This window comes from Condylostylus longicornis, unplaced genomic scaffold (assembly GCF_029603195.1).
Source record: "Condylostylus longicornis isolate FDR11 unplaced genomic scaffold, ASM2960319v2 ptg000011l, whole genome shotgun sequence".
NCBI lineage: Eukaryota > Metazoa > Arthropoda > Insecta > Diptera > Dolichopodidae > Condylostylus > Condylostylus longicornis.
This window is the reverse complement of record NW_026577980.1, coordinates 3,949,860-4,072,580: the sequence shown is the minus strand read 5'-3', so window position 1 is coordinate 4,072,580 and position 122,721 is coordinate 3,949,860. Positions and strand designations below refer to the sequence as shown.

At 28.7% G+C, this 122,721-nt stretch overlaps 4 protein-coding genes across 6 annotated transcripts; 2 read left to right on the top strand and 2 right to left on the bottom strand.

The window, feature by feature from the left end:
* Window positions 1-1,314: 1,314 nt before the first annotated feature.
* On the top strand, window positions 1,315-3,575 carry LOC129619269 (nuclear transcription factor Y subunit gamma-like). The gene is made up of 4 exons (XM_055534440.1): window positions 1,315-1,716; window positions 1,786-2,361; window positions 2,425-3,031; window positions 3,143-3,575. The coding sequence occupies exons 1-4, from the start codon at window positions 1,703-1,705 to the stop codon at window positions 3,386-3,388; spliced, it is 1,443 nt and encodes a 480-aa protein (XP_055390415.1). The 5' UTR covers window positions 1,315-1,702; the 3' UTR covers window positions 3,389-3,575.
* Window positions 3,576-3,767: 192 nt separating this feature from the next.
* LOC129619295 (uncharacterized) lies at window positions 3,768-4,925 on the bottom strand. Its single transcript, XM_055534478.1, has 3 exons — window positions 4,624-4,925; window positions 4,117-4,565; window positions 3,768-4,041 (listed from the first exon to the last, which is right to left on the bottom strand). Exons 1-3 carry the CDS (start codon window positions 4,820-4,822, stop codon window positions 3,832-3,834), a joined length of 858 nt encoding a protein of 285 aa, XP_055390453.1. The 5' UTR covers window positions 4,823-4,925; the 3' UTR covers window positions 3,768-3,831.
* Window positions 4,926-6,859: 1,934 nt separating this feature from the next.
* On the bottom strand, window positions 6,860-70,655 carry LOC129619284 (uncharacterized). Of its 2 annotated transcripts, none has more exons than XM_055534463.1 (8): window positions 70,060-70,655; window positions 9,657-11,468; window positions 9,241-9,585; window positions 8,884-9,090; window positions 8,502-8,821; window positions 8,185-8,430; window positions 7,793-8,108; window positions 6,860-7,736 (listed from the first exon to the last, which is right to left on the bottom strand). In XM_055534463.1, exons 2-8 carry the CDS (start codon window positions 11,330-11,332, stop codon window positions 7,676-7,678), a joined length of 3,171 nt encoding a protein of 1,056 aa, XP_055390438.1. In that variant the 5' UTR covers window positions 11,333-11,468; window positions 70,060-70,655; the 3' UTR covers window positions 6,860-7,675. The 2 variants fall into 2 exon arrangements, with proteins under 2 accessions (XP_055390438.1, XP_055390439.1); XM_055534464.1 differs by having other exon boundaries at window positions 9,241-9,582.
* LOC129619285 (uncharacterized) lies at window positions 12,582-13,333 on the top strand. Of its 2 annotated transcripts, none has more exons than XM_055534466.1 (2): window positions 12,582-12,844; window positions 13,051-13,333. In XM_055534466.1, exons 1-2 carry the CDS (start codon window positions 12,632-12,634, stop codon window positions 13,324-13,326), a joined length of 489 nt encoding a protein of 162 aa, XP_055390441.1. In that variant the 5' UTR covers window positions 12,582-12,631; the 3' UTR covers window positions 13,327-13,333. The 2 variants fall into 2 exon arrangements, with proteins under 2 accessions (XP_055390441.1, XP_055390440.1); XM_055534465.1 differs by having other exon boundaries at window positions 12,582-12,871.
* Window positions 70,656-122,721: the final 52,066 nt, after the last annotated feature.

Here is a 122,721-nt window from a genome sequence, read left to right as displayed (position 1 = left end):
ATTTTAATGATCATTTTCTGGTGCTGGTTAGATAAAATTTATAAGAAATTTAAAAATTAAACATATTAAAATGATTGACATGTTAAATAATGAAATCTCTATTTTAAATCCAATTATGTATTTATAAAAAGTAATCAAATATATATATACAAATTATTTTTTGATAAAATATTTTATAGCTTATTTATTTTAGCAGTACCTTAAATAATACACCCATTATTAAATAATTTAAGCCTGTCTAAATCCGAAGATTTTTTGCCGCACAAGTCCACATTGCTGTTATATTTTTAGATTTTTTTGTTCAAAAAATTTTGAAATTGAAAAAAATGAAAAAAGAAACCGAAGTGATTGTCAACAAAAATAATAATATTTTTATAATATGCCCAATATCATAGACTTATTAAGTTGATAGATAGAGCAGTGACAGAATTAGATTCTACCTTTTGCGTTCTCTTTAATTAAATTTCCTATCTATCGAAACTTAAACTCTTTGAAACTCAAGCGAATTTGGCAACTCATTGTTTAGTAAATTAGTTGTAATTTTGAAGTGAAACCACTAGAATAAATTCTTTAAAAAAATACATTGCGTAAGTACCTCTCTCTCTTATTATAAAAATCCAAAATTTTTGAGCATAAAAAAATTCTTTTTGCCGATAAAGTATTCTAGGAGAATCTAAAGTAGACGCTTACTTGTTTTTCAATTTCGGGCGAAAAATATTTTTTTTATAATGCCAGTCTATGTTAGATATGTCAACTGTTGATATGTTGAATAATTGATAACAGTCGCCATTTTAAATCAATCTGACGTCATGAGGAAGATATTTTTATAAGGAGTAATAAGTTCTTTTTTTCCATTATAAATTTATCTAATATGTATGTATGTTGAGTTTTCCGTTCAAATTTTTTCAAAATATTATTTTTGTTATACAAATCAGTATAATGTTAAATCAGTAATACTTAATATTTTATAATGTTTCTAGAAAAAAGTTTAAAAAGATCGGTTGTGAAACGACTTTAAAAATTTTTCATAACACTATATACCCGTGCATATTAACCTTTGTAAATTTGTTTAGGTAGCTATTGAACGTTACGTTCCTTTTTTGTGCTAGAATTTGCTTTTCTTTTGTTTTAATAATTTTATCCGTTAAAAGTCTAATTTAAAGTTTCTTATTTTAATTTAGAAGAAATAGTAAATAACGGTTTAATTATATGACAATTCAATTTCGAAAATGTTTCGAAGTTAAATGTCAAACTTCAAAAATTGACGCCATCCAATAGTGTTCTCCTTTGATTTTTATTGGCTTGTTTTGAACTATTGCTATTGGCTATCAAAATTTATAACAAATTTAAAAAAAAGCGATATACAATATAAACAAAAAGTTACCGTTAATAATAAAGAATTCTAACTTTAATACAAGATACTAAAATTAATTGTGAGTTCAGTTTCCAAGATTTGTAAAAAGCATCCCTTGCTATGCAATCTGAAAACTACATGAGTTTTTGCTGTGTATTATTTCTTTAGCACGGTCATATTTTTAATACAAAAATAATGGGCCAGAAGATCATCAGAAGAATGAAATAATCATTGTTAAATAGTTGTTGGATAGTTTCTAACAAATTTATTTATAATTTTATTAAGAGTAGTAATTAAGTAGGTATAAAAAAATCAAGAACGACGGCGACAACAACAACAATACATATTATGATGAACAATAGGTAAGCTGTCAAATATTTTAAGTACACAACGAACGTGTGAAAAAAACATGTATGTATTAATATTTCAAGGGAACCAGAAACTATTACTATATCTTTGGATGAACATGATGTTAAGTCTTTAATTAATTCTGTTGTCCATCAACAACATCTTTTAACTCAACAAGCTCAAACTCAAGCGCAACAACAAAATACACAACAAAGACAAATGCAACAACCAACTCAACATCAGCACCATCTTACAGTACAACAACCACAGCTTATTAGGCAACAGCCACAGCAACAGCAACCTACAATATCAATCATACCACATCAGGTCCCAATATCTGTTAGTTCTACAGTAGTTCCATCAACATCTGCTTTAACAACTGGTGCAACAACGATTCCAGTTGTTCAGTCGGGAGGTAGTGGAGGTAGGAAACGAAAACCAAAGTTAAACCAAAAACTTGGACAATTGTCACTAGATGAATATTGGCCGACCGTTCTGGAAGAAGTGAAGGAATTAAAGCAAGTTGACGCAAAAAATCAAAATTTACCATTAGCCCGAATAAAGAAAATAATGAAATTAGATGAAAATGCAAAGATGATTGCCGCGGAAGCTCCTTTGTTGTTTGCCAAAGCATGTGAATATTTCATTCAAGAATTAACGTAGGTTCTTACAAAGAATATGCATATATAGATCAAAATGATTTAATACACTTTTTATTTTAGTTTAAGAGCATGGCATCATACTGAAGAAAATAAAAGACGAACGCTACAACGAAGTGATATTGTAACTGCTATTTCACGTTGTGATCAGTTTGATTTTTTGATTGATATAGTGCCACGTGAAGAAATTAAATCAGCAACGTGTGAAACAACACCTGAATACACAAGTTCAGTAATTAAAGCTGAAGCAAATTTAGCTGATATGAAAAAGGCATCTACGGTAGTGGCTACAGCAGGAGCGACAACCTCAATATCTGATCCAATTCAGTATTTGCTGCAATTAGGTAGTACGACAAATAGCTCTGTCCAACCTGTTGCTCAAATAATACATTCAAGTGGGACAGCGAATTCAAATATTCAAGCGGTTCCACTAAATCAGCAACTGATTACTAGTGGACCACCTGCTTTAACGCCAATTAGTGTTATGCCACAAAATATTATAATTAATCCTCAAGCTCAAGCGAATTTGGTTAATACGATACAACAGCAAGCTGCAGCTGTGAATGCTGTTCAAGCAGGATCTCAGCAAACTCAACAAACGACGCAACCACATCCGGTACAACTGTATCAACAGATAATTGGGCCTAATGGAGAAATTCAAACGGTTCCGGTAAGTTTAATTCTTCATAAAATATGACAGGAAAATATTTTAGAAATTATATTTGCTAATACGAGTATAAAGAATTAGAGAATTTTTAATAATTTTGAACATTTTTTCAAGATTTCACTACCTCAAAACCAGCTTAGTTTTATAAGAATTCAGGGCGCTAATACCGGGAATTCCAACCAACAAACTCAACCTCAATTTATCATACAACAACCAACCGGAACAATACAAGTTGCTGCTTCAAGTGCATCGACAGCTGCTCAACCCTCTACAAGTCAAGGTATTTTTGTTAACCAGAGCACGTTACAACCGGTATTAAATAAAGGAAATGTTAACGTTACAAATTTTAGGACGAATTAAGGGGTAGATAATTAAGATATTTGTTTTAAAACAACACAAAATATACATATAATTGTAATGGTTTTGTTTAAACTTAAGTTGTAAGTTATTAATTTGAAATAGAATAGAAAAAGATAAAGTCATATCTTAATTTTTTAGTGATATTTTTTAAAATTTTTTTAGAAAAGATAATTTCTATTTTTATATAGAATTATTATTATTGAGAAAGAAATTGTCCTTTAATTTTTGAAAGCTTTGATTTATAAAAAGCTACAAAGAAAAAGTAATTTAAATACAGCATAGAAAGAATTGTAAATAATTAAGATAATAAACAATTCTATATACATATATGTCTATGTATATATTAAAATTTTTATGCTAATATTAATATTAATGTTTTAATCCGTTTTTAGTTGTATCTTCTATAATATTGTATTTAATTCAACACAAATTTTTATGGTTTTTTATTTATTTTTCTTTAATTTTTTCATCTTTTTCATTGCTTTTTTATGGTTATATCTTTGATTTTTTTCAATTATTTCATGATATTTCCTTTTGGTGTACTTATTGACATCAGAATCGGCTAAAATTTCATCAACTATTGTTCTCTTTTTATTTTTCCTAATATTTCTTTCATTGTAGAATTCTAAATGCGAATGTTGAACAGTACCAATCTAATTTTGAAATAAATTATAAATCAATTGCATTTTATTTTAAAATATAGTAGGAATGCGAAATTTAAAACTTACTTGAAAGTATTTTGGTAGAACCTTTAAATCATTTTTTTTATAAAAATGTTTTGGATTTAATATTGAACGCATTTGAAGAATTTTCAAATCATTTTCAATTTCATCTGTAATTTCAGTTGCTGGCATATTAAACCAATCAGATCCCTTGGTTTTTTCTCTTTCAGCTTTTTTCAGTTTCTTTAATCTTCGTTTGCCGGGTAGTTCAAAACTTTCCCTTGAAACTTCTGGATTTTTTGAAAGTGCATCTGTGATTTGTTTCTGACGATCCGCGGATGTTATTTCATCGAGATTTGGTTGATTTTCAACGTTTTCAGATTTATTTTTTGTTGAAAAGTAATTAGAAAACCTTTCGAAATTTCTCTTTGAATCCTTTTTTTTGAATGGGTTGGACTCAGAATTTAAATGTTTATTAATTATATGACTTATATCTTCACTTGGTGGAGGTAGTCCTGAAATAATTCTCTAGTTTGGTTTGTTGCTTAACTTACTATAAATAATTTAACTTACCACCATACCCTTTTTCACTGGCCTCATCAGATTCACTATTGTCAGATTCTTCATCATCGTTATCATTGTCGTTCTTTATAGCTTTATCAATCTCATAATTAGATTTGCTCACGAAATCTAAAACGTGGTTGTTTTCGATCTCATCTTCTTTTTGTAGGAGTTCATTGTCACCAAAAGTATCTACTACAAACAAACTCATGCTTTTAGTGATTCTTAATAATTAATGAACAATTGAAATGTAATCTAATTTAAAAATTCTAAGTTATTCGTTTTCAATATTGACATTGAGTTGACAAGAAGAGGTTATATTATTTTGGTTTAGAAATAAAAATATACAACATAACAACATGGGATAAGTGTTGCCGTTTTCTTTTGAATGAAAATATATCTATATATTCAACTGTAAGAACACAAAATTTACTGCTAAAGGAGAGATATAATGAAACAAGGATATTATTTGTAACACCTTAATATGTATATATGTATATGTGACTTATGTATTTTACGTATACTTCGTAAAACTGTAATGGAAGTTCAAGATATTCATATAAATGTAAATAGCAAAAATTTTTGGAGTTGTGATACAAAAAAAAGAAATTTTTTTCAATTTCGGAAAACATTAGCTCTAAAAATTTTCTGAAAACGGTAGCTCCTTTTGGATTATCTTTGCCAACATACAAAATTTGACACTAAATATATTCGAAATTATTTGACAGATTCATTATAGAATTTTGACGTCACAATTTCGAATAAGGTAGTTTGATTATATTGTTGTAATGCAGCTGTCATCTTAAATTTAAACAGTCGTTTAATTCAAAATCAATGAGATTACATTTTTTTTTATTAAATTTTTGAAATAAGTTAAGAAAGAAATGATGAAACAGTTTACTAAGATAAAATGTATCTTTTTATTATTTAAAGCGCATATTTATTTAAACATATATTCATTTATTTTAAAATTACATTCTTTGCAAGTGTATTTGCTATTTATGGCTCCTTTATCTTAAATAAAAAGAAGCATAAGATTTTGTAGATTAACGTCAAAATTAGTATTTTGCACATAATGTTACACACATATAGAAATGGATAATGTCAAAAAAAAAAACACAGCGGTAAAATATGAATTTAGGATAATTTATCGCCAGCGGTTATCTGGCCAGCCCCATTTAAATATGGATATATGTATATGTATTCTAAATGGATTTTGACATTTCGCAATGGAATCATTGTTCTGTTTTCAATTTAAGACTGCTTGGTACTGTTATTTAGATTCCAATGAGCGATACTAATATCCAATGTCAATATTTTACTGGAAAATTTATGTTCCACATATAACTACAATGTGAAATAAAATTTAAAAAGTTATTTAAATCATTCAAGTTGGCGGAAAATGAAAGAAGTCGTAAAATAAAGTGCGTGGAATCGAAATCAATTTCTCGAAACGTGAAACTCTACGAACGGTACGAATGGAATCTAACACTTAGTAAGTTTAAATCTCAAAAATTTAATTTACAAAATTAAATAATCAATTTTTTTTTTTTTAATTTTTATCAATATATTTTTTTATTCATTTATTATATCAGTTTTACAACTTAATATCTAGGTCTTCTTCTTTTTGTTTTTAATATAGCATTTATTATAATATTACCTACGTAATTTGCGAGTTTTTCATATTTTAGTCTCAATCTTTATAGATTAATATATAAGTAGCTCAGAACATAAAAAATTTTAGTTTTGCTTTTAATTTTAGTTAAAAGCTTACATACATACATGAATATTTGTATGTACATATGTATAAAAATCATAATTCATACATATATTACAATTAATCGCTTATATATACATAATATTTAAATGAACTTTATTTCAGATACTTAAGATGTTGATATATGTATCTATATTATACCTTAAAAAATTAAACAGTTTTATATATGTTAACGAGTCCAAAACGGAATAAAAATATTGTTGTTAAGAAAATCTGCCTCTTGTTAAAAGTAAATTTAGATTATAAAACAAAAGCCGAAATAGAACGAGAGAGAGAGAGAGCACGATAAAAAATTAAAAGAGTATTAAAGGCAGTCAAAACTTTTAAGAAACATACATATTTTTTTTAAAAAAATTCCATTGTGCTTATGCATTCATTTTTAAGTAATTTAATTTTTTAATCATTTGATTTGAGCAAATGTTTGTTTTAAATTTTAGGTTTGTTTTTACTATTTAATTTATTTTATACACACATATGCCTATTATGTAGATACTATTAGAGCAATGAAATACATATATATTCAATTACCATTTTTTATCTATGTGAAAACCTATTTCCATTACACTATATTGTCTGTTACACGGACACCATAAAAATCTGTTTGATTCAATTTTTTCTTTAGTAAATCTATTGCGTTAAATTAATTGCAGATAGATATTTGAATCAAAAGCATGAACTCGAAAAAATTTGTCTCATTTTATTTATTTGTACAAACAAGAAATAAAAATTAATGGAAAAAATCACAGAAATTATGGTTATTGAAATATTTTTTCAATGACAAATTATTTATAATTAATTAAATGTAAAAAATGTAGTTTACACAAATTACAATATAAGCAAAATGTTATTAACTATAATATACAAAAATTATAATAAATATTATAGTAAATGATGTTATTTTAAAGGTCTATAAAACCAATTATTATTCATGCAATATGGAATTTAGATACTTATATGAATTACTCAAAAAAAGATGTTCTACACTATAGGATCTTTTTCATATTTCTTTTGTTCTTTTTGTCATCTCTTTGAAATTACATTGAATAAATTCGTACAACAATATAGAATCTATATAATCTTATTTTTATAACATTTATAATAATCAACACAAACTATCCACATTAATTACTATTTTCTTAATTATTTATTTCAATTTCAATTGTTTTCTTTTATAAATATAAATTTCTCCTTTTTGAAATTCATAAAACTTTTCTTAATAAAATTATTTCATTTTAATCTAATACAAGTAACATTAAATTTTTTTAAATTATACATATAGTATAGAGCTTAGGATGTCCATGCCATTATAACTTTTTTGAAAGGTACAAAGAGACCTTGAAGTGGCTCACTAAAAAAAAGAAAAGTAATTAGGAATAGTTAAATAATTTTTAATTTTATAATAACCATTCAAATATTTTTCGCCCCTCAAAAGTCCCATCACAGTCTCCGCATTTACTTTGTAATTGTATTCCAACAAAAAGATCATCAGTTGATATTGATGAAGACATGATATTCTTATCGCTGGATGGAATTGTATTTTTATTGGAAGCATTATTCTCATCAATTGGTTCAGTTTTTGTACTAACTAATGGACCAACGTAACGTACTCGACCGACAACAACCCGGCCATTTTTTGTAATTACTTTTGCTAAATGCCCAGGTTTTAAACATTTTGCTGTTTTTGGCAAAAACGGCAGTGACTGTTTTGACGGAGTATAATCTTAATGATATAGCAAAATAAATATTGGAAAATTAAGATTAAAAAGAAAATTAATTTAATTTACATATTACTTTACCTTTTTGTATATCATTTTCTGACATCCTCCTCAAATTTGGTCGTTTCGGATTAATTATGGTATCATCTTTCATATTATTATTTTCAAGTGATTTTCTAACAAATGCATCAGCTTCTTCTAATAAACTTTCAGTGGAACCACTTGATTCACCATGAATTGTTATAATAGTTCGGCCAGTATAACGACGATTACATAAGCAGTCGTGTCGTAAATCTGGTAATGAGCCTCTAACTTTATTTGCTGGTTCTAAATAAATTTTAATTTTTAATAATTTCTCATTTGTCTTTATGTATTTTTTGTTTATGTGATTTATTTACCCTGAAATGCTACACGCGGTGTATAATGCATACTTTCAGATGTACGTATACCACCAGGAGCAGTACCGCTACCACTGCCGCTACCAATCCTTGTCTGCCGACACACTGCACATCGTACAGATGGCACGCTACGAGAACGATGGTGTTTATCCAAACCACTTGTCCTTGATCCAATTGAATAGCTACGACATGAGTCTAATGAATCTCCACGTTTTCCGCCCCATGATTCACCTGTTTGTATGGTTTGTGTTCCGAAGCTGTTTTCATTAACAGTCCACTGTGATAAACCTGGTGATGTCATGCTTGCACTAGGAGTTATTCTAAAATATAAAAATATATTAAGATTTTATTATAAAAATTAAAACTAGGAACGAAAACTAACCCTTTTAATGCGTAATCTGGTGTCTTCAAAAGATTACCCTTATAATAACCTGACTGCTGATGTTGATGTTGCTTATTTAGTTCATCTTGCCGATTTTCATCTTGGCATAAATGATCAGCTGAACGCGACAATTCTGGTACCATACTTGTAAAATTTATATCACTTAAAAGTATACGTCGAGCTTCTGTTGAACTTCTTTCAGATATTCTAAAAAGCAAATACGTTAAATATTTACAATATAAATTTTATTGTATTATGAATCACATTTTGTATAATTGTATGGATCACATATTATACAAATAAATTTTTGAGTTAAAGAAATTATTTTAAAATGCACAAAATTAATTAATTGCATACCCAGAATGATGTTTTTGACATGGTTTTCTCATAATTGGCACAAATTTTGATGGTAATGTACAAGGTCCACCAATATGATAACGGTTTCCAGCTAAATGACATTCAGATTTCCATAATTCTGGTAATGCGGAAATTTCTGTTTGTGCTGAGCTACTACGCTTAGGTCCACAACTAATTTTATTATCTTGTGATGATAAAATACGATTTGCTATATGACAATTATCTGTATTTCCCGTCCCTATATTACTATTTCCACACTGTTGTAAGCGTCTACTATATCTTGAAGCTAAACGTGATGGTATATGGCGTGTCACAAACGGAGGTTCACGTAATATCATCGGTCTACTGGAAAATATAATAATTTTCAATAAAAAATATTTTATCACAAGAATAATTAATTATTATAAAATGTTCACCTGTAAGCTGGCGGATTTGGACACGTATTTCTTCTTTGATATAATTCAAAATTAGTTTCTTCAGCTATTCCGCATTTTGAAATATCTGTTTCTACTAAAATATTATAATTGGTCCATTTACGATGATTACGTTGCATACCATCGCTGTCATTACTACCATCTTTATTATCAAAGAAATCTAAACTTTCATCACGTCCTATTGTACGTTGTGAATCACGTCTTTGGTCGTCACTGTTATCACGTTCTAAACTAATGGATTTTGTTGTTGGATTAGCAAAATCGAAACTTTCAATACTATCGATACTCTTTTCTTGTGTTAAATTTGCATTAACTTTTGTTGAAAATTCATCAAATGTAGATGAAGTTTGCATTTGGCCTGCATTTGTGTCATCATCTAAAGAAGGTAAGGACGGTGAATCCTGATCTGACGGAAGTGAGGAAAATTTTACTAAAACTGGAGTACCAGAACTTCCGGTAGCTTTCCATGGATCATATTCTGAAAGTGAGATCATTTCTTCCTGAATAGGATCACGATTTTCATCTGATGAAAATATTAATTCAATATCATCACATTCCTCTTTTGGTTCTTGTGGCTCTGTTGATTTATCTTGTTTTTCAGATTTTTCAAAAACTGAATTGTCACCTTCGGAAACGTCTTCTTCTTCCTCCTCTAAATTAAGGTTTTCCTTTGAAGATTGACTTATTATATAGCTACCATCCTTATCTTGTCGAACTGTAAGATTTTCTTCAGTTGAAAAATTGAATTCTTTTCCTGATCTAGAAGTTGAAGGTTCTGCCTGATCTGTATCGTTTTGATCTTGTTCTTGTTGATTATTTTGCTCTTCACATATATCGCTTGCCACTTTGATATTGGACATAACTTTAATTTTAACATCAATTTTTGAAGCCATTTTATCGCAATCTGGTTGATTAGTATCGCTAGAGCGATATTTAGGTGTTGTTATAATTGTTATATCTGCAGGGGATTTGGAACGCCGACCAGTGGATTTGCCTGAACTATCACTTCTTGCTGACGTTGTATATTTCTGTATAGTGTAATTTCGTTTTTGTGGGCTTCTGCAAACAGTTGATGGAGTATCGACGAAATCGCTTGTGTTATCGTATGTTTCAGTGGTAGCCAAATCTGAAACTTTTGTGTTTGAATTTGCTGGTTGTATAGTGTGTTCCGTAGTCTCTTTAAGATTTAAATGAAATTTTGGCTTTTCGAATTTCTCAAAAACTCTTTGCCTTAAATTAAAATTTTTATCTTTACAGATGAATGAAGGTTTTGTATCATAATCTCTTTTTATATTGTTATTTTTTAAATCAAATCGAAGATGTTTAGTTGGTTGTGCTATTTTAGGTATATAAGATTTTCGATTCGGTAACTGTGGAACCTCCTTTTGAGGTTGAGTTTTTTGCTCAATTTGATTATGATTTTGATATTTAATACCTTCTTTTATATCACTTTGCGTAGATATTTGTGATCTTAATCGTTGTATTTCAAATTTAGCTTCTTCGAGTGCTGAACGTAATGATACAACGGTATGATGTAGAGCTCTGACTGTATCTAATGATTGAATTGTTGTTGAAATATTTTCCATGCGACATGCTGTGTGCAAATTTTGTTGAAGTGCGTTATTGTTGGATTCGTGTTGAGTATCACCGTTATCCATCTGTTTTTACTACTACAATCTAACCATTTATTTCCAAAATCTTTCAAAAATTTTACCAAACCAATAGATTGAATAAGTGAATCGTTTGCAAATTTTTCTTTAGCCATGCGGAATTAAATATTTGTTTGCTGAAAATCTAAAACGAAAAAAATAAAATTAAATATTTTTTTTTATTTTGAAAACTATTAAAATTTGTAAATCATGTCATTCATGATATTATCATACATTTTACTTGTACGACAATTAACTTTGTATAAAATTTCGGTTCTAGTTGAATTTAGCTATTACGTATTCCAGATGCAATGATCAGCTGGTATTAGTTTATTTTGAATAGAAATAATAAAAAATTTAATTAATAGATCTATTATGACAGATAAATCAAATATGGGAAGTAAATTCCAGCACTATAAATTTGGTTTGATAAAACAGGTAGCAATTAAAAAGTGTTTGATATAGATTTAATTTTTCTTTCCGCCTCTAGATTTCCGAAATTGTACTATTAAAACTCTGAAATAATTTATGAGATTATTTTGTGATGGATTTGGGTTTAAGAGCTTAAGCAGACATGCAATTTTAGTTTTTACAACTGTTTGATTGCTTTCTTGTATTTTGTTTGGTTTATATTTAACCGCGCATATACGTAACTGTATGATCGAATGCAATTAAGCAATCAAACAGTTTGTAATATTTTATAAACTGATCGTGATTTTTAGTTTACGTAATCGATTTAAATAGACTTAATGTCTGTCTGAGCACTTAATTATCTTGCGTTATACATATATGTGTATATTTATTTCATTATATTTTACAAGATGTAGGAGATTATTTGGTACATTTTTTTGTCTTAAAAACAAACCAACTTTTTTTTGGACCCTATTGATTACACCATTATTTGCCATGCCATTTGTTGATAATATTAATTTCAATATATATTTCGAATATATATTTGTAACGTATGTACATACAAATATGTCGTGTTTGCTACTCTGTAACATTGCTATTTGATATAATAGAAATAAATAATTTAAAATTTTAATTTACTAAAAAATATTAAATTGAAAAGCTTTGGATGATTTTTTAATCTATTGAAATGAGTTTTTCAAATGACTTATGACGTTATCCTATAAAAAAGAAAAACAAAATAACAGTTTTGATAATAATTTTTTTTGTAAATTTGTTTTAAATTTTTGTTAGTCTGAATTTATGAGTTAAAGTGTCAAAGTTAAATGAACGTTGTTGAAAATTACAAAATATTAATAATCGGAGTAAATCTAAGATTATAAGCGAATATATAAAAAAATGTCTTCAACAATTTTGATAAATTATTTGATTTTATTTTGTTTATTATTAAACAATGATTTTATTAATGGTGAAATGAAAATATCGAATGATTTTGCTGATAACAATAAATTTTCTCGTTTAAAAACAAAATTAAGTTCAAATTTAAATATTTTAAAACAAAAACGTCAGGTTTATTTTTATTATGATGATATTTCAGAATCAAGTGAATCGGTAACAAGTGATTACTTTTATGACAATGTAAATAGCTATTCATAACTTTAAAATTACAATAATATTGCAGTATATTAATATATAGTTCAGTAAATACAACTAGTAAGATAAAATGTGCTGCATTAATTTACTGAAATTTTGAAGTTATATAGTATTATTAATATTTAAAATATGATGACATTTTAATATTATTAATTTAATTTTAGTCCGAAGAAACAACAAGTGCAACACCATTATATGCAGAGGCAACAACAATATCAAATTCAATTAAAAAATATAACTTTACAATAGAGCATTATTCAGAAATATTTGAAAGAAATTTTAATTACTCTACTGAATCATTAGATGATTCAAAAGAAAAAAAAATTGATTATGAAAATTTTGAATCTGATTTCAATTCTAGTGTTAGAAATAAATTATCATTAATTATAATATTTTGTAGTGGTCTTGCATATAGTTTAAAATGTTATAATATTTTATAAATTTCAATATTAAGAATTATATATACACATATTTTGAATTAATATTATAATAAAATTTTGGAAATTCGTAATTTTTAAACCAATAATATTACCTTTCAGATTTTAGGGTATGCTTTCAAAAATTTATTTTTGAATCAAAAAACCATTTCAAATCAATCTCATGAACACATACCTTTTTTCTCTGCCTAACTCATTGTGCAGCTTTAAGCAATATCAATTTTAAGAAAACGAAATCCCGATTTCGTAAAGGAAAATTCATTATTAAATTAAAGAGAAAACAATTTGTTTATATTCTGTGAATTTATTTTAAAAAATTAAAGAGAAAGTGATTGACATAAGTTGAGTTTTAAGTTGTTTGACATAACAAAACAAATTTCGAAAGCATTCCCACCTGGAATTCAAAAGTGAAAGTTATAAAATTTCAATTAAAAGGAAAATGTTTTTCTATTTTATGTTGCAGTTAGTGTGTACAATTTCTTTTATTCATTTGGTAAATTTGTACTCGTAGAAGTCAACCTCTTTTCCTTTTTAACCTTCTTAAGTAATTTTTCAATTAGAAATTATCAAATATTTCTTGGATGAATGTGGCTCTTAACTCAGTCGTTTTTTACCTAAAGTAAACACTTTACAAGTAAACAAGAACGAAAAACTATTTTCAAATTTAAAATATAACATTTTTTTATTTCGTTTCCTAAATTATAAGAAATTTATATTATAAATCATAATATTTAATTGAAATTTACATATAAAATACATTTTTCTTTTATTATTTTTTATGAACTAGTTGATGATGATATTTCTGTTGCTGGTTCAGTGTATTTTTACTATAATATTTAAATTTTAATTTATTAAATTGATCAGTTCTTTTATCAACATCATAAATTAATGGTAACAAATCGAATGGATCTTTAATTGATTGCTGTTTTGGTTTCTCTTGATTTTTTTTAATTTTTAATTGATTTTTTAAATCCTTACTAATTGGTAGACAATTTGATGTATCAAATATATTTGATAAAATTAATAAGAAAATTATAAGAAACCTCATTTTTTGCAAATATTTTTGAAGTACAAACAAAAAATTTATGAAGTTTAAAACTTCAAACTGTGTTGAAGACACTAAAATCTTATGATTAAAATAAATTAAAATTTATTTATAAAAAGAGTGCTGTTTTGTAAGCTTTTGTAAGCCTTTGTATAAGTGAATTAAAATTGTAGTTATGTTTGATTATGTGATTATGTTCTAAAGAAAGAATAACAAGTTTCTTTTTATTGATACCTACTTTACTGATGTGGGTATATATGTCAACATACTAAAGTGTTTGTAAATGTGTGTAAACACATTAAATTATTTATTATTGAGTTTTTATTTCTCGTTTTTCATTTGATGATTAAATTTATTTTTGCGAATTCATCATTTTTTTTAATTTGTTCTTTTTTTAATAAGAATATAAAAAACTTATTTAATTTTTTTTAATAAACAATTTAATTTCATTTGATTATTTGTGTATTCGTACATCGCACATATAAAAAAAATGACGCGACAGCACATAATCGACATCACAATGTATAAATTTTCTAAATGATATTTTGATATTCTAATTAGCCTAGAGAAAGGATTGTAGAAGATTATGAAAAATAGTTTTTTTCTAGAACTTTGCACGAAATTTGCAAAGATTATGAAATTCAATAACGTTTGAACCTCATGAGTTCCACTGTTTATTGCTAACGCAAGTGTTCGTCATTTTTTGATTCTTTTTAAAACAAAAAGTAATTATTAAAAATCACTGATTTCCATGATGAAAAGAAAAATAGGTAAGAGAAAAAAGTTACCAATTTTAAAATATCAAAACGGCATGTGAAGTTGTTTTATTTGCACATACCTGTTATTTAAAAAGGGTTCTGTCATTTACAAAGTTTAAATGCTCAGATCCGAGTTAATCAACAACTTGATCAATTCAAAACATAAACTGACTTTAAATACGATTTAAAAATCGAAAAAACCATTTTGAGCTAAAAATCTTGCTAAATGTAGTAAATCGGTATTCGGACACCTTTCAAACACTTAGGAAAACATTTATATTGAAAATATGGCATGTGAAATCTAGTGTGATGACAATACCTCGCATATTATTTGTGCTGCAGTGGGAATATATGGAAGTAATAACGTAGTATTTTAAGATCCGTGTTTATAATAAAGTTAATAAAGTTGTTACATAAATATTAAGAGTCTTATACAAATTTTAAACGTGATTTTATTGAATACAGATATGTTTAGTATGTATGAAATGGTGTAATAGAATCTTATCACTATTAATTACATGTATTTGTTTACAAAAATTATTTTCTTTTATTATTTAGATCAAAATATTTAGATTGAATTAAAGTTCTGAAAATATATAAGCTTTTGAACCAAAAAGCTTGACGTGAGCCGCCGAGGTGTATGTAAATTTTTTAAGAATCTGTTATAAGATCTTTACTATTTTGGTACTTCAGTATTTTAGTTTACTCAACATTTTTGTAAAATATAGAATGTTTTGATATGGTATATAAAACAATAACATGGTTGAGTAATAGAACATTTCAAATAGCATAGTGTTTACAATGTGGGTCGTTGGAATTTTATTCAGAAATTGTAAATTCATTTTAGTGTGAGATAAGCTACCTTTATTGTGATTGCCGCTTTGTGTTTGATCATTTAAATAAAATTCGACTATTTAAAAGTGACAGTAAACGCATCTATTGTAAACGCATCAAGAACGTAATTTTTATGGTGTATTATTTGAGAACACAACTTTGTGTTTTTTTTTTAATTAATGATTTTTTGTTTTTTCTATTTAAAATGGTAAAATGTCATGAATTGTGATAAACTATTGCTAAATTTTCATTAGAAATTTTTATGGTTCTATTTTTTTTTATGAAATGTGATTATATTTTTTTTATTATTTAGTTTTAATTTCTACGGAATTTTATTTGTAAAGAAGTCAAAGTTGAATTTGATAAAGTACTTATATATTTTAAAAAAATAATGAAGCAAATTGTGAAATGAAAAATTAAAAAAAAAATCATTTTAATTAATTTAAAATTATGCAATTGTTTTTTTATGATTTTCGTGAGCTGCACCATTGTCAAGTTTGAAAAAATTGAGCTAATGATTGCCAAATCACACTAAATTCCACTAGCTTCTTGTACCAGATCAGATCCGTTTGGAAAGTCTATTTTTTTTTTTCAAATAATTTTCGGGTAATAGAATATTCTTGAATGTATGTATGTATGTATGAGTATGCAAATACAGATTGTGTACGAAATATATGGTTTGTTTTTTGGTTAAAAGTCAAAGTAAAATTTGATAAGGCATTTTTTTTTTCGCACAAACTACAACTTATGAGCACATACAGGTTGTACTCGATTCAATGCTGAATTTCCGAAATAGGAAATAGCAGAAGGGGTTTTGAGCAATTACAGTAAGGAGCGCAATCAAGTGAGAATTCTCTGGAGTTTCCTCACGTGACAAAGTAGGCTCAAGAAATTAAGTTCTATAATTAAGGGGAGGAGACTCTATGAACCTTTCTAATGAATGTGGAGCGTGGATCCATAAGAGAAGGGACAGCTTGGGTGGACTTTCACTGATGGGCATGTCGTTGTCAGATATTTCCCCGGAAAAGTTATTCTAATTTATTTGAAATATGGGTCTTAGTACGGGTCTAGGTAACACACTGGACACTCATGGGGGAGAGCACAATAGAACCTTTAGATTGCGATGCATCATTGCTCCCATCTGTAATTTAAAAACCAAATATATTATATTATTTTTCGTCGGAAGAGCCGTTGAGTTTCGGGAAACCTTGCATAAAATTATTAAGTAAGACATTATTTAAGATAATGAATCTATTCGAATCTATGCATTTTTTTTGGCTTTCTATAACCTATAAATAATTTTAATTCTTTATTTTAATAGTGAATTCGTTATTCGAAATTAGTTTAAAAATTCGGCTTACACGTAACACATTATAAAAATTATTAGCATAATTTTGTTCTACAACAATTTTTTCCAAATATGTGGTTTACATTTTTTAGTATTTTATTAATTTTCAATTTTTACAATATTAATTGTGATGGAATTGATGCTGATAACGAACCTGAATCAACTACATTAAGTATAATTGATAAAATTAAATTGGTAGCACTTGACGTAGCTGAAATAGTAGATCCTGCGAGGGTAAAAGATGATTCTACTTCGGCGCATAATTCTTATTCGAAAATGAATACTGTTACTGTAGAAAACAAAAAATGATAAGTAGAGTTAGGATTTTTAATCCAAATGGTGTAATGTCTTCTATATAAAAATAAAAATGTAATAAAGAAACAAAACAAAAAAAAAATTGTTTTTTTTTTTTTCATTAAAAAATTTGGACTCAATGCTAATATAATATTATGTGTAACATACATAAAGTATACACATGATGCATTAAAAAAACGCTAATTCTCTTATGTTGATAAAAGGCAACCTGTGAGAACTCTTAGATTTTTTTTCTTTGGAACTTTTTGTTTGATGGTTTTTATGCTATATATTCTTCCTCACTTCCATTTAATTACGTTTAAAAGAAAGTTTTAATGACAAAAATGGTTTTTGTTTCACGCAGTGGTACGTTGGGCAATTAGCTTCAATTTTGCGGTTGAGGTGAAGACGATAAAGTAAATTTTATTCACCTTTTTTATTAAATATTAGTTCCAGAATTCTTTTGCTTATTAACTCTTGCCTTCCAATTCAGTTAAAAATTGCATCGCAAATAAAATCAGTTCAAAACACATTTACAGACGCAACATAACTTCATTTATTATCACTTCTTGTTTTTTACAAGAAGACAATTGTACTGGTGCGAAAAACTAATTTCTACTCACTTTTTCCCAGATTCTGCAGTGCAATTGTTTGATAAGCCATATTTCGTTATTCTAATATAATTTCTGGTGAAAATTTAGGTTATGTTGCCAATAATTTTAAGAAATTTTGTTTATTTCGAAAATAATTTTTGACTTTGTGAAACAATGCAGTAATCCTTCGCTTAAAGTTGTTTTTCGGACCAAAAATTTCCCACTTTAAGCGAAAGGAATAAAAGCGAAGAGTTACCAAATTTTAATATAAGGAAAATTAACTCTTTAATTTTGGATAATTATAAAAAAAATTACTTTTAGTGGAGTTGAAATAATTAAGAAAATAGATTAATTTAAAATTTTATACACAAGCCTCGTTTGTTGGTGCAAAAGACCACTTGTCTTCCAAAACACAAGTATCTAACTAAAAACATTAGTATCCTCGGAATTTGAAAGAAGTATTTAAAGGCCAGTTTAATTCGTGGTCGGCTATGTGCTGGCCACATCAGATTTTTTTCCATGTGTTATTTCATTAAAATTGTGTGTATGAAAGTCAAAGTTGAATTTGATAAAGAATATTTTCAAAAATAATTTTTTTTGGTTTAAATTTTGGTGTATAGTAGAATTATAAAATGAGAAAATTTAAAGGTTTGTTATGTAATAATTTTTTTTTTCGACTATTAATAGCTTATAAAAAATTTTTCATCTTAATAATTTTGACATACTAAAAATTAGTTTGCAAATTCAACTTGTACGTGAAAGATTTGTATATAATTGCGTTTTAAAATATTTCAAATCCAGCAAAAAATGTGGCTTACGTTATTTAATATTTTGTTAATATTAAATTTTTGTAATATTAATTGTTATAAAATTGATAATGAAATTCTAATTAAAAATTATGGCATTAGTACATCTGGTACAAGAGTTGAAAGGGATACATCTGATGAATATAGCATTTCGGGAAATTATTCTTTTACTGATGACTCTGTTGCAGAAAGAGCACCTGATATTTTCGACTATGTAATTGAATTTTTCACAGAGCTATCATTTTTGGAAGTTGTTCTCTTAGGTAGTGTTGGATTTTTAGTTTTAATTGTACTTATACAATGTTGTTGTTTATGTTGTAAAAAATAATTTAAAAAAATTTTTTTTTCATGGAAATAAGAGAATGTTTTAATAAAATTGTAAAAATTAGGAATAAAAACAGACTGGTTTTATTTAAGAACGCATGCACAAGGTTATTAATATTCCATATACATATTTCGAAGGTATTAAAAAATTCTCAGACAAATATAAGCTTAAGACACTAAATGGGCATTGTTCATATGAATTCTGCTAAATAAGGATTTTTCTATGAGCAAACAAAATGTAGGAACGGCTACACTTTAGATTTTTAAGAAAAAAACTTTAAGCATTTTAATTCATCCCTTTCTAATTCTAGCTAAAAATGGTAGTGTCTACAAATACAAATACCAATACTTTTAAATTTTACTACACCAATATAGTAAAGAATTTCAAAGGTTAATTCTGAAAACTTCTCAATGTCTTCTCAAAATAAACTTAATGAAGAGTGTGAAACGTTTTTTAAAAACTAGGTTAAAATATCTTGGTAATCTGAATTTATGAACAAGGCGCATGTTTAATCAGTAATAAATTTTTATTTGGCCGAATAAGATCATTAAGTTTTACTGCTAATTTTATTTTTCTCCCAAAAATATGCGGCTAACATTGGTATTTTTAAATGCTTTGTTCATTTTAACTGTATGTGAAATAAATATTGGTCATTCGAATACTATTAATTATGAAATTACTGCTACTAAAGTGACTAATGATTTGGAATATGAAATACCGGTTGAAGAAAGCAATTTGGATTTTTATAATTGGCCGAAATCATTTAAATCATCATCTCCAACTTCCAAATATGTGGTAACAGATGTAATAGCCGAAATTGTGAGAAAATTAGAAAAATTAACATTATTAGAAGTTATTTTGATAATTTTTGTTGTTCTCTTATTTTTAATGACATGTATGTGGTGTTACTGTACATGATGTGTGTTATTTTAAAATAAAATTGTGGGAATATTTTTAATAAAAAAAAATTATGTTTTACCAAAAAAGCATCTTTTTGGCATTCACCCGTGTCGGCTGCCACATTTCCTCCTACGCCCACAAAACTCGGCACTCAGCACGGTATGCCCCGGCTGCGCTTACCTAATTTATTGAGTATCTCAAGACAACTCCACATTGCCGCAGAGGATATGTACTTACATACATAGATATTACATAATTTAATAATCGATTGTGATAACATTTACATACATATATATTTCCATAACGTCAGAAGTATACAGTGTACACGTGTTAACATATGTATGATTCCATTATATAAGGAAAATGAAAAAAATTTAATAAAATGTTCTTCTTGTAGTCCTAATGTCTAAACATTTTTTTTTGTAAAGGAATTATCATATGAACGCGCTAAGTGATGAATTTTAATGATGTTCATTCAATTTTTCTTTTTCATGTTCCCTTTTACAATATACTTGTGTATATAAGTATAATGTTCAATATTACACCGTATGAATATGAATTCGATGAATATAAAATATTGTATTATAATTGTTATATATTTATTATATATGCCTGTAATATGAATATTATGTTTAATATGCTATTGACTTCAACATATTGAAAATTTTTTGACTCTTACAATTGAATAAAATTTTTTATTTAAATTTCGTTAAAATTGATTTCAATTAATTTTTAATACTTTTGGAATGTGAACGAATTTGTAATTCATTTGAATAATTTACATTTCATAGTAAAATAAAATTAAAATTAAATTTAATTTTAAACATTAATAATCGAACATTAAATTGTCAAAAATTTAGCCGACAATTTGAAAATAAGCATCAGTGTAAACAGCAGCAAAAAATGGCGTTATAAGTTATATTAGGCATCAAAAACGTCTCCAAAATAGCGAAATTGAGTGACATAGTGAGCGCTCTATGAAAAACAAGTTTTGCAATTTTAGGTTGCTGAGAAAAACAGCTAACTTCTGAAATGAAAAATAGTGCAAACAGTACTATAAACGGTAATTGGTAAATGTTTGAGAACAATACCCTACTAACAGGTCTAATAATTGAAGTGCATAGTGAATAAGTATGAGTGAATGATTGATCAGATATCCCCAGCGGCGGCAGCTAAATTAAAAACATGGTAAACCTAATGATCACCGGTAGCTCTTCATTTTTGCAGTCTTACGTAAATAAAAATGAAAATATCCATGACTTTCTTTGTCTAAATAGTGGAATTTTCATATCGTTGTCTATCTGTCGCTGTGGTCATGTCAGGATTCTAGCACTTCTTACATGTGCATGGTCTCTTTATAACCTTCATTTCAAGTGAAATCAGATTCTTTCGCTTTTTATTAGTGCAACATAGTCTGTAGCAGAAGTATGATGGCGTAGTTCGGGGAGAGCAATAGGAATGACAACATTAGAGAAATCGTGTGAATGGCGTTCTCTAGCAAGAGTAAGAGAAAACTAAAATGTCCTTCGTATAAAGCATATTTTTTTGTGAAAAAGTGTACATTGGCAGAGTGAATCAGATTCGATCCGAAAAACATAGAAACATACTATGGGTTTTTTTAATCGCTTTTATGCGGTATTAACACGTTAAATTAAGTATCTGCCCATACACAAATATTTATGAATAACGTATGATAACCATCTATTTATGTATAGAGTCAAAGATACATGTTTATGTACACTATCTATAAAATTAAATTACAAAATAATCCTTTGCGTATACATGTGTCTCAGTATTTAATAACAGAAGAAAAATTAAAAGTTTTAATTAACTTTTAACACGAAAATTTCATGTAGAGAAAAAAAAAAATAAAATAAGGCTGTGAAAATAAAAAGTTGTTATTCAAACATGTTTCGGAATATAAAAATTTCATAGTACGTTTAAGTTTCGAACTATAAAATAGATAAACGGTATTGTAAGTTTTGCATTTTTAAGTTTGTTTTGCAGTATTAATGATATTTATTTGTATATTATCATAATTTCGCTTCCGTTGGTTATTCTAAAGTGTAACAACCTGATGCGATAAAAAAAATTCTTCTTACAGTAAAAGTTTAAAATTTGTTAGTTCTTTTTTTGTGTTAGCGTAATTTTTTAGCGCGAAAAGTTGACGTTTCGTTAATTTTGAGCAAAAAACAGGGAAGTATCATTATTAGTTTTGTTGAAGCCCAAAAAAGAAGTATTTATACAATACAATCCATGAGGTATATGTGTACATACTCTTGCTCTGAACCGAATTCTAAGTCTGGACCGAAGTCCTGTCAAATTCAACCTGTATATAGATTTTGATTGTAGTCTATATTGAATTGGAATTGTAAAGAAGCAAGAGTCTCCTTTGTCGTATCACGCTATCATATCAATAAACCGGTTTGAAAAGGGTGGATGTTGTGGCGTCTGCAGGTTTGTTGAATTAATCTCATTGCACATTCTAAAATTTCGCATTTCACATATTCTAAAATTTAAAAAAATTGTGTAAAAAACATATGAGCCCATTTTGCCTGACTAGGGCAGGGACCTTATACTATCAAAGGTAGTGGTTGAGCATTACATCTTGAATATGTCTATGTTTTATAATTAACGATTCATCGTTTTAAGTGCGTAATTTTACCAACAAGTTCTAGTTTTAAATTTGTAGCAAAATTTTCTTAATTATGTTAAACAATATCAAGATATATTCATTAATACATTCATAAATTTACTGAATTAATAAGTTTATTTTTAATAAAAGTGGAAAAGTTAAATATATTCTTTTTCTTAAATATATTCTTCTTTTAATTTCATATTACAAAGAACTTTTTACAATCTCTTCTATTCTTTATTGATTCTAGAGTCTACACCATCTATGTATTTATATGTTACCTTGCATATACACAAATTTTATAGAAATTGTTAAGGAATGCAGAAAGTTTACCTTATAATACCTTTTGTTTTCATAATAAAAAAACTTCTATAATTTTATTATTATATTTAATATTATTGTAGTTTAATACAATAACCTGCATATATTGAAAATTCAAAATAAAAAAAGTAGAAAAAAAATTATTATATTAGTGTAGAGAAGATGATTAACAGATTCTGATGTTACTGAATTCGATACAGTTGAATGAACTCAAGGTTGTTGATATGCTGCCAGTATACTAAAATAATCTTTAGATCTACTAGTATATATGTATGTAAAATATATCTTGATTTTATCATATTACGACGTCATTGAATTTAATTAAATTTTATTTAAAAAATAACAATATATATGTGTATGTAGGTATTTGTTTTAAAAGTTTTACACTTTTTAACTTTTATAGCTTATACTTAAAAGTATTTTTCAATTAAATTTTTACATGGATATTAAGGATATAATATCCATGTAAAGAAGTAAGGATAAGGATCATAATAATATTTTAAAAGAAATTTTACACAATTAAATTTATATTAAGAAGATATGAGAAATTTGTGCAAAGTGAGAAATTTAAAATTATATAGGAGTAGGGAAATACTGAGGAGCTTTATGGCCACGGCGCCATAAATTATGGCTTTATGGTCAAGTTTCTCAGAACAACGGGTGCTCTATGGCATGCCTCTCGTTCAGAAAAGAGCCACTATAGATTCTTACACGTCTTCACTATTACCACGGTTGTAAGAATCTACAATTTTATAAAATTTATCTACAATAATAATTTTATCTACAATAATAAAATTATAATTCGATTTTCCAAATTTTGGTTTTAGTGTGTGTCGATAAAGAACATATGCCGGTGAATGTAAACAAAATCATGTTTGTATGAGTGATTTTTTTAGCGTGTTTGGTAAATAATTTAAAAGAGTCAAAAAGTAGTCGGCAATTAATTGACATCTTCGAAACATAAAATTTATAGCTCGCTGAACTTTCAATAATTTGGTTAATGAAATAGCTAAACAACTTTAAAGTTATGTTCGGGCGCCAGTTCGAAAATTCTTCTGATTTATCTGTGAAAGGTCAAAAAGCAGAACATGAAAGACCAAACGACAAGAAAACAACTCGTTATGTTTCAGTAATAAATCAAATGGAAACAAATATACATATGTATATTATATGTAGGCTTTTTGACCATTTTTTATTATTTTCATTTAAAAAAACAAACGAACACCAAAAAGTAATTTTTTGAAAAATTGACATTTACTGTATAATAAACTTATTATTTATATTGAATTTCTATTGTAGAATTATGTCAGACAGAGAGAGAGAGAAATAAAGGACAATGATAGCAAAATTGAAAAAAAAATAATAAACAGTTGAAATTTTTATCGTACGATGAAAATACGCCATTGTTACCGTATCTACTTGTATGTACATATCTACATCATAATGACTATACGCATAAGGATATTGAATAATATGGTGTTTTTTAGATTACGAGTTGAGTAATTTGAACGGAAGCGATACAAGGGGTTTGTACCACTTACTTTGCACATACGTAAGTTTATTATTGGTTTTTGTTTATAAATATGACATTTATTGTGTTATTTGTGATTGTCATGTTGGATTTATTTTGATATTGAATTCTCAATATTGGTGAAATTCATACGTTATGATATAGGACATACTTTTTGTTCTGATTTTTTTTGGTTTTGGAATACATACATATATGCATGTGAGAATTTATTTAATCGCCTCTTTCAGAATTTTACGAGATGTATGTTTTATTTTTACAAAAGAAATTAAATTTCAATCAAACGGAGGTATTGAATTAAATTGAGTTTTTATATTTTGTTTAAATTTTATTTTTATTTTAGGTTCTTGCTTTTGACTTCGGTATTTTTCGACAGCTTCAGAAGAAGAACATTTGATTGCAGCTATTATCGGTTTATTAATTTGTTAAGCCATTTATCGTATTTAAATAATATGAAAATATGCCAGCATTTGAAAGCAGCCTGCTCATAAGATTTTTCATCAAAGCAAAATAATCTGGCAACATCTACCCTTGTTGTAGTCCAGTGTGGTGGATTGAGAATTCTATCAGTATGTTGGGTTATTGTATTTGATATCAATAATTATATATATGGATATGTTTACGTGTCCTAAGTTCTCGTCCCAATATGTGACAGAAAATTATTACAAAATCATAACAGACCATAAAAAATGCCTAAATAATTTTTTGTTTTTTTCTTTATAAAAAAAATTGCTTTTCATATCCTTAATAAATTAAAGATAAAAACATATTTATGTAATTTTTATGATTTTTTTTGAATTTATTGTATCTTATATATGTATTTTGTGATATTACCTAAATAATGTAGGGGTATATTGTAATCTGATTTAAATAATATAAAAATTTCAATAAAAAAAAGCTCAAATAAGATATAATAGAAAAATATCGTAACCATTGTATTTGTTAAAAAAATAATTTAAAAAAAAAAGTTCAGGTTCAAGTAAATCTAAATATATTAAATTTCTATTTGCTTAATGTTCTTGAGACACGGAAATTTTAAACATTTTGTATGACATTAAGGTAATAGTTATATCAGAAAATATCTATTTATAATTATATTTATTCTATTTGATATACCATACTCAATTGTCCATTTCGGCTCATATGATAATATTGTTCTTTGAGTTTCGTTTTTCTCCTTAAGGTATGCAATATGAAAAATAATGTTATTATATAACAATTTGTTCAATTCTATCTTATTTTTATATCCATACGAACGTATAGTGCATTCGAAAGGTATTATAAATTTGCCTTACTGTTTGTAGCTCTACAAAATAATAGTCTGAGATGAAGACATATGAATATGGTTTTAATCAGCGCCGAATTCTGAGTCGACTTAACCATATTAGTCCGTATATCCGCCTCTCTGTCTGTCTGTTCGCCTGTCTATTCAAATGTTTTATTTATTCAAAAATAATTCAAGATAAAGAAAAATAAGCTTTAATATTGTTACATTGTTATATTCATAAATTCCTATACTGTTATATTGTAATAAAACTATATCTAAAATATTTTATCCATTTATCTTATACCTATACATACACATATGTATACGTATTAAAAAATTATAGTTTTATTTGCGTCAACAAAACTTGACTAACTATATACATTTTTTTTTAAAAATAGTTAACATTGACATAAATTATATTTCTGTAAGTAGAAAAATTTGTTATATTTGCAAATATAGTAAAATATATGCGTGTATATATATTTACATAACCTTATGTAATTACAATATTACATAAATGTATATAGTGCAGTTGTCTGAAGTGTTATAACAAAAATTTCATTCATTTTATGATGATATTTTAAAGGACTACCACGATTGTAGAATAGATTTCGTATAAGAAATAGAAAAAATAAACATTATCACATTATTTAAAAAGTCAATGAACCTTTTGGGGAAAAAGAAAAATACTTAATACACACATTCTATGCATACACACATACTAATAAGCATTTTATAAGAACATGAACAATAAAAAATATATATATTTAAATTCTTGAATTACTAGGTTCTTTATAAGAATAAAAATAATGTTAATATTTACTTAATGTTTTTTCTCTGTTCTCATTGTTTTGTTTTCTGTTAGTGTAAGTATTTTAAATCACACTTAAGTAGGGTTCTAGTATATACAAGAATTATTTTATAATAGGAGGTTGGTATCGGTTAACAAAATAAATTATTCGAGTTTAAATATCTTTCAATAGCATTATTTTTATTTTTATTTATATAACCTTTAAGATTTTTTAAACGAAACGTTTTAATGGTAGACGAGTTGGAATTGAAAAGAAATATTATAGAAGAGACTTTATTCTATATCGATGTAAGAATTTATCAAGTAATGGAGGGGGTGGGGGCAACATTCATCTCTTTTATTGCTATTTTATAGAGATTTATTTGAAATAATCTATAAATAGTGCGAATTTTAAATGAAATATTTAATTTTATGTTTATGAATTTTAATTTATTTCATCAGAATATAGGTTTTGTAGTAGTAAAAACTTATTAAAATTAAAACAACTAAAAATTGAGTTTTTAAAACAGAAAGCTTTCCGAAAAGTCGAGAGTGCTCGAAGAACGAAGAATAAAGATCCTTATATTCCTCAGGCTCCTTTTAATACACTCCAGAGCACACAATTCAATACCATATTTTTCAGCCTGAAATAGCCTTTCAGGTAGATCCAAAACATAAGTTTTCACTATGTTCTTTACCTTCGCACCAAAGTCCAAGGACAACTCCATGTTCTGAACACCGTTCATCTCTAATAGAATACTAGGGTGGCGCCTAAGATGACTAGACTTTGGATCAATGTATTACTTTATTCGCAATGCCTTTTTTATAGCCTATCCTTTAACGTGAACATGAAGCGAAGTCATAGCTAAGAGAACCTCCATGTGCTACCTTTCAGGTCACTAGTTTTATCCGAATTTATTCACTATATGAATAATGAATTTGACTTCTTTTTCTTTAATTTGATATTTCATTATTCCTTAACTTTGTTTATATTAATATTAATCCATATTAATTAAGTTTTATGTTTAGAAAATTTTAATCTAATTTGAATGTACCACTTTGGTGACTTTAAAAGATTTTGATTTTAGTTCTTATCTTCTCATAAGCATTGTATATAAAGCATTGCGAAGAAGTTGAAATGTTGAAGGATGTACAAAAGTTTTTATTTCTATAATCCATTAAGATTTTAAAAAATTTAAGGATTTCAAAAAGTTTATGAAGATTTATCTTATTTTATAAAATATATTTATTATCTATGTCTATATTTAATTTTAGACTAATATTTCAAGTTCGTCTACATTACACAATTTACTTGTATATATATATTCCAATATACATATTTTACTATTGTCTTTATAATAGATCTATTCTAATTCATTTAAAATTTAGATAGAAATATTTTAAATCTGATTAGATCTAAATGAAATGTAGGCATAAAAGATAGAAAATTCACCTCTTAAATAATATTTATTTAAAATAATGTATAAGGCTTTGTATAACACATAGCATATTTATAGGCGTGTTTCGTTTTTAAAGCTAGTTAAAAAATTTTTTTCAACAAACTCAATTTTTAATTTATTATTAAAGTAGATGACAAAACAATTACAATAAACATAAATAACTGTACTATACTTTATAATTATTATATAACATGACAGTATAAAAGTTAAACAAAAAGAAAACTGAAATACAATTAACTGTTATATTCTGTATGAACTGTTAAAATTTTGTTAAAATATTATAAAGTAAATCAATTTTTTGTTGAACAGATTTTTTTTTTTTGTTTAAAATAATTTATGACATAATAATGGGGTGCTTGCTTAAATAAGTTTTCTCTGCAACATGTAAAAAAAATGATTGATTACTAATGATTTTGACAGGCACTGCGAATATTTATTTACATAAAAAAAAAATGATAAAAGTAACTGTAAAGTAAGTGTATGCGATATAAAAAGGAAGTTAATAAAATATAAGTTAAAAAATTTGTAACCGAGAATTTTCTGTTTCTTTGAAGGATGCTGTTTTCTTAATGCCTCATAAGCATATTATTTGATATAATTTAAAGATCGATATTGTGTGGTATTGGTAGGCTTTTTTTTATAAAGAAATGATTAAAGATTTAAGAAAAATTTAAAAGAGTGGGGGAGGGGAAAAAGAATAATGCTTGTGAAAGTAAATCGTTTGAAAATGAATATTTTGTTTTTTAATGTTCTCCAGAGAAATTTTTTTGCTTGAATCCATTCATCCTAAGGGAAATTTAATTATTTACAAAAAGAAAATATTTTTTTTTGCAAATTCATGATTAAAAATTTATGTATGTTTAGAATGCGGAACCAAAATTTTGTTATATAATTTAGAAAAAAGTTTATATAAATTTACCAAATTTATTCGCTTTATTAGTTACTTAATATTTAAGGAATAAAATATTAGCGGCCTTTGAATTTAATTGGGGCTGCTAAGACTGCTGTTTTCAAGATAGCGTGCGAAGACCCACTATCCGTACCGACATTAATCACTTCTGCAATATTACCTATCAAGAGCACCCGTTCACACGTCGCATTAGTGATTCGTTCATTAACAAGTAAAGAAGTCCTTTAAATGGCATGGTCTGCTAATTTTGGCTTTTAGTATATTTAGTTGATTTGTGGTTGCTGCTTTCATATTACTTGTTTATTGAAGGGGATTTTGGAACGTAAATTTGTATTATCTTTAGTAATATTCGCATTTGAACGTAAATTTTTTGTATTTTGCTTTATTACTTTCTTTGGTTGAATCGCTAATGGTTACCATTTATATTTCAGCTCCCGTCATTTTTATTCCATGATCGCTCATTCGGTTATATTCACACTCTTCGTATTATTAGGTTCAACCGGACTTATGCCTAATTTTGTATGTGATTATGTAATTGAATATGTGTGATTATTTAATTTTTATATTGTTATTCCTTCTTTCATATTGTTTTATTTGATGGTATCATGTTATTTGGTTTAAGTGTTCATTCAATATAATTACCTATTTAATGCAAAAAAAAAAAAATTCTAATGCACATTTAAAATTTTTACACCTCTATCGAAATTTTGTTATTATGAAATTTTTCAGAATTTTGTTAAAAATTGTAATAAAATTCTGTTACTCAAGTGTTATAAAATAATACCAATATTTTTTAACTTTCTGAAACTGAAAAATTTTGTAAATAATATATTTTTATTATTTTTTTATAGATTTACAAAAGCAATCAGACGAGGAAAGGAATTTTTTTTAAGAAAAGAAGAGACAGAAAAAAAAATCAATTAAGTATAAACAAAAATTAAATCAAAACAAGCACGTTTCCACTTATAAAAAGGAGTCATCTAAGTATATATATGTCATGAATGCCGGAAATGAATGCAAGCACTTGTATACCTACAAACACATACATATAGATACGTGAGTAAATCAAAAACAAAATCGAAATCTTATCAAAACTATTAAACAGGAAACAAGTAAACAAAGTAAACAGGTAAAATAGAGAGAGAGGGTGAGAAATAGAAACAGAAAAAACAATTTTTTTTTTTCTATTTTTTTATATTTTTATTATGTATGTGTATTTCAAATCAATAACAACAAGTCGTATATCCTTTTTTTTTGTACATTTTTCAATTTGTTTTAGTTTTCTTTTTCGCCATTATTATTTCTATAGAGTGGAAATGAATGAATAGTGCGGAGAAATGGAAAGGACAGACAGGAATTGGGTTATTTTGATAGCTTTGTTACACAATTTATACAATATCAATAGTAAATTTATATATGTAGAATATTCTTAGCACACGATAACTATATAGTATTATGGCAAAAGGTCATTGACATTGATAAATTTTTGACATATTCACGTTTCAAATTTCTTGTTGGTTTCCTTATTTTGTTATATAGAATTTTAACATTTTAGATTTTGAAATGGGTTACTACTTTGCGCCTATAGTTTATTTTTTTTTTGTTATAGAGAACATGTAAAATAGAATGGAATTCTAAGATTAAAGTTATTCATTGAATATAGATTTGAAAAATCATTTTCGTGTCCTTAAAATCTACATATATATAATTTTTATGCATGACGAAATTTGTTTAAAATCCATTAAATCTTTTTTATAATATTTTTGATTATTTTGAATTTCTTAAGAACTATTTTTATAATGACAATATAAATATGTCATTATATTGATCACATTCTCATATTATAATCGATTCGTATTTGATACATATGTAGATGCATGTTTAGACAGAAGTAATAATATAAGAAGTTGTGAAATATATACTTACTTATATTGTATAAGTAATAAATGCATTTGGAAAATTATAAAAGTTATATTGTTTTTCTAAATAAGAAATAATTTGTTCAACATACATATGTATATATTTTTATTATTAGGATTAATTATTATAAAATTTTCAATTTCGCTATAATTTATTTTATTTATTTAAAAATGCTTATTTTATTTTGGATTTATGCATTAAAATATTAAAAGTTTTTATGCTTTAAAGATTATAATGATTAAAATATACATATATAATAATATATATACCATACCATTATAGAAAAGTGCAGATAGTTATTCCACTTAAAATGTTTTTGAAAAAATACATCGAAATTAAAAAAAAACACAATAATTTAAAAAATAATAATTAAATACAATTTCGTAGAAAAATAATGAGTATAAATTTTCCTTCATTTCGTATTAACAGTTAGTATGAGAGAAAAAACACGACATACCTTTGTTGTGTACGAAATATTTTTCCTTATATTTAATAAGTTTATTTGCTTGTACATTATGCATTGTTGTAAAATTTTGTTAGTTTTAAAAAATTATGATATTTGGAATATTTCTGTTATATTGCACTTATGCTAGATTCTTGTTCCAAATCCTATTGTCTCGATTCAAGGATTGCTATACAAAATCTTAAAAATATTTATTTATCCATGGACATATTTTATGATTTTATAAATAGTTTTGAATAATAAAATTGATTTGAATTTATACATAGCCTCTATTATAATCTCTTAAATTAAGATTTTCGGGTTAAGTGTATAACACTTTTAGATTTTGAACGAAGAAGGCCTTTTGTTTTATTTTCAAAAATATTCTTGTATACACTCTTCAAATTGTGGTTTTATCTGTTTGCTTCACCTGAAATATAAATTCATTCAATTTTATTTTGAACATTATTTTGTATCGGACCTGTTATTCTTTCTTTAGAAATGTGCAACAATAGAAAAATTTCCTCTTTAAAAAAAAATTACTTATATGTAAAGATAAGATGTACTCATGTATGCATAAATACAATTAAAAAATCAATAATTTATATTATAATATATAACTGTACCTGTATAAAACTTATATACGAGTATAAAAGTTTTAAAATTTAATATACAATTTTTCTCTTCCTTGTTTTTTTTTTTGTTAATTTTTATTTCTAGTTTTTTTAATTTCTATAAACAATGAAGAGAGGGAGACTATGTTATGTATACGTTTCATTAAAAATTACATAAAAATGAAAAATTAAATGCCGTATGACAAGAATTAAATTACCTTAAGAAGATGAAGAAAAAAAAATATATAACATTCTTTTTTAATTGAAATTCATGTCAATGCACAGAATATAGAAGTGTATACTAGTAGATAGTATACTTATATTACATAGACATACACATAAACACATAGAATATACTATATTAAATAAAGGCAATTAGAATAAAAAATATACAGATACGATCTAAAATCATGATTGCGGTAACATTCTTAAGCTGAGATACTTATAATCTCTTTTTAAAATTATGTCAATGTTATACACTTATAATAAAGACATTTTTTTATTTATTTTATTGTTGTTCTTATAATCTAAAATTGTAAGGAGAGAATATAGAGAGAATATAGACGAGAGGACAAAGATGAAGTGGTGGTTTGAAATTTTTTCAATAACGGTATTATGTAGGTACAAGGAGAAAAATGCCAAAAAGAAACCTATAGAAAATTTATTGATTTAACCTTGAAATGACGACACTTCGTTATTTTTTTATATTTAAAGATTATTGTATTTAGAATATTAGTTTTTTTTTAAATATCGTAGAATATAAATTGTGTTTTATGTTTGTATTTTTTGTTTTCTCCGTCTGAAATACGTACAAAATGAGAAAAAAACTAATTTTTTTGCATAAATTTAGGAGCTTTCAAATTTTAGTTTATAATTTATTAGCAAACTGTCATGTCCATTTTGCAAACGTAATTGTAAAGTTTGCACAAATAAAGTAAAATTTTGAATTAAATTTTGTTTTAAGAAATTCTTTTGAAGACCTTACATAGTTCCACATACATGCATATTTCTGTAATGAATGGGCGGGATTCGAACTATTGAGACAACTACTGTGTCGGACGAATTTTGATACATACTGCTTTTGATTTAAATAAATGAATGTTCAAAGAGAAATCATATAGTAATTATTAAGGGGCTGTTACATGGCGTAAAAATGAAGGTTTGAAGCAGTAAAAATTGGTTGTTGCAATAGGGTCAAGATTCTAATTTTGCCAGTCAAAGTTGGTTTTTTTAATTAAATCATAAATTTATGGTAATAATTAATAATGTTAAGGAAATGTGCAACTTTACAAATTTTTTATTTTTTAACTTAATTTTTTCTCTTTTATCTGATATGTAAAAAATTTTTTAACAAAAGAGAAACAGAGACAAAGTACAAAAATTACAAAAAAAGATCCTTTGTATACATAAAATGTTAGAAATTTATTCTTTTGTTTTGCCTACAACATACACATATTCATAGACATTATATTTGAGAAGATTTCTCATAAAACTTGATAATGATTAAAAAAAGAAAAAAAAACGTATTAAAAACTTTTCATTTTTATTTGAAAAGGTAAAAATAATTCTAAAAATATCCTTATGCATATACTTTATAATGTATTTTTAAAATGGGATATAAAAATTATCATTAAGATTTATAAGTATCCAATTATATAGGTCTAAAATAAAAGGCCTAAAGAAATGAATAAAGTTATTATGTTGCTATACACGTATATTAATATTGTAGAAACAAAATATTATCTGTGGTTTCAAAGAAAAACTTCCCAAGTTCAAGAATCGAATTTTGAATAACTTAAGTTTAAATTTGCCAGATTTCATAATAGCTTGCAGCGTCAGAAAATGAGGAGCACGACTTTTGAATCATTGGCTGGAAATTGTTCCGCCAAATTGCAAATTTTCCAAAACCGAAGTTGAATTTCTTGGTAATTCATTCTTTGTTAAACGTTGACGCATCAGAGTTTACCGTCAAATGCTAATGCGTTGCATGGTCAAACCGCAAGCTTTATATATTTAGGAACAAATGCTAATTTCAAAAATAAAATTTGGATTTATTAAAAATTGACTTTGACAGTTTTTCTTTGTTACCACAGGTACATATATACCTTAATTTTGTATCTTTATATGTAATAGAAATGTAAATAAGTTCGTAATGCACGTATACACCTATTTAAATTTTTAATCCGAAAGGAATTTAAAAGTAAAAAAAGAAAATTTTATTTTTTGGATTTTTGGGTTTTTGCGGTTTGTGAACATTTTTTAAATTATTAAGGTGAGAAATATACTAAAATTAATACAAAATCGCGTTAATTCTTGTTAAGTTAACCAATTCAAAGCTCCTTTTTAATTAATCAAGCGTTTAGTTTAGGTCAAGAAAAAATGTTTAGGTAAATTTGTTAATTTAATTTCCCTTATAAGATAAGTAGCTATTAAGAGAAATTAAAATTATACGATTAAGTTTTTTAAAATGTTACTAATTACTGAGTAAATATATACTGAAAATTGAAAATTAATAAATAAGAAAATCAAGAATATCACAAAATTACACGTTTAATACGGCCGTTTCCCAGTATGTAGAAGATTTGGCGATTATGTGAATCACATCATTCGTTTGATTTTTTAATTGACAATCATTTGTAACTGGCATCTATGATGTCAACTGGAATGATTGATGTAAACAAGATGTTTCAAGAAAAAAATCTCCGTTTTCATACTGCCTGTTCGTGCACCAGTCGTTCAACAGTTTATTGCAAAAAAAGTTAATACGATATGCCGTTAGCAATTGTAAAAATCTCGCGTTAATCAAAAATTAAAGCTCTATAAACCAAGCAGACAAGAAATTACGTATTATTCAGTATATTTTTAAAAAATTATAAAATAGTTTTTCAAATTATAATTTTAAATTTGTATATGACTATGTTAATTTTTGATATGTCAAAATTATGAATATCAATATTATAATTGTTATATAATAAATATTCGGGCACTATATACATAATTTATAAATTCATATATATGTGTGTACCCAAGAATAAAATTTTTATTGTACACAAAAATTATATTTAATTTAATAATAAGTGCGACGGAGATGTCATACATGCCATTGTACATAAGTATATAAAATTATTACTTACATTATATACGTGTGTAATAAATATTAAAATGTAATTGGAAATAAATTGAAAAGATAAGCAAAAATGAAATATAAAACCAATAAATATGAAAGGTTATACATGCATTGGAAATATTATTATTTTCCTTAAGGATATATTTTTTATATATCCTTAAATTATTGTATGTATACATATAGTATATCCCTAGCATATATGACCAATTTATGTGAAAATATTATTGTAATTGAAGTTTCTCTTGAACACTATTGTATGTATATAGTGTACAAACACCTAATATTTATTATCTTATATATCGATTTTAAAATGTTGAAGTTCGGAGTGTAATAAGATACTTAGTATGTGTTTTGCCACGCAAAAAATTTATAAATTCTTTTCCAGAGAATTAGTATTTACATTTTTTATACCCGTACGAACGTATGTTCGAAGGGTATACAAAATTTGCCTTACCGTTTGTAACGCTAAGAAATAACGGTGTTAGATATAGACTCAAGTGTATGTTTTTGATCAGCGTCAAATTCTGAGTTGATTTAGCTTTGTCCGTCCGTCCGTCCGTCCGTCCGTCCGTCCGTCCGTCCGTCCGTCCGTCCGTCCGTCCGTCCGTCCGTCCGTCCATCCGTCCGAACGATAACTCAAAAACTAATTGAGCTAAGTTCACCAAATTTTCACAAATGATTTATTGTAGTAAGTGCCAGAACCCTATTTAAATTGGACATGATCGGGGTACCGGTTCGGGTAGCTGCCATAAAACTTCAAAATTTATTTGGCTATATTTCAGAAACTATAAAAGGTGTGGTATTGAAATTTCATACAAACGAATATATTAGTAGGGCCAATGTGTCTCATAAAAGTCGTTGAAATTACTTGGCTCCTTCTGGTACCTGCCATACAACTTCAAAAGTTATTTGACTATATCTCAGAAACTATAAAAGCTGTGATATTGAGATTTCACACAAGTGAATATATTAGTAGGGCCGATGTGCTTGATAAAATTCGCTAAAATTTCTTGGCTCTTTCTGGTAGCTGCCATACAACATCAATAGTAGTTTGGCACAACCAGTATTTTGAATAACACATAGTACTGAAATTCTGCATAAATTAATATGGTAATACGGCAACTTAAAGTCATAGTCTGCCCCATAGTTAATTATGGCACATTAGTTATTCGCACATAGGATAACAAATTCGTACGGGTATCACAGAGTTGACAAGGTCAACTCTATTTTTTTTCTCGTTTCATTTTTAAATTTCTTTTTTTACATTGGAAAGGTTTCTTTGCTTTTTGTCTGGTAATACACGGAGAACTTGTACATTCTGTACAAATGAAAATACAAGTTTTATTTACAATTTCAAGTATGCAAATATCTAACATATTATTTTCGCTTAATAAAGTTAATGCTATTATTATTTCTTCATTTAAAATTTATGATAGATTTGACAGGAATGGTGTCGATTTTTTTTTATAAGTATTAAGAGATTAACACTTACATATATTTTATTTTTTTCACTAATTTGTTTTTGTTTTATTACTCAATTATGAAATGTCAAACATTTTCAAAATTTTCAATTTAATTAATTTAAAGAATTTTAAAATTGAATCAAAGTAGAAAAATATTAAGTGTATCGCGGGTAAGAATTAGGGTGCAACATAGGTATCAATTAAGTATTAGTTTAATTATTTTAATAATAAGAAATTAGAGAATTTGTAGAGTTTTCATAGTAAATTTGCATAATACTATTACCATGTTATATAAGCAGTCCATATTTTAGGAATTTTTTCTCGGGTTTAAAGTTTTTACGATTTTTTTTATATATCTCCAAAAATATTTTTGCTACAGCCTTTTATCATATATTGGCAGAATCTGTAAGTTCCCGGTTTTGGACTTAACAATCTATTTTGCGTTTATGGTTATTACGTGTATGGCGGTAATTGGAAGGAAGGGGAACTTGGTTTGGGATAGCGGGCGAAGTTGTGGTCGGAAAGAAACATTGAGCATTTTGTAAAGTGCAACATGCTCTACAAGTGCTCCGCTTTATGTGGTTTCTGATATGAAATTTTTACATACAACTATATTATGTCACGTAATCTCATTAAAATGAAAAATGATGTTTTGTCAATTATTTTATAAATAAAATTGATATACCAGTATATATAAACCGATATTAAAATAATTTATGAAAACTATGTGAGAATAATTTTTTATGCCATTTATATTCGTAATTTATAAAATCATTTAAATATTATAACTATAATTTATTAGTTTTATTTTTCAAATTGTAAATTTTTGAACTCATACTTTTATAGCATTAAACTATAAGTAAATATATTTTTCCCGTACTGATGATGAAAATCACTGCTAGATAATCAAGCTAAGCAATGTGAGATTCTTAACTACTGAAACGACGTGCAAATTTGACACTAATTTATTCGGTAAAAATTTTTTATTGAAAGCAGTGAACACTGTTCTCAGACGTCATTTATGTTGTCTGGATTTTTTTCGTAGACGAGATCCTTTCTTCTCAACTTTTGATATATGAATACTCTTTTCACCGCAAGCTTTTTATTTCGTTGTGTTAGTAAGTTAGATTGTACCAATGGGTACAAGACAAGCTCGGGTTTGGGCTTGGGTGTGTATGGAATGCGGCCAGGTACGCGTCTAACTGCAAGCCTGGACCCATATTATATGGTGTTTCAAGTTGAAATACATGCAATAGAGATCTGCCTGAGAGTGAACTCGAAAAGGCAATCTAAAAATCGCAACATCTATGTGCGCTCAAACTGGCGGGTGGTGTTTTCGGTGCTCCAATCAGATCAGATCACAGTTGTATGCTCTTATTGGTCTCACTGGTATAAACACATAGAGTAACGCTTATCAAGGTCTAAGTAGACTAGGTCTCTAGGTCTAGTAGACAAGGGTCTAAGTAGACAGAGATCTTGTATTTTCGCCAGGAAGGAACTTAAACTTTTTCTTTTAGATAACTTTTGTGACGGCGATACAACTGTGGTAAGGTGGGAGAGGAAGAAGAAGGATTTGCCACTTCTTCTGATCTCATGTTATATGCCCTATGACAGTGGGGCAGAGCCGCCGCCGGGGAAATTCAGAGCGGGCTCGAATGTTAATCAGCGATTTGAGTCCTTAGTAGATTTTCTTAATAGGTACTGAAAGGCACTAACCTTTGTGTATGTAATACGGGCTGCGACTCTACTGTCGTCATTATTAATAGGAGTCAGGTGCTATACCTTACTTTGGCTACTAATTTGGAGACCTGAGTGGTCAGTAACTGGATGGTATCGGAGGAATCTTCCCTTTCGGCAAATTGGGATGGGTACTCGGCGGCCCTGGAATCTGACATGGCTAGGCCGATACATGTACAGATAAGAAGAGTTAAGTCAATTGACAATGCCGGCTATGAGGGGAGCCTTCGAGACCAATTGCGAAGCGGGGTAGCAGCCCATCCATGTGGGAAGAATATAAGAAGGAACTGAGCGCTTTTAAGTACACAATAAGGAAGGCCAAACGGAGGTCTTGGAGGAACTATTGCACGTCATTGAAAAATACCAATGAGGTTGCAAGATTAAGGAAACTACTATCGGGGGAGCCCCTGGTACCTGGTTTTGTTAAAAGAGATGATGGTACTTGGGCTGGCTCTAGTATAGAAACGTTGGGGGAGCTGATGGAGGTTCACTTTCCGGGATCAATTCCCGAGGGAAAAGGAAGAGCAAAAGCCAAGGGGCTTCGAGGAGAGGAACGGAGACTGTACGAGCTTTAGGTAAAGAAATTTTTACGGGGGAAAGGATACAGTGGGCTATTAAGTCTTTTGGCCACTACAAGTTTCCGGGAACGGATGGGGTGTGGCCTATTATGATGCGGAGGGCACCGAGAGTGATCATTGATTGGTTGGTGGTAATTTTTCGTAGCTGCCTGTATATGGGGTATGTCCCTAGAGAATGGAGAGAGGTAAGAACGGTTTTTGTGCTGAAGCCCGGTAGGAGTGGTCATGTCAGCGCGAGGGATTCCCGGCCAATAAGCTTGTCGTCTTTTGTGAAAATATATAAGGAATGAGGAAAGGGAGTCCGGTCTGTCAAAGGACCAGCATGCCTACAGAAGAGGGAGATCTGTGGAGATGACGCTGCACGCGGTGGTCACGCAGGTGGAGGTGTCTCTGCAGTACAAGGAGTATACATTGGCGTCTTTCTTGGATGTTGAGGGTGCTTTCAATAATGTAAAGGTTGAGGCTATAGTAGGGGCTCTCAAAAATTTAGGAGTAGAGGAGGACATAATCAGATGGATAGATCAAATGCTTACTACTAGGGTGGTTGTGGCTGAGTGGGGCTCAAGTAGGATGAGGATGCTGTCGGTGAGATGCACTCCTCAGGGAGGGTCCTATTACATTATTTGTGGGTCCTGGTTATGGAGGGTTATCTTAGGCTCATGAGGGATAGTGGATGTAGAGTTACTGCCTATGCGGATGATGTGGCAATCCTGGTCTCGGGTAAAGACCCGGAAGTACTGAGTGCAATAATGCAGGGGGTCTTGATAGACTGGATGGTTGGGCGCGGGGATGTGGTCTTTCTGTGAACCTCGTAAAAACGGAGCTGGTGTTATTCACGAGGAAAAGGAAAGTGCCCGGGTTTGCCCTGCCTAGGATGGCGGAAGTCGAACTGAGTTTGGCGGGTTGTGCGCGATACCTGGGCGTGATTATGGATAGTAAGCTGCTGTGGAGAGAAAACATAGAGAATAGGGTAAGGAGGGCCACGACTGCGTTGTTTGCCCGCAAGGTAGCGGCTGGTAGACGGTGGGGAGTGAGTCCTCGACTTGTCTACTGGTTGAATGGGTGAGTGGTTAGGCCTATTCTGACGTGTGGGGCATTGGTCTGGTGGCCAGCGGTGCTTCGGGATAGGGAAAGGAGGAAGTTGGAGGGGGTGCAGCGTATGGCGTGTATTGAGGTGACGGGTGCATTGCGTATTACACCCACTTTGGGTTTGGATGTCGACTTGCATCCGGTGGGTGAGCTGGTAAAAGCGGCGGCTGCGAGGAGTGCCTTGAAGTTACAGGCGATGGGCATACTTAAAAACAGGGAATACACACACAGTAGGATTCTGGGAGAATATGGAATGCGGCCTATGGACATTAGGCCTGATTTTGTGGTGCCATACACCGACTGGAGGGTTGATTATGGGGTTGTGGTTCCACAAAGGGAGTATTGGAGTGTGCGGGGGTTATGCACGCATGAGGGGTTGTCCATCTACATGGATGGTTTAAGACCATGGATGGTTCTATGACCATGGATGGTACGCGGGCGGGGGTCTTCTCCGAGGAGTTGGGGATTGAGCTATCGATTAGTTTGCCTGATGGATGTGGGGTCTTCCAGGCAGAGATTTTGGCGGTGCTCAGGGCGGCGGAATTGGCTGCCACAAAACCGACCGGGGGATGCGAGCTGGCAATTTTTTTGAATAGTAGGGCGGCGATTGGGGTCCTCGAATCCTATTCGGTTGGGTCGGCTTTGGTGGGTCGATGCAGGGGGGCACTTAGGACACTTTGTACTATGTGCAGGGTGACTGTGTGCTGGGTTCCCGGTCATAGCGGGATACGAGGTAATGAGATGGCAGATCGTCTTGCGAGGGCTGTGGCTGGCGGGAATGCTGACGTGGTAGACGCGTCGGTTCGTCTGCCGCTGAGGGCTTATCTTGCAGTCATAGATGGTGAGTGTAGGAGAAGGAGCGGGGTCTTGTGGGCGGAGGCTCACACGTGTAGGGTAACCAGGGCAATGTGGCCTATCAGGGACGAAAGGAGGACGAGGATGCTGTTGAGATATAATAGGGCTGGTCTCAGCACACTGGTTGGGGTCCTGACTGGGCATTGCCTTCTGGGGAAAATAGCCAGTAGGCTTGGGGTTGCTATGACGGATGTATGTCATGTGTGTCGGGATGTGGCGGAGGTGGAAGATGTAGAGCATGTCCTCTGTGCCTGTCCGTTTCTGATGTGGAAGAAAAGACGTGTCTTGGGGTCTTATTTTTACGATGACCTGGGGGACCTTTCCGTGATGTCTCTTGCGCGGCTTTTGGGCTTCGCCAGGGAGGTTGGCTGGTTTGGATAGGGTTCTTGTGTGTCAAACTGCAAGAGGATTGTTGTGTGTTTTTCTGGGGGTTGGCGATGGGCCTTTTTCTGTTGGGCTAGTGCATGGGTTTTGAGCGGGTATACGGGTGGAGCCCCCCTCTTTTACTACTACTATTACTACTTCTTTAAGCTCGGCCAGTATTGGGCTCTACTCTGGCTTTTATGAGGCGTAGGCAGGCCCAGTTCTGACTTGTTCGGCGCTCTACGCGCTTTCCATAACGTGTGCCCTCCCATTTTCAAAGATATGAAGAATATGCAAAAATTATAGCATTTTGCTCATTATAATTCCGCCACTGTGTTCCAACGCACATTGCATAATGCTAACTTTGTATAAATGGTAGATCCGACGCTGGGCGTAGGTTGATTAGGCGTGCCTTTTTTCAGTGTTAGGAAGCTTGCGTTCAACTGGCTGAGGGACCTCTAGTGAATTAAATTTTATATTCCATTTTCTAGTTTGTATATGTATATAAATTTGATATAAATATTTTCAAAACTTTTATAAAAGAATTTGCCATACCAACATAATTTTATTTTTTGAAGTAACATATAAAAAAGTATTACGTGCTAAATACTTTAAGTTTTATTATTATAAAATGAAATCAGTTTAAATTATTTTCTTACACACATACATACTTTTATATAAAATTCAATAAATATTTATATTTTATTGTAATGACAATGTTGCATAGTTTCGGTTTAATTTAATAAAGACAATATTTTTAGAGAGGGACATTGTACTTTTTATGGGATAAAGTTTTATCCTTATAAAGAGAATAAATTTCAATAAAATGAAATTACAAAAAAAAAAATAATAAAAATTAAAATAATAGCAAAAAAAAATTATTTATCGATTTTCTTTTCAAAATTAAAAAAGAAAAACTCATTATGATGAAAAAGAACATTACGAATTTTCTTTTAAACTTTTCTTTAGTTGTAAGTGATTGGCATATTAAAACAGTGTCTTTAAATAGTTTTTCAAATGTATGCAAATATAATATATTATTATTTAAAATTTATACTTAGCGGTTATACATGTAAGTGTAACTAATTTTTATTGTGAAATACACAATAAACTCAAAATTATCCTTTGTTCAGGGATAAAATTAAAATTTATATTATTTTCACAATAGTTTACTAAAATAGACGCAATTGTTGTTGAAAACTTTGACGAAATCTATTAATATTGTATACATAAAAATTAAGAAGCAGATTTGAATATTTACGCTTCAACAATTCTGAGTTCAAATACCTCATTGAGACGGTATTTTACTTGTGTAAAATGTGAGCAGAAGAACAGGATTGTGCCAATTTTGGAATAATTTTTTTTTGTAATTAATATACATATAGCTTTTTAATTCCATACTAACTATTTAGTTTACTCTGAGAAAATGGACATCGAGGTCTCCTTCCGTTTGCACGCTCAATGCAGTTTTCTCACAAAGAGGTGGATACGATTGGGGAAACTCTGCGCTGGCTTGGTGATAATGTGATATCTATGGGTAGTGTTAGTATCTTCACAGACAGGCAGGCTTCAATAATAGCGGTGAAGTCTAAGACCACCAAGCCCAGAACGGTCTTATAGATTAGAGCTCGCCTCTTAACGAGATGGCAGGGTAGTTCGAAATAAACTGTGTTTGATTCCCTGGGCACAGTGGAGTTCTGAGAAACTGTAGGCAGCAGAGCTTGCGGAACACGCAACAACTCTCAGAATTCTCCTTCTAATAAGGAGAATTTTAGCATATTTCTAAGTAACTATAGGCTGATACTGCGCCACGCACCTGTTTGTTGAAATTGCCACAAAAAAGTAAATGAAAGGAAAAATGATATTATTAATATGTCCTTGATTTCTAAATATGATTCTAAAACTATATTATTTATATATCATATATAATCTATAATCTATACATAATATAATCTTTGTCATTTTTTGAGTAAGTTAAGTAAGAACGTTATATTGAATAAGAAATAAAATATTCATTCATTAACCTCATTTTTTCTATATAAATTTACTAAAACATCTTTTGAATTTTTAATGCACACAAAACCAGATGGTTAAATTAAGTTACTAAAATTTATATTGACTGTTATGGTAGACAATAAAAATAATAAATACGAAATATACACGAATGTAATAAATGGAAAATTCACTGTTTCATCTTAAATACAAAGGAAAAATGAAATGGAAGAATTCATTTAAAATAAATAAAATTTATCTTTAAATTTCATAAAAGTTAAGGTACACACTTACCGTTTATATGAGATGTGATGATTGTACATATGTATGTGTAGCAAAATGAATAATTTTTTATATTTTATTTAGTTGCTCAATCAATTTTTATTGAGATCAAAGATCATCTTTAAATTTTAAAAGTAAGAGAAAACCAAAAAATGGAGAAAAAATATAGTTGATCATGTGAACTCTGTGATACCCGTGCGAAGTTGTAGGGCAGCTGGTTATATTATAACTTCAAGCAAGTCCAAATTGAACAAGGTTGTGGTATTTACTATCACAAACTCTTTGTAAAAATCTGATAATATAGTGGTAGCGACTGTTAAGTCATCATTTGAATGGACCGACAAATGCTAAATCGTATCAGAATTCGAAATCAGTAAGAATATATATACTTGTATAACATATGTTGGCACGGAAATAGTAGATACCTCATTACCGGATTAATTTTTGAAAAATTTTAATAGTTTCCCAGATATGACCAAATAACTACTGTAGTTGAATGGCAGCCACCACAAGGAGTCAAGAAATTTCAATAATTTTTATTACACATAACAGTCCCAATAACTTGATATTATAGCTTCAATGACTTCTGAGTATAGCTAAATAATTTTTGAAATTGTAAGTACCCGAACCGCCGCTTCGACTACATTTATTTGAACAAAGTTCTGACATTTACTAATGCAAGTCATTTAATATTTAGATTTTGGCAGGACAGACATGGTTAAGTCGAATGAGAATTCGATGCTGATCAAAAATATACACTTATGTTTTCATCTCAGAGCATTAATTCTTGGCGTTACAAACGGTAAACCAAATTTACATAAAGAGCACAGAAAATTCTATAAATATCGACAAAAAGTAGTGAAGATGAAAAATTCAATTTTATTATTATTTTCATCATCCTTACTTACATTATCCTTTTTTTATTTTTAAACCATTTTATTTTAAAATCTTTTTTGTTATCTGCTCTTTAATTCTTCTTATATACTCTTACATTAGGTATTCTAACCCCCTATCTGTGTATATAATATACTTATAATAAATAATCTTCCATTTCTAATGCTCTATTGATTTAACCGACATCTATAAGAAAAATTATTAATAAAAATAAATGTGCATACACATACAATATAAACAGATAAGTAAATGTTAAAAGTATTTGTTATTTTGTGTGAATTTTGTAAAATGTCACTTCAGTGACTATCAAATATGTGTGTACCGATATTTTTGAACTTTGAAGTTTTCTTTTTAATATAAAATTTACAGTTTAAATTCTTATAGTTGACGTGTTCAACTAATTATATTTTTTTTCTACTAAAGATTAAATTACGTTTAACAGTTCTGTTTTGTTTTTTTTGGTGTCGTAGTTTCTAATACGACGTGAGTGAAAATAAGATAAAAGATATTGATAAAAGCTAGAAAGTGGTACACCTGGAATATTTATAAAAAGAATTATATTTATTTTATTTATTTCATTTTAAAAGTTTTTATTTGATCTTTATTTACACTAACAAGCTACAGCTATATATTTGCTTATAGCTTGCTAATAAATGTAGTGTACTCTATAGGTTCAGATAATGTAAGCCCTTCTAGTGTGAGCTAACTATATAAATTAAAATTAACATAGATGCAGTAAGCATTAACCGAATTTTCTGTCCGCATTAAAGTTGATTAGGCCGATCTGGGCGCTAGAATACTACAATATTGCGCTTCAAAACAGTTGTAGTGATACAAACTAATCTAGATACCTGCACACAGTAATAAAAAAAAGATAAAAACAGGAACGTGCATTTCTATATGAAACATTTGCTTTCTTCAAAAGGAAAAGGAGACAGGCGTACCAATAAGTAAAATGAAAATATAATTTTTTTGGAGTTCGTATATCTTTAGAGAAATGAAAGTACTATTATCTCTTTCATAACACTGAGTGCAATGCGGGTTTGAATTCTAATTCGTGTGCAAGCAGTTTATATTGCAAGTTTTCAAACACCAACTGTGTTATCGTCCGACAGAGTTTGTTCTCAATTTTTGATACCTTCATTATTACAGTTTTTTATCAAATATAGATCAGTAGAAATTTATATTTAATTATTTTCGTTCATTAAGTTTATAGCTTAAACAATTTTAAATAAAAACAACATTAAAAATTGATTTTATCCACATGTAAATATATGCACATACATAGGTGTTTCGAATTTTGTTAAAATAAATTTTAAGTATATCATGTTGTATACAAAATTTCCATATTCAACTGAAACGTTATAATAAAAATGAAGAAAATATTTTATGTTTTACTTGTGCAACATAAACGCCTACTTAATAACAAAATTTACACACAAAATTTGAAATTAAGGATTAAAACAAAATTATTGTATATCCTGAATTATTGATCCAGTGTACGGTAAAATAATATACAACGGGCTGTTTTACAAACTATTTATACATGAAACTGACAAGCGTATACATTCGTATGATAAATATTATATTATATAGTTGTAGTACAATACAATAATAAAGCACGTAGGTATATTGTGTGTTTGTTGTATACCGCCCATAGTGGGTATTTATTCATAAACTTCAATAACACAACAGAAATGAGTTTAAAATTAACTCTTTTTTAACCAGAAACTTAAATTCCTTTTTTTTTGTGTTTCCACATAACATACAAAGCACATGTGGCAGGTGTAGGAACATGTACATTCGTATGTGTACATAAAATTTTTGTGGTAGTTATAAAATTTAAGTGATTATAATATGAAAGTTAGTAAAGACGGGGAATGGACGGCGGGCGAGAGATGTAAGTGAAGTAAAAAAAGTTAACTAAAAAATATTTTTCCTTCATTTTCTGTTTATGAGTCTTAATTGAACAAGCTATATATGTACATGTTACATGCATGTGTTATTACGCGGAAGCCTTTTGAAGCATAAAGTTTACAACGGAACCACTCGTTATCTCGTAGTATAATCACTTTTGTTCTCCTTGTAATATGCAAATTTTATTAAAATTTAAAAATAATGTTTTTTTTGTAAAAAAGAAAAAAATATATTTTTGGGGCTATACGCAATATGTAACTCAGATTCTGGATAATATGACTTTTAACAAGGTTTATGTAATGTATAGATATACATATACAAGTATATATAGAATATATGCATATGACATTTCTGTTTAAATATTAAAAATTCCTTTATATATAAAAATATGTGATGTTTACAAGAACAGTAAAGTTGTGTTTGTGAGTTTGTTGTTGTCGGCTACAATCGGTTTATATTAATAAAATATACTTAAATAGACCTTATTTTTCTTTTCAAATTAGTCCATAGGATGTTTGGTGATTCCAATTCCTACCTATATTAGCACTATTTATTAGGATAAAACTTCCATGGGAATCAAAAAGCCTTTTGCGTAACATATCAGTCATAAGCAAGCTACCGTTTCTCAATAATTGCTCCACCGTTTCGTCCTATTCCAGGCATCCGTTTCAGATAGACTATCGAAATGCAGTATTTATCGAGCACATCCTGTATTACAATTGTTCCAATGATTTATTTATTTCAACTTACAAAATATATACATTTAAGTGCAAGGTGGAAAAATTAAATAGGCAGATGAAGCAAAAAAGTACTTCGGTCCAAGAAAAAATTCTATTGCATTTTCTACAGATTTATAACTCGAATCATAAGCCGATAGAGGCTATTATGTCGTTGTTAGTTGAGGCAGCAACACAAGCAAGATAAAAATTAATTAAACTAAATAATGACCATATAGATCATGTGTAATTACTGAATAAAATTGTGAATTGGTTCTAAAACAAAGTAAACATATTATGGATAATCTAGATCGTTTTGTTGTTTCTACTACTCCTTCTTTTTCGTTTCACTTCTATAACTTAAACACGTTTACTAAAGTTACAAACCATATATATTTGCAATCACTTAAGTCATTTAAGATCTATAGTTAAAAAAATTATTTTGTAGGAAAAATAAAAAAATTGGAATAAAAATTGGGTTAATTTAATTTTCAAACTATTACAAACTTGCAATTATAAATTATAAAACTTCCCTATGTCTAATGTTGTTGTTGTAGTAATTTGAAAAATTAAACTAGAAAACTTTCTTGTTGTTTTAGGGTGTTTTGAATTTAACCTATAAAATAAACAATTTGAAAACTATAAAATTTGAATTCAAATTCAGAAAAATTCATTTTTGTTTTTTATTTAGAAACGATGAGGTTAATGATTTTAACAAAAATGTAACTTTTTGTATGAAATGTTCTCATTTCGATTTGCGAGTCAAGAAGTTTTTGATTAAAGTGAAAGAATTTTAAAATTATTCCAACTGCGAAGCAATATGTGAAACATTTTTTCTTATATCACACGATTTTATTCTATTAAGTTTCTCCCCGGTATTTTTTTTCTACGGATTCTATTGTGAATGTCGTTTTTATTTTCCTTTAATTGCATGTAGTGTATAGTGTGTAGTAAGATTTTAAATGTTTATTGACCTAGATAAATACCATGTTCACGTCATTTTACACATTGCATATCTACAATATAAAATTGAGTCTAATATAATTTTGCATATGGTTAGGCGACGTTAGCCAAGTAATAAAGCTGTACGGAAAGAAAATATTCAAAATCCCATTTATCAGTTCGATAAAATTTGTTAATTTGAGTTAAGAAATTTCAATTTTCTGAATTCACTGTGCGATTCCATATTTATTTCTATAAAATAAAAAACAATTTTAAAATTTATGTAGTTTTGAAATAGGTTATTAAAATTCAAATCCAATATTACAACATACTTCCATAAATATTAGTTTACTATCCTACCGAGTCGCCGATCACATTCATGCGATTGCATAGAATAAAGGAAATATTATATGAGCATACAATATGTTGACGCATCGAGTTCGTAATGGAAAACTTTTTTCATGTTAATACACGTAGATTTATTAATATTGCTTGTGCATGTGTAAACAAATAAAGGTGTTTGATCATGTGCTGTTCACATCTGATTGAAATATCAAGGATTTTAATAATTATAATTACCATTTTATAATAACTTCTTATTGATTCTTTGAAAACTTTGAATTTTTTAAAGTTTAACACGATTAATTTATAATTTCATTACAAATTAATTTAAGTAAAAAATTTTTTTATTGATCTTTTATTGACATTGCTCTTAAAACAATGAGTTTTACCGCATGCTTTGTATTTTCAAACAAAATTTTGAATTTTCAAAGGTTCATTTTGTTGCCTTTATTGCCTCCATTTAGTTTGTTTACTGTGTACGTTTCATTAACTTCCAAGCTTTGATTGCATTTTTTGCGAAGGACGAACTATTATTAATAATTATTAGTGCGTTTCTTAAAGTCATAGAGAAAATTGAATGAAATCTTGAGAAAATTATTTAACCTAATTAAAGAAATTAAAATCAAAAAAATTTGTTCTTTTAATCTAAAGCGTAAAATTTATTTGACAAAGTAGTGAGTGACATAATTTTTTTTATTAATATGCTGTGTTTTTGTTTGCTCATGTGATATGCAGAGTAATTTTATTGTAAAGTTCTTTTAAATGTCGATGGTTTTTAAGGATTTTAAAGTACACGTACGGGTAAATGGCTATAATAAAAAAGGAACTGATGTAATCAACATCTAACCGACCGCAAGGTATAACGTAGACTCATGTACATATAAATTTTCATCAAAATCGGTTAAACTGAATTTGGGATGCACATCTGGACAAATACATCGACTGAACGACATGTTAAATATAGTCGATTTATGCTTCTTGGAGAGTGTGTTTCCACCAATATGCGGTCGATATACGGTAAAAATATTAAATCTGACAAATTGACAATATTATTGGCTCATTCTGTTAGCCAACATAAGAATCAATAAAGTGGGATCTTAATAGCTCGGGTATAAAAAATGCGGACTACTTAACAATTTTCTTCGAATAAATGAAAGCTGTAATTCAATTTATATAGTAAGCTAATTCTTATGTTTTACTTAATATGAAGTTGCAGACTATGCAAGATGTTAGGTAACAAGTTAAAGGTTATTTAACAGAATCGATTGTATACATATTTGGCAATACTATTGAGGTACGTATACAATAATCCGATTCTTCATATTAACTATATAAAGATATATAATTAAGTTATTAGTACAGATCAATGTTTTCTAACCGAATTTCAGTGCCTGGTATTGTAAAAATTTCAAAAATTTTTTTTGGATATCAAAATTTCTATAATAAAAAGTTTAAATTAGTAAGAAAATGAAATCGGAAATTTTTGAATTATATATGATTTTTATGATAAATTATTTAAATAGATTTTTCTAGTCAGATATTACACTGTTCCTTTTGATTTGAATAATAAATTTTTTTTGTTAAAATTCTTGTAAATAATTTTTAGAATTCCCCTTGGATTTCTTCACTTTTGAATTCTAATTTTCTTTGCAGGCACACCACAAGATATACAGAACCAAAAATAAAAAGAAAACAAGGAGGAAAGAAACTTTGTTCATAAATCATCTGCCAATTTTCTTTAATTAGTTTCCAAAAAAATTTCTCTTCTTTTTAAAATTTTATTACATGTTGATTTTTCAAAATGAAAAATTGGCCTTTTCCTTTTCGGAACCTAAATGATTTCATTGATATGTAAATGTAATGTAGTACGCTAATTTTCAGAAATTGAAATGATAGTGAGGATGTATAAAATGTAAGAAATTTTCAATAATTATATGCAACATTTGAGGATAATTGAGGTTATTATGTGTTATTTATAGAATTGGAATTCAAATTAGAAGGCAAGGTCAAGTCGGACCTTATCTGCAGACTATTTACAAACCAGATCGTATTGACCCGATAAAGTGTTTGACTTCGCAAGTCAATGTAGATACGATAATCAGTCATGCATGTATACAAGTCGGGTCAGTGATGCGCAGTTGCAAAATATATGTGCCAATGTTTCTTCCATCTCATTAAGCATTTTTCAGCATTAGAGGTTTACTGGCATTAAGCAGGGAGGGTTTCAGTATTATGGTTAGCTTTTTGACGTGACACTTCTTTATTCGGAAAGGTGACAAAGAGACTGCGCATTTCCTCAAAGACTACAATGTATTCCAAAAGCATCGTGCTTGCGCAATTCGTCTCCTCATCAATACTAATTACAGCTACATGACGGAGTTTCATGAAGGGACGAATTGATTTTTCTTTAAATAATGATCCAATAACTTTTGTGACGTTGGTGCAAATCGGGGCGTTCCACTCAAGTTCAGAGAAGTGAAATATACAGCTAACCGTTCCGGTAGGTTTATTGAGAATCTAGTTTACAAATTCGATCACTACTAAGGTGTTTAGTTTACAATTTGTTTAATAATATTGACTCCTTTGGGTACTTTGAGTATTTTGCATTTATATTTGAAATTCCAAATGTCTTCTCATTAACAATTGATTAGAAAAATACTTATGGGATTAAGTTTCAAAGTTTTTCCTTTCCATTTTATCTTAAAAATAACATTTCTTTAATATGGAAGGACTTTGTATTTGTTTTAAACGTACTAAAAAAATTTTTATTTTTTATTCATAAAAAGTGGGACTACAACAAAAAAATTTAAAAACGTGGCATGAAAAATATTCACTTGAATAAAAATGAAGATGTACGAAAACTGAGTAAAAGAAAAACCAGAAAAATATTTGTAAAAAGAAAAAAGCCAGAAAAGAAAAAGGGAAAATAAGAAAAGTTAAAATAAACACCAAGTTAGACCTGATTGGAATATTTAAAATGGTTTTGTTCCTTCTTGTCGTCGTCGTATTGGTCGCATGAACTATAAAAGTGTGACATAACAAATGGAAATCTTCACAAAAAGAATCAAGTTTAGAATTAAAATAAATTTAAAAATGGAATTGAGTTAAAATATTTATAATGAGAAGGATAATTTAGTCCTTGGTCTAGATTTATTTTAAGATTTTACGAATGATATATGAGAGAGGAATTTTTCATACTCACATTTAAGATTTTTCAGGCATTTCTCATTTAGCCAGTCATCATTTGTATGAAATTGTAAAAAAAAAAAATATTGTGGCATATAGATTAGGGTGAGCAGGTACGAACGTTAGAGACAGGTAGGCGGTAGTAAATTATTCTAGTTTACTTAGCAAAAACGTTAACTCTTTTTGTTTTGTTGTTGTGTTCTTAAACATTTTATTTTTATTTGCGGATATCCCTTTTAAAGAGAAGAAAGAATGTCATTGAAAACATTTTTTCGCTTTTTTTTCTTGACGTTTTGTGTATTTTAAGGAAATTAAGGAGTAAAATATTAGTAAACTAAATTATTCATTATGACAAAGACAAAATGATGTGAAGAAAATTTTTTTGATTAAAATTAAACAAACGCTATGTATGGAAAGGAAACATTGTTTCTCCACGGTTCCTGTTTCGTGTGGAAGAGAACAAAGTTTGAGCATCGAGTTCATTCACGTACATTCAAACAAGGATGAAAATCACGAATAACGTGGACATAAGAAGATTCGTAGGAATCCCATTTCTCTCCTATACTGTACTATACTGTATTTTTTATGAAGACCCATTTTTTTACCATACAAATTTATAAAAGGATATAAACGCGTTTCCGCGCGTCATTGAAACATTAGACAATTTTAAAGCTGCATTTAAATTTTTCATATTGTACATTTAAATGTCAAAAAAAAACTTAACACGTATGCACCGTTTTTTCTAAAATAATTTTAACTGTAAATTTTTATTTTTTTTATTTTTTTCTGATAAAAATATTTTTCAATACGTGACATAAGTACAAAAAGTACCATTATATTACATTCAGGTTATATTTTAAACCAAAATGTCAAACATAAATAACCTGTAGTTATAAAATTTAATTTATTTGACATTGTGCATTATGAAGTAAAAATCAAATATTCTGCAGATATTGTACTTAAACTTTCTTATAAAAAAGTTGGTAAAATTTATATGTATGAACGTATGTACGTGTACAAAATACTTTAATACCTTTGAATACGAAAAAAAAATTGCCATTAAGTGCGAGATTTTAAAAAATTGCCATTAAGCCAATATGGCGATATGGCATTCAACTGTGGGGTTGTGCCAAGAAGACTCACATTAGCAAAATTCAAATCTTCCAGAATAAAGTTCTACGGGGCATGGTAAATGCGCCATGCTATAAAGCATAGGGCTCGTCTGGAACAGCATGTAAATATGGAAGCAGCTCGGCTGCTAGACAATGGCGTTATGACAGAAAGACTTAAATGAACAAGACCATTCGATTTAACACGAAACACCAATTTCCTTATGGAAGGTATTTAATTCCTGCACGGAAAAGCCAAGTTAGCGCGGAGGTAATAGTTAGTCTGTAGGACCAGTTTTATCCGTTCAGAGTTTAGGTGATTTTTTAGGGTAGGAGTCACGCTCCCATACTGTCGGAGACAAAAGGCAGATCCGTACTTCTTCGTCTTTCAAATTTTTTTAACCTAGTAGAAATAAAAAAAAAAAAAAATTAAGTGCGAATGTCATTAAGTCAGAAAACGGAAAAAAAATTACAATAGAAATACACATAGATGAAATATATTTTTCTCTTTTTCACATGCACACATTCAAACATAAATGATTAAGATCACAATTTAATAAAAAAATTTTATGAATAAAAAGTCATATATTTTAAAAGGCATAAAATATTAAGGAATCACTGACAATGAACAGGAAAATCAGGCAAAAAAATATTTATTCTATGTTTGTAAAAGCATGAAAAGCGCGCTCTACTTAGATTAAATAACAACAAACCTTTTCAATGCCTTTTAAAAATGTTTTTCCATTCAAATTAATTTTATATAGCGGATGAAATTAAAATGAGTTCAATAAATAATAATGATAGCTTTACATTACATTGTTCTTTTTTCCTATTATTAAATAATTTTAGAAAAAAAAAAACAAAACATTCTGTTTATCGTCGGAGACTTTGAATAATTTTATAGGAGGCTTGCTTATATGTATATTAGGCGAATATTATACGTCACAAATTGCGTATACAAAATATAAAAATTTAGAAAAAAATTGCCATATTTTAGCTTTCTCTTGCATTCATATTTGATTTATCAACATTTTGTATTATGAAACACTGAGAACAAAGTGGATGAAAATGACACATACGTCTTCAAAATTGTTATTTCCATTTATAATAACAAAGAAATATCTATTTAATTAAGAGTAAAATCATAAATTTATGTGTTAGTTAAGTGTTATTTTTTCTAATTTTCCGTCATTTCATTTTTCAGACCTAATTACTCATAGAGTGATGTGGAGTGCAGATGCTTTCAAAAGTGACCAACACAAAATATAAGAGCGCTTATCCATAAAGACTGCCTTCTATCAAAATTATATTAAAAATTAAAATTATTACTATTATAAACCAGTGTTTTCGTCGAAAAATTTCAAAAGGTGTAAAAAAAGTGCAAAAAATGAAGGTGCAAATTTTGCACAGAGGTGTCAAAAAGCGAACATTGATCAAAAATATAAAACACTAACATTGAATTTTCGATGTTGACTTTGATTTTGACAGCTTTGAAATTTGCCCTTATTATGAGAGTTGACAAGTTTGACATTGGCACATGATTTTAAATTTTTATACTTTATATGTCATAAATTTTTTTTATTTTATTTAAATTCTAGTATCCTATAACGTATCGGACTGTTACAATATAGAAAGGAAAAAGTTTTCGTTTATTGACGTATAATATTTGTCATTTACCTACTGAAATAAGCATGTAGTGATGTAGTGTAGGTATTTCTAATATTATGCTATGTAGGCTAAAAGGTTTTAGTAAGATCTTCCTACCTTCGTTCTATCGCATTATTTTCAGGTTGCCCAAAAAAACAAAACAAGAGACAATTACATAAAGTACGGGAAATCTATTTAAAATTCTAATTTTTTACATATACTCTCATATACGTGAATTGAATAATAGATTTGAAAGTTATTTTTGTGTTTGAGTATGATTTCCATTTTTCCTGCTTTTTTTTTGGTTTCCCTCTTTTATACAATTTTATAAATGAAAATTAGCTGAAAATATTCAAAAAATTCTTTTTTAAGATGAAGAATGTGGGTATACTTACATATATGTATGTTAAGAGATTAAGGATATTGTATTTTGCTTGCTATCATCAATGCTATTTGTATATAAACATTTATGATATGATTTCGTAAAAAATTTTAAATTTCCCGATGTCAACAAAGTGAAAATATCAAAAATTTCAATTTGTTGATTAATTTTTATAAAGTTATCAGTAAACCCGCCATAATAAAATTTGAGTGGCACTAAAGTATCATTTCAAAAGACAAAAAATCTGGGAATGACTTTGGATGTCAAGTTCAGATGGAAAGAATATAATAAGAAGAAAAAAAAATTTAATTAGAAAGCAAATAGAGGAAGCTATTGGCTCCTACAGGTTGCAGATCTATAAAAGGGTTGATATATAACCAAGTATGCATAATTAAAAAAGCCACTTTGGACGTATGGCATACAGACATATGGGGTTGCGCCAAGCAAACACATATCGCATAGCAAATACAAACTTTCCAGCAAAAGCTGCTTCGTAATATGGTGGGTGTTCCCTGGTATGTGCGCAATAGCAAAATTCATAGGAATTCAATAGAATTTCATTTGCAAAATCGGGAAAATTACGATTCATAGTAAGTTTTTTTTACTAAAGATTTTTTAATATAAAAGTTCTCAATTGCAAAGAAAAGAAAACCAAAATTTTATGAATGAGAATGAAAAAGATTAAATTTTTCTTCTTTTGTTGGTAATGACGCTTTTTATAAGAATTTTGTACCTTAACTTTTCATTGATAACACGATGATTACGAAAACAACGACGACGAAGACAATGACAACGGCAACGACGACGACGACAACAATGATGATGAAAACCTTGAAAATTTCCGTTCAACCTTCATTTTGGTTTTACAGATTTTTGTTTTATTTTGCTTTTCTTTTATTTTCTTGAAAAGAACGTTTCTTTATATCATTTTCTTGTTTTGTAAATTCTGTTATACTACTATGTAAAAATATTTTTTTTTTATTTAATCTACATTAAGGAACGAAAATTATAAATGCTTTTTATCTTTCAAACTAAAATGAAGTCAAAAAAAAATAAAATAAAAAATGAAAAATACAAAAAGCACCCTGAAAAATTTTTTATGGAACATAATAAACATTTAAACGTGCATATTATAAGTATGCGTAGGTGTATGAAAAATTTTTTAAGTATTGAAACATAAACACATAATTTTTTTTTCCAAAATGTAAAATGACTCGGCGGAGACACTTTTTTTCTATGTTTTTCATCTTTATTTTCGCCATAGCATGAATTTAAAAGGATTTGATATGTTTTATATTAGGGAAATTTTATATTAGGGAAATTTAAAAGAAACAAGAAAAAAATTGTAGAGAACTGTGCATGGGTGTATAAAAGTTAGATAAAGATAGTCCCTATACGCAACATAGAATTTATGAAACAAAAATAGTCAAGTCACGTTTATATACGAACATCGCATTTATAAAATATTGGATTTGTATTTAAAGTGTAAGTGTATAATATATAAAAATTGAATTATAACAGTTTATGTTGCAAGATGTATAACACTTATAGTTCTAATAATTTTAATCTATATTCAAGTACAAAATTTAATGCAAAATGGAATTCAAAATTGAGAAATTTGTGATTTCTCACTTTTTTTTATTTTTCTATTCGCACAAATAAAAACCAAAAATAGGAGGGAATTTTTGTTATACAAATCTTGGTAAAAACTAACCTATAAATTTAAATATTTATTAAAAATTTAAAATTTATCTTTTAGATTAAAATGTTAAGCCATCTGCCGGAATAAATGTACGCAACTATGCTTCTTTGATATAACTTCTCTTCTGCAAAATAAATGTGACTTTCGTTCAAACACATGTGCAGTAAACTTGCAAAATGTCACATAATTTCTTATAAAAAAAAGTTAATAACCCGCATATAAAAAGAAACTTTTAATGCATATTTCATCTCCGAAATTTTGCATGGATTCTATATTAAAGGTCTTATTTTATTATAGAAGCAATATTTTCTATAAATTTTTTTCTTGTACAACTATACATCTGTAAATTGTATTCAGGATGGTATACATTGAATTTTTAAAATGTTTTTCTTTTCAGTTCAATGCAATCATGTAAAACGAATGTGTGAATTATATACATGTCGAATTATAATTTTTCGTTTTCCAGAAACCACGTTAAATAAAGATGACATTTAAAAAAGTTTTTCTTATAAAAAATATTTTGAAATTCTTTTGAATTGTTAAATTTTTATACCCTGCACCTTCGTGAAGTCATATTAACTTTGGTATGACCTTTGTAACTATTTGAAGGACTCGTTTGTGGTATTAAAATGTACTTCGGCGTAGAATTTTACGTTTGCTTAAACATGTCCGTCCATTTCTCTGTTCGATCGCACGATAACTAAAAATCAAATTAAGCAAACACTATAAAAGTTTTACAAATTTTTCTTTTATGCCAAGAACAGGCTCTATTGAAATTAAACCGGTTCGCACAACGGGTTCGGGTAGCTGTCATACAACTTTAAAATATATCAAAAACAAGTTTTTATACTCAGATTTTGAAGGTGCAGGGTATAGTTTAGATCGATTGAAACGCTCTTACATGTTTTTATTAAAGAAAGAGTTTTTAACCGTGTAATTTATTTTTATAACTTTAACTTCAAGTGATTGCAAAAAATTGAAAGAAAAACGATTTTAGTTTGGCATTTAATATAAAAATTCATTAAGGTGTACGCGAATTAAGGGACCTTTTGACATTTGTATTCTTTGGCCGTTGTTACTTCCTATTCCTCTCTCTCTGTATATTGTTTCTGTTACAAATTAGAAACATTATTGAAGTTAACGATTTACATATTGTTACATATAAAGCTCCAATATTCGCTATTGGCATAATAGTGTTTAAGCGACTGAGTGGCCTCGTATGTCCGAATTTTACTCCCTTTTTTTTGAAATCTGTCAAACTTATTAATTTTTTAACTGAAATTTTAAAATTTTATATAAATTGAAATCTTACTTTCTAGCCTTGCCGAATATTTCAAAATAAATCGGAAAAATTATATACAATTCTATATATTGCGTAACTATAATTTTTGTTTTCATTTATTCTTCATTATTATTTTGCGATTTCCAAAAAATGGGAGCAAAATTCCTTCTTATATGAATGGAAATGAGAAAAAAATCTATAAAACGATTTATTTTTTTCAATATTTTCTTTCTTTCACAATTATTTTCATATTGAGCCTGCCGTTTTCGCTGCCGCCGCCGCCTATGATATAAGATTATAAGGACCAGAAACAGATAGAGCGCAAGCAAAAAACCAAAATAAAAAGAAACGAAAAGAAAAATCATTTTCCAATTATTCTTCTGTCTTATGCTTTTTATTTTTGCTTATGTAATTTCTTTTTTTTTTATTTTTTTTAATCTGAAAATTCTAATTTCTAAAAAGTTTCCAAATGAAGAATTTCCTTTTAAATTTTTTTTTGTTTTTATTATTTTGTAGCGGTAAAATAAAAAATAAAATTATTTCGTATTAGAAGCATTTTCTGTTTTTCATTTCTTTTTCAATTATTCAAGAAAATTTGAATCTTTTCATCATTTCTTAATATTTCGGTAATTTATCTTTATATTTTGGATTGAATCGGGTTTTTGAATGTAAGCAATTCTGCGTTACAATCAAATTGCATGCAAGTATTTCAAATTTAATGTCAAAATATTCATAGTAAGAGAAAACGGTGGAAATTTGACTAAAAGATAATAAGAAAAATTAAGGATTTGTGATTTTCTTGGAAGAATAATTTTATGGATTTTTTCACTCCTTCTTACTTCGTAATTACTTTTTTTGTTTCGACTAATGCTTTTTATTATTACTTTTATTAATGGTCATAATTTAATATTGTCAGTGGTTGTGTTCATATTGGATTAAAGAACAATTTCATCAAAGTAGATTAAAACATTTTTGGTGTTCGTGACTTTTTAATATTTTTATGAAAAATGTTTATTTTTTGGTTGACATTTACTGTTTTTTTTAAGTTATTTTGATTTTTATTTATTTTGATAGATAAAAAAGATCCCTCAAATTATTATTAAAATAGTTGGACCTTCAAATATTTCGAAATTAGTTCGTGTTTTATGACTTTTCAAATTAAATTTTTTAATAATTGCTGTATTATTTACAATTACAAGAAAATTTAGCTAAGATTCAGGAATTGTGTTTAATTACAATTGCAAATTGTAAGAACAGGATGACAATTCACCTCAACCCATCATCAGTTGGGCCTATCGATTAATATATTATTTAAAAATTGATGATTTTCAATACAATATAGATAACCTATTTTCAGCTATCATGCTCTCCACGGATGAAAATACAAAATAAAATGAGTTGACATTGACAATTGTTACGAATCATCACATGTAAACTGTCAAAAATTCAAACACAAAAAATCACACAGGAACAAAAAAACATAAGTTACATAAAAATTATTTATTAAAGACCCACGCATACAGTTTTAACTTTTATTTATGTACATACATTTTACAGTGTGCAAAATATTAATTTCTAGTCGTTTTATTTGTTTTTTATCCCTACTGGTAAATATTGCAAATATTATTCTCAGACTCTTTCTATTCTATTTTTATTTTATGTCAAAAAAAATGCGAAAAAATTGGAAGAACGAATATTTATTCAGAGAAAAACAAGAATAAATTGTTAAACTGGAGAACGATAATCAAATTGAATCAGACACAACAAATAAATAAAATGAAAATCAAAAGCGCATATATGAATAGAATAGAATTCCAGGACTTCAATCATAAATTTTACATATTCAGGTTATACACTCGTACAAATAAAAAGATGACGTAGGTGGTGGGTAGAATCTGTCAAGTTATATTGTTTTTTTCTCAATTCAAAACAAAAAAAAAAAATTGAAATTGAAATGAAAAATTAGAGAAAAAGAAAAATGATTATTTTTTTTTTCATTTTATTTTTCGTTTGATAATGAAAATATTTACAAAATATGTAAGAGTTAATTTGGTTGGAAGATTTAACAAAAAAGCATGTTCCTGTTAATTATAGGGTAGAATTAGTATTCGAAAAATTTATTTTAAAAACTTAAAACATAACATAATATTCCTAAGATTGTTCTTTAATAGAAATAAGAGAGAGAGAGAGAGAGAAAGATAAACGTTCTTCTAAAATGTAGTTCAAGTATCTAATGAGTTGGGAGAATGTTCAAAAGGCATATGCTTTCAGACACAAAAATAATATTTTTAGATATGACATTTAGATACATGCAAATGTTATTAACAATCATTAAATTATTTGGGTACTCCTATAATTACCCAATAGTGAATGAATTTTATATGTAGTTTATTGACATCTATTACGATACAAATAAAATTCTTTTCTAACCGCAAATTTACAGTCGTAAACGAATATTAGAAGCCTCTCAAATCTTGCAGCAAGTGAAAATTGAAAGCCATACTGATAATGTTTCGGCAGGTAATTTATACAGTGTCATAAGAGTAGCATTCTTTCGTGTACATTCGTGACAACAGATTTTTCGTGTATATTCGTGACAAAGTTGAAAGCAAGTACAATTTTTTCATATTCATATGAATAGCTTCTATTCTCTAACTTTGCTGTATTCTTCAATACAGCAATCTTTTTATTGTCATGAATGAATATATCTCACCGTTATTTAATTAATTCTAAATTCAATTTTAATAAAAATTTTTATTTATCATACAAAAATAAGAATTTTAATTTATCTAAAATGTTTGTTTTACATGTTTTGAAAATGAAATTGTGTGCAAGTAAATTTAAAATTCATAAGTGTTTGCTTCAAATAACAAATATGAAAGGAAACTAAAAAATAAATGGAATTTCGATTAAATGGTTGTGAAACGCATTTATGAAACGGATCACAAAATCACAGACGAGAAATTAAAGGTTCTATAAGAGAGGTAAAAGGAAGATATAAGAGAGAAGTTCAAGAGAGCATTTAGATGCACAAACCTAACAAAGACTACCTAATGAATACAGATGAATGTCATGCGGCTACCTGGCTATTTAAATTAATTTCTTGATCTCTTATAAGGTTTTCGTTGGCTTAATTGGAAGGAAATCAGCTTTGATAAGGTGCATATGTAACGCACGAAAACTTTACATTTCTCTTATATTAATTATTATGCGGCGTTTTATTCGAATAAAATATAGTTTAATCAAAAATTTTTTTAGAATTCATACAAGAAAAATTCCAGGAAAGAAATAAAATTTGTTATAATACCCATAATATAGTGTTGCATAACTTTCACAAAATTATTTTATATAAAATAGTTATTTTCAAATATTTTTTTCGAAATATAGAAATATTTCATGAAATTATTTAATGAATATTTCATAATATTGAATTAATTTAATAAAATATCAAACAATGATAGTAGCTTCCTTTCTATAGCATAGCCACACAAAGGTTTAACCTTTAATATTTTGTTCCATTAATTATTGCATATATTTAGGCGTGACAAATTCATAATATTTTTGCATTTTATTATTTTCACATTAATTCTCTATTTAATGTATGTACATATATTTTTTTTACTGTTATATAGAATGTACATACTTATACATATATTTATATGGAATGTTATGGTTGAATAATATCAAAATGAACAGTAGTAGTTTTTGTTACTCGTTTTTGTTTTTCGTTTTTTTGCGAAGGACCTTTAATGGTAAATATTATTATTGTTTATTTTCACATGTAGGTGGAATATATTGAATTAATTTTTCATTTCATATATACTACATTCTTCAATAGAAAATAACTTAATATTTTGTTCAATTTCAATATCCTAGAAATGTTTTTTTTTCGGAATATCAAAAGGAAAACCAAAAAAAAAAAAGAAATAAGATCAAAAATATCTGCAAATAATTTACAAATGTTCTTCATACATAATATGTTTTGGTACATTATATAACTGTATACATAAATACACATAATATAAACTTTCAACATATGGAACATCAAAATGCCATCAGTTGATTCCGATTTGAGTTATTTTTGTTCTTTAATACAATTTGTGTATCATGTTATATAAATAGAAAGCAAGTATTCTCTGTTATTTTGACATGACGTGTATTATATTGCATTGTGTACAGAGACGAATTTAATAATATAATGTAATAAGTCCAACATCGGAAACGAATTTGCTGAGATATAAGTTTTGGACGAAGAAATTCAGTTCTGTATGATTAGATCGATTTCATTCAAAAAACTTTGTAGAAGGCATATAATGAGTTAGGAACGAATGGTAAAATGTGAAATATTGAATTATACAGCTATGCAAGTGTATTTACAAAGAATACATTATGTACATTTGTGCAATGTATAAGCGTTTGTTTATGGATACAATTAGAATTTTTCTAATTAAGTTCAAAAACGCAGAGTTACTTCAAAATAATGCAATTGATCATAAAATTTTATTTAATACAAAAATGAAATATCAAAATAAGTGCATAAATTTATTTTGACATTTGAACCATTATTGTTGATTGTTATGTTGTGATTTGAAAGTGAAATTTTCTCACAAATTTTATTGACAAGCTCAATGTCATTTCAACCCTGTTTTTACTTCATATTTTTTGTACATTATTATGTAATTTATTAATGTTATATTGATATTAATATAAAAATATATTAATATATGAATATAACATTAAAATAATGTATTATGCATAAGTTAGGCATAATAGCTAGTTCAAAAAATATTTTATTAATAAAATTTTTAGAAAAATGAGAAAACTTCTATATATATAATATAATTTTCTATATATGTATGCACCTATTACTACAATACAATAGAAAGGGTCTATTGTTGCTGTCAAACTGTTGTTTTGAATTACGTAATGTCTTTCCGATATTATTCATTTTATTTGATTGCCTAATTCAAAAAATTCAAGTTATTTTTCTCATTACAAAATACAATAGAAATATACATAGAAAATTAAGAAGAAAACAAAAATAAGGCAAATTATATTACGCAATTTCATATACAATATTTTTATGCCTTGTGGGATTGAAAGCACATTTCATAGGTTTACAATTTTATTTTTGATTTCAATTTATTTTTTTTTCCTATTCTCATTGTTTTTGCTACTATATTTGTGCTATTTTCAAAAATAATTTTTATTTCACAAAATTATTTTTGCTATCCTTTTTTATGAGGATAAAGATTATTGCTTTTCACTTTTGTTTTGCATTGAAGCGTAACAAAAAAAAAAAACATAAAATTTAAATCTTTTTGCTTGTGTTTTTATTATAATTTTTGATTTTTGACCACATTTTCGAAATTATTATAAATTATTAATGATGAAAACCAAAAAAAAACGTTACAAAAGCAAAAAGGATTTTAAAAATTTTAATTTTACCTTGAAAACATTTTTATGTAAAATTAATATGGCCAATTTACACTGTTTAAAATTTTGTACATTTGTCACTTCATTTCATACCCTGCTTTTTCTCTCTTTCATAACTTGTAAGGAAAATAACATGTATGCAATACAAATTGTATAAAGCTTTCGAGGACTTATAGAACAGTGTAGAAGGGTGGAGTTTATAAAGTAATTACGAGTTTGACAAGTTTATACGTCATGCCAAAAAATCCATAGCGAAAACTTGCCTTATTTCAAAGATGGCACAGTTTTCTATGTCTAAAGACAATGTTAAAAATTTTTTTAAAAAATTTACAAAACATTCAAAAAAGTTAAGAAAGTATTCAGTAGAAAAAAATACTGAATTTTGTTTTCAGATCTGAAAAGAACAACCTTTCTGTTACAGATTTTAAATCGGATTAAAATAGTAAGAGAAAAATTAGAAATTGAAAATATCAAAGAAATAAAAAGAATATTGTTCTAATTTACAGTTTGAATAAACTTTAAACAAGTTTTTTGCAATTTCAAAACTTCTCCCAACTCAACTTTCATTATTTTTGTAAACTATAACTTTCACTTTGACAAGCAAAAAGCTATATTGAAAAAAATTATGTAATATTAGGACTAAAACTTTTGCTTTAATTTGTTGCTTGTATTCTTAAACCTTTTGTTGTTTTTGTTTTCAAACACTATGTTTAAAAATTGTTACAAAAGTCAAGTATGGAATTGAAAAACAATTGCAATAATTCGAATTTATATAAAACACATTTATATTGACCAAACAAGTTTTTTTTCAAAAAATCTTTTATTAAATTTCATAGATTTTTTTCATCTTGTGTGAACGTAAAATTAAAACGAAAAAAAAAAGTTTATATATAAAAAAAATATTCAGTTGAAAAGTTTTCAAAATTCGTTTTTAGTTTATTTTAAAATGATGTGAGAAAAAATTTGCTTATTAATTTAATTTTGACAACACTCTAATTTGAAATATGTCAAAAATGACATAAATAATGACACTTTTAATTAAGTTTTCCCTCAAAACAAGGCACATGTCAATTTTTGACTAATTAATTCAAAGAAACCTGAAGAAAAGGCGTCAGACATTTAAATTATGTAATTCGACTGTTAAAAAAAAGTTTTCTGTACTTGTTTTAAGCTGAAAAGAGAACAAGAGCGATTTTTCGCAGCGAAATATCAAAATTCATATAAAATATACATTTTTAAACTCAGAATCAAGTGAAATTAACCGACGTGAATCGAACCGTCGGCCTACATTTATATTTTACCACCGATGTTTTTTAATTAGCATCTGTTTTCACGTATATGTGATATTATATGCGAAATATTGAACAGTTGATTTTGATTGATATTAAACCGGTTCATCGTCCGCCGTTGCCATTTATAAATTAAGTAGAAATTTGCTCTTTCATAGACTAGTGATTTGATATACTAGTTTATAAGTAAGTTTATAGAAAAAACTTTAGTTGAAAGTGCTTTTTGATATTAGACGAGAAAGTGCAGTACATACATGGTAGTGTATTGGACAGGAACATTAAAACAAAGAGATGAAAGAGATAAATTGAATTAAAATACGAAAAGGGAGTCCATGTCCATACGTGTATTCCATAAATAGAAAACTGTAGTAATTGAAAGTATCAAAATGAACACAAGTTTGTATACAAAAATAAAACAGAATTTTTAAAAAAGTTTCTAGAAAAGTTTTAAAAGTTTTTCTTTTTGTTTTTCCTATGTTTTTGACATTTTATAACTGTAGTAAATCAAAAGGTTTTACATAATGAAAAATATAAGTTGATAAATCAATAAAAATAGTTAAAAAAATTTGAAAAACAAGAAAAAGATCAAATTGTTTTTTTTTTTTTTTTTCAAAACTTTTCATTTTCCTCTTATCATCTGTTTTAAAAATTTTATAGTTTACTCAAATATAGTTCCAACTTTAAATTGTCCTTTTTCGATTTCAAGGATGACATTTTGTTTGTTCTTGAAAGTTTTTGTTTTTCCAGTTATAGTTGATGAATAGGAAAATTTATGAATAGCTCACATGTTATAAATTTTAAAAATTATTGTGATGGTATATGAATTTACGAGTACAATAAGCTGTGCGACAAAATATAAAAGTTGTTAAATTTTTTTATATTTGCATTTAAAAGAGGTGCTTGTATAATAAAAATATTAGTACAATGTTTGAAAAAGTTTCTTAATTACTAATATTTGGAATAACAAACTGAATAAGTCTCCAAATTCAAGCTTGAGGTTAACAACATTGCCTGTTCTGCTAAATTAGAGAAAGCTTGTGGCATATTTTACACAGGACAAACGAACAGACAAGCTACAACAAGACTAAATGAACAGTTAAGTGAGGTAAAACGTGCAAGTAAACTAGGAACTAAAAGGAATTTAAATTTAATGGTTGCGAAATACGTTTACGAAACGGATCAAAATTACTTAAAGGTAATAAAAAAAATAAAAGTAATGTATAGGAGAAAAGTTCATGAGAGCATGGAGATTTACAAATCTAAACTGGATTACCTAATGAACATGGATGAAGGTATCTGGCTGTTTTCATATTTTATCATGAGCTTATCTGACTCAAAAACGGAGTTACACTTTAAATTGCAAATAGTAAAAAGCAAAACCGTCGTGATTGATTTTAACTCTCTATAATTCGGAGCCTGTTGATACTCAAAGCATAGAGCAAACTCTCGTTGTATTTTTAAAAATCTACAATTGATTGCTACCAAAAATTTTGAGTTTAATAATCTCATATAACATTTATACAAACTATACAAAATGGATTACAATTTATATTTACAAAATAATATTTAATATTGTAATTTTGTCTACATAACCAAAAAAAAATTCATTCATAATTTAAATACATGTATAGAAGTTTTAATACACTTTTTATTATCCAAGCTGTTAAACTTATATTTTTTTTTAAAAATGCAATAATTTTTATTTTTATAATGTCTGTCTGAAATTTATACACGTATAATTGCCAAGTTTATTACTCGTATGTAGAGTAGACTATATACGAGTATAAGTTAATTTTATTAAGTTAATAATAAGAATAAAATATGATTTATATGACAGTAGCTGTCATGTTATTAACTCTTAATATTAATGGATTTTTAATGCTTCAACACTTGCATACAAATAGATGTTTGTATATTATTTTTCGCAAATGTACCTATAGGCTTGAATTCTTATCCTTTATCCTTTTCAAATCATTTAAACAATTCAATTAAAATATATTTTAAATTAATATTATTGGTTATTATAATTAAAATAGAACATTCATAATATCTTATACTTAATATAGCTTTAAGAAAAATATTTTAATTTAGTGTTTTGTCCATAATAATTGAATAAACTTCAGGCAATTAAATTGAAATTATATGTAGTACGTATATTAAGTATAACATTATTATATATGTATATGATTAATCAAATTCAATTGAATTTTTTAATATTATAACAATTTTATTCGATTTTATAGTATTGTCCGTAATAGAAAAATGATTAGAAAACAAGAAAGTGACCTGCGCCCGATCTACCCATATATATGCAAAGTAAGCTTTCGCAATTTTTGGAAGCCGCATAGAATGTCGAACCAGCCATATTATATAGTGCTCAAATTTTACTGGAGCAAATTTATTAACAGCAATATTATACTAAACTGCAAACAGGAGCTCTATATAAGACCTTTTTTTAGCTACCATATAATTTTTAAAAAGAATATTTGTATGGATCTCTCATAGTATCTCGAATTTTGTAAAGAAAATTATTGGTTGTATCCTTTAAAATATAGGTATTATTCTAACATGGAGACAAAACTGTACAATATAAATAATATAATATTATTTTATTTCACGTATAATTGCTCAAAAATCAATCAAATGATTACGATTTCGATAGAAATTAATAGTTAATAGGAAGAGGTGTTGTTTTCCAATTAATTATAACAATTAATTTTCCATATATTAATTTTAATTCTCATTTTTATGAGAATTAACCCTACTCTTATATTATACTGAAATAATTTATTTTTTAAAGTAATTAATTTTGAATGCCATTAATTAAAATTTTAATTTATTTAAATCGTTATCATAATTTAATCGTGATTATGATATTTGCTCATCTAAATTGAACCTTTATTGATTTTTAATTGATTTTCATTTTAAATATAGAACACAGAGTATTTGAATAGGCTATTAATATCTTGTTAATAATAATAGGAAATTTTTTAATGCAATTTTGTATTATTAATTTTGTTTGGATAGTTTTAATTAGAAATTGGTATGTCAGATTTAAAAATAGCATTAACAACATAAAATTATTAAACTAGATAGGAACAATAATTTTAGGGACCCTATGGGCCCCAAATTCATTAAAATAAAATCCATTTCATATAAGATCAGTCGTTTAGCTCATGTTTCTGATGGAAGTTACTGAAAGAAAATGCAGATAAAAAATTCGGGCACTGACTTTTTGGCCTTACAACTCAAATTATTTTCTTCATTAGACCAGCAACCTTTGACAAGAACTCTTACAATTTTTCTTACTGTTTCAACTATAAGTCGAAAATGTACGCCGTATTTTCTCGTTTAGGTTCGGCTACTGAAGTAGCTTCTACGCTAATCTACGCTAATAGTATCGACATCCTTGTACGAAATCTAATTGAGTAATCAAAAGTAATCAAAATTATACCCTTAAATAATGTTAATATTACAAAAGCACCATAAAAGAATTTGAATGTGAATTATTAGTTAATATTTTTTCTAAAATAAACCATCATTTATGTCCTTGTTCGAAGATAAAAATCTAAGTGAAAAATTTTTTTTGCAAAAAAAAAAAAAACAAAATGAAATATGGCGTTTTTATTGTTATTTTATTATGTAAGGAATAAAAAATTAGACAAGAGATGATAAGTGTATAAAATTTTTTCTTTTTGTTTGATTTTATCTCAAAATAAATGTGAATGACGTAATCTCTTAGTTTAACTTTTGTATAAACAAAATTTCTTATTCTACCGAAATTTTATATTTATATAAAAAATTAATTGTTTCAAATTTTTTGTATTTTCAAAATTTCAATATTTGCTACTTATAAAATTTCCCATGATTATATTAAAATTTTGCAGACAATTGCGAAATATACTTATTATAACTAAAACCGGAGTTTGCAAAAGAGCAGGATACATAATATATGTATACCTTCAAAAAGCTAATAATAATATAAGCGTAATTAAAACCAATATTTCTCATGCATTTCATAAAAATGTTTTTGTGAAATGCATGATAAAAATGTTAAGTGTACCACCTCAGCTTTAATATTTTTTGTGATAATGTAGATACAGTGTTATTAAAGCGCGCCCTCGAGGCCTACCCTTCTGACAAATTCGAGTATATTATTGGAATAGACCCCTCTTTCTGCAAGAACGTAATGACCCAAAAACTCCTTTCTGCTGTAAATCAATTTTCCACACTCACCGAGAAGGGTGCATCAAAGTGTCCTTCGATTCCCCAAAGAACCTACAAATAAGCCCTGTGTGAGCAATGTCCCGTTAGGAGACCCGTGAGCGTTCTCATCTGGTTTTTACCGATTTATATTATTTTTATATACTGCTTCTAACCATAATCTTCCATAAACTCCTTGGCCTGCCTTAGCCCAGGGCGGACTCTTTATAACTCCAATCTTGCTGCGACTCTTTTACCTCTTTCCTAAGATTTAATCAATTGAAAGTACTTGCGACCAAATTGTGCTGTGGTATGAGGTTGCCAAGTAGTTTTTAGCACTTTTCCAAAAATTTTGTGAAAAAAAGTGCTTATTAGTTTCACTCTATCCGTCCGTCCGTCCGTCCGTGGACACTTTTTTTGTTTACAAAACTTCCACATCCTTGAAGATAGAAAGCTGAAATTTTATATGTACATAGATCTTTACTAGAAACTTACATCTGTACAACAAAATTTTTACCTATCTCCCCCCCTTTAGAAGTTATACCCCCCCAAAACCTTAAAAATGGCCTTTTTTAACTATTTGTTGCAATGAAACCATAAGCATTTTTGAAATTTTGCAAACGCAGAAAGGCAACGGATTGCTTCCCCTTGCGCGGTATACTATAGTTAAACTTTAGAAAAACAAAATGGCCGTTCAAATTTACCGTTATCTAAAGTCCTTTTTTTTCAAATTTTTGATTTCTTTTTTCTTTTAAACCCCAGCCTGTAGAAGCTTGAAATTTTAGGAGCTTTTAGACATTAACGAGTAGTTCATTTCGTTAGAAGAAAATTTTTTTCCATCTCCACCCCCTCTCAAGTTATCGCCCCTTTAAATTTGTAAAATTGGAATTTTGACACCCTATATTTCCGAAACCGCAAAAAGTTAACGGTAAATTCCATGACATTAAAAAATATAATTATTTTTCTTAACTCACACAATTAACCCTTAAAAACAAGCATTCAGTTACCTCTTTATATTAATTTTTGCTTTATTTCAAAGACTGCATATATGCGTCATCCTAAATATATGCAATCCTAGAAATAGTTTTGTATATGAATGAAAATAATTTTAATAGTGTGATAGGTATACATAAACTGTATTTAAATGCAGAACTTTCACTTGTTGAAGGGAAAAGTGCTACAATACAAACCATTGGTTTGACCCAACTTTATTTCATATATTTTTATGCACTTTTTATAATTACAAAATTGCTGGTTTTTTTTAGAAATTTGATAAAATTTGCAACTTTTACATTTTTCCTTTTTCCTTTACGTTGGTGTTTTTAAGGGAAAAGTTATAAAATATTAAATTTTATCTCTTCACCTTATACCTTAAAAAAAAAAATTTTTTTTTGCATTTTATCTTTCACTTACCTTTTAAAATTCTCGGTTTTTTTTTTGTTTTCTTCTTCTTCTTGTATTCTTAAACTTTGTTATTTTTTTCTTCCGTTTTGTTTTTAATTGTTTTTTTTTTTCTTAATTCTTTAGAAAAAGTATCCTTTCTTTTGATCCTTAATATTTGTTTTTTTTTTATTTTGAAATTAGGGAGAAAAGTCAGTTTTGTGTTTGTTTTAATTCATTTCATATTTTAAATAAAATTTAAATTTATTATTTCAATTTTTTTTAATGCTAATATTAATTATATTATTTGCAAGTGTGTATTTGTGTGTTTAGTTAATATTGAATAACTGCATTAAGTGCGGTCATAAATTTAATATTTAAAAACTAATTTATGAATTTAATTTAAAAGTTTACAAGTCATGCATAAAATTTTATTTTAAATGCGATGCTACGAGTAATATTAATTTATTCTTTTGATTCTAAATTTTTATCTGTATTTTATATTGTTATTTTTAATGAAATTTTTTGTTAAATTATGTATGAATTTTTAATTTATATTTCAAAATATTCACAATTTGCATAAATTCATTTTGAATTTAATTCACTATAGATTTATTATTCATTTGTTTCGTAACTCCCATTAAATGAAAATTTATTTAGACAAAAATTTTAATAATTTTATTTTATTTTAAAAATAAAAAAGAATTCAAAAAATTTTTCTCACGTGATTTTTAAATTTTTAAATTACCTGGCACAAGATTTATTAATTTATTAATAAGTTGCCTTTGTACATCTCTGTATTTACCAAAAATTTTAATTATGTAATTTATTTCATATTTATTTCATAATTTTTTATTAATAATAAATTTTTACTAACAAAATTTTTTCACCGTACAATTAATTTCTAAATAAATTACACTTATTTTTATTACATTTAAAATCTTAATAAACGAGTATATGTGTATATGCTATAAATTTACGATAATTATTATATTATAATTTAAAATTGAATATTTTCAAGGACATCATTATCCCTTCTTGTTTTTACATAAATTGTTATATATACTCTTTTCTCTTTTAACTTCATGTGTGTTATTGTTGCTTCAAATCACTTGTCTTTTAACATAAACTTTTTTTTTATTAAAATGGTAACTAAACTAGAGTGTAATAACAACATTAAATCCTTTTTCAATTATTTCTTTTTCAAAAACCAATAATTTAATCCCATTTCAATAATATGTACATATATACATACTTACACATTGGTTTTCATTAATTTTTTTTTAATTTAATAAATTTTGAGCATAAATTTTATCACTTTCCGGTTTCACATTATTACATTGTATATCTGTGTATACATAGAGTGAATATTTTATGAAAAATATTTACAAGGATTTTCAATTTTTTTTTTTATTTTAAAATATGTTTTTTGTCTATAAATTTAAATCTACATGTGTGCACACAAACAAAATATTATTAAGGTAAAATAAGAGTAAAAAAAACAACAAAAAATAAAAAAAAAATTAAACAAATATTTTATTACGATTTAAAATTATTTTACAAACAAACATGTACAAGCATGTACATACATGTTTATATAATAATATTGATGTAATATATTACACAAAAATATAATTTAATAATATTGTTTACTTTAAGGCTCAATCAACCGTATCTGATGAAAATCCAAGGAAAACTGAAAAATTAAAAAATAAATTTTCTACCTATATGATTTAAAGTGCTATACCAGTTGCCAGCCAGCTTCATTCGTAATACTAGAACAACACAACAAAACAAAAGATGAGCGAGAAAATTTAAAAATAAAAACAAGAAAAAATAAAGAGAGAGAGAGAAAGTTTTTCAAAATTCCTCATATTGCTTACTGTTGTTGTTGCTGTATAAAACTTGGCTTTTTTGTTGTTATTGTTCTCCTATTTTATTAAAATATTTAACAAGGATAATTTTAAAGAAAAAAGCAGAAGAAAGAAACGTTAAAGAAAAAACCCCAAGGTTTATAATATTTTTTTTTGTTTTTAATAAAATTTTAATACAAAATCATATAGGCTAGGAATAGCATCCGTTTTTGTGTAAAAAAAACAGACTTCAAAATGTAATAGCTATACAGAAAATATTTTTGATTTTTAAAAGCTCCTCTCAGAGAGAGAAAATAGTTTATGATGAGTATAAGAAAAACTGTGTAGAAAACTGAAGAGTAAAATATGTTTCTTTTACAAACATCTGATTTTAATGCCTTGTGTTATTAAATAATATATATATATATGAATGTGATATATGTAACGGGGTGTATAAATATATTATGACAGTTCCTACACATATAGGACAATTTTGTATAACATTATATTTAAAATATATTAGTGCTGTATATTATTTTTGTTGTGAAATATTGTAATTTGTAATGAATACAATTATGTGTGTATATATTTGTATATTACACATATTTTTTAGTACAATTGAAATGTGTTCATATGTGTGTATATCACATTCTGTTTATGCGATAGTAACTTGTTGACAATTAATTATTATTTATATTTAAATTTCGTTTACTACACGGTTACTATGCAAAAATAATAACAATAAAAATTATAATCAAAATTATAATAAAAAATCCAGAAATTTTAATTTAAGATTTACGAGATTAAAAACAAAGAAGCCGAAATAATTTTTATTGTTTTTTTTTTTTTTTTAATTTAATAAAGTTTTCCATTTATGGTATTCATTTCTTTAATAAAGTTTAAGAAAAAAATAAAATTGGTTAAAATTATTTTTACCAATTTATTACGTTCATTTTCGTACTAATTAAAGTTCTCATTTAAGTACGCTAATAATAATTTAAGAAAGAAGAGTTTGTATAATAAAGGAAAATAATTTATTTGTTAAATTTTTTTTTTAATGTTTTTCTTTACACTCTTTTCGTGTTTTTTCTTTCATTTAAAAAATATTGTTATACAGTCGTATTATTTGTTTGTAACATTGTAAATATTTTTATATTGCTTATTAAAAAACTTTAATGTTTATTTTTAATTGTAGATAGAAAAAGATTAAAGAAGAGAAAAGAAATGAAAATTTTGCATAACTTGCGGCGTTTCATTTTTTGTTTTGTGTTTTTGTTTTGTTTCTCTTAATGTAAGCAAATTACTGAATATAACATTAAGATTTTAAGATTAGAAATATTTAATTATTATAAGCATAAAATTTTTATAGATTTTTTTGTTAATTATTGAAAAACAACAATTAATGTGTACGTACTTAATTCTTTTAAAATTTAAAGAATAAAATTTAATTCTGTCAAAATTTCTCATTTATTGTGAAATGGAATCTGTGAATTTCAGAAAAAAAAACAAAGACGGAAATAAAAAATTTAGTAGAAATTCTCTAAAAACCTCATTTTACTGCAATTTTGCTCTATAGTTGATACTATTTGTGTTCCATTTACATATTCGAACTACTCATGAACTTACATACATGAATTTGGAAATGGAAAGACCATTCTATATACAAAGTCGGTGAATTTGGATAAAACATAAGCTTTTTGAGCATACATCTACGCATTGAAGTGTAGTGAAGTTTTGCTTGGTTTTGGCTATTCCTTTAGTGGTTTGAACACTTATTGTAAATGGAGCTTAAAAAATGGCTAATAGAGTCAAAATCTTTGTTGTGTCAAACCAAATTCGGTGCAAGACTGGCTTAAAAATTTTATTTTAATTGAAAATGTAATAAAATTACTTTATTTGCGTTATTTAAAATTGTTTTTTTTTTCTTTTGAATTTCAAACCAATCAGGCACTTGAAAATTGCAATTTTGAACGGAATTAAGATTAATAACCAAATATATTTTGTGAATAATTAATGCATATTTAATTATATGTATTTTATATACAAAAAAATTATTAAATTTAAATTTAATTGATTGTGAAAAACAAATTACAAACTAAAAACACCTAAAAAACATTAACAAAAGTATGCAAATTTATAAAAGGTTCAATATTTTAGAAATGGAAATTTTTTTACAGGAAAATAATAGACTTTTATATATACGTATGTATGTGTGTTGTACATTTTATTATAATATTATGTAAATTTCATTATATTTTGTTTAGGTTAATAACCCTGTAAAAATTAGCATTTTTTATTTTTGGGTGTATAAGATGAAAATAAGTTCTTGAAAATATTTTCAATAAAATTTAAAAATTTTTATGGAACGATTACTTTTGAAAATTTTCCTTACAATTTTTGAGTAGCGCAATATACATATTTGAAAATTTTGAATATAATCTAAGACAAATCAGACATAGAGAGCAGGAATTGAGGATTGGTTTCAAAATTTTTAAAACATTTTAATTTAAAATTATTTGCAATAGAAGTACAAACAAATACTCCACAAAAATTACAAAAAAAAAGTATTTTATTTTTGAAAATTTTTTAATATTTTCGGATTTTAATACGCAAAAAAAGGAACTGTAAGTAATGAATATTTGAATATCCTTCGCTTTTTGACATTTGATTTTTCATTTTAAATTAAAATAAAGAAGAAGTAAAAAAAAAAACATTTTGTTGACCTTTGAAAGCTTCTTATTTACTTTTTATGTAAGTATTCTCGTGTATATTTTTATACTAAGCGCTCTTTGTATGCACAGACATTGTGGTTCTTCGCCCTATAGTTTTTGTTCGTTTGCATATTTTAGACTAATTACACTTAAAACCACATTGTTTTAACTGTGGTTTCTGTCCTATTCAGTTAAAAAATGAAAAAAAAATTCATGAAAATCTACTTTTTTTTGTGAATTTTTTTAATTTTCCTTTTTTAAGGTTTCAAATGGGAGCAAAATTTTTTGGGTTTTTTGGTGAATTATTTTCATAAATTTTATGAACTAGTTTTGAAAAAATAAATGCGGTAAATATTGCAAAATAATATTTTTAATGAAAATTTTCGGAAAAAAATACTTGAAATTTATGAATTTAAAAAATTTTTGATATACGAGTGAAAAGTGATTAAAATTTGAAATTTTACGTGAAAAATATTTCACTATTAATGAAAATTTCATAAGTATTTTGGAATGAATAGAGGGAATTTTCACATTTTCAAGAAATGAAAGAAAATGTTTATGGTTTTGAAAATGAAAAAGTTTTCGCAATAATTTCAAAACTTTAAATGAATATGGAAAATTTTCATATTAGTGAATCTTTAATTGCAGTACAAGTTTTTTTGTTAATGACTGTAACGATAGTGTCGCATAATGAAAAATAGTTTTTATTTTAAAAGAAAATGTCAAAAGTGCATTTTCATGTTCTTTTATATTAAAAGGAAAAATAAAAAAAACTTTTAAAACTATTCAGAATTTCCAAAAATTTAAATTATTTGAAGGTAATGGAAATTTCAAATTTTCTCCCGAATTAAACGATTTTAAAAAGTTTAACAAAAGATTTCACAAATTTTTGTGATTTTTTTAAGTTTGTTATATAAATGATATGTGCATGATGTTTTAGGATTTGATTATTTGAAAATGTGATTAGTGAATTTCAAAGTAAATTTAAATTTTGGCAAGAGGAGTTAAAATCGTTCATACACCAATGTGGCATGCAATAATAAGAATTAGGTTTCTGGCAATATAACGAAAAAATTTTTAAAACGCGACACCTAGGGTAAATATTTGTAAATTTTAAAATTTTTTATATATTTTTATTCTGGCAATGCCAGAAAATTTTATCGTATAAAGAAGTTTTAATGGTGAAAACTATCACCGTACAATAATCCAAATTCAATGTTGTATATGAGAACAAAAATTAAACTTTAATTTTTAAAATAATTTCAAAAATTTTTAATTTAAAAAAAAATTTATCTGCATTTTGTGATAATTTTATGCAGAAATATAAAAAATTCATTAAAAATTTCCTTTTTGCTTATATCTTAATTTTATATGTAGCAAAATTATTATGTTAAATTAAATAGAAAAAGAAAATTTACATTATTCCATATCATTTTATATGCATATGCACATGCAGACCCGGTTTTGAATTGTTCAGCGCCCAATGCGGCTTACCCAATGTGCAATAAACAAAGTATAATAAATAACTTACTTGTAAAATTATCATGGCGAATGCAAAATTAGTCATACAATTAAAGCCCTGGGATTAAATCTTTATATAAGTTTTTGTTTTCCAATTTTTGTATATACACGTTTCATATGTTATCGAGTTAATTTTGCTTATCTTATTAAAATTCAATTTTCAATGGAGCTTCTGTCTTCCGGCGCTCATTGCAAACGCTTACTTTGCATATATGGTAGATCCGGTGCTGTTTCTTAGTGGTTATTTACATATACATGTACATATTATATAAAATCATAATATTATTTAACAGTTCACTTCTTGATGTTTTAAATTTTAAAGTTATGCTATTGCTATGGTCCAGTAATATTCTGGGAGAAAAAGCAAGTGTTATGCAAGAAAAGGTTTTAAATTGAAAAAAATATAAATTTTATACTTGTGTGTTCACTTGTGTGCATATTTAAGTACGTATGTACAAGATTATGCATAAATATTATATAGATTTGTGTGTATCCTGCATACAAAATGGTAATTTTTTTCAAAGGATAATAAAGCGTTTATTGACCATATGTACATCATGAATATCCTTTTTGGAAAATATAACTTATACAGAGCTTCATCCAAGCTATATGTTTGTAAATATGTTTTTTATACTTATTACGTTTTTAGATCAGTTTTCAAATATAATTTCAAACCAATGGGGAGTAAAATATTAAATTATTGCATATGTAAAAAAAACTAAAATTTTAATGTTTATTAAAAAATTTAAAATTTTAAAGTTTTTTGGAAAGTTTTCATCATTTATTTTTAGTTTCTGTTTTTGAACTTCGCTTATAATTTTGCAATGACAACATTATTTTGATAAAAAGTATTTAAAGTATTTAAGGTCCCTGAAATGACATTAATAATATTTCTTAAAAAATATATTGAAAATAGATATAGCTAGTAATTTTATTATGAAGCCCTAGTGAACCACACATTCATATTGATGTTTATTAGGATTTATTGGGTTTGTGAAGCTTTCAGTGGAAAAGTAAAAATTGAGAAATTAATTTTTTCATGTATCATGGCGATGTTTCATTTATTTAAGTTGAGTACGCTCTAAAATATCATATTTACTTCGATTGCATACTTTTAGGGGTATAACAGAATTTAAAAAAAATTAATATTTGATTAGATTGCATAACTTTAGAGACTGGTTTTAACTGGTATGAAGGTACTGTACATGTACATAGGGAAACAAAAGTTCTTTCTTAGTCTGCGTTTAATACGGTATATTCATGATATGATTAACTCTATCACTAAACTGTATAGACGGAGAGACTATCATATTGTTATTACTCGTATATTCTCCTGAACATCAAATTTTGGTTTAGCTGCAATTGTATATCGTGGAATAACTTTGCATAATAATTTACCGAGCCATTTGAAACCGTTTCAATAGAAAACTTGTGGAATTAATAAATGAATAAATCAATAATGATAGACAAGTTTCCAGTAGAAGGGAAGCAATGCTTCCACATACAAAAAAAATTGTAAAATTTGCTTGCAAATTTAAAGTAATTTAAGCCCGGGAAGCTCAGTTGGTAGAGCAATGAACTTTTTTTTAAAGCATTTTAAGGGATCGGTCTAATGTAGCAATACAAACCGAAAAAATTCCTTGTATGAAACAAAACAAACATATTTAAACAGACTTGGCTAATTCTCAATAAATCCTTGGAAATTGTGAAAATATGAAAATAACTCACCTTCTTTATATTTCACTTTTGAATTCACTTTTACATATAATTTCCCAGATTTTGTTTTATCAAAATTATTTGAAACATGTCCAATATTTCCTAATAAATTTTATGTAACAAAAATTGAAAAAAAATTTCTATAAAATTTTTTAAATGAATTCTAGGTCAATTTCTACCTCATATATTACGAGTATGGCTATGAAAATGTTGTTTTTCTATATTTTCATAACCTACAATTTTTGAAAAATAAGACTTTTACAATAACAAAAATAATAATAGAAAAATTATAAAAATTGTATTGTTCATTTTCAATTTCAATAGCACGCAAGGACATTAAGAGTTGATTGAGTTCAATATGTTTTGTGTGTTAAGTATGTGTAGGCATATATATAGTAGGTATTCTATAGCACTAAATGTACACACATTGAATATTTATAAAAAAAAATTTATTAACTAAAATAAATTATTAAAAATTGTATGAAAAATTGAAGAGTAAAACAAAAAAGCGGCCCCCTCCCTGCCTCTGCACTCGTATGTATTCCTGAAGTCTCCTTAAGTCTACGTAAACAATTTTTATTTTTTCATACCTATTTGAATATTTTAGTGGTCTTTTAAAGTGACCTTTTTCTGTTTCTCTTTTTCTATTTTGTTTTTCTTTGTTTTTTCTACTCATACAATATTTTACAGTTACAATTTGCAGTATGCAAGTATAGTAACCTTGAAAGAGAATTTCATTTTTGTTTTTGTGTGTATTTATTTATTTATGTAGAAAAAACTATGAAAATAAAAAAAAAAATAAATTTTTTTTCTCCCTTATGCATCTGCCTATATTACAACAAAAATATTAAAAATTATACTATACATACATACATATATGTGTTACATAGTATGTATGACTGCTTGTGTTATACATTATGTATGAAAGTTATTTTCATACAGTATGATCGTGTGTGTGTCAGTACAAGAAATAAGTCGTTAAAAATACATAATATTCAACTGTGAAAGGATAATAAATGTAAAAAAAATTAAAATACAAAATGAGTGAGTAGAACAGGTGACAGGAATAAGAAAAATAAGAAAAAATTCAAAAAAGAACAATTTATACTCTTTTTTTTTGCCTTTTCCCTCTATCTTTCTCTCTCTCTGCCTTCTCAACCTTATTCTGTCTGGCTTTTATTATTTTCTATTCCTGTGTCTGTTATGTTGCTGTTTCTTATTCTTATAAATTTTATTTTTATCGCGTAATCTGTTCTCTCTCTTGTTCTTTCCTGTAATTTTTTATACTTTTAATAAATTTTTAATTTTTATGTTAAAAATTCTGATTAAAATTTTCTTTTTTTATTTTTGGTTTTTTACTTTTTGCCTACAATTAATTTAATAATAATTTAAAATATATTCACAAATAATTCACAATTTTTACATTATGTACGCACGGAAAACAATTTCTTAGTTCCAGATCCATTTCGGTTTTCAGGTCCTTTATAGCACATTTTTTTTGTTGGAATACAAAAGAAAGCAATCACTTTTAGTCAAAACAAAAAAAAGCAGAGTAAGAGAAGAAAGAATAATAAAGAATTTTTTTTCTGTCTCTTTCACTAAAAATATTTTTTTTTTGCGATTAGAACAACTGAATCGAACCGAGTCACCATCGAAACTAACAAAAAAAAAATATTTTTCTATTCTTGTTTGAATTTGCTTATTTGTTTATTTTTTTTTTTGTGTTTTTGTTTAAAAAACAAGAAAAAGAAGAAAATTCTAATTTGAAAATATAAATATTTTTTTGTATATTGTAAATTTACATACATACATACACAGGCATGTATATGGTAAACCGTACATTCATGCTTACAAAATTTGAAAATTAACAAAATAAAATGTAAATAATTTTAATTGTATGTAGGTGTGTTTATAAAAAGGATAATGAAAATTTGGTAAAATATGAAAATGGTAATTTTTTTTGTTAATAAATATATACAGTGTCCATATATATTTGTATGTATGTGTTTATATATGGGACGTTAATGTGTACTATTAAAATTAAAAAGTGTATCAACAAAAAACCTTTTTTTTTTCTTAATTGAACGATTGAACTTAAGTTGAGTCTATGTAAATAAGGTGCTTTTCATACGAATTGGAAATTTTAATCGGAAGCTCCTTGTTCATCACAATATGTTGATTTGTTTAAAAATTCAATCCAATCTAACATAGATGGGACTGCCCACTCTAATACTTCGAGACTCTCCTTTGTTTTCTTGACATCTATTTACAAGAGAAACTGCCATCCTATAATGAATACAATTCGAAATCGTTATTTCTATTTCATTGAGTTGGACCGAACTGTTGTTGTATTTCTTTATATAGTACGCCTTCTTCTCTAATTGTTCGGAATATTATGGCTTATCGTGCCTCTGCATGTTATAGATCGTCTAAATACTCACTTTTTGTTCCTGCTTTCTATGTCTTACTCACTCTCTCTATGTTGGGAGGCGTTTCAGCTTCTCATACTGTTGTTCCCAAATATCTCGATGGGATATCAGTGTAACTTTCCATCTACCTGTATTCTCCATTTTTGTTCCTACTGATATCTAAATCTCCAATATAAAAGCATATAAGCACTTCCTTTCTGGTTGTAGCTAACAAAAATTACTACCGTCTCTGAATTCGTGGCTAGAAAATATTAAAGCTCATAAGCCTCTTCTGGATCGAGGCCATTTTGTATTGTTTTTTTTTGAGAATATCTGCCGATAATTTCATACAGCATATGTTGAACTAAATTAATCAAGAAATAAATGTTAATAAAACTGTTATAAAAAATTTTCGGAAATCGTGCCTTATTCGTCGCCTGCTAGATATACAGCCGGGTGTATAAATCTTGTATTCAACTGTATTCCCAAATACCTTTCTGTTCCTATGTTTAATTTACTTTCGTGCCGGTTTGAAATGTTGTACATGTTGACAAATACTTACGCTTAATATTTTTAAAATTTTTTTGTTAATCGATCCCTAATTTTGATGATCGGGAAATTAATATACAACAACAATATTAACAAATTTATGTAGATTGATGTTTAGATAACAATAATACGTAAGCTAACAAGAGTACAAACATAATATATACAGACCACATATATGCCAACATATGTATATAATTAATGAATATATTTAAATTGAATGTACGTATGTAAAGAAGAAGAGAATTCATTAACCCACCATACGTTGATATGGTTATGGTTTGTTTTGTTTATCTTCACACATACACACATATAAAATAAATTCAGCGCCTTTTAAGTGTTGTTTTTTACTGTTGTATATATTCAGTTGGGTCTTTTATATACTTCTCAAATCCTTATTATTGTCTTTTTGTAAGGCATGCGCTGTATTATAAAATGCCCAGGTTTAGTTTTCTCTGGCTTAATATATGTATATACATACATGCATAGAATATGTACTAAAAAAAGAATATAAATTAAAATTTTAATTTTGTATACATACAAACATGCACATGAAACAAATATATAGCTTATGGTGTAGGGAATACTTATTTATAATAAAATTATACAGAAAAATTGTATTAAAAATGTGGGTGCTTTTGGTAGAAATTGTCGTCGTTGTCGTCGCAATATTTTGTTTTATTTTCGGTTTTGTTTTTTGTTTTTTCGTCTTGGTTTTACTTGAAGATTCTTTAAGGAATGTGAGTTTTTTAATGATAAAGATTCTTTTTTGTTAGGTTTCTGTTTTCATATTTTTCGTTTTTACATTTTGTGTATATCTACTCTGAATTATTTTTGACCATATAAGAATAATTCCGAGAATAAAAAAAATTTCGTTTATATTTTTTTTTGCTTCTCTTTTTCTGGTTTCTTTTTAGGATATTCGAGCTTAAAATGAGGAAAATAATTGTTTAAAGGGGCAGATATTTGTAGTGGATGGTGAATTTACGTCGAGAAAGGAAATAAATAATTTTAAAAGATGACACCATAACAATAATAAGTGTAATTATACAAAAATACTTGTGTGTAAGAAGGATCTCTTAAGGTACTTAAAAATGTTAATTGTATTTAAAAGAGGGCGATTTAAAATTTAAGTTGTTGTTTTTCTCATTTTCTGTTTCTTGGTTTTTAAACAGCTTTATGTCATAAGGTTGATAAAATGATGAACTTAATTATTGTTTAAAAGTTTTATTATGATTTAAAAAGGAAAATTATGTTAAAAAGAAAACCGGTGCGAGTAAAAAGGTAGGAAGTAAAATGATTAAAAATTAAACTTAAAATATTTATGAAATGGAAAAGAAATTGATTCATAAGAAATATTTGGGTATTGTTAGGGAAAAAATTCGATATTATGTACCAGAATAAGTGTAAGAATAATTATGTAAAGAATAAGAGATTATAGAATTGGTACAAAAGTATTAGGAACAAGCTGAATAAGAAATTAAGAACAATGATATTGTTCCCAAAAAATCAAATGTGATCAACGCAACAAATCAAAATTGAAATTCCGTTAGGAACGCGAAGTTAATCGTCGAAAACTAAAAATACGTCTGTCTGGAATGTAAAATATTTGAAAAATAGTAAAAAATGAAATTTCGTCTGGCTGGAACGAAAAATATGTGAAATATGGTCAAAAACTGATATATCGTTTGTCTGGGATGCAAAATATGTCAAAAATAGTCAAAAACTGAAATTCTGTCTGTCTGGAATGCAAAATATGTCAAAAATAGTCAAAAACTGAAATCCCGTCTGTCTGGAACGCAAAATATTTGAAAAATAGTAAAAACTGAAATTTCGTCTGTCTGGAATACAAAATATGTCAAAAATAGTCAAAAACTGAAATCCCGTCTGTCTGGAATGCAAAGTATGTCAAAAATGGTCAAAAACTGAAATTCCGTCTGTCTGGAACGTAAAATATTTGAAACATAGTAAAAACTGAAATTTCGTCTGTCTGGAACGTCAAATATGTGAAATATGGTCAAAAACTGATATATCGTCTGTCCGGAAGGCAAAATATGTCAAAAATAGTCAAAAACTGAAATCCCGTCTGTCTGAAACGCAAAATATGTCAAAAATAGTAAAATCTGAAATTTCATATATCTGGAACGTAAAATATGTGAAATACGGTCAAAAACTGATATATCGTCTGTCTGGAACGCAAAATATGTAAAAAATAGTAAAAATTTAAATTTCGTCTGTCTGGAATGCAAAATATGTCAAAAATAGTCAAAAACTGAAATCCCGTCTGTCTGGAACGCAAAATATGTGAAAAATCGTAAAAACAGAAATTTCATCTGTCTGAAGCGCAAAGTATGTGAAAAATGATCAAAAACTGATATATCGTCTGTCTGGAACGTAAAATATGTGAAATACGGTCAAAAACTGATATATCGTCTGTCTGGAACGCAAAATATGTAAAAAATAGTAAAAATTGAAATTTCGTCTGTCTGGAATGCAAAATATGTCAGAAATAGTCAAAAACTGAAATCCCGTCTGTCTGGAACGCAAAATATGTGAAAAATCGTAAAAACAGAAATTTCATCTGTCTGAAGCGCAAAGTATGTGAAAAATGATCAAAAACTGATATATCGTCTGTCTGGAACTCAAAATATGTGAAATATGGTCAAAAACTTATATATCGTCTGTCTGGAATGCAAAATGTGTCAAAAATTGTCAAAAACTGAAATTCTGTCTGTCTGGAACGCAAAATATGTAAAAAATACTAAAAATTGAAATTTCGTCTGTCTGGAATGCAAAATATGTCAAAAATAGTCAAAAACTGAAATCCCGTCTGCCTGGAACGCAAAATATGTGAAAAATAGTAAAAACAGAAATTTCGTCTGTCTGGAACGCACAATATGTGAAATATGGTGAAAAACTGATATATCTTCTCTCTGGAATGCAAAATATGTCAAAAACTGTCAAAACGTGAAATCCCGTGGGCTGGGAACGCAAAATATGTCAAAAATAGTAAAAACTGAAATTTCATCTGTCTGAAGCGCAAAATATGTGAAAAATGATCAAAAACTGATATATCGTCTGTCTGGAACTCAAAATATGTGAAATATGGTCAAAAACTGATATATATTCGTCTGTCTGGAATGCAAAATATGTCAAAAATAGTCAAAAACTGAAATTCCGTCTTTCTAGAACGTAAAATATTTGAAAAATATTCAAAACTGAATTCCGGTCTGTCTGGAACAACAAAATTGTGTAAAATTTAATACTTTAAATTATTTAAAAAATTGGAAATATTTTAAAACTAAAAGATAATCAAATCCATTTTTTTTATGTAAATTATTTGGGACACTGATGGAGTCCAAAAAAAATGACAACTCGACCAATGAAGTAAAATAAATTTTCCTTATTTTTTGCCCTCTTTTTAATGTTAAAAAAAATTTTGAATTAAATTTGAATTGTCTATTGAGATTGATGTCTATTTTTAGTTGAGAAAAAAAATTTCAATAACTTCAAAGATCAGAGAGAAAAAAAGGGAAAAATTAAAATGTCAAAAAACTAATATAACAAAAATCAATAATATGAAGGAAATTGGTATGAAGATGTAGCGTAGTGTAGAACAAACAAGAAAAGGATAAATTTTTATTTTCCCTTCTTAAAAAAAACCTAAGAAATCATAATGGCAAAACAGAAAGAAAACAAAGACACTATATTAGACCCAATTATAGAAAGTAGGAAATCAAATTTTCTTCAGTAAAAATTCAATAAAAAGATTGTTAGCCATAAAATACACACACTAGTTGTGAATCTACGCCACATACATGTAAATTGTGTATGTGTATGGGTAGATAAGATGAAAATGTAGTAAGAAAATTGGAAAAACAAAATGAAAATTCAATATTAAAATTACAACTTATTGTGTAGGATGATAATTAAGAAAATTTTGTATGAATTTCATAAAAAAGGATGAAGGTTTCTTACACCTTAATTACGTAGCTCATATTTTATCAATTATTATCTATATACAATTAAATATATTGACGCATATTTAAGTAATCATTAAAGTAGAAATAATTTTCTTAATTTAGGTTATCTGGGATTATCTAACAATATACTCACATTAATATTTGTGAAGGTAGGCCTATAAGACATTGACTCAAAAATTGTTCGAAACATTAAAGTTTTAATTTTCGGTGATGAAATGATAGGGTTTTGAAAATGATATTTTGACTATCCAACGCATTTCTTGCTCTATTTACGGAACTAATAGACGGAATTTCTTGAATTTAATATTTGAGTGCTGCTTGCTACCGAAATTGCCTGGCGAATTTTTCAAGGATTTCGAATGGCAAAAAATATTAAAATCGCTCTATCTCTTTTAGTTTAGCCAGAAAACGCGTTTAAAGTTTTGCAAAAGATTTTTTTAAATATCTCCAAAAATATTTTTGCTACAGCCTATTATCATATATTGGCAGAATCTGTGGACTCAGTGATCACAAAAAACACGTAAAATCGCTCTATCTCTTCTAGTTTAGCCAGAAAACGCGTTTAAAGTTTTGCAAAAGATTTTTTTAAATATCTCCAAAAATATTTTTGCTACAGCCTATTATCATATATTGGCAGAATCTGTGGACTCCCAGTGATCACAAAAAACACGTAAAATCGCTCTATCTCTTCTAGTTTAGCCAGAAAACGTGTTTAAAGTTTTGCAAAAGATTTTTTAAATATCTCCAAAAATATTTTTGCTACAGCCTATTATCATATATTGGCAGAATCTGTGGACTCCCAGTGATCACAAAAAACAAGTAAAATCGCTCTATCTCTTCTAGTTTAGCCAGAAAACGCGTTTAAAGTTTTGCAAAAGATTTTTTTAAATATCTCCAAAAATATTTTTGCTACAGCCTATTATCATATATTGGCAGAATCTGTGGACTCCCAGTGATCACAAAAAACACGTAAAATCGCTCTATCTCTTCTAGTTTAGCCAGAAAACGCGTTTAAAGTTTTGCAAAAGGTTTTTTTAAATATCTCCAAAAATATTTTTGCTACAGCCCATTATCATATATTGGCAGAATCTGTGGATTCCCAGTGATCACAAAAAACACGTAAAATCGCTCTATCTCTTCTAGTTTAACCAGAAAACGCGTTTAAAGTTTTGCAAAAGACTTTTTTAAATATCTCCAAAAATAGTTTTGCTACAGCCTATTATCATATATTGGCAGAATCTGTGGACTCCCAGTGATCACAAAAAATACGTAAAATCGCTCTATCTCTACTAGTTTAGCCAGAAAACGCCTTTAAAGTTTTGCAAAAGATTTTTTTAAATATCTCCAAAAATATTTTTGCTACAGCCTATTATCATATATTGGCAGAATCTGTGGATTCCCAGTGATCACAAAAAAAAAAAAAAACCGCTCTATCTCTTCTAGTTTAGCCAGAAAACGCGTTTAAAGGTTTGCAAAAGATTTTTTTAAATATCTCCAAAAATATTTTTGCTACAGCCTATTATCATATATTGGCAGAATCTGTGGACTCCCACTGATCACAAAAAACACGTAAAATCGCTCTATCTCTTCTAGTTTAGCCAGAAAACGCGTTTAAAGTTTTGCAAAAGATTTTTTTAAATATCTCCAAAAATATTTTTGCTACAGCCTATTATCATATATTGGCAGAATCTGTGGACTCCCAGTGATCACAAAAAACAAGTAAAATCGCTCTATCTCTTCTAGTTTAGCCAGAAAACGCGTTTAAAGTTTTGCAAAAGATTTTTTTAAATATCTCCAAAAATATTTTTGCTACAGCCTATTATCATATATTGGCAGAATCTGTGGACTCCCAGTGATCACAAAAAACACTTAAAATCGCTCTATCTCTTCTAGTTTAGCCAGAAAACGCGTTTAAAGTTTTGCAAAAGATTTTTTTAAATATCTCCAAAAATATTTTTGCTACAGCCTATTATCATATATTGGCAGAATCTGTGGATTCCCAGTGATCACAAAAAAAAAAAAACCGCTCTATCTCTTCTAGTTTAGCTAGAAAACGCGTTTAAAGTTTTGCAAAAGATTTTTTTAAATATCTCCAAAAATATTTTTGCTACAGCCTATTATCATATATTGGCAGAATCTGTATACTCCCAGTGATCACAAAAAACACTTAAAATCGCTCTATCTATTCAAGTTTAGCCAGAAAACGTGTTTAAAGTTTTGCAAAAGATTTTTTTAAATATCTCCAAAAATATTTTTGCTACAGCCTATTATCATATATTGGCAGAATCTGTGGACTCCCAGTCATCACAAAAAACACGTAAAATCGCTCTATCTCTTCTAGTTTAGCCAGAAAACGTGTTTTGCAAAAGATTTTTTTAAATATCTCCAAAAATATTTTTGCTACAGCCTATTATCATATATTGGCAGAATCTGTGGACTCCCAGTGATCACAAACAACACGTAAAATCGCTCTATCTCTTCTAGTTTAGCCAGAAAACGTGTTTAAAGTTTTGCAAAAGATTTTTTTAAATATCTCCAAAAATATTTTTGCTACAGCCTATTATCATATATTGGCAGAATCTGTGAACTCCCAGTGATCACAAAAAACAAGTAAAATCGCTCTATCTCTTCTAGTTTAGCCAGAAAACGCGTTTAAAGTTTTGCAAAAGATTTTTTTAAATATCTCCAAAAATATTTTTGCTACAGCCTATTATCATATATTGGGAGAATCTGTGAATTCCCAGTGATCACAAAAAACACGTAAAATCGCTCTATCTCTTCTAGTTTAGCCAGAAAACGCGTTTAAAGTTTTGCAAAAGATTTTTTAAATATCTCCAAAAATATTTTTGCTACAGCCTATTATCATATATTGGCAGAATCTGTGAATTCCCAGTGATCACAAAAAACACGTAAAATCGCTCTATCTCTTCTAGTTTAGCCAGAAAACGCGTTTAAAGTTTTGCAAAAGATTTTTTTAAATATCTCCAAAAATATTTTTGCTACAGCCTATTATCATATATTGGCAGAATCTGTGGACTCCCAGTGATCACAAAAAACACGTAAAATCGCTCTATCTCTTCTAGTTTAGCCAGAAAACGCGTTTAAAGTTTTGCAAAAGGTTTTTTTAAATATCTCCAAAAGTATTTTTGCTACAGCCTATTATCATATATTGGCAGAATCTGTGGACTCCCAGTGATCACAAAAAACAAGTAAAATCGCTCTATCTCTTCTAGTTTAGCCAGAAAACGCGTTTAAAGTTTTGCAAAAGATTTTTTTAAATATCTCCAAAAATATTTTTGCTACAGCCTATTATCATATATTGGCAGAATCTGTGGATTCCCAGTGATCACAAAAAACACGTAAAATCGCTCTATCTCTTCTAGTTTAGCCAGAAAACGCGTTTAAAGTTTTGCAAAAGATTTTTTAAATATCTCCAAAAATATTTTTGCTACAGCCTATTATCATATATTGGCAGAATCTGTGGATTCCCAGTGATCACAAAAAACACGTAAAATCGCTCTATCTCTTCTAGTTTAGCCAGAAAACGCGATTAAAATTTTGCAAAAGATTTTTTTAAATATCTCCAAAAATATTTTTGCTACAGCCTATTATCATATATTGGGAGAATCTGTGAATTCCCAGTGATCACAAAAAACACGTAAAATCGCTCTATCTCTTCTAGTTTAGCCAGAAAACGCGTTTAAAGTTTTGCAAAAGATTTTTTAAATATCTCCAAAAATATTTTTGCTACAGCCTATTATCATATATTGGCAGAATCTGTGAATTCCCAGTGATCACAAAAAACACGTAAAATCGCTCTATCTCTTCTAGTTTAGCCAGAAAACGCGTTTAAAGTTTTGCAAAAGATTTTTTTAAATATCTCCAAAAATATTTTTGCTACAGCCTATTATCATATATTGGCAGAATCTGTGGACTCCCAGTGATCACAAAAAATACGTAAAATCGCTCTATCTCTTCTAGTTTAGCCAGAAAACGCGTTTAAAGTTTTGCAAAAGGTTTTTTTAAATATCTCCAAAAGTATTTTTGCTACAGCCTATTATCATATATTGGCAGAATCTGTGGACTCCCAGTGATCACAAAAAACAAGTAAAATCGCTCTATCTCTTCTAGTTTAGCCAGAAAACGCGTTTAAAGTTTTGCAAAAGATTTTTTTAAATATCTCCAAAAATATTTTTGCTACAGCCTATTATCATATATTGGCAGAATCTGTGGATTCCCAGTGATCACAAAAAACACGTAAAATCGCTCTATCTCTTCTAGTTTAGCCAGAAAACGCGTTTAAAGTTTTGCAAAAGATTTTTTAAATATCTCCAAAAATATTTTTGCTACAGCCTATTATCATATATTGGCAGAATCTGTGGATTCCCAGTGATCACAAAAAACACGTAAAATCGCTCTATCTCTTCTAGTTTAGCCAGAAAACGCGATTAAAATTTTGCAAAAGGTTTTTTTAAATATCTCCAAAAATAGTTTTGCTACAGCCTATTATCATATATTGGCAGAATCTGTGGACTCCCAGTGATCACAAAAAATACGTAAAATCGCTCTATCTCTACTAGTTTAGCCAGAAAACGCCTTTAAAGTTTTGCAAAAGATTTTTTTAAATATCTCCAAAAATATTTTTGCTACAGCCTATTATCATATATTGGCAGAATCTGTGGATTCCCAGTGATCACAAAAAACACGCAAAATCGCTCTATCTCTTCTAGTTTAGCCAGAAAACGCGTTTAAAGTTTTGCAAAAGATTTTTTTAAATATCTCCAAAAATATTTTTGCTACAGCCTATTATCATATATTGGCATAATCTGTATACTCCCAGTGATCACAAAAAACAATTAAAATCGCTCTATCTATTCAAGTTTAGCCAGAAAACGTGTTTAAAGTTTTGCAAAAGATTTTTTTAAATATCTCCGAAATATTTTTGCTACAGCCTATTATCATATATTGGCAGAATCTGTGGACTCCCAGTGATCACAAAAAACACGTAAAATCGCTCTATCTCTTCTAGATTAGCCAGAAAACGTGTTTAAAGTTTTGCAAAAGATTTTTTAAATATCTCCAAAAATGTTTTTGCTACAGCCTATTATCATATATTGGCAGAATCTGTGGACTCCCAGTGATCACAAAAAACACTTAAAATCGCTCTATCTCTTCTAGTTTAGCCAGAAAACGTGTTTAAAGTTTTGCAAAAGATTTTTTTAAATATCTCCAAAAATATTTTTGCTACAGCCTATTATCATATATTGGCAGAATCTGTGGACTCCCAGTGATCACAAACAACACGTAAAATCGCTCTATCTCTTCTAGTTTAGCCAGAAAACGTGTTTAAAGTTTTGCAAAAGATTTTTTTAAATATCTCCAAGAATATTTTTGCTACAGCCTATTATCATATATTGGCAGAATCTGTGGACTCTCAGTGATCACAAACAACACATAAAATCGCTCTATCTCTTCTAGTTTAGCCAGAAAACGTGTTTAAAGTTTTGCAAAAGATTTTTTAAATATCTCCAAAAATATTTTTGCTACAGCCTATTATCATATATTGGCAGAATCTGTGGATTCCCAGTGATCACAAAAAACACGCAAAATCGCTCTATCTCTTCTAGTTTAGCCAGAAAACGCGTTTAAAGTTTTGCAAAAGATTTTTTTAAATATCTCCAAAAATATTTTTGCTACAGCCTATTATCATATATTGGCATAATCTGTATACTCCCAGTGATCACAAAAAACAATTAAAATCGCTCTATCTATTCAAGTTTAGCCAGAAAACGTGTTTAAAGTTTTGCAAAAGATTTTTTTAAATATCTCCAAAAATATTTTTGCTACAGCCTATTATCATATATTGGCAGAATCTGTGGACTCCCAGTGATCACAAAAAACACGTAAAATCGCTCTATCTCTTCTAGATTAGCCAGAAAACGTGTTTAAAGTTTTGCAAAAGATTTTTTAAATATCTCCAAAAATGTTTTTGCTACAGCCTATTATCATATATTGGCAGAATCTGTGGACTCCCAGTGATCACAAAAAACACTTAAAATCGCTCTATCTCTTCTAGTTTAGCCAGAAAACGTGTTTAAAGTTTTGCAAAAGATTTTTTTAAATATCTCCAAAAATATTTTTGCTACAGCCTATTATCATATATTGGCAGAATCTGTGGACTCCCAGTGATCACAAACAACACGTAAAATCGCTCTATCTCTTCTAGTTTAGCCAGAAAACGTGTTTAAAGTTTTGCAAAAGATTTTTTTAAATATCTCCAAGAATATTTTTGCTACAGCCTATTATCATATATTGGCAGAATCTGTGGACTCTCAGTGATCACAAACAACACATAAAATCGCTCTATCTCTTCTAGTTTAGCCAGAAAACGTGTTTAAAGTTTTGCAAAAGATTTTTTAAATATCTCCAAAAATATTTTTGCTACAGCCTATTATCATATATTGGCAGAATCTGTGGACTCCCAGTGATCACAAAAAACAAGTAAAATCGCTCTATCTCTTCTAGTTTAGCCAGAAAACGCGTTTAAAGTTTTGCAAAAGATTTTTTTAAATATCTCCAAAAATATTTTTGCTACAGCCTATTATCATATATTGGCAGAATCTGTGGACTCCCAGTGATCACAAAAAACACTTAAAATCGCTCTATCTCTTCTAGTTTAGCCAGAAAACGTGTTTAAAGTTTTGCAAAAGATTTTTTTAAATATCTCCAAAAATATTTTTGCTACAGCCTATTATCATATATTGGCAGAATCTGTGGACTCCCACTGATCACAAAAAACACGTAAAATCGCTCTATCTCTTCTAGTTTAGCCAGAAAACGCGTTTAAAGTTTTGCAAAAGATTTTTTTAAATATCTCCAAAAATATTTTTGCTACAGCCTATTATCATATATTGGCAGAATCTGTGGACTCCCAGTGATCACAAAAAACAAGTAAAATCGCTCTATCTCTTCTAGTTTAGCCAGAAAACGCGTTTAAAGTTTTGCAAAAGATTTTTTTAAATATCTCCAAAAATATTTTTGCTACAGCCTATTATCATATATTGGCAGAATCTGTGGACTCCCAGTGATCACAAAAAACACTTAAAATCGCTCTATCTCTTCTAGTTTAGCCAGAAAACGCGTTTAAAGTTTTGCAAAAGATTTTTTTAAATATCTCCAAAAATATTTTTGCTACAGCCTATTATCATATATTGGCAGAATCTGTGGATTCCCAGTGATCACAAAAAAAAAAAACCGCTCTATCTCTTCTAGTTTAGCTAGAAAACGCGTTTAAAGTTTTGCAAAAGATTTTTTTAAATATCTCCAAAAATATTTTTGCTACAGCCTATTATCATATATTGGCAGAATCTGTATACTCCCAGTGATCACAAAAAACACTTAAAATCGCTCTATCTATTCAAGTTTAGCCAGAAAACGTGTTTAAAGTTTTGCAAAAGATTTTTTTAAATATCTCCAAAAATATTTTTGCTACAGCCTATTATCATATATTGGCAGAATCTGTGGACTCCCAGTGATCACAAAAAACACGTAAAATCGCTCTATCTCTTCTAGTTTAGCCAGAAAACGTGTTTTGCAAAAGATTTTTTTAAATATCTCCAAAAATATTTTTGCTACAGCCTATTATCATATATTGGCAGAATCTGTGGACTCCCAGTGATCACAAACAACACGTAAAATCGCTCTATCTCTTCTAGTTTAGCCAGAAAACGTGTTTAAAGTTTTGCAAAAGATTTTTTTAAATATCTCCAAAAATATTTTTGCTACAGCCTATTATCATATATTGGCAGAATCTGTGAACTCCCAGTGATCACAAAAAACAAGTAAAATCGCTCTATCTCTTCTAGTTTAGCCAGAAAACGCGTTTAAAGTTTTGCAAAAGATTTTTTTAAATATCTCCAAAAATATTTTTGCTACAGCCTATTATCATATATTGGGAGAATCTGTGAATTCCCAGTGATCACAAAAAACACGTAAAATCGCTCTATCTCTTCTAGTTTAGCCAGAAAACGCGTTTAAAGTTTTGCAAAAGATTTTTTAAATATCTCCAAAAATATTTTTGCTACAGCCTATTATCATATATTGGCAGAATCTGTGAATTCCCAGTGATCACAAAAAACACGTAAAATCGCTCTATCTCTTCTAGTTTAGCCAGAAAACGCGTTTAAAGTTTTGCAAAAGATTTTTTTAAATATCTCCAAAAATATTTTTGCTACAGCCTATTATCATATATTGGCAGAATCTGTGGACTCCCAGTGATCACAAAAAACACGTAAAATCGCTCTATCTCTTCTAGTTTAGCCAGAAAACGCGTTTAAAGTTTTGCAAAAGGTTTTTTTAAATATCTCCAAAAGTATTTTTGCTACAGCCTATTATCATATATTGGCAGAATCTGTGGACTCCCAGTGATCACAAAAAACAAGTAAAATCGCTCTATCTCTTCTAGTTTAGCCAGAAAACGCGTTTAAAGTTTTGCAAAAGATTTTTTTAAATATCTCCAAAAATATTTTTGCTACAGCCTATTATCATATATTGGCAGAATCTGTGGATTCCCAGTGATCACAAAAAACACGTAAAATCGCTCTATCTCTTCTAGTTTAGCCAGAAAACGCGTTTAAAGTTTTGCAAAAGATTTTTTAAATATCTCCAAAAATATTTTTGCTACAGCCTATTATCATATATTGGCAGAATCTGTGGATTCCCAGTGATCACAAAAAACACGTAAAATCGCTCTATCTCTTCTAGTTTAGCCAGAAAACGCGATTAAAATTTTGCAAAAGATTTTTTTAAATATCTCCAAAAATATTTTTGCTACAGCCTATTATCATATATTGGGAGAATCTGTGAATTCCCAGTGATCACAAAAAACACGTAAAATCGCTCTATCTCTTCTAGTTTAGCCAGAAAACGCGTTTAAAGTTTTGCAAAAGATTTTTTAAATATCTCCAAAAATATTTTTGCTACAGCCTATTATCATATATTGGCAGAATCTGTGAATTCCCAGTGATCACAAAAAACACGTAAAATCGCTCTATCTCTTCTAGTTTAGCCAGAAAACGCGTTTAAAGTTTTGCAAAAGATTTTTTTAAATATCTCCAAAAATATTTTTGCTACAGCCTATTATCATATATTGGCAGAATCTGTGGACTCCCAGTGATCACAAAAAACACGTAAAATCGCTCTATCTCTTCTAGTTTAGCCAGAAAACGCGTTTAAAGTTTTGCAAAAGGTTTTTTTAAATATCTCCAAAAGTATTTTTGCTACAGCCTATTATCATATATTGGCAGAATCTGTGGACTCCCAGTGATCACAAAAAACAAGTAAAATCGCTCTATCTCTTCTAGTTTAGCCAGAAAACGCGTTTAAAGTTTTGCAAAAGATTTTTTTAAATATCTCCAAAAATATTTTTGCTACAGCCTATTATCATATATTGGCAGAATCTGTGGATTCCCAGTGATCACAAAAAACACGTAAAATCGCTCTATCTCTTCTAGTTTAGCCAGAAAACGCGTTTAAAGTTTTGCAAAAGATTTTTTAAATATCTCCAAAAATATTTTTGCTACAGCCTATTATCATATATTGGCAGAATCTGTGGATTCCCAGTGATCACAAAAAACACGTAAAATCGCTCTATCTCTTCTAGTTTAGCCAGAAAACGCGATTAAAATTTTGCAAAAGGTTTTTTTAAATATCTCCAAAAATAGTTTTGCTACAGCCTATTATCATATATTGGCAGAATCTGTGGACTCCCAGTGATCACAAAAAATACGTAAAATCGCTCTATCTCTACTAGTTTAGCCAGAAAACGCCTTTAAAGTTTTGCAAAAGATTTTTTTAAATATCTCCAAAAATATTTTTGCTACAGCCTATTATCATATATTGGCAGAATCTGTGGATTCCCAGTGATCACAAAAAACACGCAAAATCGCTCTATCTCTTCTAGTTTAGCCAGAAAACGCGTTTAAAGTTTTGCAAAAGATTTTTTTAAATATCTCCAAAAATATTTTTGCTACAGCCTATTATCATATATTGGCATAATCTGTATACTCCCAGTGATCACAAAAAACAATTAAAATCGCTCTATCTATTCAAGTTTAGCCAGAAAACGTGTTTAAAGTTTTGCAAAAGATTTTTTTAAATATCTCCAAAAATATTTTTGCTACAGCCTATTATCATATATTGGCAGAATCTGTGGACTCCCAGTGATCACAAAAAACACGTAAAATCGCTCTATCTCTTCTAGATTAGCCAGAAAACGTGTTTAAAGTTTTGCAAAAGATTTTTTAAATATCTCCAAAAATGTTTTTGCTACAGCCTATTATCATATATTGGCAGAATCTGTGGACTCCCAGTGATCACAAAAAACACTTAAAATCGCTCTATCTCTTCTAGTTTAGCCAGAAAACGTGTTTAAAGTTTTGCAAAAGATTTTTTTAAATATCTCCAAAAATATTTTTGCTACAGCCTATTATCATATATTGGCAGAATCTGTGGACTCCCAGTGATCACAAACAACACGTAAAATCGCTCTATCTCTTCTAGTTTAGCCAGAAAACGTGTTTAAAGTTTTGCAAAAGATTTTTTTAAATATCTCCAAGAATATTTTTGCTACAGCCTATTATCATATATTGGCAGAATCTGTGGACTCTCAGTGATCACAAACAACACATAAAATCGCTCTATCTCTTCTAGTTTAGCCAGAAAACGTGTTTAAAGTTTTGCAAAAGATTTTTTAAATATCTCCAAAAATATTTTTGCTACAGCCTATTATCATATATTGGCAGAATCTGTGGATTCCCAGTGATCACAAAAAACACGCAAAATCGCTCTATCTCTTCTAGTTTAGCCAGAAAACGCGTTTAAAGTTTTGCAAAAGATTTTTTTAAATATCTCCAAAAATATTTTTGCTACAGCCTATTATCATATATTGGCATAATCTGTATACTCCCAGTGATCACAAAAAACAATTAAAATCGCTCTATCTATTCAAGTTTAGCCAGAAAACGTGTTTAAAGTTTTGCAAAAGATTTTTTTAAATATCTCCAAAAATATTTTTGCTACAGCCTATTATCATATATTGGCAGAATCTGTGGACTCCCAGTGATCACAAAAAACACGTAAAATCGCTCTATCTCTTCTAGATTAGCCAGAAAACGTGTTTAAAGTTTTGCAAAAGATTTTTTAAATATCTCCAAAAATGTTTTTGCTACAGCCTATTATCATATATTGGCAGAATCTGTGGACTCCCAGTGATCACAAAAAACACTTAAAATCGCTCTATCTCTTCTAGTTTAGCCAGAAAACGTGTTTAAAGTTTTGCAAAAGATTTTTTTAAATATCTCCAAAAATATTTTTGCTACAGCCTATTATCATATATTGGCAGAATCTGTGGACTCCCAGTGATCACAAACAACACGTAAAATCGCTCTATCTCTTCTAGTTTAGCCAGAAAACGTGTTTAAAGTTTTGCAAAAGATTTTTTTAAATATCTCCAAGAATATTTTTGCTACAGCCTATTATCATATATTGGCAGAATCTGTGGACTCTCAGTGATCACAAACAACACATAAAATCGCTCTATCTCTTCTAGTTTAGCCAGAAAACGTGTTTAAAGTTTTGCAAAAGATTTTTTAAATATCTCCAAAAATATTTTTGCTACAGCCTATTATCATATATTGGCAGAATCTGTGGACTCCCAGTGATCACAAAAAACAAGTAAAATCGCTCTATCTCTTCTAGTTTAGCCAGAAAACGCGTTTAAAGTTTTGCAAAAGATTTTTTTAAATATCTCCAAAAATATTTTTGCTACAGCCTATTATCATATATTGGCAGAATCTGTGGACTCCCAGTGATCACAAAAAACACGTAAAATCGCTCTATCTCTTCTAGTTTAGCCAGAAAACGCGTTTAAAGTTTTGCAAAAGGTTTTTTTAAATATCTCCAAAAATATTTTTGCTACAGCCCATTATCATATATTGGCAGAATCTGTGGATTCCCAGTGATCACAAAAAACAAGTAAAATCGCTCTATCTCTTCTAGTTTAACCAGAAAACGCGTTTAAAGTTTTGCAAAAGACTTTTTTAAATATCTCCAAAAATAGTTTTGCTACAGCCTATTATCATATATTGGCAGAATCTGTGGACTCCCAGTGATCACAAAAAATACGTAAAATCGCTCTATCTCTACTAGTTTAGCCAGAAAACGCCTTTAAAGTTTTGCAAAAGATTTTTTTAAATATCTCCAAAAATATTTTTGCTACAGCCTATTATCATATATTGGCAGAATCTGTGGATTCCCAGTGATCACAAAAAAAAAAAAAAACCGCTCTATCTCTTCTAGTTTAGCCAGAAAACGCGTTTAAAGTTTTGCAAAAGATTTTTTTAAATATCTCCAAAAATATTTTTGCTACAGCCTATTATCATATATTGGCAGAATCTGTGGACTCCCACTGATCACAAAAAACACGTAAAATCGCTCTATCTCTTCTAGTTTAGCCAGAAAACGTGTTTAAAGTTTTGCAAAAGATTTTTTTAAATATCTCCAAAAATATTTTTGCTACAGCCTATTATCATATATTGGCAGAATCTGTGGACTCCCAGTGATCACAAAAAACAAGTAAAATCGCTCTATCTCTTCTAGTTTAGCCAGAAAACGCGTTTAAAGTTTTGCAAAAGATTTTTTTAAATATCTCCAAAAATATTTTTGCTACAGCCTATTATCATATATTGGCAGAATCTGTGGACTCCCAGTGATCACAAAAAACACGTAAAATCGCTCTATCTCTTCTAGTTTAGCCAGAAAACGCGTTTAAAGTTTTGCAAAAGGTTTTTTTAAATATCTCCAAAACTATTTTTGCTACAGCCCATTATCATATATTGGCAGAATCTGTGGATTCCCAGTGATCACAAAAAACACGTAAAATCGCTCTATCTCTTCTAGTTTAGCCAGAAAACGTGTTTAAAGTTTTGCAAAAGATTTTTTTAAATATCTCCAAAAATATTTTTGCTACAGCCTATTATCATATATTGGCAGAATCTGTGGACTCCCAGTGATCACAAAAAACAAGTAAAATCGCTCTATCTCTTCTAGTTTAGCCAGAAAACGCGTTTAAAGTTTTGCAAAAGATTTTTTTAAATATCTCCAAAAATATTTTTGCTACAGCCTATTATCATATATTGGCAGAATCTGTGGACTCCCAGTGATCACAAAAAACACGTAAAATCGCTCTATCTCTTCTAGTTTAGCCAGAAAACGCGTTTAAAGTTTTGCAAAAGGTTTTTTTAAATATCTCCAAAAATATTTTTGCTACAGCCCATTATCATATATTGGCAGAATCTGTGGATTCCCAGTGATCACAAAAAACAAGTAAAATCGCTCTATCTCTTCTAGTTTAACCAGAAAACGCGTTTAAAGTTTTGCAAAAGATTTTTTAAATATCTCCAAAAATGTTTTTGCTACAGCCTATTATCATATATTGGCAGAATCTGTGGACTCCCAGTGATCACAAAAAACACTTAAAATCGCTCTATCTCTTCTAGTTTAGCCAGAAAACGCGTTTAAAGTTTTGCAAAAGATTTTTTTAAATATCTCCAAAAATATTTTTGCTACAGCCTATTATCATATATTGGCAGAATCTGTGGATTCCCAGTGATCACAAAAAAAAAAAAACCGCTCTATCTCTTCTAGTTTAGCTAGAAAACGCGTTTAAAGTTTTGCAAAAGATTTTTTTAAATATCTCCAAAAATATTTTTGCTACAGCCTATTATCATATATTGGCAGAATCTGTATACTCCCAGTGATCACAAAAAACACTTAAAATCGCTCTATCTATTCAAGTTTAGCCAGAAAACGTGTTTAAAGTTTTGCAAAAGATTTTTTTAAATATCTCCAAAAATATTTTTGCTACAGCCTATTATCATATATTGGCAGAATCTGTGGACTCCCAGTGATCACAAAAAACACGTAAAATCGCTCTATCTCTTCTAGTTTAGCCAGAAAACGTGTTTAAAGTTTTGCAAAAGATTTTTTTAAATATCTCCAAAAATGTTTTTGCTACAGCCTATTATCATATATTGGCAGAATCTGTGGACTCCCAGTGATCACAAAAAACACTTAAAATCGCTCTATCTCTTCTAGTTTAGCCAGAAAACGTGTTTAAAGTTTTGCAAAAGATTTTTTTAAATATCTCCAAAAATATTTTTGCTACAGCCTATTATCATATATTGGCAGAATCTTTGGACTCCCAGTGATCACAAAAAACACTTAAAATCGCTCTATCTCTTCTAGTTTAGCCAGAAAACGTGTTTAAAGTTTTGCAAAAGATTTTTTTAAATATCTCCAAAAATATTTTTGCTACAGCCTATTATCATATATTGGCAGAATCTGTGGACTCCCAGTGATCACAAAAAACAAGTAAAATCGCTCTATCTCTTCTAGTTTAGCCAGAAAACGCGTTTAAAGTTTTGCAAAAGATTTTTTTAAATATCTCCAAAAATATTTTTGCTACAGCCTATTATCATATATTGGCAGAATCTGTGGACTCCCACTGATCACAAAAAACACGTAAAATCGCTCTATCTCTTCTAGTTTAGCCAGAAAACGTGTTTAAAGTTTTGCAAAAGATTTTTTTAAATATCTCCAAAAATATTTTTGCTACAGCCTATTATCATATATTGGCAGAATCTGTGGATTCCCAGTGATCACAAAAAACACGTAAAATCGTTCTATCTCTTCTAGTTTAGCCAGAAAACGCGTTTAAAGTTTTGCAAAAGATTTTTTTAAATATCTCCAAAAATATTTTTGCTACAGCCTATTATCATATATTGGCAGAATCTGTGGACTCCCAGTGATCACAAACAACACATAAAATCGCTCTATCACTTCTAGTTTAACCAGAAAACGCGTTTAAAGTTTTGCAAAAGATTTTTTTAAATATCTCCAAAAATATTTTTGCTACAGCCTATTATCATATATTGGCAGAATCTGTGGACTCCCAGTGATCACAAAAAACAAGTAAAATCGCTCTATCTCTTCTAGTTTAGCCAGAAAACGCGTTTAAAGTTTTGCAAAAGATTTTTTTAAATATCTCCAAAAATATTTTTGCTACAGCCTATTATCATATATTGCCAGATTCTGTGGATTCCCAGTGATTACAAAAAACACGTAAAATCGCTCTATCTCTTCTAGTTTAGCCAGAAAACGCGTTTAAAGTTTGGCAAAATTTTTTTTTAAATATCTCCAAAAATATTTTTGCTACACTCTATTATCATATATTGCCAGAATCTGTGGATTCCCAGTGATCGCAAAAAACACTTAAAATCGCTCTATCTCTTCTAGTTTAGCCAGAAAACGCGTTTAAAATTTTGCAAAAGATTTTTTTAAATATCTCCAAAAATATTTTTGCTACAGCCTATTATCATATATTGCCAGATTCTGTGGATTCCCAGTGATTACAAAAAACACGTAAAATCGCTCTATCTCTTCTAGTTTAGCCAGAAAACGCGTTTAAAGTTTGGCAAAATTTTTTTTTAAATATCTCCAAAAATATTTTTGCTACACTCTATTATCATATATTGCCAGAATCTGTGGATTCCCAGTGATCGCAAAAAACACTTAAAATCGCTCTATCTCTTCTAGTTTAGCCAGAAAACGCGTTTAAAGTTTTGCAAAAATTTTTTTTAAATATCTCCAAAAATATTTTTGCTACAGCCTATTATCATATATTGGCAGAATCTGTGGACTCCCAGTGATCACAAAAAACACGTAAAATCGCTCTATCTCTTCTAGTTTAGCCAGAAAACGCGTTTAAAATTTTGCAAAAGATTTTTTTAAATATCTCCAAAAATATTTTTGCTACAGCCTATTATCATATATTGGCAGAATCTGTGGACTCCCAGTGATCACAAAAAACACGTAAAATCGCTCTATCTCTTCTAGTTTAGCCAGAAAACGCGTTTAAAGTTTTGCAAAAGATTTTTTTAAATATCTCCAAAAATATTTTTGCTACAGCCTATTATCATATATTGGCAGAATCTGTGGACTCCCAGTGATCACAAAAAACACGTAAAATCGCTCTATCTCTTCTAGTTTAGCCAGAAAACGCGTTTAAAGTTTTGCAAAAGATTTTTTTAAATATCTCCAAAAATATTTTTGCTACAGCCTATTATCATATATTGGAAGAATCTGGGGACTCCCAGTGATCACAAAAAACACGTAAAATCGCTCTATCTCTTCTAGTTTAGCCAGAAAACGCGTTTAAAGTTTTGCAAAAGATTTTTTTAAATATCTCCAAAAATATTTTTGCTACAGCCTATTATCATATATTGGCAGAATCTGTGGACTCCCAGTGATCACAAAAAACACGTAAAATCGCTCTATCTCTTCTAGTTTAGCCAGAAAACGCGTTTAAAGTTTTGCAAAAATTTTTTTTAAATATCTCCAAAAATATTTTTGCTACAGCCTATTATCATATATTGGCAGAATCTGTGGACTCCCAGTGATCACAAAAAACACGTAAAATCGCTCTATCTCTTCTAGTTTAGCCAGAAAACGCGTTTAAAGTTTTGCAAAAGATTTTTTTAAATATCTCCAAAAATATTTTTGCTACAGCCTATTATCATATATTGGAAGAATCTGGGGACTCCCAGTGATCACAAAAAACACGTAAAATCGCTCTATCTCTTCTAGTTTAGCCAGAAAACGCGTTTAAAGTTTTGCAAAAGATTTTTTTAAATATCTCCAAAAATATTTTTGCTACAGCCTATTATCATATATTGGCAGAATCTGTGGACTCCCAGTGATCACAAAAAACACGTAAAATCGCTCTATCTCTTCTAGTTTAGCCAGAAAACGCGTTTAAAGTTTTGCAAAAATTTTTTTTAAATATCTCCAAAAATATTTTTGCTACAGCCTATTATCATATATTGGCAGAATCTGTGGACTCCCAGTGATCACAAAAAACACGTAAAATCGCTCTATCTCTTCTAGTTTAGCCAGAAAGCGCGTTTAAAGTTTTGCAAAAGATTTTTTTAAATATCTCCAAAAATATTTTTGCTACAGCCTATTATCATATATTGGCAGAATCTGTGGACTCCCAGTGATCACAAAAACCACGTAAAATCGCTCTATCTCTTCTAGTTTAGCCAGAAAACGCGTTTAAAGTTTTGCAAAAATTTTTTTTAAATATCTCCAAAAATATTTTTGCTACAGCCTATTATCATATATTGGCAGAATCTGTGGACTCCCAGTGATCACAAAAAACAAGTAAAATCGCTCTATCTCTTCTAGTTTAGCCAGAAAACGCGTTTAAAGTTTTGCAAAAGATTTTTTTAAATATCTCCAAAAATATTTTTGCTACAGCCTATTCATATATTGGCAGAATCTGTGAATTCCCAGTGATCACAAAAAACACGTAAAATCGCTCTATCTCTTCTAGTGTAGCCAGAAAACGTGTTTAAAGTTTTGCAAAAGATTTTTTTAAATATCTCCAAAAATATTTTTGCTACAGCCTATTATCATATATTGGCAGAATCTGTGGACTCCCAGTGATCACAAAAAACACTTAAAATCGCTCTATCTCTTCTAGTTTAGCCAGAAAACGCGTTTAAAGTTTTGCAAAAGATTTTTTTAAATATCTCCAAAAATATTTTTGCTACAGCCTATTATCATATATTGGCAGAATCTGTGGACTCCCAGTGATCACAAAAAACAAGTAAAATCGCTCTATCTCTTCTAGTTTAGCCAGAAAACGCGTTTAAAGTTTTGCAAAAGATTTTTTTAAATATCTCCAAAAATATTTTTGCTACAGCCTATTCATATATTGGCAGAATCTGTGGACTCCCAGTGATCACAAAAAACACGTAAAATCGCTCTATCTCTTCTAGTTTAGCCAGAAAACGCGTTTAAAGTTTTGCAAAAGATTTTTTTAAATATCTCCAAAAATATTTTTGCTACAGCCTATTATCATATATTGGCAGAATCTGTGGACTCCCAGTGATCACAAAAAACACTTAAAATCGCTCTATCTCTTCTAGTTTAGCCAGAAAACGCGTTTAAAGTTTTGCAAAAGATTTTTTTAAATATCTCCAAAAATATTTTTGCTACAGCCTATTATCATATATTGGCAGAATCTGTGGACTCCCAGTGATCACAAAAAACAAGTAAAATCGCTCTATCTCTTCTAGTTTAGCCAGAAAACGCGTTTAAAGTTTTGCAAAAGATTTTTTTAAATATCTCCAAAAATATTTTTGCTACAGCCTATTCATATATTGGCAGAATCTGTGAATTCCCAGTGATCACAAAAAACACGTAAAATCGCTCTATCTCTTCTAGTGTAGCCAGAAAACGCGTTTAAAGTTTTGCAAAAATTTTTTTTAAATATCTCCAAAAATATTTTTGCTACAGCCTATTATCATATATTGGCAGAATCTGTGGACTCCCAGTGATCACAAACAACACATAAAATCGCTCTATCACTTCTAGTTTAACCAGAAAACGCGTTTAAAGTTTTGCAAAAGATTTTTTTAAATATCTCCAAAAATATTTTTGCTACAGCCTATTATCATATATTGGCAGAATCTGTGGACTCCCAGTGATCACAAAAAACAAGTAAAATCGCTCTATCTCTTCTAGTTTAGCCAGAAAACGCGTTTAAAGTTTTGCAAAAGATTTTTTTAAATATCTCCAAAAATATTTTTGCTACAGCCTATTATCATATATTGCCAGATTCTGTGGATTCCCAGTGATTACAAAAAACACGTAAAATCGCTCTATCTCTTCTAGTTTAGCCAGAAAACGCGTTTAAAGTTTGGCAAAATTTTTTTTTAAATATCTCCAAAAATATTTTTGCTACACTCTATTATCATATATTGCCAGAATCTGTGGATTCCCAGTGATCGCAAAAAACACTTAAAATCGCTCTATCTCTTCTAGTTTAGCCAGAAAACGCGTTTAAAATTTTGCAAAAGATTTTTTTAAATATCTCCAAAAATATTTTTGCTACAGCCTATTATCATATATTGCCAGATTCTGTGGATTCCCAGTGATTACAAAAAACACGTAAAATCGCTCTATCTCTTCTAGTTTAGCCAGAAAACGCGTTTAAAGTTTGGCAAAATTTTTTTTTAAATATCTCCAAAAATATTTTTGCTACACTCTATTATCATATATTGCCAGAATCTGTGGATTCCCAGTGATCGCAAAAAACACTTAAAATCGCTCTATCTCTTCTAGTTTAGCCAGAAAACGCGTTTAAAGTTTTGCAAAAATTTTTTTTAAATATCTCCAAAAATATTTTTGCTACAGCCTATTATCATATATTGGCAGAATCTGTGGACTCCCAGTGATCACAAAAAACACGTAAAATCGCTCTATCTCTTCTAGTTTAGCCAGAAAACGCGTTTAAAATTTTGCAAAAGATTTTTTTAAATATCTCCAAAAATATTTTTGCTACAGCCTATTATCATATATTGGCAGAATCTGTGGACTCCCAGTGATCACAAAAAACACGTAAAATCGCTCTATCTCTTCTAGTTTAGCCAGAAAACGCGTTTAAAGTTTTGCAAAAGATTTTTTTAAATATCTCCAAAAATATTTTTGCTACAGCCTATTATCATATATTGGAAGAATCTGGGGACTCCCAGTGATCACAAAAAACACGTAAAATCGCTCTATCTCTTCTAGTTTAGCCAGAAAACGCGTTTAAAGTTTTGCAAAAGATTTTTTTAAATATCTCCAAAAATATTTTTGCTACAGCCTATTATCATATATTGGCAGAATCTGTGGACTCCCAGTGATCACAAAAAACACGTAAAATCGCTCTATCTCTTCTAGTTTAGCCAGAAAACGCGTTTAAAGTTTTGCAAAAATTTTTTTTAAATATCTCCAAAAATATTTTTGCTACAGCCTATTATCATATATTGGCAGAATCTGTGGACTCCCAGTGATCACAAAAAACACGTAAAATCGCTCTATCTCTTCTAGTTTAGCCAGAAAACGCGTTTAAAGTTTTGCAAAAGATTTTTTTAAATATCTCCAAAAATATTTTTGCTACAGCCTATTATCATATATTGGCAGAATCTGTGGACTCCCAGTGATCACAAAAACCACGTAAAATCGCTCTATCTCTTCTAGTTTAGCCAGAAAACGCGTTTAAAGTTTTGCAAAAATTTTTTTTAAATATCTCCAAAAATATTTTTGCTACAGCCTATTATCATATATTGGCAGAATCTGTGGACTCCCAGTGATCACAAAAAACAAGTAAAATCGCTCTATCTCTTCTAGTTTAGCCAGAAAACGCGTTTAAAGTTTTGCAAAAGATTTTTTTAAATATCTCCAAAAATATTTTTGCTACAGCCTATTCATATATTGGCAGAATCTGTGAATTCCCAGTGATCACAAAAAACACGTAAAATCGCTCTATCTCTTCTAGTGTAGCCAGAAAACGTGTTTAAAGTTTTGCAAAAGATTTTTTTAAATATCTCCAAAAATATTTTTGCTACAGCCTATTATCATATATTGGCAGAATCTGTGGACTCCCAGTGATCACAAAAAACACTTAAAATCGCTCTATCTCTTCTAGTTTAGCCAGAAAACGCGTTTAAAGTTTTGCAAAAGATTTTTTTAAATATCTCCAAAAATATTTTTGCTACAGCCTATTATCATATATTGGCAGAATCTGTGGACTCCCAGTGATCACAAAAAACAAGTAAAATCGCTCTATCTCTTCTAGTTTAGCCAGAAAACGCGTTTAAAGTTTTGCAAAAGATTTTTTTAAATATCTCCAAAAATATTTTTGCTACAGCCTATTCATATATTGGCAGAATCTGTGAATTCCCAGTGATCACAAAAAACACGTAAAATCGCTCTATCTCTTCTAGTGTAGCCAGAAAACGCGTTTAAAGTTTTGCAAAATTTTTTTTTAAATATCTCCAAAAATATTTTTGCTACAGCCTATTATCATATATTGGCAGAATCTGTGGACTCCCAGTGATCACAAAAAACACGTAAAATCGCTCTATCTCTTCTAGTTTAGCCAGAAAACGCGTTTAAAGTTTTGCAAAAGATATTTTTAAATATCTCCAAAAATATTTTTGCTACAGCCTATTATCATATATTGGCAGAATCTATGGACTCCCAGTGATCACAAAAAACACGTAAAATCGCTCTATCTCTTCTAGTTTAGCCAGAAAACGCGTTTAAAGTTTTGCAAAAGGTTTTTTTAAATATCTCCAAAAATATTTTTGCTACAGCCTATTATCATATATTGGCAGAATCTGTGGACTCCCAGTGATCACAAAAAACACTTAAAATCGCACTATCTCTTCTAGTTTAGCCAGAAAACGCCTTTAAAGTTTTGCAAAAGATTTTTTTAAATATCTCCAAAAATATTTTTGCTACAGCCTATTATCATATATTGGCAGAATCTGTGGACTCCCAGTGATCACAAAAAACACGTAAAATCGCTCTATCTCTTCTAGTTTAGCCAGAAAACGCGTTTAAAGTTTTGCAAAAATTTTTTTTAAATATCTCCAAAAATATTTTTGCTACAGCCTATTATCATATATTGGCAGAATCTGTGGACTCCCAGTGATCACAAAAAACACGTAAAATCGCTCTATCTCTTCTAGTTTAGCCAGAAAACGCGTTTAAAGTTTTGCAAAAGATTTTTTTAAATATCTCCAAAAATATTTTTGCTACAGCCTATTATCATATATTGGAAGAATCTGGGGACTCCCAGTGATCACAAAAAACACGTAAAATCGCTCTATCTCTTCTAGTTTAGCCAGAAAACGCGTTTAAAGTTTTGCAAAAGATTTTTTTAAATATCTCCAAAAATATTTTTGCTACAGCCTATTATCATATATTGGCAGAATCTGTGGACTCCCAGTGATCACAAAAAACACGTAAAATCGCTCTATCTCTTCTAGTTTAGCCAGAAAACGCGTTTAAAGTTTTGCAAAAATTTTTTTTAAATATCTCCAAAAATATTTTTGCTACAGCCTATTATCATATATTGGCAGAATCTGTGGACTCCCAGTGATCACAAAAAACACGTAAAATCGCTCTATCTCTTCTAGTTTAGCCAGAAAGCGCGTTTAAAGTTTTGCAAAAGATTTTTTTAAATATCTCCAAAAATATTTTTGCTACAGCCTATTATCATATATTGGCAGAATCTGTGGACTCCCAGTGATCACAAAAACCACGTAAAATCGCTCTATCTCTTCTAGTTTAGCCAGAAAACGCGTTTAAAGTTTTGCAAAAATTTTTTTTAAATATCTCCAAAAATATTTTTGCTACAGCCTATTATCATATATTGGCAGAATCTGTGGACTCCCAGTGATCACAAAAAACAAGTAAAATCGCTCTATCTCTTCTAGTTTAGCCAGAAAACGCGTTTAAAGTTTTGCAAAAGATTTTTTTAAATATCTCCAAAAATATTTTTGCTACAGCCTATTCATATATTGGCAGAATCTGTGAATTCCCAGTGATCACAAAAAACACGTAAAATCGCTCTATCTCTTCTAGTGTAGCCAGAAAACGTGTTTAAAGTTTTGCAAAAGATTTTTTTAAATATCTCCAAAAATATTTTTGCTACAGCCTATTATCATATATTGGCAGAATCTGTGGACTCCCAGTGATCACAAAAAACACTTAAAATCGCTCTATCTCTTCTAGTTTAGCCAGAAAACGCGTTTAAAGTTTTGCAAAAGATTTTTTTAAATATCTCCAAAAATATTTTTGCTACAGCCTATTATCATATATTGGCAGAATCTGTGGACTCCCAGTGATCACAAAAAACAAGTAAAATCGCTCTATCTCTTCTAGTTTAGCCAGAAAACGCGTTTAAAGTTTTGCAAAAGATTTTTTTAAATATCTCCAAAAATATTTTTGCTACAGCCTATTCATATATTGGCAGAATCTGTGAATTCCCAGTGATCACAAAAAACACGTAAAATCGCTCTATCTCTTCTAGTGTAGCCAGAAAACGCGTTTAAAGTTTTGCAAAATTTTTTTTTAAATATCTCCAAAAATATTTTTGCTACAGCCTATTATCATATATTGGCAGAATCTGTGGACTCCCAGTGATCACAAAAAACACGTAAAATCGCTCTATCTCTTCTAGTTTAGCCAGAAAACGCGTTTAAAGTTTTGCAAAAGATATTTTTAAATATCTCCAAAAATATTTTTGCTACAGCCTATTATCATATATTGGCAGAATCTATGGACTCCCAGTGATCACAAAAAACACGTAAAATCGCTCTATCTCTTCTAGTTTAGCCAGAAAACGCGTTTAAAGTTTTGCAAAAGGTTTTTTTAAATATCTCCAAAAATATTTTTGCTACAGCCTATTATCATATATTGGCAGAATCTGTGGACTCCCAGTGATCACAAAAAACACTTAAAATCGCACTATCTCTTCTAGTTTAGCCAGAAAACGCCTTTAAAGTTTTGCAAAAGATTTTTTTAAATATCTCCAAAAATATTTTTGCTACAGCCTATTATCATATATTGGAAGAATCTGGGGACTCCCAGTGATCACAAAAAACACGTAAAATCGCTCTATCTCTTCTAGTTTAGCCAGAAAACGCGTTTAAAGTTTTGCAAAAGATTTTTTTAAATATCTCCAAAAATATTTTTGCTACAGCCTATTATCATATATTGGCAGAATCTGTGGACTCCCAGTGATCACAAAAAACACGTAAAATCGCTCTATCTCTTCTAGTTTAGCCAGAAAACGCGTTTAAAGTTTTGCAAAAATTTTTTTTAAATATCTCCAAAAATATTTTTGCTACAGCCTATTATCATATATTGGCAGAATCTGTGGACTCCCAGTGATCACAAAAAACACGTAAAATCGCTCTATCTCTTCTAGTTTAGCCAGAAAACGCGTTTGAAGTTTTGCAAAAGATTTTTTTAAATATCTCCAAAAATATTTTTGCTACAGACTATTATCATATATTGGCAGAATCTGTGGACTCCCAGTGATCACAAAAAACACGTAAAATCGCTCTATCTCTTCTAGTTTAGCCAGAAAACGCGTTTAAAGTTTTGCAAAAGATTTTTTTAAATATCTCCAAAAATATTTTTGCTACAGCTTATTATCATATATTGGAAGAATCTGGGGACTCCCAGTGATCACAAAAAACACGTAAAATCGCTCTATCTCTTCTAGTTTAGCCAGAAAACGCGTTTAAAGTTTTGCAAAAGAGTTTTTTAAATATCTCCAAAAATATTTTTGCTACAGCCTATTATCATATATTGGCAGAATCTGTGGACTCCCAGTGATCACAAAAAACACGTAAAATCGCTCTATCTCTTCTAGTTTAGCCAGAAAACGCGTTTAAAGTTTTGCAAAAATTTTTTTTAAATATCTCCAAAAATATTTTTGCTACAGCCTATTATCATATATTGGCAGAATCTGTGGACTCCCAGTGATCACAAAAAACACGTAAAATCGCTCTATCTCTTCTAGTTTAGCCAGAAAACGCGTTTAAAGTTTTGCAAAAGATTTTTTTAAATATCTCCAAAAATATTTTTGCTACAGCCTATTATCATATATTGGCAGAATCTGTGGACTCCCAGTGATCACAAAAACCACGTAAAATCGCTCTATCTCTTCTAGTTTAGCCAGAAAACGCGTTTAAAGTTTTGCAAAAATTTTTTTTAAATATCTCCAAAAATATTTTTGCTACAGCCTATTATCATATATTGGCAGAATCTGTGGACTCCCAGTGATCACAAAAAACATGTAAAATCGCTCTATCTCTTCTAGTTTAGCCAGAAAACGCGTTTAAAGTTTTGCAAAAGATTTTTTTAAATATCTCCAAAAATATTTTTGCTACAGCCTATTCATATATTGGCAGAATCTGTGAATTCCCAGTGATCACAAAAAACACGTAAAATCGCTCTATCTCTTCTAGTGTAGCCAGAAAACGTGTTTAAAGTTTTGCAAAAGATTTTTTTAAATATCTCCAAAAATATTTTTGCTACAGCCTATTATCATATATTGGCAGAATCTGTGGACTCCCAGTGATCACAAAAAACACTTAAAATCGCTCTATCTCCTCTAGTTTAGCCAGAAAACGCGTTTAAAGTTTTGCAAAAGATTTTTTTAAATATCTCCAAAAATATTTTTGCTACAGCCTATTATCATATATTGGCAGAATCTGTGGACTCCCAGTGATCACAAAAAACACTTAAAATCGCTCTATCTCTTCTAGTTTAGCCAGAAAACGCGTTTAAAGTTTTGCAAAAATTTTTTTTAAATATCTCCAAAAATATTTTTGCTACAGCCTATTATCATATATTGGCAGAATCTGTGGACTCCCAGTGATCACAAAAAACAAGTAAAATCGCTCTATCTCTTCTAGTTTAGCCAGAAAACGCGTTTAAAGTTTTGCAAAAGATTTTTTTAAATATCTCCAAAAATATTTTTGCTACAGCCTATTATCATATATTGGCAGAATCTGTGGACTCCCAGTGATCACAAAAAACAAGTAAAATCGCTCTATCTCTTCTAGTTTAGCCAGAAAACGCGTTTAAAGTTTTGCAAAAGATTTTTTTAAATATCTCCAAAAATATTTTTGCTACAGCCTATTATCATCTATTGGCAGAATCTGTGGACTCCCAGTGATCACAAAAAACACGTAAAATCGCTCTATCTCTTCTAGTTTAGCCAGAAAACGCGTTTAAAGTTTTGCAAAAATTTTTTTTAAATATCTCCAAAAATATTTTTGCTACAGCCTATTATCATATATTGGCAGAATCTGTGGACTCCCAGTGATCACAAAAAACACGTAAAATCGCTCTATCTCTTCTAGTTTAGCCAGAAAACGCGTTTAAAGTTTTGCAAAAGATTTTTTTAAATATCTCCAAAAATATTTTTGCTACAGCCTATTATCATATATTGGCAGAATCTGTGGACTCCCAGTGATCACAAAAACCACGTAAAATCGCTCTATCTCTTCTAGTTTAGCCAGAAAACGCGTTTAAAGTTTTGCAAAAATTTTTTTTAAATATCTCCAAAAATATTTTTGCTACAGCCTATTATCATATATTGGCAGAATCTGTGGACTCCCAGTGATCACAAAAAACAAGTAAAATCGCTCTATCTCTTCTAGTTTAGCCAGAAAACGCGTTTAAAGTTTTGCAAAAGATTTTTTTAAATATCTCCAAAAATATTTTTGCTACAGCCTATTCATATATTGGCAGAATCTGTGAATTCCCAGTGATCACAAAAAACACGTAAAATCGCTCTATCTCTTCTAGTGTAGCCAGAAAACGTGTTTAAAGTTTTGCAAAAGATTTTTTTAAATATCTCCAAAAATATTTTTGCTACAGCCTATTATCATATATTGGCAGAATCTGTGGACTCCCAGTGATCACAAAAAACACTTAAAATCGCTCTATCTCCTCTAGTTTAGCCAGAAAACGCGTTTAAAGTTTTGCAAAAGATTTTTTTAAATATCTCCAAAAATATTTTTGCTACAGCCTATTATCATATATTGGCAGAATCTGTGGACTCCCAGTGATCACAAAAAACAAGTAAAATCGCTCTATCTCTTCTAGTTTAGCCAGAAAACGCGTTTAAAGTTTTGCAAAAATTTTTTTTAAATATCTCCAAAAATATTTTTGCTACAGCCTATTATCATATATTGGCAGAATCTGTGGACTCCCAGTGATCACAAAAAACAAGTAAAATCGCTCTATCTCTTCTAGTTTAGCCAGAAAACGCGTTTAAAGTTTTGCAAAAGATTTTTTTAAATATCTCCAAAAATATTTTTGCTACAGCCTATTATCATATATTGGCAGAATCTGTGGACTCCCAGTGATCACAAAAAACACTTAAAATCGCTCTATCTCTTCTAGTTTAGCCAGAAAACGCGTTTAAAGTTTTGCAAAAGATTTTTTTAAATATCTCCAAAAATATTTTTGCTACAGCCTATTATCATATATTGGCAGAATCTGTGGACTCCCAGTGATCACAAAAAACACGTAAAATCGCTCTATCTCTTCTAGTTTAGCCAGAAAACGCGTTTAAAGTTTTGCAAAAATTTTTTTTAAATATCTCCAAAAATATTTTTGCTACAGCCTATTATCATATATTGGCAGAATCTGTGGACTCCCAGTGATCACAAAAAACAAGTAAAATCGCTCTATCTCTTCTAGTTTAACCAGAAAACGCGTTTAAAGTTTTGCAAAAGATTTTTTTAAATATCTCCAAAAATGTTTTTGCTACAGCCTATTATCATATATTGGCAGAATCTGTGAATTCCCAGTGATCACAAAAAACACTTAAAATCGCTCTATCTCTTCTAGTTTAGCCAGAAAACGCGTTTAAAGATTTGCAAAAGATTTTTTTAAATATCTCCAAAAATATTTTTGCTACAGCCTATTATCATATATTGGCAGAATCTGTGGATTCCCAATGATCACAAAAAACACGTAAAATCGTTCTATCTCTTCTAGTTTAGCCAGAAAACGCGTTTAAAGTTTTGCAAAAGATTTTTTTAAATATCTCCAAAAATATTTTTGCTACAGCCTATTATCATATATTGGCAGAATCTGTGGACTCCCAGTGATCACAAAAAACACATAAAATCGCTCTATCACTTCTAGTTTAACCAGAAAACGCGTTTAAAGTTTTGCAAAAGATTTTTTTAAATATCTCCAAAAATATTTTTGCTACAGCCTATTATCATATATTGGAAGAATCTGGGGACTCCCAGTGATCACAAAAAACACGTAAACTCGCTCTATCTCTACTAGTTTAGCCAGAAAACGCCTTTAAAGTTTTGCAAAAGATTTTTTTAAATATCTCCAAAAATATTTTTTGCTACAGCCCATTATCATATATTGGCAGAATCTGTGGATTCCCAGTGATCACAAAAAACACGCAAAATCGCTCTATCTTTTCTAGTTTAGCCAGAAAACGCCTTTAAAGTTTTGCAAAAGGTTTTTTTAAATATCTCCAAAAATATTTTTGCTACAGCCTATTATCATATATTGGCAGAATCTGTGGACTACCAGTGATCACAAAAAACAAGTAAAATCGCTCTATCTCTTCTAGTTTAGCCAGAAAACGCGTTTAAAGTTTTGCAAAAGATTTTTTTAAATATCTCCAAAAATATTTTTGCTACAGTCTATTATCATATATTGGCAGAATCTGTGGACTCCCAGTGATCACAAAAAACAAGTAAAATCGCTCTATCTCTTCTAGTTTAGCCAGAAAACGCGTTTAAAGTTTTGCAAAAGATTTTTTAAATATCTCCAAAAATATTTTTGCTACAGCCTATTATCATATATTGGGAGAATCTGTGGACTCCCAGTGATCACAAAAAACACGTAAAATCGCTCTATCTCTTCTAGTTTAGCCAGAAAACGCGTTTAAAGTTTTGCAAAAATTTTTTTTAAATATCTCCAAAAATATTTTTGTTACAGCCTATTATCATATATTGGCAGACTCTGTGGACTCCCAGTGATCACCAAAAACAAGTAAAATCGCTCTATCTCTTCTAGTTTAGCCAGAAAACGCGTTTAAAGTTTTGCAAAAGATTTTTTTAAATATCTCCAAAAATATTTTTGCTACAGCCTATTATCATATATTGGCAGAATCTGTGGACTCCCAGTGATCACAAAAAACACGTAAAATCGCTCTATCTCTTCTAGTTTAGCCAGAAAACGCGTTTAAAGTTTTGCAAAAGATTTTTTTAAATATCTCCAAAAATATTTTTGCTACAGCCTATTATCATATATTGGCAGAATCTGTGAATTCCCAGTGATCACAAAAAACACGTAAAATCGCTCTATCTCTTCTAGTTTAGCCAGAAAACGCGTTTAAAGTTTTGCAAAAGATTTTTTTAAATATCTCCAAAAATATTTTTGCTACAGCCTATAATCATATATTGGCAGAATCTGTGGATTCCCAGTAATCACAAAAAACACGTAAAATCGCTCTATCTCTTCTAGTTTAGCCAGAAAACGCGTTTACAGTTTTGCAAAAGATTTTTTTAAATATCTCCAACAATATTTTTGCTACAGCCTATTATCATATATTGACAGAATCTGTGGACTCCCAGTGATCACAAAAAACACGTAAAATCGCTCTATCTCTTCTAGTTTAGCCAGAAAACGCGTTTAAAGTTTTGCAAAAGAGTTTTTTAAATATCTCCAAAAATATTTTTGCTGCAGCCTATTATCATATATTGGCAGAATCTGTGGACTCCCAGTCATCACAAAAAACACGTAAAATCGCTCTATCTCTTCTAGTTTAGCCAGAAAACGCGTTTAAAGTTTTGCAAAAGATTTTTTAAATATCTCCAAAAATATTATTGCTACAGCCTATTATCATATATTGGCAGAATCTGTGGACTCCCAGTGATCACAAAAAACACGTAAAATCGCTCTATCTCTTCTAGTTTAGCCAGAAAACGCGTTTAAAGTTTTGCAAAAGATTTTTTTAAATATCTCCAAAAATATTTTTGCTACAGCCTATTATCATATATTGCCAGAATCTGTGGATTCCCAGTGATCACAAAAAACACTTAAAATCGCTCTATCTCTTCTAGTTTAGCCAGAAAACGCGTTTAAAGTTTTGCAAAAGATTTTTTTAAATATCTCCAAAAATATTTTTGCTACAGCCTATTATTATATATTGCCAGATTCTGTAGATTCCCAGTGATCACAAATAACACTTAAAATCGCTCTATCTCTTCTAGTTTAGCCAGAAAACGCGTTTAAAATTCTGCAAAAGATTTTTTTAAATATCTCCAAAAATATTTTTGCTACAGCCTATTATTATATATTGCCAGATTCTGTGGATTCCCAGTGATCACAAAAAACATGTAAAATCGCTCTATCTCTTCTAGTTTAGCCAGAAAACGCGTTTGAAGCTTGGCAAATTTTTTTTTTAAATATCTCCAAAAATATTTTTGCTACAGCCTATTATTGTATATTGCCAGATTCTGTGGATTCCCAGTGATCACAAAAAACATGTAAAATCGCTCTATCTCTTCTAGTTTAGCCAGAAAACGCGTTTAAAGTTTTGCAAAAGATTTTTTAAATATCTCCAAAAATATTTTTGCTACAGCCTATTATCATATATTGGCAGAATCTGTGGACTCCCAGTGATCACAAAAAACACGTAAAATCGCTCTATCTCTTCTAGTTTAACCATAAAACGCGTATGAAGTTTGGCAAAAATTTTTTTTAAATATCTCCAAAAATATTTTTGCTACAGGCCATTATTATATGTTGCCAGATTCTGTGGATTCCCAGTGATCACAAAAAACACTTAAAAACGCTCTATCTCTTCTAGTTTAGCCAGAAAACGCGTTTGAAGATTGGCAAAATTTTTTTTTAAATATCTCCAAAAATGTTTTTGCTACACTCTATTATTGTATATTGCCAGAATCTGTGGATTCCCAGTGATCACAAAAAACACTTAAAATCGCTCTATCTCTTCTAGTTTAGCCAGAAAACGCGTTTAAAGTTTGGCAAAATTTTTTTTTAAATATCTCCAAAAATATTTTTGCTACACTCTATTATTATATATTGCCAGAATCTGTGGATTCCCAGTGATCACAAAAAACACTTAAAATCGCTCTATCTCTTCTAGTTTAGCCAGAAAACGCGTTTGAAGTTTGGCAAAATTTTTTTTTAAATATCTCCAAAAATATTTTTGCTACAGTCTATTATTATGTATTGCCAGAATCTGTGGATTCCCAGTGATCACAAAAAACACGTAAAATCGCTCTATCTCTTCTAGTTTAGCCAGAAAACGCGTTTAAAGTTTTGCAAAAGATTTTTTTAAATATCTCCAAAAATATTTTTGCTACAGCCTATTATTATATATTGCCAGATTCTGTGGATTCCCAGTGATCACAAAAAACATTTAAAATCGCTCTATCTCTTCTAGTTTAGCCAGAAAACGCGTTTAAAGTTTTGCAAAAGATTTTTTAAATATCTCCAAAAATATTTTTGCTACAGCCTATTATCATATATTGGCAGAATCTGTGGACTCCCAGTGATCACAAAAAACACGTAAAATCGCTCTATCTCTTCTAGTTTAGCCAGAAAACGCGTTTAAAGTTTTGCAAAAGATTTTTTTAAATATCTCCAAAAATATTTTTGCTACAGCCTATTATCATATATTGGCAGAATCTGTGGACTCCCAGTGATCACAAAAAACAAGTAAAATCGCTCTATCTCTTCTAGTTTAGCCAGAAAACGCGTTTAAAGTTTTGCAAAAGATTTTTTAAATATCTCCAAAAATATTTTTGCTACAGCCTATTATCATATATTGGCAGAATCTGGGGACTCCCAGTGATCACAAAAAACATGTAAAATCGCTCTATCTCTTCTAGTTTAGCCAGAAAACGCGTTTAAAGTTTTGCAAAAGATTTTTTTAAATATCTCCAAAAATATTTTTGCTACAGCCTATTATTATATATTGCCAGATTCTGTGGATTCCCAGTGATCACAAAAACACGTAAAATCGCTCTATCTCTTCTAGTTTAGCCAGAAAACGCGTTTAAAGTTTGGCAAATTTTTTTTTTAAATATCTCCAAAAATATTTTTGCTACACTCTATTATCATATATTGCCAGAATCTGTGGATTCCCAGTGATCACAAAAAACACTTAAAATCGCTCTATCTCTTCTAGTTTAGCCAGAAAACGCGTTTAAAGTTTTGCAAAAGATTTTTTTAAATATCTCCAAAAATATTTTTGCTACAGCCTATTATTATATATTGCCAGATTCTGTGGATTCCCAGTGATCACAAATAACACTTAAAATCGCTCTATCTCTTCTAGTTTAGCCAGAAAACGCGTTTAAAATTCTGCAAAAGATTTTTTTAAATATCTCCAAAAATATTTTTGCTACAGCCTATTATTATATATTGCCAGATTCTGTGGATTCCCAGTGATCACAAAAAACATGTAAAATCGCTCTATCTCTTCTAGTTTAGCCAGAAAACGCGTTTGAAGCTTGGCAAATTTTTTTTTTAAATATCTCCAAAAATATTTTTGCTACAGCCTATTATTGTATATTGCCAGATTCTGTGGATTCCCAGTGATCACAAAAAACATGTAAAATCGCTCTATCTCTTCTAGTTTAGCCAGAAAACGCGTTTAAAGTTTTGCAAAAGATTTTTTAAATATCTCCAAAAATATTTTTGCTACAGCCTATTAACATATATTGGCAGAATCTGTGGACTCCCAGTGATCACAAAAAACACGTAAAATCGCTCTATCTCTTCTAGTTTAACCATAAAACGCGTATGAAGTTTGGCAAAATTTTTTTTTAAATATCTCCAAAAATGTTTTTGCTACACTCTATTATTGTATATTGCCAGAATCTGTGGATTCCCAGTGATCACAAAAAACACTTAAAATCGCTCTATCTCTTCTAGTTTAGCCAGAAAACGCGTTTGAAGTTTGGCAAAATTTTTTTTTAAATATCTCCAAAAATATTTTTGCTACACTCTATTATTATATATTGCCAGAATCTGTGGATTCCCAGTGATCACAAAAAACACTTAAAATCGCTCTATCTCTTCTAGTTTAGCCAGAAAACGCGTTTGAAGTTTGGCAAAATTTTTTTTTAAATATCTCCAAAAATATTTTTGCTACACTCTATTATTATATATTGCCAGAATCTGTGGATTCCCAGTGATCACAAAAAACACGTAAAATCGCTCTATCTCTTCTAGTTTAGCCAGAAAACGCGTTTAAAGTTTTGCAAAAGATTTTTTTAAATATCTCCAAAAATATTTTTGCTACAGCCTATTATTATATATTGCCAGATTCTGTGGATTCCCAGTGATCACAAAAAACACTTAAAATCGCTCTATCTCTTCTAGTTTAGCCAGAAAACGCGTTTAAAGTTTGGCAAATTTTTTTTTTAAATATCTCCAAAAATATTTTTGCTACACTCTATTATCATATATTGCCAGAATCTGTGGATTCCCAGTGATCACAAAAAACACTTAAAATCGCTCTATCTCTTCTAGTTTAGCCAGAAAACGCGTTTAAAGTTTTGCAAAAGATTTTTTTAAATATCTCCAAAAATATTTTTGCTACAGCCTATTATTATATATTGCCAGATTCTGTGGATTCCCAGTGATCACAAATAACACTTAAAATCGCTCTATCTCTTCTAGTTTAGCCTGAAAACGCGTTTAAAATTCTGCAAAAGATTTTTTTAAATATCTCCAAAAATATTTTTGCTACAGCCTATTATTATATATTGCCAGATTCTGTGGATTCCCAGTGATCACAAAAAACATGTAAAATCGCTCTATCTCTTCTAGTTTAGCCAGAAAACGCGTTTGAAGCTTGGCAAATTTTTTTTTTAAATATCTCCAAAAATATTTTTGCTACAGCCTATTATTGTATATTGCCAGATTCTGTGGATTCCCAGTGATCACAAAAAACATGTAAAATCGCTCTATCTCTTCTAGTTTAGCCAGAAAACGCGTTTAAAGTTTTGCAAAAGATTTTTTAAATATCTCCAAAAATATTTTTGCTACAGCCTATTATCATATATTGGCAGAATCTGTGGACTCCCAGTGATCACAAAAAACACGTAAAATCGCTCTATCTCTTCTAGTTTAACCATAAAACGCGTATGAAGTTTGGCAAAAATTTTTTTTAAATATCTCCAAAAATATTTTTGCTACAGGCCATTATTATATGTTGCCAGATTCTGTGGATTCCCAGTGATCACAAAAAACACTTAAAAACGCTCTATCTCTTCTAGTTTAGCCAGAAAACGCGTTTGAAGTTTGGCAAAATTTTTTTTTAAATATCTCCAAAAATGTTTTTGCTACACTCTATTATTGTATATTGCCAGAATCTGTGGATTCCCAGTGATCACAAAAAACACTTAAAATCGCTCTATCTCTTCTAGTTTAGCCAGAAAACGCGTTTAAAGTTTGGCAAAATTTTTTTTTAAATATCTCCAAAAATATTTTTGCTACACTCTATTATTATATATTGCCAGAATCTGTGGATTCCCAGTGATCACAAAAAACACTTAAAATCGCTCTATCTCTTCTAGTTTAGCCAGAAAACGCGTTTGAAGTTTGGCAAAATTTTTTTTTAAATATCTCCAAAAATATTTTTGCTACAGTCTATTATTATGTATTGCCAGAATCTGTGGATTCCCAGTGATCACAAAAAACACGTAAAATCGCTCTATCTCTTCTAGTTTAGCCAGAAAACGCGTTTAAAGTTTTGCAAAAGATTTTTTTAAATATCTCCAAAAATATTTTTGCTACAGCCTATTATTATATATTGCCAGATTCTGTGGATTCCCAGTGATCACAAAAAACATGTAAAATCGCTCTATCTCTTCTAGTTTAGCCAGAAAACACGTTTAAAGTTTTGCAAAAGATTTTTTAAATATCTTCAAAAATATTTTTGCTACAGCCTATTATCATATATTGGCAGAATCTGTGGACTCCCAGTGATCACAAAAAACACGTAAAATCGCTCTATCTCTTCTAGTTTAGCCAGAAAACGCGTTTAAAGTTTTGCAAAAGATTTTTTTAAATATCTCCAAAAATATTTTTGCTACAGCCTATTATCATATATTGCCAGAATCTGTGGATTCCCAGTGATCACAAAAAAAACTTAAAATCGCTCTATCTCCTCTAGTTTAGCCAGAAAACGCGTTTAAAGTTTTGCAAAAGATTTTTTTAAATATCTCCAAAAATATTTTTGCTACAGCCTATTATCATATATTGCCAGAATCTGTGGATTCCCAGTGATCACAAAAAAAACTTAAAATCGCTCTATCTCCTCTAGTTTATCCAGAAAACGCGTTTAAAATTCTGCAAAAGATTTTTTTAAATATCTCCAAAAATATTTTTGCTACACTCTATTATTATATATTGCCAGATTCTGTGGATTCCAAGTGATCACAAAAAACATGTAAAATCGCTCTATCTCTTCTAGTTTAGCCAGAAAACGAGTTTAAAGTTTTGCAAAAGATTTTTTTAAATATCTCCAAAAATATTTTTGCTACAGCCTATTATCATATATTGCCAGAATCTGTGGATTCCCAGTGATCACAAAAAAAACTTAACATCGCTCTATCTCCTCTAGTTTAGCCAGAAAACGCGTTTAAAGTTTTGCAAAAGATTTTTTTAAATATCTCCAAAAATATTTTTGCTACAGCCTATTATCATATATTGCCAGAATCTGTGGATTCCCAGTGATCACAAAAAAAACTTAAAATCGCTCTATCTCCTCTAGTTTAGCCAGAAAACGCGTTTAAAGTTTTGCAAAAGATTTTTTTAAATATCTCCAAAAATATTTTTGTTACAGCCTATTATTATATATTGCCAGATTCTGTGGATTCCAAGTGATCACAAAAAACATGTAAAATCGCTCTATCTCTTCTAGTTTAGCCAGAAAACGCGTTTAAAGCTTGGCAAAATTTTTTTTTAAATATCTCCAAAAATATTTTTGCTACAGCCTATTATTGTATATTGCCAGATTCTGTGGATTCCCAGTGATCACAAAAAACATGTAAAATCGCTCTATCTCTTCTAGTTTAGCCAGAAAACGCGTTTAAAGTTTTGCAAAAGATTTTTTAAATATCTCCAAAAATATTTTTGCTACAGCCTATTATCATATATTGGCAGAATCTGTGGACTCCCAGTGATCACAAAAACACGTAAAATCGCTCTATCTCTTCTAGTTTAACCATAAAACGCGTATGAAGTTTGGCAAAATTTTTTTTTAAATATCTCCAAAAATATTTTTGCTACAGCCCATTATTATATGTTGCCAGATTCTGTGGATTCCCAGTGATCACAAAAAACACTTAAAAACGCTCTATCTCTTCTAGTTTAGCCAGAAAACGCGTTTAAAGTTTGGCAAAATTTTTTTTTAAATATCTCCAAAAATATTTTTGCTACACTCTATTATTATATATTGCCAGAATCTGTGGATTCCCAGTGATCACAAAAAACAGTTAAAATCGCTCTATCTCTTCTAGTTTAGCCAGAAAACGCGTTTGAAGTTTGGCAAAAATTTTTTTTAAATATCTCCAAAAATATTTTTGCTACACTCTATTATTGTATATTGCCAGAATCTGTGGATTCCCAATGATCACAAAAAACACTTAAAATCGCTCTATCTCTTCTAGTTTAGCCAGAAAACGCGTTTAAAGTTTGGCAAAATTTTTTTTTAAATATCTCCAAAAATATTTTTGCTACACTCTATTATTATATATTGCCAGAATCTGTGGATTCCCAGTGATCACAAAAACAGTTAAAATCGCTCTATCTCTTCTAGTTTAGCCAGAAAACGCGTTTGAAGTTTGGCAAAATTTTTTTTTAAATATCTCCAAACATATTTTTGCTACAGTCTATTATTATGTATTGCCAGAATCTGTGGATTCCCAGTGATCACAAAAAACACTTAAAATCGCTCTATCTCTTCTAGTTTAGCCAGAAAACGCGTTTGAAGTTTGGCAAAAATTTTTTTTAAATATCTCCAAAAATATTTTTGCTACACTCTATTATTGTATATTGCCAGAATCTGTGGATTCCCAGTGATCACAAAAAACACTTAAAATCGCTCTATCTCTTCTAGTTTAGCCAGAAAACGCGTTTAAAGTTTGGCAAAATTTTTTTTTAAATATCTCCAAAAATATTTTTGCTACACTCTATTATTATGTATTGCCAGAATCTGTGGATTCCCAGTGATCACAAAAAACAGTTAAAATCGCTCTATCTCTTCTAGTTTAGCCAGAAAACGCGTTTGAAGTTTGGCAAAAATTTTTTTTAAATATCTCCAAAAATATTTTTGCTACACTCTATTATTGTATATTGCCAGAATCTGTGGATTCCCAATGATCACAAAAAACACTTAAAATCGCTCTATCTCTTCTAGTTTAGCCAGAAAACGCGTTTAAAGTTTGGCAAAATTTTTTTTTAAATATCTCCAAAAATATTTTTGCTACACTCTATTATTGTATATTGCCAGATTCTGTGGATTCCCAGTGATCACAAAAAACACTTAAAATCGCTCTATCTCTTCTAGTTTAGCCAGAAAACGCGTTTAAAGTTTTGTAAAAGATTTTTTTAAATATCTCCAAAAATATTTTTGCTACAGCCCATTATCATATATTGGCAGAATCTGTGGACTCCCAGTGATCACAAAAAACACGTAAAATCGCTCTATCTCTTCTAGTTTAGCCAGAAAACGCGTTTAAAGTTTTGCAAAAGATTTTTTAAATATCTCCAAAAATATTTGTGCTACAGCCTATTATCATATATTGGCAGAATCTGTGGATTCCCAGTGATCACAAAAAACACGTAAAATCGCTCTATCTCTTCTAGTTTAGCCAGAAAACGCGTTTAAAGTTTTGCAAAAGATTTTTTAAATATCTCCAAAAATATTTTTGCTACAGCCTATTATCATATATTGGCAGAATCTGTGGATTCCCAGTGATCACAAAAAACACTTAAAACCGCTCTATCTCTTCTAGTTTAGCCAGAAAACGCGTTTGAAGTTTGGCAGAAATTTGTTTTAAATATCTCCAAAAATATTTTTGCTACAGCCTATTATTATATATTGCCAGATTCTGTGGATTCCCAGTGATCACAAAAAACACTTAAAATCGCTCTATCTCTTCTAGTTTAGCCAGAAAACGCGTTTAAAGTTTTGCAAAAGATTTTTTAAATATCTCCAAAAATATTTGTGCTACAGCCTATTATCATATATTGGCAGAATCTGTGGATTCCCAGTGATCACAAAAAACACGTAAAATCGCTCTATCTCTTCTAGTTTAGCCAGAAAACGCGTTTAAAGTTTTGCAAAAGATTTTTTAAATATCTCCAAAAATATTTTTGCTACAGCCTATTATCATATATTGGCAGAATCTGTGGATTCCCAGTGATCACAAAAAACACTTAAAACCGC

Excerpts from the sequence above, each read along its gene's own strand:
- LOC129619269 (XM_055534440.1), top strand. Across the intron at positions 2,362-2,424 it reads TATTTCATTCAAGAATTAAC|TTTAAGAGCATGGCATCATA; the intron begins GTAGGTTCTTAC and ends TTTTTATTTTAG. Across the intron at positions 3,032-3,142 it reads GAGAAATTCAAACGGTTCCG|ATTTCACTACCTCAAAACCA; the intron begins GTAAGTTTAATT and ends CATTTTTTCAAG.
- LOC129619295 (XM_055534478.1), bottom strand. The coding sequence starts at position 4,822 with ATGAGTTTGTTTGTAGTAGATACTTTTGGTGACAATGAACTCCTACAA. Across the intron at positions 4,566-4,623 it reads CAGTGAAAAAGGGTATGGTG|GACTACCTCCACCAAGTGAA; the intron begins GTAAGTTAAATT and ends GAATTATTTCAG. Across the intron at positions 4,042-4,116 it reads TTCTACCAAAATACTTTCAA|ATTGGTACTGTTCAACATTC; the intron begins GTAAGTTTTAAA and ends TTTCAAAATTAG.
- LOC129619284 (XM_055534463.1), bottom strand. The coding sequence starts at position 11,332 with ATGGATAACGGTGATACTCAACACGAATCCAACAATAACGCACTTCAA. Across the intron at positions 9,091-9,240 it reads TGTCAAAAACATCATTCTGG|AATATCTGAAAGAAGTTCAA; the intron begins GTATGCAATTAA and ends TTTGCTTTTTAG. Across the intron at positions 7,737-7,792 it reads GGGCGAAAAATATTTGAATG|TGAGCCACTTCAAGGTCTCT; the intron begins GTTATTATAAAA and ends TCTTTTTTTTAG.
- LOC129619285 (XM_055534465.1), top strand. The coding sequence starts at position 12,632 with ATGTCTTCAACAATTTTGATAAATTATTTGATTTTATTTTGTTTATTA. Across the intron at positions 12,872-13,050 it reads GTGATTACTTTTATGACAAT|TCCGAAGAAACAACAAGTGC; the intron begins GTAAATAGCTAT and ends ATTTAATTTTAG.